This window comes from Anopheles marshallii, chromosome X, assembly GCF_943734725.1.
Source record: "Anopheles marshallii chromosome X, idAnoMarsDA_429_01, whole genome shotgun sequence".
Taxonomy (NCBI): domain Eukaryota; kingdom Metazoa; phylum Arthropoda; class Insecta; order Diptera; family Culicidae; genus Anopheles; species Anopheles marshallii.
The window spans coordinates 3,304,507-3,448,044 of record NC_071325.1 but is presented as its reverse complement, the minus strand read 5'-3'; the positions used below and the strand labels follow the sequence as shown (position 1 = coordinate 3,448,044).

General features: G+C 45.6%; 7 protein-coding genes across 7 annotated transcripts; 2 read left to right on the top strand and 5 right to left on the bottom strand.

Annotated features, from left to right (window-relative positions):
• Window positions 1-13,720: 13,720 nt before the first annotated feature.
• LOC128714400 (phosphoribosyl pyrophosphate synthase-associated protein 2) lies at window positions 13,721-16,442 on the top strand. Its single transcript, XM_053809278.1, has 4 exons — window positions 13,721-13,740; window positions 14,425-14,544; window positions 14,737-14,856; window positions 15,572-16,442. Exons 1-4 carry the CDS (start codon window positions 13,721-13,723, stop codon window positions 16,440-16,442), a joined length of 1,131 nt encoding a protein of 376 aa, XP_053665253.1.
• A 1,367-nt stretch (window positions 16,443-17,809) lies between these two features.
• Window positions 17,810-23,864, bottom strand: LOC128707819 (corticotropin-releasing factor-binding protein). The gene is made up of 5 exons (XM_053802780.1): window positions 23,802-23,864; window positions 20,118-20,190; window positions 19,104-19,628; window positions 18,882-19,030; window positions 17,810-18,064 (listed from the first exon to the last, which is right to left on the bottom strand). The coding sequence occupies exons 1-5, from the start codon at window positions 23,862-23,864 to the stop codon at window positions 17,810-17,812; spliced, it is 1,065 nt and encodes a 354-aa protein (XP_053658755.1).
• A 4,268-nt stretch (window positions 23,865-28,132) lies between these two features.
• Window positions 28,133-29,332, bottom strand: LOC128712907 (uncharacterized). The gene is made up of 4 exons (XM_053807776.1): window positions 29,076-29,332; window positions 28,754-28,989; window positions 28,520-28,689; window positions 28,133-28,345 (listed from the first exon to the last, which is right to left on the bottom strand). Exons 1-4 carry the CDS (start codon window positions 29,330-29,332, stop codon window positions 28,133-28,135), a joined length of 876 nt encoding a protein of 291 aa, XP_053663751.1.
• Window positions 29,333-32,041: 2,709 nt separating this feature from the next.
• On the bottom strand, window positions 32,042-37,758 carry LOC128713903 (calcium-binding mitochondrial carrier protein Aralar1). Its single transcript, XM_053808778.1, has 10 exons — window positions 37,708-37,758; window positions 37,257-37,397; window positions 36,573-37,022; window positions 36,280-36,503; window positions 34,513-34,557; window positions 33,523-33,689; window positions 33,332-33,450; window positions 33,082-33,252; window positions 32,381-32,819; window positions 32,042-32,304 (listed from the first exon to the last, which is right to left on the bottom strand). The coding sequence occupies exons 1-10, from the start codon at window positions 37,756-37,758 to the stop codon at window positions 32,042-32,044; spliced, it is 2,070 nt and encodes a 689-aa protein (XP_053664753.1).
• A 4,895-nt stretch (window positions 37,759-42,653) lies between these two features.
• LOC128709867 (STAM-binding protein-like A) lies at window positions 42,654-44,135 on the bottom strand. The gene is made up of 4 exons (XM_053804906.1): window positions 43,158-44,135; window positions 42,973-43,085; window positions 42,795-42,894; window positions 42,654-42,713 (listed from the first exon to the last, which is right to left on the bottom strand). Exons 1-4 carry the CDS (start codon window positions 44,133-44,135, stop codon window positions 42,654-42,656), a joined length of 1,251 nt encoding a protein of 416 aa, XP_053660881.1.
• Window positions 44,136-52,888: 8,753 nt separating this feature from the next.
• LOC128707696 (uncharacterized) lies at window positions 52,889-55,867 on the top strand. Its single transcript, XM_053802658.1, has one exon. It carries the CDS (start codon window positions 52,889-52,891, stop codon window positions 55,865-55,867), a length of 2,979 nt encoding a protein of 992 aa, XP_053658633.1.
• Window positions 55,868-72,039: 16,172 nt separating this feature from the next.
• Window positions 72,040-140,831, bottom strand: LOC128711450 (neuronal acetylcholine receptor subunit alpha-7-like). The gene is made up of 12 exons (XM_053806330.1): window positions 140,354-140,831; window positions 108,857-108,996; window positions 106,707-106,751; window positions 83,774-83,883; window positions 80,437-80,617; window positions 75,323-75,398; window positions 75,010-75,204; window positions 73,384-73,470; window positions 73,205-73,314; window positions 73,001-73,134; window positions 72,621-72,921; window positions 72,040-72,209 (listed from the first exon to the last, which is right to left on the bottom strand). Exons 1-12 carry the CDS (start codon window positions 140,829-140,831, stop codon window positions 72,054-72,056), a joined length of 2,013 nt encoding a protein of 670 aa, XP_053662305.1. The 3' UTR covers window positions 72,040-72,053.
• Between the last annotated feature and the right edge of the window lie 2,707 nt (window positions 140,832-143,538).

Genomic DNA, 143,538 nt, shown 5'->3' with positions numbered 1-143,538 from the left:
AAAGGTATGCAATAAGCGCGACACATTTGATGTTTTTTAGTGTTTGTTACCACTTGCTATACATTTACGAAATAATTATCACTTTTCGGTTGCATACAGTGGCAATATATTTGCTCTAAGCTTTCATTTGTATAAAAAATATAAAAAAATGATGCCTTGCTAATATAAATCCGGCGACATTGCTCCTTCCCTCAACATTATTTACCTCTGTTATGTCATTCCTCCAGGACCTGTCAACAACAAAACAGGCGACCGTACCTTAACCATTTGTGTGGTTTGGTTGTTTTTTGCTGCAGAAATTCCTCTTTCGTTGCCTGGCCATGTTGAACGTTTCCTTGCGGTAACGGAAGCAGGGATGAATGAAGTCAAATTAAGGTAAATCCGTCCACACACAACCACTCTTCTGCCGCAGACGCCCGAAAACAATGGCAGGATCAAAACCTCTCATCGTGCGGGAGTAAATTACACGTTTGATTGATTAAAAGTACACATTCGTCTCGAGTACGCGGCACGACGCAACAATCTCAACCATCACCGGTTACCGATGGTTGCTGACAGCTGTCTCGGATCGACGTACCATCCCGTTCCGTTCCTTTACTATGGATGCTCGGTCGCTTTTTCGTCGACTGTTTCGCATTCCTTGCGGGTTGATGTCTGTGTGTGTAATAGATCAAATGTCGGCACACCGGGATGTAAACAAAGCAGGCCACGGCAGAGGTGCGTAAATTGCTCGAGGTGACAAACAGTGCTTTTCTTGGTGAGGTGCGCTTCACACAAACGTCAAAACGCCGCTTACACCGACGACGGAATTAAAATTCAAAAATAATACGAAAAAAGTAAAAAGACTTGAGAAAAACATAAAAAACTGCAACGACGAGCAGAAAGAGAAAAAAACTTGCCCAGCAAGTCGGTGTTAGACACCGTCACGGAACAATGGCGGCAAGGCGCCCGTCGGCACGTCCTGAGGCTGACAACGTTGCGTAAGTAATTACAAGACATCGTACAAAATTAACCGAATATTATTTCCCGTCATTTTCTCTCTCGCTCACCCATACTTGGTTTCCCGAAGTCACCTCACTTGTCACCATCAACGGGCCATCATTTCTCAAGGATTTCTCGGCAAAAGGTACTTCGGCAGCACCGAAACGCCCAGGCTTCAGGCGGCGCTGTGTGTATGCGTGAGTATGCGGCGGTATGTGTCAGCGGCAGTGATGACGTCCTTTTTTTTAAACATTCCTATCCGTGTGCAGGACACATGCACACAGCGTAGGGAAGAATAATTTCCGGCTTATTTAAAGTTTAGCGAGCGAACTTTTTCACTTTCCGGGTGCCCTTTGCGCCTTCACTGGCACTTCCCCATCCAGACGGTAGTATCTCCTCAAGAAATCGTTGTCTTTCTACCCATTCCGGCTTTATTATGCTCGTTCGACAAGGGCTGTAAACGTGTGAGCCAGTAGAACGAGATAATTTGATCACTTCCGCGCATAGACACGTGATGCGTACGTCCTTGCAGACGACTCAGTGCTAGTGCCTAACTATTAGGATGTTTTTTCCTATCCAATGCTTAAGGGGGTAGTGCACTCGGATGGCCTGAAAAAAACCCGATAAATATAGGTAGTCTGTTAATAAATATAGGTATTGTACTCCTTCAATCGTTACATCAAACGCAACTAGACAACCTCCTAATCGTCGGACATTATATAACTAACTGCCCAAACAGTCCAAGATCTTCTTTTACTCGTAGTACTCAGATTTTTGTCACTCCGTATATTCGAGATTGCACCTTATTTGATACATCCTAGGTGTAATGGTAAAGCCCACCTCAGAGCTACTGATGATATTTCGTCGAAATAACTAAATGATGATGTATCGTGGTACAACGACCCTTCTTCCGTAACTCAAATATCCAGTTTAACTCGCTGTAGATATGCATTTTGGGATAGTGGAGATAGTCGATTGATTGGAGTTGCTGGAATAACTCCATCCTAACTCCTCCTAACTTAAGAAGAGTACTGCTTCCTAATCTACAACTTCAAGCGGAGATATCGTACGACATTCGTACGCCAAAGCGAGAGGCCTCGATCAGCAAGGTACCTCGAACACCTACAATACCTGAAGAATCTCCCCTAAGAGGCTCCAACTGCCAATTCACCAAAAACACCCAATGAGCAAGAGCCGCTATTCACCTCAAGAGCCTCTCTTTTATGGTCTATCCTTAACTGGTTAGTTAGTGTTGCGTGCAGGTGTACAATAGGTACCTACGACGGATAGCAACCGGTGTTTTATTCATCCCCGAAACCACAATTTTTGATCGAGACAGGTGTTCAGACGTTCAGTAATTGTTCTACTTGTGAATCTAGCAGTCAAGTGTTAAATTTCTAGCAGTGTTGTGCATAATGAATCTTTAGAGATTCAAAAAGAGTCACCCATATGAATCTTTAGCGAGGAGTCATTGATATCAGGAATCGATTCTCAAAAGAATCTTGATTTTGGAACCCCAAGCGACTTGGAGGTCATGAATCTGGGATCTTGGAGGATTCACGATTTTTTGGAAAAGAGATTCAGATTCGTCAGTTCAAAGATCTATTCAGATTCAAATGATAAGAGATGCTTGCCCTACTGGGAACGACATTTTATACTCTAGTTTGTCTAGGCAGTCACCTTTGACATTGGAAGTCCTTTGACTTGGAGCGTTGTGAAGCTATTACGCCATTTGTGCTGTAACAGCTTTAAATCTCATGAACTTTTGGTGAAGAAACTGGACGTTCCAAAGAAGTTTGAAACCGACAAAATATTAAACTTGCAGAGTGTACCGCTCCCTTAAAGTTTTACCCACCAACACTTTCCAACAATTCTAACATCTCGTCTATTGTAAGGGGCAAACACCAAAACCATCTGTTTTATCTACCCACAGACACAGAGCGCTCCATTTTTTTTCCTCTCGCAATGGTGAAAGTATCACACGCCCCAGCATCCGTAATTTAGCATAATCACATTCCACGGCGTACGGCCGGCGTCCGACCGAAAGTAAACTAATTCGTTAATTCGGTTAAGTGTGATTAACCGACGATGGTTGTGTACGTCAGTTTGCCTGCGGTGTTTTACCTTAATTGAATTAATCCACCGCCCGCGAGCAACACGAACTCGTTGCCAACCCGCAATGGCGGTATTAATTAATGGCGGCACGTACGGCGACTCCCCGGCAGGTAGTTGGTCCGTGGCGTACTCGTGGCGTTCCTTGAAAGGGCGGGTAGTACTGGAACATCAGCACATGGCTGCTCAGTGACACAAAGCAGGTTAAAATTTTAATTAGATTCCGTGCGCCGCTCGTCCGTGAACCACCGTGGATGGGAAAAACGGTTCTCCTGTTCCCTGCGATCGTGCGGTTGGAACGCCACTTTACATCTGCGGTTAACTCCTATATGTGTTGTTGTGCATGTGGGCGATTACCCTCCACTACCAGCTCGGTCCCATTTCCCGCGAAACCCAAAAAAGGGCCACAGGCACCGTTTCACACGCGTATTACACTGTTGGAGCCAACGACTTGATACCTGATGCGCTGATAATATGCCGCCAGAGCAGAGGCCGACCGGGCGAGAGGGCTTTTTAAAAACCACATAAAATGCCGTTACGAGCGCGATGATGATAGGGCGTTAGGTTTTTGAATTACTTCCACCGCCGTCGCATACAGCCGTTGCGGTGTTTTATGCATGCGGTAGTTTGGAAGTGTTTGCCGAGGTGTCGGAGGTGATGCTCAATCGCTTAATTTCAATCGTGCAGCACACTGCTATACCCATCAGCGCCGCATCGTGCTCAGAAGATGTCTCACTTACTGACGAGTGTCAGTTAAAACAGAACTCCCCCGAATACCCCTTGGAACGATAATGACACTGATAAAGATGGGTATCGTTCCTTTTTTTTTGGGGGGGAAGCAACCTGTGAACGCACCGTGCTGCCGTTTCGCAGCAAGATGAGTTTGAATACTCAGGCGGCTAGGTAGTGTAAGTACCCGCTGTCACGCTCGCGTGTCCTCGCTATCGAGATCGTTACGTCCGTCATTAATTTCGATTTATTTTCTCGCCCCGTCATGCAAGTCCGCACCAGACGCCGCCAACCTAACCTCCACGGTCTCTTCTGCTAATAGTCGATGAATAGTGAATCTTTATTTAATGCTCGCTTTTTTTGGGGGGCCTTTACTTTAACGCTTCCAAACTCGCCCTTCTCTCCACCCGCTTCCACTCAGCCGTCCCGCCAAGCAAGATGACTTACTACGCCATCTTTGCCCTCCTTTTTAGCTACCCAGGTTCGAGCGTACATTTTCTTCCTGTACCGTGTTGTCGTTGTTTCGTTATATATATATTTTTTATGTTCATATTCAAACAACAAAAGGTTTGCTATTCACACCGTTTTCGCATCCTTCATCTCACGCACAGCAGCCTCCTTTATTGATTCGCCCTGCACCGGCATCACTTTCCCATCTCAGCGTTCGGGCCGTCCCCGAAAAAGTGTTTTTTTTTTTGTTTGGACGCGACAGGATGGCGCCCAACAGCACACAACGCCGTGCCGCACCGTACGCAAACACGCTAACGCACATTTGCGAAGGTAGCTAATGTGTTTATAAATTATCGGCTACCACTACTTATCGCAGATGACGTGGCATACTGTGCCCCGCAACCTTTGAGCGCCGTTTGACTCGTGTTGGTGTGGGAGTATGGGAGTATGAGAGAACGATAGAGAGAGAGAGAGTAAGCGAAACGAACACTCTGCCCACGGCCCGATCTTGTCAGATTTACCGTACTACCTAGATGCGTATTTTTGCGTCACACGCTTGACGTCTCGTTTGACTAACTCGAGTCATTGCGGCAGGGTGGCGGGGAGAGATATTTAATTTTTTTTTCCTCCTGTTGTACTCTGTTTCGCTGTTTACTATAATCAAGGCCGACGGGACCTGAGAGACGGACGATTCATCTCCGGCAAAATGCAAGCCGGCACGACTACAGCTTTAATGACTTTAACGAAATGGCGTCGAGCGCACCGAGCTCCTCTGTGGTCCGGTTTAACGCTCGACCGGCAATCGAAGACCCGGATCGATTTCCGATACACGAGCGTTGTGTCGTTGTGTTTGCGTGTGCTCTACCATTGCCGCCTGCTTTCTTTTGTCCCCCTCCACCGGCTTCGTAATTGTATTCTTTCACTTTCTTCGCGCAGCGTTTGAGTTTGGTCGCCCTGGGAAGTGTATGTGTGTGTGACAAGTAGACGCTTAAAAACAGTAATCGATTTGACGTTTTTGATCGAGTTTCACGCTTTACTACACGGCCCTATGCCCCGAGTGAACAAAAAGAAGGGACATCTGACGGTCGCAGTCAACCGTGCAGTAGGTCAGCGGAAGTTTGGTAGCGAGTTCTGGGCCAACTTTTTTTTTTTTTTAAACAGCATCCTGACAACTTCCAAAACCATCTGCTGGGGAATATCTTGAACGCTCCTCGCTCCACTGCTGGCGACAGATGATGGAGAAGGCATGGAATTATTTAAATGCATTTGCTTTTCACTGTTTGGTCCGGATGTCGGTCGGAAGAAACATCAACAAAAGGTCCCGATTTCCTGACACACTGACGAGCTAGTTTGGGAACCAGACGAATGAACATCGAACGCAAAACAATCTCATCTGTGCACGAATGGTGAATATTTGATCTACTTTAACAATCGTGAACTCACATTCCAGACTCGAGAGCGTGGAGGTATTAGTTTATTAATCGTTTTCGAACAAAAAAAAAACGAACAAAGTTAAAGCTCAAAGTCTCTCCCTCGTACACCCAGAGGCCCCGCACGTCAGTACAGTCGGCAGAGGCACAGAAACAAATGGCGTTCTGTCCGGGGCAGAATTTCTGTCAGCTGTCAGTACACCGATAATGGTGTAGCGAAGGATTTAAGCAATTTCGATTGCTTTCCCATACCAGACGGTACGTCCCATCGTCCAGAGGTCGTCTTTCCTCGCCGTGAAGTTCCTCCTTGGGGCGCGGCCCCTGCCCGATTGCCTCTATCTCTCAAGTCCCACAGTCCTCCTTACCGGTGTATGCCGGCTGTGTGTCCCGGGTTTTTGGTAGGTTCATGGCCCCAGTCTGTTTAATTCTCTCCCCTACCCCCCTGGAAAAACCCACCTCCTTGTATCTTCACCCTTCGCACTACATCCCGCATCGCACCTGTATCTCCGTGGGCCCCTCCGCAACGTCCGTAGCGGCGGAAGATTATTTTTCGTGAGATTATTTTCAATTTCTGTTTACACTCGGCATTAGCAATATGGAGCACCTGCGCAAAATTCCATCCATCCATTTATTTGCACCCCGGGCACTGGCCGGGACTTGCCGGAACGGCATTGGACAACCGTAGGCACTTTGGAAAACTTTTCCCTCAATCAACCAATTCGCTTTCATTTGTACTATCGTTCTGGGGTCGTTTTGTTTCGATCCTACTGGAACTTGCTGCACTACAGCTTTAAAATTGGGATGCTGCTAGTGGGTGGGTTTTTGGGCAGAATCAATTCCAGTTCAAAGCATTCGCGCACCCGCTGTTCGGGACGAGAGTCCTAGCAAACAAATGACCAATTCCCGAGGTAGTGTTGGACCGGGGTTACAATTTTCATTTCGTGCTCCAAAACAGTGTCGTCGACACGTGCAATTTGTCTGCGTTGCTTCAAGAAGATGATAGGGGTTTACTCTTCACACGCGAGGAAAGAATGCATCCTCCTCCAGTAGAGTTCCTGTCCTGGCGCGATATGTCATCCACTTGCCAAGGTTGATTTAAACGCTTATTGCCCTCATGTGCAACGCGCTGCCAGAGTTGAAATGCTAATGATGATGTGGTCGTTTGGCATAAAATTTCCTTCCGCCAATGTTGCAGAAACCTCGTTAACGCCTTTTATTGCAGCGCTATCCTTCGCCCCGGTTGCTGACACGCAGGAACAGACGCGCGAGAAGTCTGGGACAGGTGTGGTGGATTGCAATATGCTTCACCTTCCCCACGTTGGGCTAAATCCGACCCATGTGGTGCTCCTTTTATGACGAGTTCCCATTTCTGCTGACATCGACAAATCCATCATCCACACCAAACTTCCATCCGCTGGTAATGGTATCCGTCCGGTACACGGATGGATGTCCCACTGCACATGACGTACAGTGCGACCAGACCCTGGAAGTGGCTTTAGACGGTGGCTTGATAAATTGGAACATTGCATAATTTGGTTGCTTTATCAGTGGAAGTTCGGAATACCTTCCCCCGAATTCGCATCTAGCATCCGCACCCTCCCGTTCTAATCACCAACTCCCTTCACCAGCATAGAGTTACCGCTTTCAAATATGATCTTACATATTGCAGTCAGTGATTTGAATTCTGCAAAGGTTTGCTCTTTTCCGTCTCGAATACATACATCGCCCACTCCACGGCCGCTTGTTATCCACCCTTTTGGAGGTTTTTGGGAGTTCGAAGATGCTCGCACAACACCTGCTCACAACCACGACGCTGCGGAACGCCACTCCCAACACCTCCACAAGCTGCGCGTCCGTCCACTGTGCGAGACGCCGCTTGGCGCCAGCTTGATTAATGCATGTATAAGAAAGCCGTGACGGAACTTTTCCAATGAAAATTCACCCGTCCCGTGCGAGCAACTGTTTCCAGCTGTTTGCCCCTTTTCATATCGCGGAAGGGAGGGGAGTTTTGCGCTTCTTCGCCAATGATCGATGTTCCAACAAATAGCCTTTATTAAACTGATTTCCAATTCTGTACAATCATTTAACTTCCCATTTTTCTTGCGTTCCAGCTCAATTGAAAGGAGTCTGCGAATGCTTTAAGGTTAGCCTGCTCACGTACCCGCGTCACGCGTACTGGGCGCCAGATATAACTGCGCCGTTGACATCCTCTTAAGCGTCCACATGCTTCAGCCGGTTCCATCAATCAACGGTGGTTAGCGTGTCACGGGCACAACTTGACTAGGCACCTCCGTGCCTTCCGGATCTCCAGAATTCCCGAATTCTTCTCTTCTCCTACATTCGCACGCTGCGTTCGCCATAGGTGTTCACCCCAAAACGCCTCTTTCGTGTCTTACTAATAGCTGAGATCGAGACAATCGAGTGTCTAAAGTAGGTGTTCCGGCAAGTCGTGGCAGTTGGTTTCAAACTTTTTTTTTTATGTTTATTTTTCCTATCCCATTTCCGCCTGATATGTGCCAGACATTCGAGTGGAGATCCCCAACGAAGTGGTTTAATTTACGCTGATGGAGTACGCTACTAGTGCTGGTGTTGGATAATGCGACTGATGGGTTGAAATGATGCATGTCTCTGTAATTGAAGTGGAGGTAAAAACTTTACCTCGTACTCTTGTTTTTTTTTTTTAAATCTTCTTACGTTTGCTCCAAACAATAACCCAACAACAACAAAATGGAAGCACCGAACGAAACACGAAACATATCAAAATCAGCCATTCTTTCTTTGTTGCCAGTACCCAGTCACAACAAAGGGTTTAGTATCTGCCAGCTGCCGGTAGACTCGTATCAAACAATCTCTCTTGTTGGTTTTTTTGTTGTTGTTTAACTTCTTTGTGCTACTGGGAGCAGGAAAAGAAAACGGACGCTGGATGACACTCTTCAGGCGTCATGTACGGTGGGTTACTCCTCTTAGCGTGACACATATCCTTTTTAGTTGGAGATGTATCTGGAAGTTTTTTCTTCTCTCCGTCTTCTCTGTTCTACTCTACGGGGAAAGGATGTAAAGGCACATATTGAATTATGCTCTTGTCAAAAGGTCACGTGGTTTTTGTGCGGATTGCTTTACCAATCTGCAACTGTGTCGGTTGAGCTGGATTTTGACATAAAAACCCTTTTTTTTAAATCGAAAAACAAAACAACCAATACTTGCAAGGTACAACTGAAACCACTGGTAAATGTGTGGTAGAACCTAACCCCGGTCGAGACACTGCGCGCCAATTTCGGTAAAACGTGCGATAATGCTGTACGTACGATCTACTTTCAGGCGGAAAGCGCTTTGATGTTTGGCGCGAGCGAAAGGATGCTAACAAAAGCCATCTTTAGGCTGCAGCGGCACAGGTTTAGATACATTTGCAAAAAAGATCTTTAACGGGCACGCTGTCGGTATGGTTTCGGTGCGATGGCCGTTAGCAATGCAATGTACTGCGGATAGCGGGTAAACAGGCGTTTGATGTTGATGCGTACCGGCTGATGAGATGATGTGTCGTTAGTGGAATGTGTCTTTAACGGAAGAAGGAGTTTTATCGGGCAATCTGAAATCAAAACGCTTTGGAAAACAAGTATCTTATGACATAAGATTGCAATAACGCACACTCACATGTATATACAACGCAAAATTGGAGTTTCAGGTTTAAAGAAGTTAAATTTATCATTACAGTGTTGCATAATCGACTTGTCTTTGGAAAAAGGAATAATTCTTTTACACCACTTTTTATTTAAAATAAAGATTACAAATTCAGTGATTTTGTACATTTTCATTACGTTTTGAAATTTATTTATACACGATGGATATATTAAAAATAACTCGGAAACTATCTTCATCAAAATTTGAACTGAAACGTATTAAAGCGTAATCACCTTCTGCTTTATTTGTTTCTCCCACCACGAACCTTTGTAGAGCACTTCTGTCTTCAGGAAAATAATCAATAACATCTGTTGGAGCACACACCCCAAGTTCAACTGTCAATTCAAGGAAACTCCGGAAGCTGCACGAATGTCACAAATTCGAGCAAATATCCTGCTCTATTTTGCTCGAGTTTCATATTGTCCCAAACGTCCTGCAGATGTCCTTACTGTCAAATCGAACAGCAATTACAGTAGGGTAAAGCGAAACTTTCTCAAGAATGCGAATCATTTTAAAACAATTATTCTTTTCTAATTTTGTATGCCCCATTGTCAATAGAACATCCACATGTTTCTCTTCAAAAATAGTAACATTGACATATAATCAATTAAAAAACCTATCATGTCGAGATCTGAAAAGTTTCTTCCAGAAAGTAATATCGTCTATTGAGTGAAATGTTGTTCACAAATTACTGTATCGAAAATAATAGCAATAAAAACAATGAACTGAAGGCAGTGGTCTCATGAAGCAATGAAATAACGTTATTTTAAATTCAAAGAAACAGTTACAGCTTTTAGTTTATGCAAATTAAAAATTCAAATATTTTAGAAACCTCTTACTAAGTTTTCAAATATTGGTGTATATAATAAAAGTGTTCAATTAATCTTAATGTTTTCATACAACAGCTTTATTTAACACAAAGGCTTATTAATGTAAATGAAATCAAACTATTTCAATTAAATTGATCGATTCCTATGACTTTCTTATAAGTAAATGGTTTTAAACCAGAAAAAAGTACTTCTGTCACAAAATATTGTTTTTTTTATTAGCAATTTACTGGTTTTACTTTAGTTCTCTTCATAAAAACCAAAGTCAATTACGAGTTTAGAAGAAAAGAAATTTTAAATTTATGATAAAAAGATTTATCTCATCCACGATAAGTTGGCGAGACCACCACCTTAGCCGATGACTTTGGGCCAAAAACTCCACCAGAACGATTTGACAGCTGGTTAAGGGGGCCCAAACTGTCACAACAAGCGACCGTATGATACCGTATCTGTCGGCTGGGTGAACGGCCCATCGGTTGCTGGTGTGTTATCCATCCACACTTTCTTGTGGTGCTCCGTATCGGGGTGTTGCGTTTTCGGCGTTTATTTTTTCTTACTTTGCAATTCCCCCATTACATTACATTACGCGAAAGACAAAAAATCAGCGGTGTGCCTGTGTGCGGTGGACAAGTGTGCGACGCGATTTTCCAGCAAGGTTTTCAGTGTTTCCCCCATTTTTCTCTCAAACACACGCTCTCTCAATCTCCACCTGTGGTTTTTTTTTTTGCTGTTACTCTTATTTTGGATTTAAATATAATACGTACAAACACATTTGCGGAAGTCTTACAGAAACACGAAACGTGCGGGAAGAAGAACAACCGTCTTCACACACCTTTTCATTCACAATTAGCACGCGCACCCTTCCCGCCTTATCAAAACCCGATCGTTGATGTACTCAACACCCCTTTTTTCTCTCTTTCTATCTCAATCCATCCCGGGGTCGATAGTTTTCCATTTGATTCTTCTTTACTTACACTTAGTTTCACCTCTGTATACCGTATACCTGTTCCCTGGGTTTTGGTGTTGGAAGTGATGGTCTTACCAAGCGAATCAGACACGGCCAATTCCTTCTTGTAGGAGCCGTCTTTTGCCCTAACTCCAACGGATGCGGAAGTGTTACCGGGGGAGGGGAGAGGCGCAGTGTGGACCGGGTGTAACTGTGTTTGTTTGTGTGTGTGTTCGTGTTCGTTGTGTTCCAGTGTTGTGTCTTCGCTAATCAAAACCAATGTAACCAATTTCCAAAAGCAGAAAAAAAACAGATACGTGCGAATGAAGCCCGTTTCAGCAAAGTTACAACAACCAACCAAGAATACAACCAACCGAACCCAACCATTACAACCCCGTATCAAACTCTTTCTCTCTGTCTTTCATTTTGTCACTCTTTCCCTTGTTCTGTTTAACTTCGTTTCACCTCTCTTTCGCTCTTGTCTTTATCTTAGGACTATTGCGTACTCGTTGTACCACCTGTGTTTGATAGTAAAATCCAGACATTTTACATTTTCTTTTTGCTCATATTATCTGTGCTAGAATGTGTGCGTGCAGTGTGCCCACTAAAGCACACTGCCGGTCATAAGAGTAGAGTTGTGTTCCATCCATTTATCTGTTCGCTAGCGAGGGTTTACAGGGTGTTCAATATGTTCGAATACGTATTTTTATCAAGTACTGAGATTGATGTCAGTTTTAAACAAACATATAATCTTAAGAATGTGCATGGTGTTAGCATAATCATCAGTTGCTCTTGTGCAGTAACTGGCCAGAAGGTTGTGTCGAACCTAGATTTCTCTCTATTGGCTCGCCTCGTCAACAGTTCTTGTTTTTCGGACAAGAAACTGTTTCCAATTTCAAAGACGTTGTCCAATCCTTCTTCTTCTTCTTCTTCTTTGGTGGTAGGGTTTTATATTCCTATGTTTATAAGGACTGATTCCTTACGTTGTCCAATCCAGTTGCCTGTACACAGAACTATCCGGCTACGGGTAAATAAAGTTAAAGAAATCCAGAAATGGCAGATTTATACCACTTGAGGTTGTTATGCCGATGAAGAAAAAGATGTCCAGTCTCCAAAAACTCTCTACGGAGCAAGCAGCAATTTAGTCCAAGAATTTTGAAGAAGTACGAAAGAGCTTAGTTTTTCAAACGAAATATTATATCCGTTCCTTTTAAACATTTCTTCTAATAACAATAACCCAACCAAAAAGAAAATACATTGTCAGAGTTTTTTTTTCAATATTTAAAAAATGTATTCGAACTTCGTTGAACACCCTGCAATCGAATGGGGGAAAATTATACCGCCTCGTGTCACATGGTCCTCATTAATTGGAATTGTTTTCTACGCGCACACACATACACACACATCCATTTACACATACGCACATACATCGATGCATTAGTTTAAATAAAAAAAAAAGAAAAACAATAGCAAGTTTGTTTTTGTTCCATTCATTCCTCATTTGCCAGATTATGCTGTACTGTAGGCATGCTCGATGGTTATGCAAAGCAGAAACACACTTCGGTTCAACGTTACTTCCTTTACCATTTACCCACCCTTAACCACCAAACCCCCTACCCATCGGTCTTGATCACACGCATCGCAAAACTGTTCGACGCGTGGTGCTTATGATGCGAGAGGGACAGTGCGCATTTGTCGCCAATGCTGCACAATGTGCCCCGCAGGTCTGATGTTGTTGCTTGCAACAATGTTGGCTAGAACATTTGGCCACTAGCTGGCGGTTCCTTTAGCATATGGCAGGTGGTTGAGCACTTGGTGTTTCAACCTGCGGAGTAGCTAAGGCAGGTCCAGGAAGCTGGATTCCCTTGTCGTACTGGAAGCTGGAATGTCTATCAAAGAATTTTCTTCTAGAGAAGGCCTCCACACAAAAGTTTAGTGCGAGAACTTCGAAGCTTATCACGTTATTCGCCTTCAAACGTACTGATACGAACCAAAAAACTGCACATTTGGTTGACTTTGGCAGAATTTAACGTCAAATTCTAAATGTTGCCTGCAACAACTTTAGACTCAAAATTTTATTGCAAGCGAAAACGAAGCGCTGGCCATACATTTGGCCCCAACACCCCAACAAAAAGATATACTTTGTTATTTTATTTTCATTATTTGTCACGCTCACCAAAACAACGAAACAAACCATTTCTTATTACCATTTTACATCTTTTACAGAGTGCAAAAAAGAAGCTGCTCAACTACCCGAAGAACAAGAACAGATTAAAACACAGAAAAAAGAAACAGTTTTGTGTGTGTGTGTGATTTTTTTGTTTTTATACGTACCACTTGATCGATGTTTCGTTTCGTTCTGTTCGTCTCTAGTTTGTAAAATCTAAAACCAAAAAGCAAATCAAAAGCGTCAGTACGTTCAGCGTCCAGAACGTTTCTTTTTGTTACCGGTCGGGCCCCGTAACGTACGCTGCACAAGTGTTGTTTGAAGTAAACATAAAGACAAAATAATAACAAGAAACAAACAAACAAAAAAAAAACAAAACAGTAAAGAAAGTTAAAACAAGATGCTTCTCAGCAGAAATAAGTAATTGTTGATTTTACTTTTCGTTATTTTTTTTATTACTTCCCACCCCTTGTTTTCTTCGTTCCCATTTTCCTTTACAGTTTGTTTTTAATGCAACCATTCCGTTCTTTTTCTCTCTTGCATCTCTCAAGCCCAAATGCATCCTTGTTTGTTAACTTGGCCACTAGCAGTAGAAATTAACCAATTTGGATTGGTAATGCTACTTGTAACACATACTAACATATTTATATACACACACACACACACACATACATACATGCTGCATGCTGGTCCCGATTCATCCTTGTCCATAACCATATCCCCTAACAAATGGGCAACAAAACTAATCGTTCGTCTTTAACGATCAAACAAGTAGCACTAACCGCCACATCCACCCACTAGCACCTTTTATGCCTTAACAACGGATAAATAGAAATGTGCCATGTTAGCTTGTCGTTTAATTTGTCCCTTGTCGATTCATTTGCTTGCCGTCGAGACATCTTTTCGCCAACAAAACAAAAAAGCAAACGAAAAAAGAAAACTAACCTTAAGCCCTAACAGCTGCCCAGAATTTTATAGAACTACTCCCCTTCCCTCCACTCCACCCTCGTTTCCGCCCAATCTCCGGTTCATCCTCTAAACCCACCCAAACAACAGCGAATGCTTTGTACCAACCTGTCTACAAGTATGCATCCTTTATTCCAGACTCGGCAGCATACGCCCGGCGAAGCACCTGAAGCTCGACAGCATGGACGCACCGGCCACGTCCGATATCGTCATCATCAATGGGAACTCGCATCCGGATCTGGCGAACCTGATTGCGAAGTAAGCTACCGTCGGTCGAAATCATTTCCGGACGACTTCCCGCCATATATTTCGGCTTAATATCGATCAAACGGAACCTCCGGGATGACCTTCCATCGCTTACTTGAAACACACTGCGAACTGCAACACCATTTATATTGTTTCTGTTTTTTTTGCTTTCATTTCATGCCTTCCTTTGCACGCGCTGCGAAGTCGGCTGGGTGTGGCGAACGGTGGATGTGCGGTTTATCACAAAACGAACCGCGAAACCATGGTGGAGATTGGCGATTCCGTGCGTGGTAAAGATATCTATATCATACAGACCGGAACAAAGTGAGTTTCTGCTGTTATTTGTTTTTAGATTCTCCGACAGCGCAGCGACAGAATGTTTCGTTCGTGGAAATGGAAAGTTTACGAAGCATACTATGGGGAATGCGTGCAAAAGATGGCTGCAATAGAAATGAATCGCTGCAAACGTTGTTTTTGGACTGCTCATTGGTTAGAAGTTATCATTCTGCAATCGATTTATCCATTACTCTAGTAATTTGGTTTTAATATTATGTTATTACTAGAGTAAATTGCACCCAGTGGTGTATTGGTAGCGACAGGATCGGTCCAAAATCATATCCGGAGTAATTCTCCGTACACTGGATGAACTCTCCAGCTACGGGTAAATAAAGTCTAACGAAACCCAGAAATGGCAGGCCAAGTCCTATTGCGGTTGTTGTGCCGATAAAGCATAAGAAAAGTCAATTACACAACGGAGACGTTGCGCTTATACAGCTTTATTCGTCTTTATATTACTATTCGTCTATTACTCCTGGAAGTCTTTCGTTTTTACTACTCAGTGACGACGTCGAATCACTGAGCCAATTTTGGCCTGAGGGATCCATGTTACTTCCAAAGCATCTCATCGCATTGTTTTGCTATATTCTGCCTATTATCTTACTAGAAATAGGAGAATTCTGTACATCTTTCCAATTACCACACACAAAACATGCTCCGTGCACAAAATTCCCTGGGCTAACAAAGTATTTTGTCTCACCAGAGACGTTAACAACAACATCATGGAGCTGCTGATCATGGCGTACGCGTGCAAAACCTCGTCGGCAAAATCGATCGTCGGTGTGATCCCGTATCTGCCGTACTCGAAGCAGTGCAAAATGCGCAAAAGAGGCTGCATCGTGTCGAAGCTGCTGGCGAAGATGATGTGCACGTCCGGGCTGTCGCACATCATCACGATGGATCTGCACCAGAAGGAAATCCAGGGCTTCTTCGACTGTCCGGTGGATAATCTGCGCGCCTCCCCGTTTCTGCTGCAGTACATCCAGGAAAGCATCCCGGACTATCGGAACTCGGTGATTGTCGCACGGAATCCGGGCTCGGCGAAAAAGGCCACCTCGTACGCGGAACGGTTGCGTCTCGGCATCGCGGTCATACACGGCGAGCAGAAGGAGTCGGAAGCGGACGAGGTGGACGGAAGGAATTCGCCCCCGACGCTACCGAAGTCGCGGACGATGGACGTGTCGGGCGGTGTGCCGATCCATCCGGCGAAGGAAAAACCACCGATCAATGTGGTCGGTGATGTTGGTGGCCGGATCGCAATCATGGTGGACGATATGATCGACGACGTGCAGTCGTTTGTGGCGGCGGCTGAGGTGCTGAAGGATAGGGGAGCGTACAAGATCTACGTGCTGGCGACGCACGGTCTGCTCAGCCAGGATGCGCCCCGGCTGATCGAGGATTCCGCGATCGATGTTGTGGTCGTGACCAACACGATACCGCACGAAATACAGAAGATGCAGTGCCACAAGATTAAAACGATCGATATCAGTATTCTGCTGGCGGAAGCGATCAGGCGCATACACAACAAGGAATCGATGTCCTATCTGTTCAAGAACGTTACGCTAGAGGACTAGAGGCGGTACACTCAGACACAAACACCTACACGTAACATCTGCTCCCAACACAAATGTGTGCTTTTCTGTTCATTCGCTTACTTTACCTGGTGTCTTTGCCGTAACGCATTTACACAAAATGAAGAACATGCTTCTCGCTGTGTTCCAACAGTGAGTAGAAAAAAATACAATATACAGGCGCGACAACAGGGACCAACCGCAAACCACCACAGCAAACCTCCATTTTCCCAATGTTTATAAGAGTTTTTTAGTTTTAGTCTTTTTTTCTTGTGTGTGTGGGTTTGTTTTTTTTTTAATTGTGCATTAATTTTAGATTGTGTTCTATTCTCCAAAATCTCCCAAATCAGCACTCACCTGCAACTAAGTTACTAATACAATTAAAACACACACATAAACACAAACGCAAAAGCTCATGAATATGATAGTGTAGTCAATATAGTGTAGCGTTATAGAAAGTAAGGATCTGCCTGAGGCCAAGGTCTATGAAAACAAATACAAAATATTAGCAAAAGAAAAAAAGAAACCCCGTACTACAGGATAGGGAGATTGTAAAAAACACTGCGAAAGCCTATAGTAGTAGCATTAAAATGTACCAACCCATTATTGTTTGGTGTTGCCAGTTTTCGGTCCTCTTCCTTTTTTGAGTTTTTTTATCCATTTTTTTCTAGTTTTTTTCGAGTGAGGAGAGAGTAGAATAGAGTACGATGAAACATAGGCCGATCTGCACTGGATCAATAAAGTACACTGAATGATTTTGGAATTTTATTCCGTTTTGTTTTAGTTAAAATAGCGCCATTTAACCACACCGAATCTGTCCCGAACCGATGAAAAATAGCGTTTAGTGTGGCGTTTAGAAAGGTGAAATTGATTTAGTTAAGGATGAGCATTGTTCCGTTTGTTTTCATAATAATTTCGAATGTAATCATTGGAGTATGTGGTTGAGTATCATTTCCTTAGGTCAAATTTTGTAACAGCGATGCGGTGCGGTTCGTGGAGGATTTCTTTGCTCGCTCGGTAATCTACAACTCGTACTTTACCATTTAGTGTGTTTTCTTTCTTTCTATTTTCCTCCCCGCAGTTTTTTAAATATTTGGGTAAAATTTGTATCGGAAGTTTTCAACATCTCTGTATTTATATGCATTTCACAAAGGGATTTTAAAATTGTGCTCCAATGTGTGCTCCAACGATCTGTAGCGGCGATATTCCAATGTTCCATACCCGTGTGCCATTAAACTCCGTCGCAGATTGTAATGGGCCTGTTGGTGTGAGGGGATGTAAATATGTCAATGTCCTGTATGTGTGCGTGTGTGTGCGTTTATGTGTTTGATGGTGGTGGTGTATGCCGTTCGTCGCTAGCGTTTCCCGTTTTACATCTCGCAGATCACCGCCGCCAACCGGAGGTCTGATTCATCGGCCATGCGCATCGTCACCATTGCCTGATTGTTGTACCGTCCGCTCGAGATCAACCGGACCGAGGTGGTACCGCACAGGATCGTCTGGTCCAGGTCCATCCGGCCACGGCTACGGCCACAGATAGTGCTCGCACGTGCCAGCTGACGGGTAGGGTCCAGACCAACCGAACCACCGATCTCAAGCTTATCCTCCGCCCGGACGCGTTCACACTAAAGCAAGAGGAAATGGGAAGTTTTAGACATCGTGAGGCACCTCAAAGTGTCCACCGTCTAATCTTGAAGAGTTAAAGGGGATGGAGGAGGACGTCAACTATCTCAATTTTTCTTAGATTTCCGCGACAGAATAGATTTTTTGAGGAAACGTCAAACGGAGCTCCAATACTTTCGACGAACAGGTGTCCGACAGGTCGATATCTAACTGGTAAAGCTCCACAATATCTATCTTGGTCGGCTTGGTAGTCGACCCAATTTATAAGCCGCGGTAGATATACGTCTTAGTGATGATGACATCAAGGAATCTCATCACGACAACCATGCCTTACTACAGACCTATATTGAATAGACTAGATTAGTCGACAGAAGGACTAGAACGATTCCAACAGTATGTATGATACCCTCAACATCTCGCTCGAAATCATCGACTTCAACAGTGGTTTCATGAGGTATTCGGCAAAGTGATAAAGTCTTCAGTCCCTTGCACTTCTTGTACGCCATGCCAACTTTGCTCTGCTTCGATAATTCTTCCTGTTCTCAATAATGGTAGAGTAGAAAACTGAGAGTCATTTTGGTCGATTAAATGTGTAATAAAAGATTACATAAGCCACTGAGCCACCTGTCAGTATGTCTTGTAGGTCTATAAGCCAAAAGGAGGAAGGGCAATGTTATGTCATCATTATACCCTGTGAGGACACTGGGAACTCGCCTCAAAATGGTTTCGTAACAGGTCAACAAATAAGTAGATAGTGAGCAATAGAAAGAAGACAAAACGAGAATTTGATATGATGGCTGTATAACAAAAGATACTTACGTAACGGACACTCTCGTTGGTTTCTCCCACTTCCAGGGCGATGACGGAGACGACGGCTGGAAACAGTGCAGTCAGTGTGCAATTTCTTCGCTGTCCGTAGTTACGCAACATATAGTACGGTGCCAAACCTTCCGCCATAATATTGCAAGCTGAAAGATGTGAGAGTGTATGTCTGTATGTTTTTCCTTCTTCAACTTCCCGCTAGATGGCGCGTCGACTCACGTTTTGGGTTGTAATGGAATCGTGCCGTCAGTACGAACGAACCACGCTCCGGTATGCGATATTGCACCAGGGCCGCGTTCTGGCTCGATCGGAACACCCACGCATGCGAGGCGGCCGCACCACCCTTGACGGGCCACGGGCCACCGGTCTGCTCGGCGCAGAACTCCTGCACGCGCTGTTCGAGCGGTTTTTCGTGGTCGCGCTCACCGGGGAAATATTGCCCATTCAGCTCCCAGCCGTCGACGAATGCCATCAAACCACCGGTACGGCACTCCACATTCACCTGCTTCATCGTGACCTCGATGGTTTGGTCCGGATCGGCAACGAAGTATACGCCGCAAACAGCCGGGGCGCCCAGTTCGATCTCCTGGTCGGACAGCTGGCTGGCAGCTGCGCCCTCCGCGGACGCGAGTTCCACCTCCCCGGCCGATGCCATCCAGTGGGCGCCATGCTTTGACGTCGATCGTACCGGAGGCAGCTTGACGTACGAAAATTCGCCCTCCTCCGACGTAACGTGCATGCAGTCTGTTCCATCCGAGGGCAGCGTTGGAGTGCGGGCAAAAAGGGACGAACGCAAATGAAACGAAAACGGAATATTTTGTCGCTGGCAGCGTGCAGCCAATGGCCCACAAGAAGTCACAAGCAAGTCGGCTGTCAGCTGCACGCGAAAACGCTCAAGGCTTGGTACTGTTTCTTCCCAGTTTCCCAACCCGCGCGGTGCGTAATTCCCGCGTGGCGAAGTGTCACGTTACGAGCACTTCAAACTTCATCTTCATCCGCACGGGAAGCAGCGTAACGGATCGGCATGTGACGCGCACTCCCTTGGTTATACCCTGTCACGTTCCGCTTGCTTCCCACCTTGCGAAAAACTGGGGGAGGCGATTTGATTTTGCAGAGAAATTTCGCTTGGAATTGAAGTGCAATCGAGACGAGTGCTTTCGCAACAATTATTCCAACAACTCCCAACTCCCTCTCCCCACCATCGCAGTCTCTTCCGTCAAGTTGGCTACTTACCCGTGATGAGATGTATCTTTTCCTGCGGTGCCGTTTCCTCGAGCTCAAACGATCGTCTAACTGCGTGCCAAGCCTGGAAATACAAATAATGATGATAAGCCCCGCCTCCTACTGTTCTCGGGAATATTAAAATAAAGCTGCTATTTTGTGAAGTGCCTATTTTTCCGGAGCAAATGCCAGCTCTAATCTGCAACATGATTGAGTAACGATAACGTTGCAGTATATAAAAAGATCTGGTTTGGGGATATTAGTTTTCAAGAATGCCTCTTCTGATGAACCTCAATATCCTTGAACATTTTCTCGTCCAAGAAGTCCAAGTCAAAAAAATTTGAAGATGTCTGTTGAAGTAGAAGTTTGTCTCAATTCTTTGTTATACTGACTCTTGGGACCTCCTATTATCGGATGTCATGGCCGTAATCCAATTCTTTCACATTGAGGACATTCCTGAGTCTCACCAGAATGGAGTCATTTTCTTCATGACGTTATCAATTTGAGATCTAAAGTTAGTTCATCTACGAATATCGTTAGAGATGCCAGCTCCAAGGTTATATCTAGCCTTTCTTGCAAATGTAGTGGAGAGTAGTAGTATTTGGCATTAGTAGTCTTCATCAGATTGAATTTCTATTCTATATGTAAGCCGCCTCTTTTATCGCTGCACGATCTTGATTTAGGGGAGTAGCGAGATAAAAGCTACGATGTCCATTTCAAAAGTTCCAGAGATCCTAGAATTCTGAGATTCCAAACAAAGCTCTTACACGCATACGTCTCAGACTTTCAAGTTTAATAAAAAAAAACTCCCAGAGTTCCCAATCCCGTCATCACACGAATAATGTTGAGGATATCCCGATTGCTCTGGAATCATTCAGATGTTGCGACTTTTGCCTACTACTACTAACCCCTGCCATAACGTTCAAAAGGCGCCATAATTGAAGAATACAATAAATTCTAAAGAGCTTCGTCCAAAAATAGAAAAAGGGATTGGAATGAATCACTTAAAATATCGCCCGCAAGACGGTTTGAGAAAAGGGTTCCAATTAAAAGTTGGCACAATAAAACGTGGCTAATACGTAGACAGACACACAACAATGCGAAACAAAAGTGGTCCAATAAATAGCGATCGAAGAACAACGCAAGTTAAAGCTCATTTTTGCTTGCTCGGATTGTTTCTCTCGGCCACGCGTTGGCCGGAAAGAATTGAACCATTAAAGAACGAAATATCCCTTGCCAAAACCCTTTCTTCCCTGTTGATCGCCCCCAAAAAGTAACGAAACGAAATGACATTGTTGATGGGGTGGGGGCGAGAGAACAAAAAACAAACCAGCACCGGAAAGAAATGTTACTTTTAAATTAGTTTTTCCATCGTTTTGTTCCCTTGCGAGTGGCCACTTTACGTTTCGTTTCCGTTTGCGAAAGGCTCCACCTACACCACCGGTGCGATGGGTGGAGGAAGGCATTAAAACCAATTGCCGGAGCAACCGACCATCGACCGCACCATCAACGGGGTGGATGTGAACAAAGCAAAGTGTGTGAACGCCACCACCATCGGAAGCACCCGTTTTATGTTGTAATTACTTTGCGTACGATTTTGTGTGATTTTTTGCTTTACGGTCCTGCTCTGTCCTTGCCGCCAGGTGCATAAAAGCGAAGGTGAAAATTAATTGCAAGCATCATGGCAAAAGGGCACCAGTTCAGCCATGTTTTTTTTTTGCCTGTTTTACACCACTACCGGTGAGGTTCAGGAACAACAACGCAAAAAGGTGTTTAACGGTGACTGCAAAGCTGGGTTTTTGCGCGGGAAAAGCGGGAAAAACTTTACACGCCTGGCGACGCCTAGAGCATCGGGTAGCGGCGACCACCGCGAAATGAAACGCAAATATAACACATAATTAAATTGTGCACAAATATTCAATTTCCCTCCAGTTTTGCATTCGCGTTGCCGCAGCGCAGCAAAAAATAAAACACCAGAAGTTAGGCGAAGAACCAGGTCCAGGTACGTCCAGGAGTTCTGTACCGCGATGGAGCATTTTATGTACGTGTGAGAAAAGAGGACGCCATGCCTCACTTGGAGCTAATTTAATGTGTACCTGTGAGTGGAAAGGGCCAAGTTGAAGGTTGTTTTATTGCAACTTTCCCGCGTTAAAGATGATGGCGTTTTGCTGAAGTAGTGGCACTAAAAGCGGGCAGGAGTGTTATCATTGTACAGCTGTAAGGGTGCTTCAGATTACGGTATTATTTTTCAACACACTGCAAAGAGCAGTAATTACGTTAAAAGCTTCCCTGGAGACACGTTCAAGGCGTAGTTTGAATCATTCTTCTTGCTTTTTTGTTGAAAATTACGCTTAAAGTGAGGCTTTAGCAGGAAATATTTTATAAGACGCAATGAGCATCAGTAGAAAGCTAATGCCACCATTGCATATTGCTCGTAGCTCATTTAAATGGCGGATTAAACATAAAATGCCACGAAAACAGGGTTTTAAAACTTTCAAAACGGCATTTATACGAGGTACGTAATGTTATAATAATAGTACATGTATTATGTATAAGTAATTACTGTTATAAATTAGTTCAACTATAACCGTTGGCTAAACATAGTAATCAAAACAAATGTCCCAATGCAATCCCAATGTGCGGACCGTTGTGCACTACTAGCAATTCAGTAACGCCACCTGGTGGATTCTGGCAGTACCACGAGCAAATGTTTGAATTGCAGTCCATTTAAAGCTATTTAACGCTGCAAAGCGATGTTGTTCGCATCCCAAGGTGAATAGAATAATGATAATCATATTTCAGCTTCATCTCACCTTAAACTATGCAATCAGATACAGCCAAAATTTACATCGCTTTCATTTCATCGCTAACAAAGCATGGCTCTCCATGGGAAAATATGAAAGCCCGTCCCAAAAATAGCTTATAAATAAATCAAATCGTTCACCCACAAGTTCACACGCATGATTTGACCGGATCGGCAATAATGTTACCCCTGCGAAGGGGGGGCAAAAATTCAATTATGTTAAGAGACCCATTTTTCAGAAAGCATTACTCATTGTACCGGTGCTCAATCTTGGCGAATGCCACTCGACAGCAGTCCTGCTCGAGTACCGTACCGGTAACCGGCAACCGTAACGAAATGCAAATGAGGTACCATTTTCCCATCGTGGTTCGTCCACCTTTCCCTCCTCCCTACCCCACACAGTGGTCCGGATTGTGGGCCACCCTAGCTGGGATGCAAATGCAAAAGCCTCTTTCCATCATTTAAAAAAAACAAAAACGCAAAGGCCAACAAGTGGCTGAAGGCAGCAAAGGCATCACCCACGTACATACGCACACCGACAAACACACTTCCTATGGTCGTTGATTCGCCCGTCACATATGTAGGCTCTCATGAAATATGCAGTAAGACGCATGGAAGGTTAAGTGGTTTCTTCTGAAAAAAGCAGTGTTGGAAATGGAGAGCGGAACAATGGGTGCAAGGGGTCGGTTCAGGTAGCACAAATGGTGTAAGTTACACATGCACGTACACAATAGACCGAGGACCGATTTGCGGTCGATGGTGGCGGTGTATGCAACAGGTGCAAGCGAACCGAACAATTGGCCGGATGGTGCAGATGCAACTGATGCTGTAAAATAACACCTTAATAACAACGGCGCAACAAACCAGGGGAAACAAAGTGAACATTATCCTACCTTCGCCTGGAAGCAGAGGATCAGCACCTGAAAAAACAACATCATAACACCCCGCATCGCCATCCTTCTTTGGCGTCTCGCCTGCCTTCCGCGGTCGCACGCAGGGATGGTCCTTTTCTGTCGGTGAAAAGGCAAAGTTTAGGAAACAGTTTGCAAACAGTTTAATAGCTAAAGAAAAAATAGAAAATAAATCGTTTTTACAACTTGCAACAACCATTTTTTTGTTGTTTATCTTGAAGGCGTGATGAAAAGGTTATACGATTGATAACTATAAAACAAAATCCAATTTTGTCATGTTTGTATGCATAACTTTGGGCGCCTTTTTCTGTTTGACATACTCAATTTTGTTTCCACAAACAGTTAAACGTTTGTATATCGTGATACTAAACGCCTAAATTTATGCAGTTTATGTTACTAAAATACTACAAAACAGAACTCGTCTTAAGTTGAACACAACTCAAATATTAAAATGATCTTATCTTTTATATACGCCTAAATGTATGCAATTAGTCTTAGAAAATTACTTTATTACATTATTGCCAACAGGGTATGTCTTTATTCGAACAGAATACACAAAGCACAAATATTAAATGAATAATGCACGCCCAAAATTTATGCAATTGATTCTATAACACTACTTTACTAAAATATTGCCAATAAAACTCGTCTTAATTTGAACAAATAACAAAAAAAAACTAAATAGTAAATTTAGCACGCCTTCATTCCTGCAATTTGTGTTACAATATTTCTTTGCTAACGTATAATAAAATTTGTTTTAATTTGAACAAAACACAAAAGATATAATAAGCCCCAATAAATAATGCACGCCCAAATGTATGCAATTTGTTCTACAAAATTACGATCGTATTATTTTACGGAGCTCGTCTTAATTTTAACAAAATTACAAAACAATGTAAAGGTTAGATAGATGTGTTAACATTAATTCTAGACGTTTAGAAGCGGATATTTTTGATTTCACTACAATAATCACCCAATAACTCACACTGATTGTAGATTAAACTGGCTCGGTTTGGAAGTTTACTTTTTAAACCGTAATGACGCCGTTATTTCACCACCGTTTGCTTCCTTCTTGCCTCTCCGCCACTGACCCTAACCAGAAACTGTGGTCCGTTTTAAAATGGTTGCCCTTTGTAAACCATTGCTCACTCGATCACGGGAACGATCGAAACTGCAAGAATCTGATCTTGAACAGTACACAACTCTTGCAAACACAAACACACCCACTTCCGGTATGGAAAACGACACCACACGACTGGACGCGGTGGAGCGATTTTTGTGAAGCGTACGCTTGAACGTTCGTGTTTGATCGGCGTTGATTGCTGACGGGTTCCGTACCACTGGGTGACGAACTGGCGACTGGCTTCACTGCACGGGACCGCTGGCAAACTCAACCGGCAGCATCCGGTCGGACAGTTTCTGCGAATGCGACCCAACGGCGGCGGTTGGTCCCGTTTTAAAGCGTACGAGATTTGCTCCGGCAAAACCCTCCCGCGATCCCCCCAAAACCCCTGCCCCGCTCGCTGGCTGTCTCTTGCGCACACAGCGAAACACCAGGCGTCTCCATCGGGCTGCAGCATCTCGCTAGCGATGTGCTTGCGGTGTGTTTGTTCGCGTTTGTTTGCCTTCTCGCTCTTCGCTTTCCTTCACTCCCGCACTGCTGTGCGGCCCCTGCCCGAAGTGCGTGCCTGAACTTTAACTTTAGCCATCTCTGTTTCTCTCCATCTGTCTTGCAACGAGCGAGTTCTCCAGCTGAAAGCATGCTCCTGATTTTACGATTCTTTTCGAATTGTGTCGGGGTTTTTTTTTCTTTCACTTGCTTACAGGGTTTTTGCCTCCATGTTGCGAGAAGGCAAGGAAGATTTTACTCTTTAAACAAATATCTCGTCTCTTCACGATTGATTGGGTTGGTCACGTCATGAGAACCGGTACCGGACAACTTAGTCCACTTTTAGTGTTGAGATTTTTTAACATTAAAGGTGAGTTAAGCATAAATATGTTACTGTCATTTTAAGTCAATAATGTTCGCTAATTATTTTCATTACTCCCTTTTCCTAAAAGTTTAAATTTATATAAGTGCGCTACTCTGTAGGACGAACCCTGCAATAACCAAACCCATATGGGAATGTTATGGCAAGTGGATAGACCAACAAACCTAAGTGTTAAGTAACTCTTCAGAAACGACAAAGCGAACGCAACAACCTCCATTTCTGATCAACGCGAACCCGAATCCGAACACAGCACCGAATATTCGCATTCGTCCCGATACGTATTCATTCTCATTCGCATCATCCACATTGACGCCTCTCCGTTGCGTACCGCCATGACACCTCTGCGGCAAACAACAGCGAAAACGTGATCCCGTGCCATACGGTACCGGAAGCGAACTGGCATTGAGTTTGAAAAAAAGAAGAAGAAATTATGGACAAACCCCGGATTGCATCAATGTTCATCTCGCTTGGCGAGGGATTTATCAAAGCGTAAAAACGGTAAGGATCCGTGGGACATGTTGCACTATTTCTTGTGGTGTCCTTTGGCTAGATCTTGCACATATCCGTGAGCCACTGAGAGGGAGAGTAACGGGGCGAAAACTTTGCGAAACTTTCACTCGCAATGGTCGCATCAGCCTGCACGACGGTTTTTCGCACGGGCGTAATAAAGGTGAGGGTTGAGGGGGAGAAATAGGATCACAGTTTTCGTGCACAATAGTCAACACAGAAGCAGAGGAGCGATAATATTACAACACTTGGCCCGATCTAATGATAAATGTTTGAGAAGGAATTTGCAATTAAACGCTATTCGAAAGATGGCGGCTGGAGTGGGTGGGGTGATAAGGATAACGGAGGGGGAGAAGAGGGTGTATGTGGGTTAGCAAGGAAATGAGTTAGGGTTTTGCTACGGGTTTCTAATGGATCAGCTACATGTTTGCGATAAAGGGCAGCAAGCCGCTAGAAAAGCGATCCTGCAAGGATTTGTTGTTTGGGAGAGGAAAAGGGTGGGTACAAGGAAGGGTAAAACTGAGACGCAACTTTACATGATGCGAGTAAAAGTTTACAAAAACATTTTATTTACAAAACAAGCCGCATAAATGTAGGCGTTATTCTTAGAAATATTCTTATTTGAGAAAACGCCTCAATGTATGCAAATCGAAGCGCAACATTATTTTCTTATGAAATTGTTGTTAGAACTCGTTTCAATTTAAGAAAAAAAAGAATAAATAATAATAAGAAAAATAAAAGCGATGAAAGTACATGCAGGCGTTTCTAATGGATTAGCTACTTGTTTGAGCCTGGTTTTGGGCGATAAAGGGCAGCAAACAGTTAGGAAAGCGATTCTGCAAAGATTTGTTGTTTTGGAGAGAAAAAGGGTGGACATAAGGAAGGGTAAACAGAGACGTGACGTTACAAACAGTGTGGATCAGTTTACAAAACTCATTTTACTTTTTAAGCTAATTTTATTATGCTAGTTGCATAAATTTAGGCGATTTTCTTGTAAGCAATCTTTTTTATCACCTTCATGTATACAATTCATTGTACAAAATTACATTCTTATGAAATCATTGATAGAACTCGCTTTAATTTGAGATAAAACATACAAGCTATAATGGTTTGCTATAATAAACATAGTTTCAAGCGTTTCTAATGGACCAGCTACTTGTTGAGCCTGATAAAGGGCAAACGATGTTTACTCCCTAAACGAGAAGATAGGGAGGTGGTAGTACGAGATGTACAAGACATTGGGCCAATTTGTTCCGTTATCGAATTGCAACTACTCAACTGTCCACACCATCCTCTTCCCGTACCGTACCGACAGTCGTGCAGCAATCCGATTTGAGTTGACGACGCCCACGTCAAAGGGAAAAACTTTCCGAACCAAATAAAAAAAGAAATCCACAACGATATAAATACACAAACTCGATGGAAAAGTGTGATTTCCCACAATCGAACTACCCCGCCAGGGTTTTTTTTCTCCTCTTCCCGGAGCACGACCACCCTGGTGACGTAGCTGGTGAAGGTCGGTGAACAGAAGGAATATGGATATTTTCGGTTTTTATTGCCCGCTCATGTGACGGGAAGAGGCAGTCGGATAAAACAAACACTACTCCCAACTCCAGAGCTAACAGGATCTATATTTGCGATTTTGGTCAAACCCCCACACCCGTTACCCTTTTCGCCCTCCTCTGCGTCTCAATCGGACCAAAAAAAAAACAATGACACTAATGACAAGCGTGCGCTTATTAAAAAGCGGAAGCGGAACTCAATAAATAAAACTATAAAAGCACACTAGGAACACGGCCGTTGGCGGATGTTCCGCTAGAAGGGCAAGCTGTTCGCTAGTCGGGTGAGAAATGGCGCCAGCGTACTGCCGCTACGGCGCGGTCCGTCCGCGTACAGCCCTTCGGCACGATCGTACAGCAGCGGGCCGGCATGTGGAAACTGGTGGAACGGGGGTGGTGGATGGTGTGCCGGGCCGGGATATTGGTCAACCGCATGGTACAGCCCATAGTGCACACCGGCCGATGCGACCTGCCCATCACCAGGTGGTCCGGCGGGTGTCGATGGAAGGAGTTTGAAAGGAAAGTTTGAAAGTTGATAAATTGCACCAAAAGACTAACAGAAGGCAACGCAAAGCAGGGAAGTCAATTTGTCCTGCGGGGTTGGGCAGATGCGACCGTCATGCTACTTACAGCGCTAGCTTACCCGTTTGAGGCCGTTCATGGAGGCGAGCAGCAGGGCCAACTTCGCCATCAGGAACGCTTTGCCGCTGAGCGCGGTCAGGAACTGGAAGGCGATCGGGACGATGAACATGCCGAACACCGTCACACCGAATATCATCATCGGTATCATCTGCTGACGGCGCCGATGGCGTCCTGCAACGGAATGCGGTCGAATGGTTAGACGGAGCTGGCAACACTGCCACGATCTCACCCATACCTTCACTCTCGGTTGCACCGGTCCCCGGCAGGGATTGCTCTCCAAAGCGTACAGCCAGCACCGTACGGGTATTTTCAGCTTCTGGTGGCTTTTCCGCGTCATCGCGGTGCGACAGATCAACCTCCAGCACGTGCGTGTCCAGCAGGCGTCTCAGTGCACTCAGCACGGAGTTGCTCCACGTGCTCACCTCGGCACCGCCGCCATCTTGCCCACCACCGCCATTAACCGCCTCCGTCCTGTACACCCTGTGAATCGAAACGAAACACCTCGGTTTGTACCGCTTCTTGCTTCAAGACCACTCACGACACCATGCCAACATTACTCGCTATTGCTGCCGGGCACCTGCACTAGCTGCACACCGTCCAGCAGCACTATTCTGGGCGCATCCGACAGCTGATGGACGGCGCTGAGGCTTTCGTTCTTCACACAATCCCACCGGGACACAGCGGCACGGCGCAGACAACCTCTCACCAGCTCGCCCGCCTCCACGGTCAGCTCGTGCATCAGCGTACCGGACACGCTCACGAGGCACACGGCGAGAAACACCAACACACACGACCCTTTGGTTGACGGCGGCATCGTCGAACGTGGATATTGCAAACCAAAACACCCCACCGGCCAAGACTGTCTGTGAATGCCACCGTCGGCGTAAGAACCGATCGCTTTTTATATGGCAAAAACAAACAAAGGGGGGTGGGGGAGAAAAAAAATCCTCGTCAATTCACCTGTTTCACGATGGCATCCAAGAATTGGCACTGATCGATGTGCAGCGCACCGTTTCCGGAGCGATAGTTGCGGTTCGCTGGGTTTATTAGCGTTCCAGACCCATAATTGGTACCCAGCGAGCTGCGGAGCGGTGAGCGAAACACTCCCATCGGGAGTCGTTGGTGGGTCAACTAACAGCAAATGACCAGTTGCAACCCCATTCTGTTCGCCATCGACTGGTGGACTGTTTAACCGCACCCTTTAACCCTTTACTGAGCACGCTCACATGAAGTCTGCATCTACATCTTAAACGTCTGATGGTTGTAATAAAGACAGAGAAGAAAAAGGTTCTATTTGGACTTGATTTTGACAATTTTATGGGAGATATACAGCCTCAGAGTCTTCAATATGCTCTCAAGTCTCTCGGTCGTAGGAATATCTGGTAAAATTTCAAACCAATATAGCGATAAATGTCGAAGTTACAGCTCCAAAAAGGAAATTCTTCAATATTTCTCTCAAATGTTTGAAGAAAGTCTCTTAGAAATCTAAAGTTTCTTGAATTCTTCAAAACCCTTGAATTTCCTGAACTCTTGAATTGCAAGAATTCTTGAAGTTCTTAAGTTCTTGAATTTATTAAACTCTTGAATGGCAAGAATTATGAAAGTTCTTGAATCAATGAAGATCTGATAAATAATTAGCTTGTCAATTTCATAAAATTTTGACGAGAGCCTTCCGTTTTTTTACAAATTAAAACGTAATAAAATAAAAACCAATTTCGAAAGGTTTGCAAATTTTCAAATCTGACACGCATTCCGTAATATATTGTAATGTTCTTTGTTGGTGCAGAATTTGGACGAAATCCCTTTCGAGGGCACTCTAAAACAGGGTTACCAAAACTTTCAAGTTGGCGGAATTTTTTTTATATACTTATTGTTAAAATTTTATTACTCCCAACCGGGATCACATGAAAACAATCTTTATCCAATATTTCTTTAACATTTCCTTTGAATAATATATTTTTATTTGATTTTTTCTCTCCAATTTCTAAGTCCATATCTTCTCTTTACTAAAATATTTCATAGCCATTTGGTGTAACTTAGACCGAAACTTACAGCACTTGTCCTCCATTTTCGACGTGTTGTACATCTTTGAAAAAAAAAAATCGTTCTAGTAAGGGTTAAGGAGCTTTAGGGTTGATTTCCCCCACTAATGGCCACCATACTCGATCATCCCAAGCACAGCCGTACCGAGCATGTTATAAATAAGCCCGCATCTGGGGCGCTTTACTGTTTAAACCATCGCGGGCTTGATAAGACAACCCAGCGAAATTGTGCGTAAAGACAATCAAATATTCAACTGTTCTCATCCCTCAATCAACTATCAACCAAACGGTGCCCGTTATAGCACAAGGTAATATTAAAACAAACACACTACTACCACAACTACATTAAAAGAAAAAAACAGAATCGGCACCGAGTGTTTGAAACAATGATTAAAGCTGTTTCCACTTATTAGTTATAATAATTTTATTTGTCTACTTATCGGACTATTTAGCGATGAGGTGATTCTGTTTCATTTCCCGTTTGTAGTTTTTGTTGTTGTTGTTGATTTTGTTGTTGTCCCACGTTCACGCGCCCTAACCACGCTCCCTTTCTTCCACTCCAGTTTCGTTCGCTATTGCATAATCGAGAGCGCACACAAACACACCACGGATAGCAGCAATTAAGCTCAATAGTCACGCTGCGTCCTTTGCAATACGATCTGTGTGTGTATGTATGTGTGCGCGTTCATTGATGTGGTTGTGGGAGGTTTTTGTTTGAAATTGTGTCCTAACTGGTGCCAGTTCCATGTGTATGTGTGATGGCACGTGCAAATGCAGAACCAGAATGTGACGGTAATTAGGCGAAATGCTAGGCGAGTGTGTTATATGTGTGGATAACGAACCCTGCCTACTGCTTCTTCGCCCTATCAAAAATGACTGCCAGGAACGGAAGTATAGTAACAATGAAATTAAAACTTCTCTCAAAACAAAACAAAAAAGTAATTCAAAAATGATTTAGAATGATGGCGAAGAAAAAACAAGTAAGTAAAAAACAAACAAACAAACAAACAACCCTCTCCCCCAGTAGAAACGTGTGATGTGTTGGGGGACGGCAGGTTGGCTGCTGGTTGAATGGCTGGCACTAACGCGCACTGTTCGTGGACGTACTAGGCTACTCGGTTCAATTCCGAAAAAAGTTGCTTTCAAGGTGAGATTAAGGTGAGCGCATCGCGTTGAGGTGAGATAAATTCGTTTTGCATCGTGTTACCACGAAAACGTGATGCAGTTATCGCAGCAGTGCATAGTAACAGTATCTCTGGTAGCAGCAGCAAGTAGTAGTAGTAGTAGCGTATATTAATCGCACAATATATATGTATATTTGCTGTTCTGTGTATATGTATATGTGCCTGTGTGTTTGCTTGGTGTGGGTGTGTGTGTATGTGTGTGTTTTTTTTCCTTCGGAAGTTCAATATCGTAACTAGAGTAGCGGCATAACAATCCTCGACAGTCCTTCCCGGCCATCCACGATGGCACGGACCTTATCAAGACGCTTGGCGTTTCAGTGCCGGACTGCCGAAGCGAGGCAGACTGAGCCCGAACTTGGTTTCGATGCCGTTCAGCATGGGCAGGGCCGCCTGGTAGCCACCGATGTGATCCGGATTAACGCGGGCTAGATCAACCTTTGCCTTCGCGACGTCAGAACCGGCCGGACGCGATCCGCCAAAGTCTACGTACAGCATGCGCTGCAACAGCTCGTACGTCACTAGGGTCACACCAAACTGTGGTGACGATCGGAACACGCGAGCTACGGTGAAAGGAGAAAAAATTGTAAACAAAAAAGCTGGTGGGAGAGGGGGGCAAAAAATAACACTGTTACATACCGACTGTTCCCTTCCAAAAGGCACGCGGACCCTCCTCGGCCATAATCTTTCTTGCCGCATCCATCACCCCACTGTAGGTCGTTTGGCCGGTGCGGGCCACCACCTGCAGCCGGGTCTTGATCACGTCCGCCGGTGTGACGAGCGATGCCGCCGGTATGCCAGCGATGGCACCGGCCGCCAACAGTGTCAGCGGATGGTTGTAGCCCTCGTCGTCCGCAAACGCTGCCTTCGTGTGTGCGTACATCGGGAAATAGATCGCCGAGAACGGTACGTCCCGGAGCAGACAGGCACGCGCACCCTTGTACAGACCGAACAGACCGAGCTCGCGGACCACACTGAGCGCCCGGACCTTGGCACCACCCGCAATCTCACCGGCCACCTGTAGCCGAATTTTCACGATTTCCAGCGGGTTGGTGAAAATCACTTGCGAACCACCGGCCTGCAATGGTTTCATTGTGTGATTAAAACGGTGTTTAATTCTTAGCGTTACAAATATTGCTTATAACCTATGGTCGAGCTAAAGAAATAGTAGGGAAAGATGGTAGATGATATGAAGAACCCTAGTTTTAGAATTGGGATGGAACAGCAAAGATAATAACGAAAGAGATCATCTAAGATGATTATTAAAGGCACTGAACACGAGTCGATGTCAGGAGATCATTTAAGCCTATAACGCCATGACAGTGGTTGTTGCTACTTACACAAGCGCCAGCAAGCACTTCGCCCCATCGCGGAATGTTGCCCTGCTTGTCCGTTAGCTTATCCCGCACAAAGTCATTCACCGTCAGCTTGATCGCTTTCTCCGGTGCGACGCCCATCAGCTGCGGTACCAAACCACGGTACAGCCCAAGGAAGCCCTCGTGCCGGATAACCTATTCGCGCCATTCGAAAAAGAAGACAATTGTTTAGTTCAATACCCTTCAAACCTTTTCGACCGTACCGGTGTACTACCTTCTTGCAGCAATCCCACGAGTTCCGGTACGCCACCTCACCGATAAACGAGCCGGTACGCTGGTTCTGCATGCGTGTCTTCACCAAATCGATCGGATAGACCGCCGTGGCACCGACAGCTACAAATAAAACAGAGGAAATAACAGCGTTTAGCAATTGCGCACTGGGCTCGTTCCGTTAAAACAGCTTACCGCCAGCAACTGAACCAAGCGTAAACCGGTACGTGCTCTCCATTATCTGGATCAAGAACGATCGATCGGCGGGCGATTCGACGGCTTTAATTTCTGCTAATCGATGCGTGATGTTCTTTATGTAGTGTTCCGGCGCAATGTTGCTAAGATCATTGTACACGATCCGTCTGTCAGTGGGACGTGAGGAGAAAGGAGAGAAAAACAAATACAATTAATATAAGCCACATTGGTTACCGGTTCCGAAACCCGTTGGGTTTCGAATAATTCGTTTGCCCTATTGCGATTTGCAACAACAACTCTACAAAGAACAATCACATTATTACGCTACTAAGTAAAGCTGCTACGAATAAAAAAGCGGTAATGAAACTTTTTAAATAAAGTAAGAATACTGTTATTATGAGTGGAAATGTTAAATCTTTAATTAAATTTAAATCTAATTGAATTATATACACAACAAGATACGTTTATATATATATATAACTAAGAACGTTTTATATATAATTTAAAGAAATAAACAAACATAAAAACACACCCATTAATATAAAACATCGGAACAGATCTGAGAAGAGCGACAAATGTGAGTTTAAACGAATGATTAAACATGACAGAAAGCAAAACAATTAAACACACAACGCAGAACAAGGAAACAAGCTTCACTAAATCCATTCAAACCTTACGCAGCCCATATATTTGGCACGATACAAAAGCAAACCAATGGAAATAATACATACTTAATTATTATTTTGATTATTCTATTTTGATTTAATTTTTGTTCTTGTTTGTTTTTCTTTTCTTTTTAATTGCAATAGTGTAGTAAACAAAACAGAAAGGAATTTCACTTGGCAAACGTGATTTGTTTTTTCTTTTTTTTGTGTGTTTTAACAATGCTATAACAAATACGAGAGAAATTTTCGTTCCGTGAATTAATTATTTTTTGTTTTGTTTTTTTTTTTTGATTTCTGGAGGGAATTGGGAATATTTTGCACTTGCCTATTTTTGTCTATCGTTTTGCTATGCCGCCACCAAATGGATGTACTACACAACACAGTTGTTGCATGTGATTTCGGTTAGTATATCGGGTTAGTAGTTGATTTTACAAACAGTCGATTAGTTGACATTGTTGGTGATTGATATTGTATTTGTGTTAGTGGTTGTGTACATGGATGTGTGTATGCGTGTAACGTGGATGGTGGGCCGTTTGAATAAGTTTGGAATAGTCGAACAAGTTTCGTTTCGCGAGGCAGGGTTGTGCGTGAAAAAGGTAGAAGAAAAGGGAGAGAGAAAGAGAGAGAGAAAGAAAAAAAGAAAGAGAAATGTATGGTAATTCACCGTTGGCAAAAGAACGCATAAGGAGGAGATTTACTATCTTGCCACTAGATCCAATTTAACATTTGCTTTGTACAAGAAGTTTGCCTTTTCTCCTTCTTCCTCTTTGTTTGGATTTTTCTTTTTTTGTTCGGTTTGGTTCTGTTCTTCGACATGGTGTAAAGGTACGGGAGGTATTTTTTTTTTGTAACACAACTGGAAAAGAAACTGTATTTGTTTTCTTCGTTTGGTTTAAAAAAGTGTTATGCGAAAGAAACTTAAAACTTTCAAAACAAATCGAAATAACGAACACACAGAGAACGCTTTAATGAAACATAAAACTTTAACATAAAATCACAATCCAAAATTCGCAGAGCAGAGTAGTAGTAGTAGTAGTAGTATTACAGAGGATGTGTATAAATGATGTTATATACCTTGCTATCTGAACAGTGTTACCATAATGATCGAACGGTGAGTACGAGTGTGTATGTCTGCATTATGCTGTATGCTGCGCGAGCGTTAAGCCTCGGCAACAAAGAAGGGTATTCAACAGTTGCAATGCACTTAAAACCGCTTGTCCGCAACATCATAACATAAACAACAGCGCCAGGCAACGCATAACAATTGGGAGGGGGGGGTTTTTCCATGTCGCTTTGTTGATAATACTTTAATAATACATTGCAATTTGCGAACGTGTACGATCAATGAAAGATGATGGATGAGGACGAACGACGAGCACGTTGACGAAGGCGACGGTGACGACGACGATTGCGAACGGGTGAATAAATATATTATGATGTGTAGTATAGAAACATGTATAAAGGAGGGCAAGAGAGATGGACACGGGGAAAAACGGAAACGCAATCAACAAAAGAAAAAGATGGTTAAAGGGTGAGCTTAAAGTGCCGAACTATGAACTTGAACTATCGGCAAAGTTTGACTAGTAAATATATATTCAATACACCTCAGAAGATTTTCTTTGGTGTGTAAGAAATTAAAATCAAATTAATAATCGATATAAATCGTTGAAGGTTCATAAATCTTGCTGCTAATTGCTAATTTGAATCATTTTTTTACTGCCATTAGACCGAGCAGTTAAAACACTTTTAACGATCGGAGAGTCAAATAATAAATGAGCCTCACATAACGCCTTAATAAGTCGTGTTGTTATTGCCGCTATAAAATGACCGCCACCAAATGATACCACCAAGGACAAAAAAATAACAACAAAAAAACAGGAATAAAACCGAAAATGAAAAGCACAATTGACAGTGATCATACGACAACGTTCACGGAAACAGATAACAGTTGTTAAGGAAAGCAAAATAACGTAAAAGGTTAAACACATGGATACATTATGATGGGAGGGGTTATATCGAGTTTTTTGGGACAGGCGGCACGTGACTACCACCGGATGGGATATGTAGCGGTTTGCCCGCACAGTACACGTACCCACTCTGATGTATAACGCCGGTCAGCTGGAACAGTATGTCTATCTCCAGTGGCGTTATCTGGCTCATCGTTTGCGCGGAATGCAACAGCTCGTCCTTGGTGATCGGTTCCGCCCGGTTGCCACTGGTCGCGTTCAGGTAAATGCGCTTGATCAGCTCCATATTGTTGAGCAGCGAATTAAATGCCATAAAGTAGGGAAAGCTCACCCGGTGCCCCTCGGTAACCTGTTTGGAGTGGCCATTGTTAATAGTGTCTTTCACAAACGAAAAACAAACGGAATAATAAAGACTTACCGCAATCAAGTTATCGCGCACCTCGCTAGTGAGCAGATGCTTCTTCACGTTTACCATAATGTCCTGAAAGTCGAGGGCCGAGATAAACCCGGAACCGGAGGTGTCCTTCAAGCGGAACGCCTCCATCGCACACTCCTCGTGGAAGTCGTGCAAAAACTGGCTAAACTCGACGTAATTGATCACACGCTGCCGGTCCTTGCCGAAGTAAAGCTGTATGAAAGGGCCGTCCAGTTTGAACGGTATTTTAGCGTGCAGATCTGTCTTTTTGAAAACATCGACAAACTCACTGTACGTGACCGAGCCGTTACCGTTACGGTCGAACAGCTGGAACGCGGTTTTGTACAGGGCGTCCGGTGTGCAGAGCAGACCCTCGAACGCCTGAAACTCGGCGAACGAGATGAGCCCATCCTTGCTGGTGTCGGCAATACCGGCGATTAGTTTGATCGATTCCTAAAAAGTGAGAGAGAGAGGGACAGAGATGAAAAGAGATCGAAATGATCGCTGGTACGGGTATGATACACCCAAGGCACACGTGTGCCGCGTGAGAGATGCTGCCCGGTAACTGAGCGACGCGCACATTTTGATTGTAGTCGCAGCAGTTAGCCAGTCGGGCCCGGGTTCTGTTTGATAGCGTAAAATGCAAATGCTTTCGATGCGTTTGACACGACGGTACGACCCAGTCACCTCATTGTACGATTGTCCGAGAAAGCTCTTCACGAAGTCTTCGCTGGTCATATACGGTTCGCCATTCACTTGCTGGGTTGCATATTTGCCAAAGATTTCACGCAGCTTCTCCGTGGACGCACGCTTTATATGCATCGGGTTCTGTAACGGAAAAGAGGTGTGAAAACTCGGGGTAAGAAACCAGTGTACAGTACGGAAGGCAACAGTTCATTAGCTGGTCCCTATTAGCCGATAGGTGTGAAGTTTACAGTGTGTTCCTTCCCATCTTTAGTGTGGATTAGACGTTAAGGGATAAAGGGGAAGGGGAGAAAGAGAGGGGTGAAGGGAAACAATAAATTATTGTTTTATTTTGATGCCACTGCATTACGCAATTGGTACGTTTAGGTTATGTAAGTAAAGGTTGCCGAGGGTCACATCTTCCACCCCCCGCAAACCTAAAGGTGTTACACACTTTCACATCCTTTTCCTCGGGTGCCTTTTCTTTGCCTGCCGGATTAGTCATGATGGTTTGGAGGGTGGTTTGCTTCGTTGTACACGAGGCACACGGACACAAACACACAGGGGCGGTGCAAAAAAAAATGCGGGACAAAAAAACTTGAGCACCGAACCGAATTCCGATCGTCGCTACAGAGTTAGTTGGTGGATGAGACACAAGAACTTGGACACAACTTCTAACACGAATTCCAGCACTCCCTTTTGGATAAACAGGAATCAAAACTTCCTCTCCACACAGACACACACACACATACGTAGGAAGAAATTGTGAAGAAAGAAGATCTTTTGAGGACAAAAACAAAAGAAAAAACAGTTAACAAACAACGTTAAGAACGCAAACGAATCTGCGCATCGGCGAACATTCGCAGCGGATCGCTTTTGCGCTCACTTTCACTAGCAAAACTGCTCGAAATGTGTGAGAAAAAAAATGCGTTAAGGCAGCACCGTGCGCGATTTGTACTGGGCGGGAAACAGTCGCATACTGAGCTGCGCTCTGGGTGGAAAACTCCCGACAGTACGTGCGCTTGAAGCGCAAGTGTTTTACCAAGTGGGGTGAGTCAGTGCGCGCGGTCCTAACAAATAAATGCGGGCCGCCGTACGATTTTCCTCCCGTTTTTTTTTTTGTTTTCGTCCTCCTGCCCGGGTTGTTGTTGTTTTTTTTTTTTTGTTCTCTGCATCGTCCCAACAACCACCACCGAGACCTTGCGAATGTCCGACACCGACACGCGTAGCGTTCGCAAATGCAACAACTAGTGCCACTTGCGCCTGCGCCCCTGCGACGACATCACGTATGCGGTGCGTGAACCACCACCGCTACCGTGCGCTGGATTGCTAGTCGCGTGAGGGCTGGTCTATCTTTGGGTCTCGGCCTAACGGGGCAATAGTGTGTGCAAATTGTTCGCCGCAAGCACAGTTGCGTAAGCGATGCTCAGATTTGCCGGTTATCTTCCCAAAGTTGGCATCAAGTGTGTGTGTGTGTGCGTGTGTGCTTGGGGATGAATGTACAGAACCTGTGGAGATGAAGATGTGAAATCAGTAGGATTCTGAACGAATGGCACATTGGTGTGTTAGGTCCGACAAGAAAATGGGGGGCGCACAAGGTGACCTGACCTATCTCTACGTCGACAGTGTAGTGTTGTTGGTAGAAGATAAAGGCGATACCAATGCTGCTGGACGATAAGACGCATGGTGATATCAGCAAAGGAAAAAGGGTGGCGTTAGGTAATAGGATTCTCGGATTGGATCAATCACACAATCAACACCTTGCCAAAAGGGCAAAAGGGCAGTGCAGATAATCAGCTGCAGATCAAACAGGTGCTACTATCAATGGTGCATCTCCTTTCAGCATTCGGCTGGATTTAGCGGTAGTTCAAGCCGAACAGTTGAACCTGGCGAGGACTTCCAAACAGACAGATCCAGGGACTTCCAAACCCCTACAACCCACTTACTCTGTCTATGCCACGGATTTGTTTTGCTCAGTAAGAGCTTTATCACGGTACGCTAAAAGAAGAAAACAAATGAAGGAGCGATTAGAAAAACTTAAAACTCATTTCGTGATCCAGTTTGTGGTGGAAGAAACATGAACCAACAAAGAAAAAAGAAAACCAAACCCAGCACTCTGAAAGGAGTGAAAAACAACCGCCACCAACGTCATATCTGACCTTAAAGTAACCGTAGCGGAGATAGGGAGGCTAACGGCAGCAAGCAGCGGCAAACAAAAAAGAAAACAAAACACTCATCACGCGAGTAAGCAGAAGGGAGGCACCGAAACCCTTTTCTGCAGGCAAACAAGGGCGATATGCTTTTCTGCACCACTGCGAGACACCTCTACGAGCTGTCTCGAGAGACAGAATCGGTCTCATCAAACCCGCGCGAGTTTCGGTGCTTTAAATGTTTCCAATCGATCAGTCTTCTTCGACGGGCAGATTGTCAAAGCTGTCCCATTAGCCTGGGCGCTGATTAGGGATCTTGCACATAATGGATGTGATTCATCGTGTCCAGCAGGTGTCTTTGGTTGAACCGTACCAAGGAGAAAGGGAATTCCATCCTTGCTATCTTTGCAGTGACGCGGCATGTTCACAACAGGACTCGCTGGAAGGTCAAAGCGGTTGTTGGGATTTTGGTTGTTGTTGTTGTTTTTTTTTCGGGAAGGATCAATAACACGAACCGAACACATGTAACTGCGCCTACCCTTCCTACACTCTCGCCCTTGGTTGCCCCTTTTTCTTCCCAATTTACCTCCGTGATTGGTCGTGACTCCAGCTTCATGATGGATGTTCCCGTCGTTTGGATATTCGTCGATTACCGCCGTGGCTCTCGCCCGTTCCGCGTAAAAACGCACACACCACCCCGCGTCACGTAAAGATTGCTTGTAACAACCGTTTCGGTCTGGTTTGCTATATTACACCAGCCAGGAGAGCGTAATCAGTACGACCTCGACGACGAATCTGACGGGTGGACCTGCACCGTCTGTCCGATGGATGGTAGAGGGTACACACCGGGTGGCCGGGAGACAGTGCCGTTTTGTCGACGTTTCTGTTGTTTTGTGTTGTTTTTCTTTGATCGTTGTTAACTGGCACTCCGTGCGGGGCCGTAGGCACACGGACGGGGCACCAACACACACACGTACGTTTGATGGTACTGACAATAATGATAATCACACACAGCCAAAGAGCCGTGAAAATCTCACTGCTGGAGCAAAAACAAGAAAACAAATATACCCGTCTGCTTCTTCGCTTCTTTTGAAATTCTAACCTCTAATCTTGCCTCTAATAGTCTGTATGTACCAATGTATGTGCTTATGCCACTGTCGTTTTGTACCGATTCAAAACTTGAGCAAACCGTTCTCCGGTGGCCGCACTAATCGCTTGCTCGAGTTCAACTGCCATGCAAACTCGGCTTGTGTCAATTGCGAACAACGGTGTGCGAAACTGATTAAAACAAACCCCTCTCGCTTTAGCTTACAATTTGTTTGTTGTTTTCTCTGTGTATGTGTGTTGGTGTAAGGCTGAGTGGGTGCGGAGTGGCAACTTCCTGCCGTACATCTACCCCTACCCCTTATAACATCACACACTGCACATCGATACACTTTTCCTATTGTTTTTTTCCCCCTACCACTTTTACTTCCTGCGTTTGTTGCATGTTTGCTCTACAGTGACAACTGTCAAACTGGAGAAACGGGACAACTGCCGACTGTCAAAATCCTTGTTTTATTTGTTTCTTCTTTTTTTGGCAAAGGATCATTGATTTTTCTTGCTTCTTGGTTTTTTAAATTATGTAAATGATTAATTGTTCGTCCGTTTGCTGGTGATGGGCACCTTACCGGAGCGCATACTGAAGATACCGAACTAGGCGCAGTGCTCGCGCCAATCCGTGGACGAGGTCATCAGGCACCGTCAAACAACTAAATTAAACCAAATCACTTCAGCGATACTTGCCGCCCGTTATCCATTGGGAGATTGTAAGAAGCTGGAAACAAGAGGAATTCCCAGAGGAGTTAGCCATAAAAATCGACGGAAGTTATCAACCTCGTTATTGTTGAAGGAAAATCCATCACCGATCAATTCTTCACTCAAAGGCAAATCCTCAAAAAATGCCGGGAAAAACATATAAAAATACATATAAAAAACATAACACGGGGGCTTAACAATTGAGGATCAACGCGACGAAGATGACCACCTGATTGTCGGAGGCTCTGTCCATGATAAGACCCGCTTGAAGGAGCTGAGCATCCGTTCACGACGATGCTCTAGAGGTAGGAGAATAGTTCTTCGGACAACAACTGAAATCCTCTATGGTCATCCATCTCGGGCGATACGGGTGTATGATGACGGACTTTGTGAGGAGAATGAACCGCGAGCTAGGTGGACTGTTTCCCAGAGTAGACATTCTGACGGTGGTCTGAACCGACCCGTGATAAGGATTCCGGACTGATGAGGTGATTTAAGTAGAGCTAGGTCTGTCGCGGATGGAAAACGAATTGGTCAACGTGCTCAACTGTGACCGGGCCAAGAAAACGAAGTTCGCGCGATTCGTGTAGATGCTGGCGTGTGGCTTGTCGTCATAAGGCTGCGACGGACAGCTCATTCAAAGTACGACTAAACGCACTATCAGAAGGGGTCATAACTGATAAAGCCGTTTCATTCGTTCGTTTCGCTCGTGTACGAGAGCTGGCAGTTAATAAGCTAGACGTATGAGTGTACCATGTATACACATTTATATATATATATATTTCTTTTAAACGCAAATTTACCTAAACGCGCACCTTTTTGCTTTCCATCTCTTATCATTCTTGCGAAATAAATACTTGACTGGGCACGATTTGCTCACGTGCCGGCGATGGTGAGTGTGGCTTGGTGTGCCTTTATGCTTTACAGAGCGTACTGAAAAAAGATGACCCTAAACCCTAAACAACTGGCTATGTTCTCACGCTTGCTTCGCTTTATAAAGCGTGAACGGTTTCCTACCCAATCGCAATCGCTTTTATTATTGATGCACGTTGAGGTGCTGTTTGTGTTAATAATTTAGCGATTTAAAGCTGATGCAATTTACATTCCTACCGCCCACAGTGACGTATAGATAAACACCTTTTCGCAAATGTTTTTATCTCTTCTTATTTTAATCACAAAATAATGTAGGTTAAACGTGCAAGATCGGTATGCTAATTTAGATGGGCGCATCCATTCATACAAACGTGCTCAATACGTTTCCGAGGTTCGTCACACATCGCGAAGTTTGTGCGTGTGATATAGGCGGCAAAGGCGATTAACAATTATACGAATATAAGCGTAACACACACATGCACTCGCACACACAGCAGCAGGTGAATTCTTTTTACGTTTTAGGCGAATCGGCACTCACATCCTTCTTTTTCTTGTGTAGGTATAGCATAAGTACACTTATTTATCGCAGATCAATCACACGTGCCGCCACAGAATCGCTCAATATGATGTGTTGCGCTTCCTGAAAGTAAATAGAAGAACTAGTTAGTCGACAAGGTTTCAAGGCGAAAGAGTAGTTCTGCCTTTCTTTTTAGATGCGTACGGTAAATAAAGGTTGACCTGCAGGATGTGGATGGAATCCCGACTGTCGGCATTGCGATATTGAATCCATCCCGTACGGTGTGAGATTGAAAAAGCCAGTTCTAAGGATAGAAGAAACAGTTCGTTACATATTGATTGACGGGAAATACTGATACTGAATACTGAAAAACTGGACTTACTCTCGATACTTTGGTGAGCAGACGATTGCAATCGCTTCTTCCAGCATTAGCTGATAAGAGCAGTGTGTATGTAAATCTACCGAGGAAAGAAATGCCGTCTGTGAGGGGTGTGTCTGAAGATGGGCGAAAGGGAAAGTTAATAAAAGAGAAACACTGAAACAACTGAAATGAGATCCGCTGCTTACATGTATCCATCCCAGGGTGATGAGATTGTGCCGATCCTGCACGACCGCAATCTCCTCCTCGTTCATCGTATTGCAGCTGTCTGAAGTACCGCTTTGCTTTGGAAATATCAAATGGGTAATGGTGAACCCTGTTTGCGTCAAGCTGCCAGCGAGTATTGCGCAAGTTTCCAGATTAGCGCCAGTGTTGGCGGCGGCCAGTACGAGAAACTTTTGCATCGTATCAGTCGGTACGACAATCGAACGGAAGCCGGTCGTTGGTGTTGGTGTAACCGGCAGTACTGGTTTGAGCGAGCGATCGAACTTTTGCTTATCGTCCCCGGCCAGTAGGAGTCCCGTCCCGGGGAGTCCAGTCGCCTGACTGCGATCGGTGAGAAATTCGCTCGGATAGAGCACCTGATCGATCAACTTCGCGTCACTGTCGGAGATAACTGCCACGTGGCTCGGGGCGCTAGGTGCGTACGGACCGGTGGAGGTGGTGGGTTGCTGATCAGCTGCCTTCGATGCTGCGGCTACCGCTGCAGCAGCAGCCGCTGCCGCCGCCGCCGCCTTGTTCCGCGCTTCCTCCTTTGCTTCTTGTTCCGCCTGGAGTTTCAACTGCGCCAGGTACAGCTTGTACTCCGTCGTGTATTTTTCCAACAGCTTCTTCCGTATCTCTTCCGCCCGTGGCAGTATCTTCTTGATCTTTTCCTTCGTTTGCTGCTTATCCGCCGGTGGTACCGATTTATACCCCGGATGGTCTAGTATCAGCTCAACAAAGATCGTCACAAACCGGAGATAGAAGGTGAACGCTTTCTCCAGATTTCCTTCCCGCAGTGAACGATCCGCAGTCTCGACGATTTGATTCCCGGACCGGTAGTACCGATTGATCGGCATGTTCGGATCGATGGACACTCGCTGACTGTCCGCAATCAGCTTCTGTAGCCGCTGATGCGGTTCGATCGGTCCCATCTCCACCGGGTGCGACTCTTTCTGGGACATTTTTCCTTACGGGTAGAGCTGTGACGAGGGAGTTGCCGGAGGGTGAAGCCAATTGTGCGAAAGAGTTTCAATTAGATGCGTCACATTAAGTGCACCGACAGGGGGTAGTTCTGCTACACACATGCAATGAATTTCAGGGCACGGTGAGCTGTTTTATTTACTGTGTTGCTTTCTCACCTTTGGTACTATTACTCACTGGTCCACAGTTCCCATTGCAGACGGGGAGAAATTTCTTCTGCATCTAGTGTCAAATACCAAACCAAACTCAAAACAACAACAAACGAATGACAGCTGCAACGATGCGTATACGATGAAGGTATGTCTCTACGGAACAATAGATGCAATTTCTATTTTTCAAAAATAAAATTGGAATTTTATGTTTGTTTGTTTGAACAAATCAATTTCACGATACTCTCTTTGAAAAAATACCACAAAATATAGTCCCAATTCTCACAAACGCCACCGAAACATGGACTTTGCTTATAACTAACGAAACTCGCTTACTTGCGTTCGAGAGGCAGATATTCCGAAGGAGTATTGGCTCCATATGATTGCAAATACAATGGAAGAGCCGGCACAATGACAAACTTTATGAGCTTTAAACTCTCTGTTGTATAAGCGAATTAGACGCTGACAAAAGTCTCTGATGGGCTGGTCACGTCATTAGAATGACACCAGACCTAGCTAGTTAAGTACTTCACCCACATCGACAGACATGGTAGGTCCACTGAATGAATGACGTTGAATTTCTATTCTAAAGATTCGGGACTCCTCGAAGATTCCTGATTCTTCAACACCTATTTCACACCACAATTGATAATCGAAACTTGAAGGTCCTTACACCTGTAATCATACATTCATCATGCATATGACATGCTGCACTCTCTTTACACACTAGAGGACGCTAGCGGCAATGACAGCAAACTGCACTCTCTCGCTCTCGCCCACGGCCCACGGCCTCATGATAGACGTCAAACGGGGATGGACATAGCGTACACTCAATAAACAAGCCCCGCTTGTCAGCGTATTGTGAGATACCGTGTGGGCCACGGCAGTAACACGCACCCCGTTAGGCGTATGGCAGAAATTGGCCGTCTTATCTCCTTATCAGTGGCCAAGAGTTCTCGATTCGTGCACCGTTCCATTATTTCGACGTAAGTACAATGCAGGGTGCCGAAGAAGCGTCCATTTCCATACAGTTCGACCGACTTTTACCCTCATCTTGGCTGCAGATGGTTACGGTCGGAATGGTTGGTGCTGTACCAGATCACCAGAGACTGCCCTGGTCCAGTCCGTTGTGTATGGGTTAAGGGGAGGAAGGGAGGGGGGGGATGTGTTGGAGGAAAAAGAAAACAACTACCGCTCACGCACCGTGCGGGTGAGCGACCTGTTCTAGTGCAGCGTTTTTTTGTTCTCTCTCGTCGAGCATTGTTTGCTGTATATTGTGTGTGATAGTGGTGAACAAAAAAAATTACGCTTCAGTCACACACAAAGACGCGATTGCTTTAATCATTTTTTTGTTGTGCCTAGCAGGTGAAGAAAACACACACAAAAAAAGTGTTGAAGTTGCACTACATTCATAATGAGTATAGTGTGTGTGTGTGATTTTTGTTTCATTCATATGCGCTGGAATATTATTGAACACCCCTGCAAGATGTATGCGACGGGTGCACTATTTGCTTTTGTTCAAACACTTAACGAAACCAACACATACTCACACAGAGGAAGATTCATATCAATAATAGCTTATTGCTGACGCAGCGTCCAAAGCTCATGAAAAGCGAAATACAGTAAGGGTGTAGGAAAGGGAAAGAACGATCTGTCTTTTTCTTTTCTCACATTACATGCATTTCATTTCTTGAAGATATAACAAAAAAACGGGACGCAATCCATGCACTTTGGTAGTGTACGTGTGATTAGAGAGAAGAGTTTTCTTCGTGTGTATATGGATGTGAATGTGGTAGAGTAGTGTGTTGTTTAGCAGCTTAAACTAACTGTTTTTGTGTTTCTTGTTTCTTCCCTTTCATCTTCTCGATCTCCTGTTCTCTTTCTCTCTCTTTTTCTTTTTTACTGCCTACCTGAACTTCCTATTGCCATCCTACTTGCGCGCACACACACTCCCGGCTGCCAACACAGTGCCTAAAGAAGGCGCCCGCACGTGTGTGTGTGTTTGTATGTGAAGTTCGGCTGCAGTGTGTCTCTATCCAGCAGAGTGCAGGTAAAGCTTGAAGCACTTTTCACGAACGCGCGCGCAAGAGAGAGAGAGCGACCAACTGCTCTGCCCGGAGAAAGTGAGAAAGAGTGTGCGCCGCTTGGAAAGGAGAGCAATTGTCGCTTGCTCGCTCGCACGTCCATCAACCGACCATAAACGCATCACCGTACTCGGCCGTACGCGAGAGGACGCACCGAGCGCAAACACGAGCACGGCCAGTTGTTCCCAGCAATACGTACGGTGCGCGCTGCGCGAGTGGTGAGCAGTTTCAGTGTTCCGGCGAAAGGAAGAATAGTAAAGAAACACAAAAAAAGACCAGGCAGTGGCAGAGTGTGTTGCAGCGCGACCACCATTATCACCAATCAAACGTTTATCAATATAATTTCAACTGCGGCCCGATTCCGCACGGTGATGCGCCTTACATAGGAAGATTTTCCAACTGGCGGCCGAAGAAAGTGCGACGATTTTTCTCGAGTTTTTTTTTGTGTAAAGTGTACGCGCGCGCGTTTGTCGGTGTATCGTTGTGTGCGTTTGTGTGTGTTGCGCAGTGTGGAAAGCTGCCCTGCAAGAATTGGGGCCCTGCGTGAGGCCGGACAGGAGGTGCCCCATTGTTGTGCGGCTAGACTGGTACACTAAAAAAACCGGACACCTCAGATCAATCGATCCCAACGTACAGTCCCTGCAAGAAATGGGACTCCATCAATCCCCATCAGCAGACGCGATGACCTGACAAATACCGCCATCACAACAGACGTAACGCACCTGGCCCGTTGAACGGCTACATTTTTGCGAAGGTAAGTGCGGGCACACTTAACGTCCTTTACACTCTTTTGTAGCGCTTTTGATAAAGAAAGGTCGCCTCGGAGGCGTTATCATCGTGCGCTGTGCCTGCCTGACACATTAGGATGGTAGCGACTTGCAAAAAAAAAAATCTAAAGAAAAACAGACTAACAATACTGCATTTCATCACCATTTGAGCCTCTTCATTCACCGCTGATAACGATTGTTTCGTGTCCGGCACACAACCGACCCGGTACATTCGACTGGCCAAATATAGCAAACAACACCGGGATCTGCTCTACACAGCCGGATGCTCTAATGGCAGCAGACGACGGAAAGGTATTTAGCGTCTGTAGTGTGATTTGCTAGCGCTACACCGGATACTCAGGTTTCAGCTTCGGTTTCGCTTCAGAACACGAAAGCACTCGATGGAGATACAAAAGCATATCGGACGGAACTTGCGATCGCGAATGCGCCGCGCACTTGTATCCGATGTCATTCACCGGATGGCGTTCTACACCTATCAACTATCTATCTCGCTGCGGTATGAAACGGGCGAGAATGATTCGTTTGCAGTTCATTCTGCTTGCAATGCGTCGTGACCATTTCCCTTGTTTCTGCAGAAGTAACTGATAAAACCGTGTAACTCAGGAGCCTCGGAAAGATAAAGACACGTGAGGCAATGTTGTATTTGCACGATGGAATAGATATTTGCTGTTGTTGCCGACAGTGTCAATAGCCTTAAAGGTTGGAAATTCTGATTGCACAGGAATTCACGAAGATCATTTGATGCAATATCAACCAATGGCAACTTTGTCAACTATCAACTCACAAACAACTACCTGCTGTACCATGAGCTCACTTATAGAGGAACAGATGAGTCATCAGAATACTTACGGATGGTTCTTTCAGACCATCCACAAAGCTAGAAGAGATTTTCTTCTTGGAATAACGACCTATTAAAGTATCCGCCACCAGACGATCCAGTCCGTAAAGTCCTTTTCCTTTTTCCAACGGAAATTGGTCAAACCAAACGTAGCACGCTACGAAATTTCATTACATACTTAGATGAAATTAAAAACTACACCAGTGTATTGTATTCCAAATTCAAGCCTGCTATTGCTCTGAAATTTTATAACTCTTGTGCGTGTCAAACGGAAAATTTTGGTTGAGAAGCATGGTTGGGCGGTAGATCTGCCATTAATGGCTCACTAGACTTCATATTACCCCATAACCTAAGAGTCAGTCCTTGCTCCGGAGATCAAATCGGATAGAATCTTAGCAAGCGTCCGGCTTCCTCTTCAGTGGCGCAACAAACTCAAGAGGCCAACCGTTTTTGGCTTTCTTTGACTTTGTTTACCCTTAGCTGGATAGTCCTGCGTACGAGAGATTTGTCCGGACGTGATCTTTTATCGTTCTAGTCGAGTGGAACCGGCGTCGCTACCAAAAACCGGCGCCTACGGAGTCGCAAAGGCAACGATTTACGCGCTGTAAAAGACGAATAAAATACCATCTTTCAACCTCTCACAATCATTTATTTGGTTGCACATTTCTAAAGGGCAGCATCGAGTGGCGTGATTTCGTCATAGCTGAATAGAACCTGCATGTGAAGGGCACGGCTAGTCGAGATTTGATCCCTGACCCAATGTGTCGTTAAAATCATTGATATATTACTAGATCGACCATAGACGCACTCGACAGATACAAGGCTAAAGTCAGAATATTCGAATAGAAGAATAACCCAAGGTTGTGCTAAATGTACTGCACCGCTAATAAGTTTAGTTACGTACGGTAATGGACACCATAATTGACGATAGTCTCATAAACCTTTAACCTGCTAGAACACAATCAATAATGACGAGTATAATCGTAGGTGCTAAAAAACAAACAAGCCATTCGTCTTCAATCACAATTCTACGCTTTTACTCACGTGTTACCTTAACAACTGTTGTCTGCCCTGTCTTGCCTGATGCAGGTTCTGTATCTAGTAGGATGGAATTACCCGGAATCCATTTGTATGCCAACTACGTGTATGGCCTAGACGAGATTTTAACCCAAACCAGACGCGTTGTGTTCACCGGGATTCGCTACCCATTGACAGTTTATGGACCGGATCATAAATGGTTCGAAATAATGAGCTTTATTGATTGCCTGTGAATTACACACAGTTTTCACAACCTTTAGTTTTCCTTTATGTGCTCGTAATAAGTATTAGACATTTAATTGTATAAACTATTGACGGATTCGTTTGGTTGCCTATAGCTCATCGCGGAACATTTCATTAGTGCTGTCGGCACAGATTGTATTTACTGCATAGAACTGCACATTCTTTAGTGGCACATCAACCACAAGAGGCCTGCCATGATTGGCTTTCTTTGACTTTGTTTACCCTTAGCTGGAATAGAATAGTCAACCCTGCGTACGAGAGATTGGTCCGAACGTGATTTTTTATCGTTCCAATCGTTTGGTACCGGCGCCACTGATCTTAAAAAGGGTTCCTAAAAGTAATTCTACTTACAGGATGGGTACGTGTATCACGAGGGTGTTAAATTTCAAAATCCAAATATGTATGTTTGGTGTGTATAGAATTTTGATCTCAAATTGTAGACCTCGCCAGTGATCAGAATGAAAACCAACGAACATCCTACTAAAGGAACCGTAAAATCGAGAAAAGAATCGACAGTTTTTCCCTTATCGTATCGGTTATGTTAAGAAATATCAAAATGAAAATTTGTTTTCAAGATGCGGAGTGTTCTAACTACCCTTTCATCAGAGGCTATATATATATCAGCGTGGCGCTTTTGCTTAGAAGCTACTTTTTTGTTTATGTTTTCCGCGTGGAATGAGAACTTTATTGCGCGACGTACGATAAAAACAAAAACCCAAAACGCCTGATGTTTGGCTGTTAATAATTCCACATCGATTACGATCGATCCGTCGATGGGGAGTTGGATGGATTTGGTGCGAGTGACCCCGAGTGTTGTTTTGATGCAGCTGAAGCGAATTACAACCTGCGCCAGCATTAGCAGCTGCACCAACCGGAACATTACAAGCGCGCACAGACAAACAAATGCGAAGAAACGTCTTCTCTTGAAAGATTATTTTAATCGTTTTTTTTTTTTTGGAGGGAGGGTTTTACGTTGTGTGTGCATCTTGTTTTATTTTTATGTTCCCATTTTTACTATCGGCCCATGCCCGTTGCAGTGCAGCTTGCGTGCAGCCGGGGCGCTAACGTTGCGTTGTTTCCGATCAGTTTCAATGACGGACGTCGTTCGCTCGCCTCATCTCCATCGTACGATGTTACGTGCGCGCCCGATTTTAACGACATTCACGTGTGGTGCCCCGGCGTTGAGATCTGTGCCGCCACGTGCACCAACCATGCATCACCATGCCGGAAAAGATTCTAAAACACTTCACACCTCATTTCGTAACGGCAATGTTGGCTATAGCCGCACTCGGGTGATTGGAACCGTTAATGCATTTCTTTTCTCGTGTTTTGCTTTAAGATGCGCAACTGCATTAAAACCTTTCCGAGTGCCATTTCGTTATGGTTTCGCATTGCCCGTGCCGGATTATTCATCCGTTGTATTGCAAATTGCACTTGCAGCGTGAAGGAAGAGACGCACAAAACCGGGGGGGGGCAACAGTAAAATAAAATATATCTGGATGGAAAATTGCATCGACACTGCAGTGGTGGAAAAATCCCGAATTGGCACGGTGTCAGAGGGTATTTTAGATGATTGAATTTTATCTTTACGCTTACGTCCGTCGAGTGGAAATAATGCCGCCCCATCGATGCAAGGACGGGGACACCCGCGGGGCGGTGCAGTTCGACATTTGCATCTCTCGGACCCATCAAATGCGGGCAGAAGTTTATTTCCCTTCTCGGAGCCGTCAAGCTAAATTACGCTTACGATATTTCTGTTTTTCGTAAGCGGCCGGCCCCCTTCGGTGGTTATAACAGTGAATGCGTCCGAACAAGCGTCCCGGCGAAACCCCTTTTACACAACGTAACTCCACGCGAACTCCAGTAAGACAAATGCAAAAAAAAAAGATCGACTCCCGGGATCGTAGCTCAGGGTGATTGTTTATGGTCTCCACTGAGCGGATGAGCGAATGGGTTTTATTGCCCATGCTCGTCTCTCGTGTAGGATGGATGGGGTTCGAATAGTAAAAGGATGGTGTTGTCAGGGTTATTACAGGGTTGAACATATTAATTTTTAAGCTAAACTGCTTTTTTGCAGGTGTCGGGGTTAAAAATTAGTACAGCATCATTTTTTACTTGCATCTGAATAACATTACCATATTTTGCTTATCATCTTATTTGAAGTCAGCATGAGACTTTTTGATGTCAGAAATGTGTGGAGAAAGGAGAAATATCAAACGTTCTTTCGATGCAGTACAGAGTATTACGATTGATCGCAAACATTCTGTACATATGGCCACTAGGCGCCGGTCCCATAACAAAAAGTAGTAGTTGAGCATTTGATGTGTAAATCTGCGGAGTGCTATAAGATGAAACATGAAGATGGGTTCTCACAGCGAAGAAGCAAATCTCAAAAATGTGTTTAAACACTTTGGTCAGTCGTCTAAAAATGGTTTTGTATTTGGAGAGATTACATGATCGTCTCTCGTCGGAGCTTAGCTTAACGTCAATAAACAAACATAACACTATTATTTCAATGGAGATCGGTGCATCTGCGTTGCTATAATTTTAGCATATCTCGAATAAAGCGATCGTCTGCCAGACAAGGAGTCAGTCTGCGAGGTGAGAAGAATGAAAAAGTTGCATTTGGAAACCTTGCAATTGAAAACAAAGCGAAATGTTTTATTGTATCATCAAGAACAAAAAACCACAATATAATCACAAACAGAGCGTCAAAGTGTATTAATAGTTGCCCTACTTTTGCGTTTATCGCAGTTAACAGATTGCAACACAACACCTATTGCTGTTAATTATCAGATGTTTTTTTCTCTAATTATAATTTAGTCCTACTCTCCAGGTTTTTATCAATCCAATCGATCTACTATCGAGGTTCTTCTTATGAAACATTCGCATTCCACCATGCAGTATTATTGCACGCCATTGCTGTTGCAATTAAAATTCTAATAAAAATGTTGTTCTGTTTGCTGTTGTTTCTTTTTAGGAACCACGCCACGCAAATTAGCCGCGGTGCAACAAATAGAACCTATCGGAAACCAATTAAAATAAAAAGAAAACAGCAAAAGAGCCGGTGGAGCTAATTCGCACAACAGCTAGCGCGGCATTGCAACGAAACACACAGACGCGTGTATGCGGCCGAAGCGGCAACACAAAGGTTAATGCGCGGACACGGGGCCGCATAAGCGAGAGAGCGAGTGAGGGCGTACGGTCGCGAAAGCAGTTAAAACTCGAATGTGAACGGGTGCTTGGGAGTATATCGCGACAGTCACTCCACGGGCAAGCATCAGTCGTTCCGGAGGTGCCGAAGCGCGCACCGGATTCGTTCGGTTGTACATCACGCCCTAGCAGCGAGCAGTTAGCAGTGTAGGTGTTGGAACATTTTTCTGGCGGTGTTTTATCTTTCCAACGGTTTAGTGCTGTGTGTGAAGATCCTCAACGGCACACGGAAGAGGCGAGTGAAAACGGACACAGAACCGAATAAACGGCAGTGCACATGCAGCAGCAATACACGGCCCGGCAGCAGCAGCAGGAGGATCGTTCGCTTTGTACGGAGAAGTCGTCGCTCGGTTCGGCCGGTACGTCGTCGTCGTTGCTACGATGCGAAAGCTAAGCCTCAGCACGGGCGCAGGTATGTCAAGACAATCGAAAAGTGTACCGCAGGCGAAGAAGGTGATGCCACCGGCCGTCCCCGACATGTACGGGAAGATCGGGCTGAGCAATGGTAATGGGGGCGGCGGTCCACCGACGGCAGTGATCTACGACACGGGTGACGGTGCGGGTCGGAATGGTGGGACGGCGGTGGTGGCCGGTACGGTCATATTGGAACATCATCATCACCACCAACAGCAACTGACGATGGAGCCGGGCGGAACGGGTGGTGGCAATGGGACGGGCCCGCTAACAACTTCCGCTGGTGGTGGTTCTACCTCCGGAGCCGGACCGGCAGGTGGTACGGGTGGAGGTGTAGGTGCCGGCAATGTAACGACAGCCGCCCCGTCCAGTTTGATGTTGCGCTGCGGCCCGGACGGTATCGCCGACTACGGTTTGGACGATCAGGGCATCGACTTGACGCAATCGCCCGGCAGGGACAGTCCGGTTTCGCTTTCCGGATCGGCCGGTTCCGGTTCGCGCCATTCGACGGCCAGCTTGGATTCGGGACGTGCCTCTTCCTATCTAACCGGTGCTTCCAACTCGTCGAATCGCAGCGTGAGCGGTGTCGGCAGTTACGGCGTACTGTCTTCGCCACGCTGCTCCGTTAGCTCGTGCTCGATCGGGTCGGGTAGCGGTGGTGGCCCTACCGGGGCCGGTGGGTGTAGCCACCGGCTGAGCAACCACTCGTCCAGCGGCAGCCGCACCGACCACGATGTCATCTCGGAGTGGCTGATGGAGATCCACTTCCACGAGTACACGTACCTGTTTCTCGAGGCCGGGTACGATCTGCCAACGATCGCGCGCATGACGCCGGAAGATTTGACTGCGATCGGCATCCGGAAGCCGAACCATCGCGAACGGTTGAAGCGACACATTGACGCGCTGAAGCTGCCAGACGCACTGCCCGGTTACGTGCCCGGTTCGATCGATGAGTGGCTGCGGTTGCTACGCCTCGAGGAGTATGTCCAGCCGTTGCTAGCCCAGGGCTACCAGACCGTACACGACGTGACGCAGCTCACCTGGGAAGATCTCGAAGACATCGGCATCGTGAAGCTAGGCCACCAGAAAAAGATACTGCTCGCAATCAAGCGCGTAAAGGACATCATTAGCGGGAAGATGATGGGTGGTTCCGCTGGTTTGGCCGCTTACGGTCTGTCACCCACGATTGTCCGATCGCCTGCAGGTGTTTTGCATGTGCGTGCACACTACGACGATATGAGCATCGGACTCCGGTCGGATTCTTCCAAGCAGCAACACCAGCACCATCTAGCGGTGGCGGGCTCCTACAGTACCTTTCTGCGGCAGCAATCGGTTCCACCACCACCATCAGCGGCGCTGGCGGCGGCCGGTACCAACGGTGAATCGGCGCACCATTTCGGGCACGTCACCACGATGGCACCGCACCACCAGATGATAACGTACCCGCACGTACACTTTGACGGTACGCAGGCGATCTATCGGCGCAGCTCGTACGATGACAGCGACATCACACCGACGAACGAAAAGGCCTCATCCGCGCTGTTGGCACTGTCGGAAGATCATCACCATCATCATTTCGTTGGGGCGCAGGGTGGGCAGCAACAGCAGAACTGGATGCATCAGCAGCAGTTTGTCCAGCAGCATCAGCAGATGGTACAGCACCAGCAGCAGTACTTCCAGGGTGGCGGCACACTGCCACGACAGCATCAGCGTAATAACTATGGCGTCCGGTTGGCGCTGCTCAGCGGACCACAACCCACCGCAACGACCGTGGGCGGTGCACGTGGTGGAGCTGTGCGCCCAATCGCCAAGATTGTGGCCAACAACCTGAAGCTTCCGTCGCCGGCACTGGACGGTGGTGCGCCCGGTGGTGGTGGTGGTGCTATGGATGGGGATGGTGCGGAACAGGCAGGTTATCCCGTCCCACTGCCAATGCCACCGCTGCTCGGACAGATCGAAAACGTCGAGATGGCCACGGCGGCCCTGGACGCGATGCACTTTGCCAACTACACCAGCTCGCCTTATGCCGTCCAGCATCATCACCTGCATCACCACACGCTGACGCTGGTGGCGAAGGACACCGGTGCACCCGGCGGTACCGTTGCTAACAACCCTGCCGTTTCTGCGGTCGGTGCACAGCCACAGCAGCAACCCATCTACCACAATCACCAGTCCATGCTGTTACAATCGCACTCCCAGCAGCAGCTGCTCCACCATCACGCGTCCACCACCTCCTCGACCCAATCGACCCCGTCGCCACCAACGCTGGGGCCGGGCGGGGTGATCGGTGTCGGTGGGCCGCATCTCCCCCACACGTACGGTGGATATGCCGGCCAAACGCTGCAAACAACCGTCGAGGTGCACAAGGTGTGCGGACAGCACGACAACAAATCCAACTCGAGCCTCGAATCGATCGATCAGATACCGTTCGCGAATGAGAATGCCGGCACGATAAAGCAACGTTCGTCGCTGAACCGGATGGAGCATCACTACCAGACAGGGGTACCGGCACAACAGCATCCACTGCTACTGCACACCCTTTCTTCGTCCTCTTCCTCGTCCTCGTCCTCGCTGACCGGTTCGATCACGACGACGCTGGCGACGGGCGGCATACAGCAGCAGCTCTCATCACCATCGACCACCCAACCGGTACCGGTTGCAGCACCGGCCGGTAGTGGTAGCAGCAATCCAACACCAACACCCAGTGCGGGGTCTGCTGGGCCGTCAGCTGCACCAACCTCATCGACCGCTGCTGCGGCAGCACAACCGGCCGCCGTAGCGAGCGCCGCAAACGCAGAGTCGTCCACAGCACCAGCAACATCCTCGCAGGACATTTACGGTACCAATGTGCTGAACGATATCGGCAACATGCTGGCAAACCTCACCGATGAGCTCGACGCCATGCTGGAGGAGGAAAAGTGTGCCGGCATCAGTGATAACGAGTAGGGAACGCGCGTATGGAAGAATGTGCATCTGGAGGATACGTTTACTTTTTTCTTTTTTTTTATTATTCTTTATATCGATGTGTGTGTGTGTGTGTATGTGTGATAAAGCGTCCGGTACGTGTGATAGAGACAGGGTTATAAGTGGCCCATATTATTGGGGCCGAAACAATGGTCCCCTAGCCAAGGGGGTTGTTTTCTTTTCTTTTCTTTTTGACGAATAGTGCCCTGTTAATCCCTGGCTTCTTTTACAAAAGCGAAAAGCAACAGCGCATAATTATTTGTCGCTTCTTTTGGGAATGGAAAAAATAACACACCGTGTGCGCTAGAAGACGCATACGTACGCAAACATACAGATGTAGATGAAGTTTAGCCTAGATTCGCTTCCTTTTCTTTTTCGTAGCTGTGTACCGTCTGTTTTTGCGTGTACACGTTTTGAATATTATGTTAAGTATTATTCTCATCTTCAATATTTGCTACAGAGTATTGAGGTTCGCTTCGTCTCTAAGCGCATTTAAGACTACAATCAGGCATTTGCAGGGTTTTACACGGACGAGCATAGTGCATCGTGCATGCAGGTAGCTAGTGTTTGGATTTAGGAATATTATTATGTTTTTCGTTTAATTTTTTTTAGCTCCCATTCTTATGATTGTGGGTGTGTTACAACGACACAACACTAAGAGACGAATGTGCCCAGTACCGGAAACGCAAAACAAGCGAGATGTAGTGTAGTACTAGTATTGCCAGATACCGTCTGGGTGGTAAACCAACAGCATTCCCAACAGTGCAGTTATAATAATCATTTCTTCTTCCATTTGCAGGCGCATACTAGAGCAGCCTGCATGGGTTACTGATAACCACATCCCAAATGCGACATTCTTCTATATTTTTTGTTTTGTTTTAGTGATGCGCCACTCGCCATCCCTGTGTGAAGGGAAAAAAGGATCTTAATTATTACGAAGGGCATAGTGGGCAGCAATGTGGGAACATAACAATGTGAAAGATGAAGTTCGATAGGCAGCAATATGAATTTGATTTCACTAATACGGACGAACGATGAACGGTGCGGTAAATGTGGTATAGTGGATAGGAAAGTAAGGAACGAAAGCGAGAGAGAGAGACTAATCAAGAAGAGCTGGCGGATAGAAAAACGAAAACTTATCGGCAAAGACGAATGACGGGTCGTCGAAACATTCATTTACTGTTTTAATTTTAAGGATGCGTGCGCGCTCAGCCAGCAGCGTGGATGAACTTTATCTATATACGTGTATAAACATTTTCCTTTTCTCCCTGGCTGGAATTGTTAATGTTGTTCGTTGATGTTCGTACCCATCTCGGTCATATGTGTTCGATTATCAGCACGATTTCGTTGCAGTACTATGCTAAACACGTGTTGCGGTAGTGTACAACCCCAGGGCGACGCAGCCGAACAAGAAAACGAAAACAAAATCCGGATAAAAACTAAATGGCACAGCGAAAGGTTCATATGCTTGCTTGGCACGCAAGCGGTTTAAAGCAAGACAAGAAAACAAACTAAGTGTGGCATCTCGAATTGTTAGTCTAATTGCGCGCCCTTGCCCTTACATACATACATACCTTATATACCCCTTTTTAGAAGGCATTGCGAGAGAGAGGAAGACGTGCTGACGACGAATGATGTAACCCCGTTCTTGCCTAATCTTCGTCCCTCCTTTCTATCTCTCTCCACGCACACCACACTTCAGCGTGATATGAAATGGCAGAGCACCCAAAAATTTGCGGGAAGCAAACTCGCTAGTGAATAGTTCCGTTTTGATTTTGTCGTTACTTTGACTTTATTTCGCTTCCTGGTATTCGATCGCTCGGGAGGATGTATAAGTAGTTGTAGTAGTAGCTATTAGTAACTGTAATCTTCCAATGGAGGGGGAAAAAAGGAACAGAAATTTCAGTTTAGGTCAACAAGCACGAAAAAAGAAACAAAAACATACGACAGATAGGCGAAGTTAGTGTTTACGTGCGCATACTAATCTCGATTCGATAAAAGGGAATGTCCTTTGCGTATATGCCCACAACAACACACAGAGATTCACTCTCTGGTGTGTGGGCGTTGCAAAATGCGACCCGTGTCGTGCCACAGTTCATCACCAGCGCCAACAACATGGAGCTTTAAGCAGTTTTCATGGCTATAAAGTATCAGAGCCTGGTGGTGACGTACCGACATAAACCGACCCAATACACGGTATATACGAGCGAGACAAAAGTGAGGCAGACAGCAAACCCAAACTTAAAACAGTTGTGTGGGTTTCATTTCTATTCGTTTTTTAACAATCCAAACGCAATGTTCCCGTTTTGCCACCTTGTAGAAGGTTTCTTTTAAATGTTAGTTTAGTACAATTGTCAAGCAACGATTTTCCACTGCGGTGGTAGATGGACGATAGAAGCTCTTCGATAGGACCCGCTTAAAAGGGAACCGTTGTCGGTGTGTCTTTAGCCTGCCAAGGGGAACCGGTTTGAGGTGAAGCCTGAACATTATTTGTGGGGACGATCCAGTTTGTGATCTTTTATTCACCCGACCAGGTTTATGTTCGTTACATGCGCTTTGCGCTACCGATTAAACCAATGTACGGCCGGCAATCGGATATAGGGAAGTTAATATTTAACGAAAACAAAACACAAACAGTGAGAGAAGAACAAGCTAAAATTAAATTATCACGTTTACTCCTTTGCAAAAAAAAAAGAAAACCTGTAGTTGTAATCATCCATCCAATCCTCTCTTTCCTCGCCACCTTCTGCTCGTCGATAAATGCTAACAATAATGATAGTAAGCCAGGGACAGCGATTGCCACTAACTATAACCATTCCTATAAAGAACACAGGTAGATAAAATAAAGGAGTTAGAAATACAAATCGCGTAAACGCAGTCAGGTTTGTTTTTTTTTTTTTGTATACAACAATCCACCACAATTGTGCGTGTCGTATATGTACTGTTGTGTACACACCAAATTCCAGGATCTCGTCGATTTAAAAGGGATAGAATATGGATTGTGACTATAATATTTAAACATGCGAAGAAGAGAAGCAAACAACAATACAATGTACACAATGTATGTGGTAAAATAGCAAAACAATGCAGCCTTTCATGTTCCAAATGAACAACAGCAGAAGTAAAGGAAACAGTTAAAGCAAGCAGAAAACAAGAAGCAAGCGAAACAAACCAATTTAGAATGTAAAAGAAATACCGATAAAACGTAAACAAACAATAATAATTCTTCCGGGCAGAAAGCGAAGCAAACAAACAAACTAAAACAGTCAGCCTCTGGCGCACAGTTCGCAAAACTTCTGTCGAAACAAGAAAGGGGTTTGAATAATGAAGCGAAAGAAGGAAATGTGTGGGATAGGAGGGTGAATATTATTAGTAGAAGTTTTAGAGGATATTACACACGTATTAGGTGAACGATGAAACCTTAGGAAAATATACAAAATAACTGCCCTCAGATGCGAAGACTTTGCGCTTTTCGATTTTTTTTTTAATAAGAACAGAGAGTTAAGATGGAGGTAGCATTAACGCAAGTACATTGAAAGCAAAATAGCAAACACAGGACAGGCAGAACAGTGGCAAAAGCACACAAAATATTCCGTCGATTTTTTTATATCATTCCACTCGCATATACATTACTCCATAGTGCAACAAGCGACACTCCAAACGGGAAGGCTGGGGGAGGAGGGAACCTTCCCACTGTAGGTGGAACATAGAGAAAAAAGAGCGAACAAGAGAGAAAGAGAGGGAATTATACAATATTACTGTACAGGGAATAGAACGAATGCGTTCAAGATCATTTGTTTTGCTGTCTACAAGTTCGTCAGGCTCCCGTGCTATAAAAAGGCTTGGGTAATGAACAGTTTATTTATTGTCACATACAGATAGATGGGTTTTTGTATTCGTTTCTTGTGTCTTGTGTATTTTCCAAATCAGCGTAACGAGATCAGCGAGATTTCCGGTAGAATAATTGCGCAGGCTTCAATGTCACACACGTTCCACAGCAACTGAGGAAAGCGATTTCATGTAAGGGACGTACTTCAAAAGCACGTCCTTTTGTTTTTTTTTAGACCGAACTATTTACTTTCTATTCTGCGCATCGTTTAGTAGGATTGGGTTTCTTTCGCGACAAGACATATTTTATATTCACGATTTGCTAATGTTTATTTAATGTTTTGTTATTATTGATCGGGATTATGAACGGTTTTGTTGATATCTTCTTTGTACCACTCCGTTTCCTGCATGCGAAACGACTCAGTCGCATTTTTCTCCAGAAGTATTTTATTTCATTCCATAGTGAAAGCATGAATCGTATATTTACAATAATATTTTATTTTTCTCTGTTCCTCTTCGGGTTTTTAGTAGATTTTGCGAGTGATGGGAAATAAAGAAAAAAAGCACACACACTGGGAAGCTTATTTGATAGAAAGCAGCAAATAGCAATGGCAGTGTGGGCAGATAATATTAAACCAAGAAACAAAAGCAAAACAATAAAGAAAAGCTACAAAGAATACATGAAAATACGGGAATTTCTCAAACAAAAAGTGATGAAAGTGTGAGTGAGTGCGGATATGTGGGAAGGAATGGGAAACAAATACGCATTTCTACAACAAAGTAGCGCAAACAGCGAAATGAATGATTTACACACATAAAGCGCAGCGGAACAAACAAGAAAATGCGAAACATATTCCGTTAAAACCCACTTGCAGCAAAGATGAGTATGGAAGTGAGCGAATGGGGATGGCAGTAATAAACAAAGGAGAAAGGTAAACAATGGCAAACACAGATTAAAAGAGGGGATAAAGCAAAGGCAAAAAAGGAACAAACAAAAGAAACGAAAAGAAACACACACACATAACAGCATACAACAACGTAAGCAAAGGAATATTGTAATATTAAAATACATTTGAAAAGTATATATGATACAATAAAAATGTAACTAAAAATCAAAAGAGAAAAAAAAACACACACGCGCGTGCAATACTTTTTTTCTAAAAACGGTTTTGTAAGGAAGCGAGAAAACATCGTTAAAAGATGGTGAACATTTTGGAGCTTTTGCACAATATGTTGGTGTACTCGAGCAGGGTTGGCAAACCCTTTTCGAGTAGAAAAGTTTGCCCATTTTTGAGTGGAAAAGATGAATCTTTTGTTGTTGATGAACCTTGTTTACCTGTTTTTATTTTTCGTCTGTAAAATTGCAGGACAGATACCACACCTATTCGCTTCGTTTCGGATGTTGAGGGCTGCTAACAGGTACCGGGAGTGCTTTGGAAATTATTTGAATAATTTATTTCGAACATAATTCAAACCGTTCTGTTGTTCGGTTTTTTTTTGTTTCTTTTGCTTTTTTGTTTTGGTTTATTAGTTTATTCATTTACTTTGAATTTACTTTATCCGGCGTGTGTGTGTGTGTGAGAGAGTATTTGTGTAAATGTGTTAGTTGTCTAGTGTTTTGCTGTGCTTGTTTTTTTAAACCTTTGTTTTGTGCGTTGTTTTTTCATCTTTATTTTAGTGCTTTTGTATTGTTTGGCTTTTAGCCAAACAATTTTTTCGTTTTGCTTTACTTGCCTTCATTGTTAATTAATCGTTTTTCTTTTTTGACTTTTTATCTTACTTTTTCTTTTTCTTCTTCCGTTCTTTTCCTCTTTTTTTACCCTTCTTTTCACGCCGTAGGTTTTTGTTGTTCTTTTGTGTAATATATGTGTGTGTGTGTATCTGTTTTGTTTTGGGTGTGTGCCTTTTTTCTCTTTTTGTTTATTTTTTTTGCTAACAAATCTCGCTTACAACCATTATTGAACGTTTTCAAAAAATGCAATGATTGATTTATGCTCTCTCACTATGCAATCTATGAAAAGTTTGCCCACCAGCCTCCCCCTCCCATTCATTTCCGTCTTCCCGTTGTCCCGGCGGACCCTTCCCCCAAATATTACGTTCGCGTTTCGTTTCATAACCGGGGAGCATTAGAAAGATATTTCCGCCATACTGCGGGCGAGCTGCAGAGCCACCCCCGTTTATATTTTTTTGTCGCTACACGCGAAAGGTGTATTCGTTTTTAGTTTAACGGCTACTTGTTTTCTGTTTTTTTGTTTTAATTTTTCTTTTATAAAATGTGTATGTATTTGTTCGGCTTGCTTCACCTTAAGTTACCTTTTCGGATTATAGTGTTTTTATGCTTAAACGTGCGCATTTTTTTTTTAAGTGTTCGTCCTCATTCCCGTTTCGCTATTAGTGCGCACCCGATCCGATTTATGCCACTGCCGCCGCACCGGTTGCCAGTGGCGCACCGCAGTTTTTTTAGTAACGTCGAAAAGCCGGCACCATTGGCACCGTAGTGTGCTTTTGCTCACTCGCAACAGGAGTGCCAGGGTGAAACGTTTCCATTTGGCTGGATTGGCTGGATGTTTTTTACAAGAGTCAGCATTGCGTTCACTTTTCGACCTTTAACTATCGCACGATTACTAACCGTCCCTTTCTACTCCTCCCTACTGTGTCGACCTTAAGTTAAGAAGTATTAGTATGCAAACATTCGAAACATTCGGTGCGTGTGTGTATACGCTACCGACTGGAGGTGAGCCAGTTTTTGTCGTGTTTTTCCCCCTCTCTCTCTCACTCGCTCTCGGTTTTTCTTCTTTATTTTGCATTTGATTTTGTTTTATGCACGAACAATTCACTAACGTTTGTTAGAAGTTTAACTACATAATTGAAACTGATTTATCAACTGGGTTTTGGGTTAGAGTTTAGTTAGTGTTTGATTCCGTAGCTTGTTAATGTTAGTGTGTGCGTGTTTTATGTTTTCCTTTTTTTGTTATAATTTAAGTTTAACACGTTTTTTTTTAGAACCATACAGTTAGCGCACGCGGGCCCCCAAACCAACGCGAGAATGTTTGACACCCCTGCGAAAGGACGTTCGTTTGGCAAAGAGTGTTTTCTCAGCCAAATTTCCTTTTTTCGGGTGGTGATTGGATGAATGTGGTGTAGATATAAATTTAGAACCAGTTTAGAAAAATAGTGGTACTTGTAGAGAAACAAAATTGAACTATTTCTTCAAACTAACTAAAGTAACGGTTACTTTATGTAAGTTAATTAGGGGCAAGTTTATTTATGCGAATTTGCATTACTTTTAGGCGTACTTTGCCTTTGTGTCGGCATTGCAAACAATGTCAAAATGGCTTGCTTATTAACACTTTGACTAGTTGCTTTCGAAACAGTTTCTAGCCACGATTTAAATATGTGAGATAGAATTTGCTAATAAACTATGCCAACTTATGTTATAACATTTTTAAACTTAATCTAAGTTAGCAACTGAACTAGAAACAATTTTTCGTGAGACGATGTTCTTTTGTTTTCTGCATTGCCCTTTTTTTTAACAACCGACTCCACCCACGGTGGATGCTGTGTGCGGAGGAAACGCCTGGAAGTATGCAATCACAGTATAAAGATCCACCGTAGTAGGGTTAGAATGATCCGCGTTATGATCGTGCTGTGGATAAGGTTTATCGGTGAGGTGGTGTTCAGTAACAGTGGATTTTCAATACTGCCTTGCATACTTGCAGGCGCCCGAAACTAAACAACTCAAACAGGTGTTCCGTTTTAAGGGGGAGTCCCACTTTCGTCTCGCTGTAGCGTTAAGTTAGGTTTTTTTTTCATTTCTTACTTTTGTTTTTTTTTTGCAGTTGACATAAGTAACTTTTTTTTGCAGTATTGGGGTAATGATAGTCGCATACATTTGGCACATTATCATTAGCTTGAACTTGGCATAACATTGGTTAAACATTCGACCGTGTGTTTGTTTGTTATTGGTGTAGTGTGAGTGGGTATACTTTTTTTCTTTTATTCGACTAACAGTGTTTTGAAAATTAACCACTCAAGACGAATGTTTTAGCTAGTTTTTGTTTTCATGTTCACCTTCATATTAAAGGTAACTGAATCGCTGTTACGATCCTACCTTCGGGCATTTTAGGTTTTGCTTATACGTATTAAAGATTAAAGAAACGAATTGACTATCGGTTTGACTAACAACTAATGGGGTTGTAACAGAGTGCCCGGCGGTCGTGCATTTATATTCTTTTCCCCTCCACTCACCGGGCTTTGGCGGCAAACAAAACGATAGCCTGGCAGATGTAACGTTCCTGTATGAGTATAAAACTTACTTATCTGTGCATAAAGTGTATGTAAGTATCCAGTTTCAGAATTTTGGCGTGAACAAGTATTTCGCTAGTACGGATCGAGCATTCGACACACCTGCAACGACACGAATACATGTGTAAAGAAAGTTCATTCCTTTTATCAACAGCAGTGTGAGCAAAATTTGCTATCGCTGCGTTTAATGTTATGCCCATGTTAAGGTGCTACTAAGAGGTGAAGAGTTCAACCCCAGAGTGTCGATAGATCTCGCTATCTCGCTTGTGTTCCTAACTGTCAACAAAACCGTTCCAAACCCTGCCTTAGTGTAGCGCGAGAAGTTTACTACTCGGTTATGAAATTACTTTCTCTCGGCTTTCATGTTTTTATTTAATTGTTCTTTTAACAGAAAGAGAAAAAAAACTATACGTGTACGATATGTGTGAGCGTTTTTTGTTTCTCACGGTGTAAGAGGGAAGAGAGGGAAGAGGGAAGGGGGAGGTGTAATTGGAGTTTAAGTAATTGCACTACTCGTGAATATGTACCTAAACCGCATTGAAACTGTGTCTACTTCGATTTTCTTTTATCTCACTCGCTCTCTCTCTCTCTCTCTCGCTTCTCTTCCTGCCTCGACTCACTAATACCTAGGCGCGCACTTCAACGTACAGCTCCGGTGCGCGGTGACCGGGAGCATTCGAAACGCGTTGTATTGTGTTTAATTTATCGGATTTAGACATTTATGCTTTACTTTCGATCATTTTTCTTTATTTATATTTTAAATGTATATGCTTTAGTATATACTTTTTTGTTTTCTTTATTAATTAAAATAGCCTTGTAAGTGGTGTATACGAGTGTGTGTATGTGTTGTTGTGGTTGTGTAAGGAATAGAAATGTGTGAATGTATTTTTTGTTTGTTTGAAAAGTTACTACAGCTGATTGATGTGCTAAAAGGTGCTGTAACCGTATGACGTTAAACGATCGAGTTACGACGCCATTTTCTTGCGTTTTCCTACACTGGCGCATTCTCTCCAGAAATTTCCGCCCTATTTCCCTTTTGAAGGAACAATGGGAAACGGTTGGGAAAAAGGGAAATAAAGAAGAAAAAACAACAACAAAGATGTGGGATGGTTTGTTTTTAATTTTTTGACTAGTTGAACTCCTCCCGTGATCGGATAAATATTATTTAACTATTAACGTGATCTTTATAGTTCGATTTGCCCCGCACTTCCGGCGCATCCCGCACGTTCCTCACGCGTTGCTAGGAGCGAGGAAGAAGGATTAATAGCCGCTTATTGTATATCTCTATCTCTTGGCGGCATCGTTTATTGTTCATCTTTAACTGCCCTTGTAGGGAACCTTGGCATTTGCTTTTCTTCCGTCAAATGGCGCGTGTTGTAATTTTTTATTTGTTGCGTAGTTTTGTTTCAGTGTTTGTGCGCTTTTAGCGAGGGTCTGTGTCAGTGTGTATTGAGTAGTTAATAAGTTTAGTGTGTCGTTTGATATCGCCTCTTCCTTTTTTCCCGTACTTTTTTTTCAACTCTCTTTCCCTTTTCGTTGGAAGACCGGTTTTTTTATTCAATCGATAGCATCCTCTCACCTTTACGATACGTGTAGCCGTGAGAGTTATACTGTGTATGTCTTCTTAGTATGGGTGTATAATTTTATAACAAGAGTGCACAGGTGTATTATGGCCGTTGTGCTGCGTTGCGTGTGAGAGAGAGTGAGAAAATGAGTGTGTTTTGTTTTTGCCTTTTTTGCACATACAGCCGTGATACATCGGAAAGAACGGGTTGTGATGGTTTTATGCATATTTTGGTTTTTTTTTGCGAAACGGTAACGCATGCGGTGTGCGTGAGTAGACAAAGCCGTGTCTAGTGATCATTCCCATCTGTTTGTTAGTATTTTAAGATCGGTCGGAAACGGTCGCGAACTATCTTATCCTTTGCTATCAGTTTCCGCCACATTTTTAACGTATGTTTGTGTGTATTTCCAATGGGATTATGTGTGTGGTGAGTAATAAGGTAAAGATCGGTACGTTTAACCGATGATCGCATGAAAAGGTGAGAGAGAGAGAGAGAGTGTGTGGAGTCTTTTTAGTTACGCCATGATTGTTTACAACTCGTTTTCGCCTGTAACGTGGCCGAACCGACGTTCACGCACCGAACTGTCACTGTTTGACAGTTTGCCTACTTAGTATTGTACTCAGCTATCACTACTTGTCACAATCGTGTGCACTATGCGGCTCCATTTTGTGCTACTACTATCTCACTCTCACGGTGAGCCACGAGGTTCGTAAAGAGGGCGGGGAAGGGGAATAATGGGCCTTGCAAGTGTGCGTAAGAAGTGATTACTATTTTCACGGTTTTGACAGATGCTACGCACTAGCGCGCTGTCAGTGGTTGACGGTGGTTGGTTTTGGCATTGGGAAATATATCGTCGCCTCTCCGGTAATGTAACGACGCAACTATGCTCTGATTGCTCACCTCCTGTTCCTTCCTTTCCCTACGCCTTGCACACACCAAAAAAAAAAACAACAACCAACAAGTCGGGCTTCTTTAGTCGCGTTTGAAGTTTGTAACCCGACCGTTGGGTTTGTTTACTCCTCACTTAAATGTTTTTCTATTTGTTTTCTGGCCAGTGAGTACAAATATGTTCCTTCTCTTACTTTTGTGTGTGTTTTTAAGATTTTTGTTTTGTTTTACTTGTGACGTCTTTAGTTTAATGTTTAGTTCCGGTTCTGCACGGTCTTGCTATATTAAATGTAATACCACATTATGCACTTACTTGCTAAACTTTTGATTTAACAGTTTTTTTGTTTTTGTTGTTCTTTGCTTATTAAGTTTTTTGTTATATTTTAATGATTTGTTGCCTGTTGCGACTTTTGCACTTATAACATAGTCCATTTGCCTGGATCACTTGCGTTTATAATTGTTCTAACCGACTGTTTTCGACTTCGCGATCACTCACACGCTCACTCAACCGTTTACGCTCACCATTCGGAAAAATGGCTGACCTAAACGGGGTAACTTTTAGCTTTGTTTTGCTTCTTTCTTTTCCTTGTTTGCGAAGAATTGTTTTGTTTATATTCCACCGATGCTTTTTTGTTTGTTTGTTTGTTTAATTTGCTTTGTTCTGTTTGAGTTTAATAACTTTGTTTTGTAACTTTACACGCTTGTTTCGATTTGATTTTGGGGGAGGCTTTTTGCTTTTGTTTAATTGTATAAAAATGTAACAACAGTTTCCGCCAGGATTTTTAATCTTTTACATCGCGCGTACCGCACGTGAATGTTTCTTTTTTATGTTTTCCTTAGCTTTTCCTTCCGGGTTTAGATGTGTGCGTGTTTCTTTTTCCCATTATTGTTGTTTACTTTGATGTAAGCTCCAGCAGAGAAGGTAATGGTTTAAGGATATTTGACGGGATAGGAAAAAAGTGGTGGAGAAGGGAAGGGGGAAGCGCAGGAGGAATTTGTTTTAAGGATAACAGGAGCGTTAGCAACAAGTACTGCAGGATTCGTTATGATTCCGCTAAATATCCATATTACAAATCGTTTCGATTCAAGTAGAATGCTATTAACATTTTTTTTGCTTGTTTGATTGTTTACTCTTCCGTTTCGGTGTGTTTTTGTGTTTTATTTATAACCAGCGGAATAGTTCTTTCGTTTTGCTGTTTGTTTTGTTTGCCCTTGGTAAGTATGTGTTTAATATGATTTCATGCTCCATTATGTTGCTTTTTTTCGTTTGTTTTACGTACTGTGTAACGTTTACATGTTGTATAAATATGCTTACTTTTGCAGATTATAGTGTGTTTTGTTCTTTTCTCTTTTTCTCATTCTCTCGTTCGGGGCTTTCACATTTTATAACCTTTTATGTGCGGTCTCATTTGGGTTTCTGTGTGTGTTGTGTTTTGTTGAAATGTGTTAATTTTGCGACGGTCCAAATGTGCAGGGTGCGTTTTACAGTATGTTAAAGCTAGCCACAATCCACTTGAAGACTGCCGTGCCGTGTCCTTTTCTTGGAATGGTGTTTTTGTGGTATGGGAAGCAAGAGCTCAGACGGAATTCATACTGTTTTTTACAGCTTAGGTGCTGAGATGGTTGAAAACGATGAATTTGCTTTGTTTTTAATAGTTCTTAATTTCCATTTCTTTGCCAAAGATGAAGAACTATTTGGCAATACTTGGTTGGAAAGTGAGGTTAAGGATTAAGATAACCATGTTTTAAAAAGGGACAAAAGGTAGAGGGGAAGTGCGGGGAAGGGGAAGAGAAGAAAAGGGTAAGGTTTTTTTTCCACTCCGCCTACCATCTCTGGCTCGTTCTGTTTAGGTTGCTTTTTGTAAATGTGTAATTGCTGTTGGCACATCATAAGCATTATTGATGTTTGCACTAGAAAGAGTTTTTTAATCTTTTATTTGCATTGTGTTGACTTCTATAACGGTGCGATTGACTGTCTGGTTTATTTTTTCTGTTTTGTTTTTCCTTATTATTTCATTTTCGTTTTGCGATCAAGCAGCAATTTATTCCAAATAGCCATGTTTTGTTTGTCAAGATTGTTTATGTATAGTGTTTTGCGTGTTGTGGTTGGTATTCCTTCTGTTTTGGGTTATTTTCTTGCTTAATTTTCGATTGTTTTGCTAATGTAACTGATGTCCTACTGTCAATGATTCCCTTTTTTGCTTCGTGTGCTTTTGCTTTTTATTAAAGGTTTTATTTTTATTTTATTTTATTTATTTTCTTTTTTGTTAGTGGTTATCACAGCATTTTTCTTTTCATCTGTCCCATACCCATAACCATGCTTAACGTCACTGTGTTGTTAACGTACCATACCACAACATTCCTGTCACTGGTTTTTTTCTTGTTCGTCCTCCATTAATCGTTCCATCTGCCTTTCCTTCTTTTGACAGTTCGCTACCACAAACACACACAAACAGGCGCCGGAAAAAAACGCGCTTCAAATATTGGCTACAGTCTGAGCGACGCATTAACAAAACGTTAGCTTAGTTTAACAACTACGTAAAACGCTGCGAACTGCGGGACATTTTGACGCAAACATTTCGTCGCGGCCATGCTACGGTACCGAAATAGATGCTACTTGTAACGTACGTTTGCCTGCGAGACGCACACCGGACCACCAACACCGTGGTGCGTCATTTATCTTACTATTTTACTATATGTAGTTATTTTGTTTTCTTCGTCCCCTTCTCCATTAAACTAACGCCTAACGCCTAACAACAGCTAACAGAAAAACGCATCAACTGATAGTAAAAAAGCAAAACAAACCGTTAAACAAAAACACCTCAACATGCAAGAACGTTCCTGTTGACAGAAGAATGTGTGCAATTGAAAGCATTCTGTAGTTCTAGGCACTGTAAAACTGTCAAATAGTGTTATGTGGTGTAGTGTTTGTTTACGCGGTTGCATCATTTGCCCGTTGTGTTAGTGTGCGTTACTAGTGAACATTCTCCTACAGCCACACACTTACTTTTGCTTGCCTACTGTTTCTTGTCATTCTCTTTCGCTTATTTCACTGTCACTGCGTGCAGAAAATGCTTATCAGCTCGCATAATCAGTTGACTGTTGACCAGTACATCAATTACCATTTGCATTTCACTCGCACGCCTTATCTGCTCTCTCTCTCTCTCGCTTTATTTCTTTATCCTCCTTATCCACACTTAGTGCTTGATTTGTCTTGCTTGTCTCGCTCGCTCGCTTAAATTGTATTTTTATCTTTCGCGCGCACACACACACACTCACACTCGGCTTGCTATTTCAACTACTGTTACTTTCCCTCGCCTTTGAGCGTTGGAGCTGTCAACTCAGTTTGAGCTTTCTCCAGCATGCAAATGGTAGTAAGTAAGCTAGTGGAACAATCTCCGCAATACTCAGAACTCGGGACTTGCTAATGTTTGCCACGGGAAAGTACTGCTCTCTTATTACGATTAGGTTGCTGTCTTATTCGTTTCGAATGAACTTTCGCTTCTATCTCTTCTACAAGAGAATTCTCAAGAATCGAAGGATTTTCGTGCGTGTGGCTGTGGCATCACTGTCTGCCAGCCCGCATGTGGATGTTTTATGGGATGTTATACGGCTGCACTGACGACGAACTCGCGAGGCAGTGCCCTACACTGCCGCAACTGGATCACTGTTGCTAACTCGATTGACAGCTGCCCGGTACGCCCACACCGGCACTAACACAGGAATGGTGATGACAGCTGGAAGTGGATATCGCCCGTACTGGCCCTGATACCTTATCGCAGCAAAACAGCTGAACAGGTTGAGAAGAATGCGCCATGACAGCGTATTTGGCAAAAACGATACACTAAACTGGTAAGTGTTAATCCTCACGGACAGCTAACTGATTACCAAAACGTATACTACGAACCCTCTAACGACTCTGTCACGCAATTGTATCTACGGCAGCTACGGTGCCTCGAAAAAGCAAGCTAACTAACTTATTGGAAGCGAACGCTTCAACCCTGTTCAACTACGAAGAGATTTAACACCGGCTAGTAAAGCACTCGCAACTTGCGAATGGCAAGATCGTGTGGAGGACTGTGCAACGGAAACAAAAAGCAACACTGGGCTGGGTATTGAAGTCATTCCCCCGATGGAAGCTCAATCTCGTACTAGCTTGCCAACACTCCATTAGCTCCTTTCTGATTCCCATGTCTTTTTCTTTGCAGGCTCTTCGCCGAGTGCGAGCTCTCTTCTCCTAGGATCAAATAGCACAGCCTAAGGATAGGTGGCGCCACTGTATCGGTAGAAATGTTAATCATAGTAGTTGCAATTAGCGGAAGCAGCAGTAGTTGCACGTGTGTGTAGTGTGCAGTGTGTTTCTTCCTCATTCTGTTCCGGTTTCCTGCCCTCCGCATAGTTATGATTAGTAGTTGACGTTTAGTAGCATATAGTAGTAGTAGTGGTAGTAGTATTTAGTAGTAGTAGCAATAGTAGTTGTACGAACAGTAGTTATTAGTAGCACTAGTAGAATTTCTTGACGGTAGTTATGGTACTTTTGGTAGTATCCCGTTCACCCCTTTCTGCCCTGTCGCATCTTCCTATTCGCTCTCTCTTTCTCTTTCTGTGCTCTCCTCCGCGCTGTGTGTGGCTAATTGAGGCGTATTGTGACCGGACAGAAGAAGCTACCCTACATCCCTTCCGCCGCTGAACAGGGCCGGGGAGCTTGGGAAATTTACCACCATTCCCCCTCCCCTCCCTCCTCCCGTTTCTCCCTCCATCTAGCCCTCTATCCTCTGCTATATCCCTCCTTCCCACCTCTGGACTCTTCGCATCTGCGACCGTTGTGTTTGCAGTTTGTGCAGATGTGTGCTGTCACTCAAGCATTTCTCTGTCCCATTTGTAGTGTTGCTGCCTGGAGGTTTTGTATCTTTTTCTTCCTTTCGCTATTATTACTTGTTTGTATTTTTTTTTTGGTTTGTTTTTCTTTTTGCCTGATAGCGAAAATGGTTTGGAGTTTGGTGATATAAAAAAGAATTCCGCATCGTACGCGGAGGGTACTCGTTTCGTAGTTGGGCTCCTCCATCACGTGGATGGGCTGGCCGTTACACACGTCTCGTATATCAATTCGTCTAGCCCCTGTGCATGTGTGTGTGTGTGGGTGAGTGTGTGTCTCGGCACGAGGTGTTGGCCGCCCGTTATCGCCCGGTTGTCTATGTGTCGTTGATGAGCTTAAAATTCTTCACGAAAATGTACACATACCGTCGCAGGCGATAGTCGGCAACGGTGGCCAGCTGTGCGAGACCGTATGCGAGCGAGTGCCGCCTGCGCACCAGCCACCAGCACGCCACCAGCAGGCCGCTGAGCAGCACGAGCAGAAGGGGTAGTGGTAGCGGGCAGCAACGTTGCAGCTCGTACGCGAAACCATTGCAACCGCCGCCGTGCTTGTCGTCGTGTTGATCGCCGCCGTCAACGCCCTGTACGGCGCTGTGCGTGCCGGGTTCGGTGTTGGCGGTGGTCGTGTTGGTGCGGGTAGGGAGGGTCGTAGTAGTGGTACGATCGTGGTGACCGTTGGTGCCGGTGTGCCGCCGTGCTGATGGTTGTTATGAAACGATAAAGTGCGGCGCGGAGAACAGGACAGCCAGCGTGGCGATGATCGTGAACAGGGTGAATATGATAAGGCACAGACGATCGACTACCATGGCGGCGAACTTCCATTCGCGCGTGATCTCGCCACTCTCGTCCTCCTTGCGGAGCTGCTTGTGTGGTGTGTGTGGGAAACAGGACATAGATGAGGTTTCATTTGTTGAATAACTAGCGCTACGGTAAGCTTCTGCCGTCAATCGGATTGCATAGTTTTAGGGGGATGGATTTTTGATTCGCCATTTTTCTTTCCCTAATCGACTGATTTGCCAACAAGGTATGCAATTCGCATGACAAAATGATATGGTACAAGTGTAGATCTTCACACGGCATTATCCTTTGGGGATTTGCTTTCGTAAGTTTCGTAGCGCCTGAAAGTATGCTATCCGTATTTTTTTCTTCAATAATGATGTTATTTTTTAACATATTGCATACGTCCAGGCGCTCGGAACCTCACGCGAAGAGCATATCACACTTGCACAGAGTTAGCTTTCCAGCAATGCAACTATTGAGCTAATGGGACCCACCTGATCGGTGATGTAGCGTAGCTCCTTCAGTATCAACGCTAGCTCGTACTCGGCGGACGAGCTGAGACAGGTGTGCGAGGAAACGGTTTCGTGCAGGCGGCCACCACCGGCACTGATCGTACCGAGACCGGCGGAGCGGCCGATCGTGTCGGTCGCACCGATCGGTCCGACACTACCATCCTCACCCTGGCGGTACACGGTCCGGTAGTAGGTGGGATTGTGTGGCAGCGTGTTGCACCGGTGATTGCACCGGAAGTCGTCGTCGATGTCCAGAACGTTGGCCAGCAGTGACTTGGAGGATCTGCAGGGGCAGGAATGGGCGGTGGGTTTTAGGTCATCCGGACATGCGAGATCCATCTTGCACCCTCCTCTATACTTACCGCTCGCGCATCTCCACCTCCTGCAGTTGCTTGTTCTTTTCGTCCACTGTTGGGCGGCATGGATGTGGGTAAGGTTCACCCGGTCGGCTCATGCGCAGGATGAACGGTAACCAGATCAGAAACACAACGCGAATCTGAAGCAAAAACAAAGTCACTTTTTTAGTGGCAACATTCTTTCCATCGCAATGGTCCGGTTAAACTTACCCATTCAGACATTTCGTGCGTGTCGGAGTTGCGGTGGTGATAGTTCAGGATCAGGATCGTGGACACAACCGATGAGGCAACCATAAACATGATGCAATTGAAGTAGGTTCCTGTAGGTACGGGAGGGAATATTTAGAGTTCATTTTCAATCAGCTAAATGGCCATGAACAGTGCGTTACCTAGGAGAGGCACTGCGTCTGATGTAGCCGGCATCGTCTCGGCGACCATGTTCAGGAAGACTGTGAGTGATAGCAGGATCGTGACACCTGGGCAGAGTAGAGAGATATGAGTGGTTAATTTGTGCTGTTTGTGAGACAGAATTGGAGAATAAACTTCAACAATATACACGCAACACTCTTATAAAGTATGTAAATGGTCCATATATTTACAAAGCTTTCAATATATCTGATGTCCTTAAACCAGGAATAATTTCTCTGCTCGTAGTGAGGTTGTTTCTGTATAGTCTGCCTTAGGAAACTTAAGGTATGCGAAACAATATCTATGGTCCAACCGTTTAAGTAAGTTCAAGTGAGTTTAAAAACTGATTTAATACAATAAAATTACTTAATACTCCGTGGGTACATTCGTTGGATATTGGTTTGTACTTAGCACAAAGCATTAAATTAAAAACGTGCTTAAGTACAACCAATTGCATACATTCAGGCGCTTCTAGTTCAAGATGCTTCCATAAAAGGAGTATTATAGTAGATTTTGTGTAGTTTTTTTGGGGTTTTTTTCATTTAAAAGATAAACCCACCATATGCAGGCCCAAAATTCGATAATTAAAGATGGTGGAATTTATCTTTAAAGGGTTTCCCGGTCCCTGGTTGCATTTCATTATTGCAGCGATGTTTCAGGGCTCGCGTGATTTTGGACTGGTGACCGGGTAGCAATGTGTGTAGCAACGCGCAAAAAGATCGATCTCCTGCCGGTCTTTTTTTTGCGGTAGAAGAAACAACAGCGAACCACTTTTGCATTCCACCCGGTAGCCTGTCTCTCTCCCTCTCTTTCTTACGGTCCCTGTCCTTCCTTACGCTGTTTTGTGTGATGGTTTTTTGTCTAGCGCCATGCGACTGATTTCCGATACCGAAACGCTTCTGCGTATAAAGAGATGATGGGGAACTGGGGGGAGATAAAAGCTCTCCCCGAAAAGGCAGGGAAGCCCGAGATGGAGCGGAATGGCATGCAATTGCATTGGACATTGGGGTTATCGTTGGCAAATTGCCATCTTGAGCTCTGACACTGGCAGCGCCTGCCAGCACCGTGCAGGGAATAGTGCAGGGTCGCGCCCGTTAGCAGCAACCAGATTGCGCCGCATACGTTCCCCGGGAGAACCCCAGAGGAGCGATATATTTTATCGATGCAAATGCAATTTCGGACCCAGAACACTGGGACACGGACACTGTGTATCTATGTGTGTGTGTGTGTGTTTGTGTGTGCTTTTGTGGTTGCTCTTTTTCTTGCTGTCCTCCGTAGTTTTCGGTGGAGACAGGATGAAGGCTTCTGTGTATATGTGTGTGTGAGTGTTTTTTTCGGTTTGGTGGCAACATTTCTGCAACGACATGGGATGGCATTCAGGGATTCCGCACATCACTGCGTTTGTTGATAATTTATCGCAAAAGATAGCTCGTTTTTCATTGAAATATTTGTGCCAGCCCGGCAATGTTTAACCGTGCCTCATTTTGAGGGGGGGGGGGAATGGACCATTTTTCCGGGCGCATCTCGAGGCTCTTATGGGTCCCGGCACAGCCTGGCGATGCATCGCGTTTCCTTGAGACCGTGAGGCACCGTAGGGTCATACTTACCGAGCGACAGCTTTTCGCCGGAATCGGGCGGTAGCGTGAAACCCAACAGTGCCATCGAGGCGATCAGCACGCACGGTACGATCAGGTTGAAGAAGTAGTAGAGCGTTTTACGGCGGATCAGTATCGCGAAGGTGATGTCGATGTACGGTTCCGGGCAGCAGTTGTAGTAGATTTCGTTCCGTTTCCCAGGCACACCTATAGAGAGAAAGAGAGAGAGAGAGAGAGAGAGAGAGAGAGAGAGAGATAAAGAGAGAAGGATAGAAATTAATGAGGTTTCTCCATCATGTAGTCAGAATTGCTCAAGATAACTTACCCAGTAGCTCCCATTCGCCGTTGGTGATGAAGCTGCTAATATCTCCCCCAGATTCATCCTGAAGTTGTAAATCCAGCTGGAATGATATGTATACACATCACATTACTGAAGCGTACAGCAAGCGCAACTGCCGACCAACGATAGATTCCAACGATGCGTATCCATTAATCTCTTCCCCAGCAAGTAGATTCCGACGAAATGAGAACTCCCCGGCCCGGACTCTTAAATTCTTACGCCAAACCCAACCCACCCCACCGGCAGGAATGTATCGCAGCAAGAAAAAAAATCTACTTTGATGGAGAAATACAGGCTTTTTGTCTCTAAAATACTAGAGTATCCGTGTAGAACACCACCTTATCCACCCTCGAGCTTCTACTCCAATTCTACTTCTTCTTCGTATCCAGAGAGTTCTTCTTCCCTCGAGCTTATTTTACATACGTCGAGTTAGTAACTCGATGCTCAGTTCATACTGATTTTCTATCGCACAGCAGCTGTAAACGGCTTTCTACGGCTTTTGTAGGGTCTTTAGCGACGGAAATCTAAAGCTGTTCAATAGAGCAGAGGGTAAGACAGGTTTACAATAATTTGACACTAGGACAGATATGAAGTTCAATTCTCTCCTCAACCAAAAACTTTGCTTAAAGAGTAGGTAGAATAAAGGAGAAGGGGAATATTGTAACTGAGAGACAGAGATGAAAGAGCGAAAAGCGAAAGCGAGATAGATAGAGAGAGGTAGAGGGAAAAAGTGAGAGCGAGAGAGAGAGTAACATTTGTTGTTACTGCTCTGCTAAGCCGCGCTGAATAAGCGCTCTTTAAAATGAACCCACGAATCGTCGCTGAATAAAAGGTTCAGCATATACTGTTAAGCAGTGCTGCGTTTATGACAGACATTGTACTACTAAGGATTGCAAATTTTAGGGTTTCTTAGTAGATGCATAAAAGTTCAACAGTTTCTCACTGACAGTGAGCTTATGAGAGCGTCAGTCGACTGTTTCCCAGTTTGAAGTTTGAACACGATTTCCAGCACGAACCTGTCTGCAGTTTGCCCCTGAGAGCATCAAAGAAGGTAACAGAGCAGGTAAAATAATAAAACAAAACACAAAAATGAACAACAATAAACTCACCGGCTCACAATAACACGCCAACGTTGGTGTGGCCGTAGCGACGGTTGAGTGAAGGCGGGGTTTGATTGCGGTTCATTTGATTGTGCGGAACCTCGCGGTAATGTTCGCAGTGACAGTACAGCTGCTTTCGGTGCTATTGGTTGGAAAATTTAATTAGTGCCTTTCAAGTGAGACTATCGCTACGTGGAATTTGAAGCGTACGCAAAAAAAATCGAATTTGCTGTCAGTTGCCGTTTTCTAAGCACACTGCAATCGCACCTTCGTGCCCTCCATACCACGGCACACAAACGCCTTAACCCTCACTGGGTCTGTCCGTTGCCGTTTCTTTTTACCCCCATCTTTTGCGTTACCTCCGTGTGCGTGTGCGACAAGGCTGTGAATCAATTTCATGCTTGATGGATTGAAATTGAATTTAAATTACCAGCGTTTGTATGATCGATGGCCGTTGGTAATTGTCTGCGCTAGCTGTCTGTCTAGCTTCGTAACGTGACAGACGACCACACTTTTGCACGCCGCAAAAATTCCACACAACAACGACAATGTTTGGTTGGAGTGCGTTAATTTCAATTAATTATTGGCTCGGGTTTCCCACCGCCCATCACTGTCGCCACCGGGAAGCACGGTTTGCCTTGCGGAAGTACACCGGAAAACCGGCACTGGGCAAGGGATCGGGTTCCACCGGGCGAAGATGAATTACAAAACTCGCACCGTCCCAGTAGACTGCGCCCGTAATGGATAGCATGTTACATTGCGCCCGGGAGTGCCGTCCTAGCTACTAGGAAGACACCCGAGACGAGAAATTTAATTTGCCATGACTTAATTTAATTGATTATTTACACAATCATCGCTTCGCCTGGGGGGTGAAGGTTTCGGTGCGAAGTGGTGTGGGGGGTTGAGAGAGGATGAGACGTTCCTCCGAAACAATCAACCAACAATGCTAACCACACTGAGACGGTACCGATGCTAGAGATTTTGGCCCATGTCGAGGGGAAGAGACTGAAGCTATCCATCAAGGTGACGTTAATATCATCTCACCGCAACGAGATTTCACTTTGACGAATGTCACCGATGAGTGGAGCTGATTTTTGGCATTCTCTGTGTGTCTGCTTAGTAGCTTGGTCGCCACTAGGAAGGAACTGTCCTGCTTTAATTCGAAAAACTGCCCAAGTGCTTAACAAGCGTATGAGGAATCGTTCCTTTACCCTTTTTTTGGGAGATAAAAAAGTTTTACTAATATTTGAATGCAAATATGAAGAACATTTATTTTAATTAACAACCTGAACCTGGTTGCTATTTATATTGAACAAAATGATCCTAAAACAACAGCGTGAAAATTCTACTGAACCTTATCAAACACTGGGCGCCTCCATTGGATTTATAGTTTTATCCCGGGAAATGTGTTTGAAATATTGCAGCACGATTCCATAAAATGATATTTTAAACACAATATTATCGCAATCGCAATCATTAATATGGACGACATTCCATGTATTGTTATGATATTCGCAAAAATATATTTGCTGCTTTCCAGTTTTATCAGCCACCGGCGTATCCATGTGTACTGTTCCGTTGATGGTTTAAATTTTCCCAACTTAAAATTCAGTGGAACGGAATTCATCACTTGTTTCAAAAAATTAATATTTAGTTATCCAGATACTCATCTCGTGCTCTTCATTTTTGCCACATAAGCATTCTCATCTGGTTAAACCGAAATAATATGTGTGTAAAGATATTTAAATGTAGCATAATAGAATGGGACAATTGATGTGGAAACAAATGTCTGTTACTATGAAATGTTAGTAATAAACTGATATTCTTGTTTTTCTTTAAAGCGTGATAGCCATAAAGAATCTTATGAATTTTTGGTCTCGTTTAACTCTGTTCAGATGTCAATTAAGGTCTCCTTTGTTAATCGTTTGTTAGTATCTCCATTAGGACTGAGCGTGTGTTAGACGTAGTCAAAACAATTATAATTATAAATCAATAATGTAAATCATGTCCTTTGAATGCTTCATACTATTTATATAACGAATATCGTTTAAAATCATCAACAACCAGGCGTCTCCATGAAGGTTTAAATATATTATTTTAGTTTCCACAGCATAAAGTTATCGGTTTTATCTCTAGTTGCTGTATGAATTTAATGGTGTACACGGCCGTGCCATCATGATCCTGCATGACACGTAATATTTTTTTCTTGCCTCATTTTTATCAACAACCAAGCGTCTCCATCGAGGCATGATATGGAAAAAGAGAGCACTGAATAGACTATAAACTGCGAAAATGAAGTCCTTTTCAAAAAAACAAAATCGCATAGTAATCAACAAATTATTTCGAAACATTTCCACATTCCGATGGTGCAAATCGATAACCCCACAGCCAAATCGATACGCAAATCATGCTTGCGGTCAATCAAAACACACAAATTTGCTACAAAATACCCTCTATTACGGTACCGGTATCTGTTTCGCATACTATAGCCGGCCAGTGGTGGGGAATTTAATTTTGTAAAATCACACACACACACACACACACTCACTGCATCCTGTGTGTGTATGTTTGCGGTTTTTCTCCTTTGCGTTGAGTGCCTCCCGGTCAATGGTGCTGCGCTGGAATGCTTAACAAATTGACATTTTGCCCGTGCGTCGGGCCGTCCGTGAGTGGCCGCAACGGGTCATCACGATCATCATCATCAGCCGGTATTGAATTTTCACCCAATACTCTACCCCCCTCCCGCCGTAAAAAACCCATCAACCTTCCCTGTGTTCGCGGCAACACATTGCCCATTCCTGGAATGGCATTGTGCAATCTGCTCGTACCGCGACGAACCCGTTTTGGGCATAAATCTCCATTATGGTTCCGCTTTTCCACTGCAATTATTGTAATATCATTTCCTGCATTCGAAGCGGGCACGTACGTGCACTGCTGTGATCCTTCGCCCTACACCTTTACTGTCCCGACCGGGGATGCTTCGTCCAATATATGTCCGAGGTGGTGCAAAATGGCGAACGCAGGGGGCACTACATGATGGTGAAAATATGCATACGAACCGGTACCCATGGGAGGTGAAAACGTTGCAACGCCTGAAGGGAGCCCGGTCGTGGTGGGCTGTGTTCGAATCGGTACCATTTGCATTTGCACACTGCTGTGCAAACACAGCCACGTATAGCATGCGTCCTAAGCGTGCGCTCGGTACCTACACCCAGCTGTATCCGTCTGTCTGTGTGTGTTTCTGTGGACAGATTAAACACGCCAAAATCAACGCCCAGAAATGCGCATCAGCTACCCGGCAGTGGCAAATGAAAAAAAAAAACCCCGCTCGCCGGGCTTTGTCTGCATCCCTCGGCTGACATGGAGCGAATATGGGAAGTGACAGAGCACGACAGGAGTGGCCACTAGCACGGCCAGATTTGCCGGCCCCGGGTTCGAGCGGTGGCGGCTTTTGTGGAAAAATAATCAATTAGAACTTTAAATTGAATAACAACATTATAATCTTGCCCTGGAATGACACACCCGCTCTGCCGGTGGTCGACGGAGGCAATGTACAGCCTCCTAAGGGCAGGTCCTCAACGCCAGTCGGGAGGTTCCTGCCGCCGTACGGCAGTGTTTTTCGAAATTGAACATCCCGTGTGTGGCAGCAGCAGTACGAATCCCATCTGGTCCGCGTGTAGTAAGTCGTTTGCCAGTACACGCCAACCGCACCGACCCCCGGCGGGCGTACACCACCACGGGACGCAAACGAAATGAGCTAGAGTCGCAGTCGAGCGCCATAACCGCAATGGCATTATTTCTAACCCTTCCGTACAACCCGTGCAAAATCCGTAAGCCTTGCCATTGCGCGATAATTGTAGATAGAATCAACCGAATACTCCGTGCGGTGTATGCCAGACAGTGCCGCGTTGTACTATCGCGCCCTGCAACACCGACTTGCAATGGCTCTACCGAGCCGTTTCGGGCTTTGACAGGTTGCGGCCCATCCCCACTACTTACCTGAAACCCGTCGTACGTCCACGAGCCGAACTTCATTTCGCACCGCTGATCGTCGAACGGGAACCAGGTGATGTCGATTTTGCAGGTAGATTTGAAAATTCCCGGCGGTACATACAGGCAGGAACCGTTGTTGCGCACGACCACGTTCGTTGGGTACGTCCCGTCGAAACCTTCGTCCGCACTGTACGGAATGGAAGAGAACAGATAAGTGAGAGGGATGAACAAAGGGATGATTTACTGACGGGCACTATGGTCTAGCCGTAGACGTTGGGCTGAATCTTCAATGTGATCCAGAATTCTAAGCTTAATATATCTATGGAAAGAAGAATAGCTAATTACCACAACTTGAAATTTTAAATCCATTTCATCCATCCACTTGGAAGATTACGCCGTCTCGGAATTGGAAGCTTCACAAATTCTGAGAGTTTTTACAATTCCCAAAGATTCATCAACGCTTAAGGTTTTTAATGTTTTAACCTCTGAACATAAGAATTTCTGTATTGGAGAAATAACCCAAGAACTTTAGTTGGCCAATGAGGCAGAAATTGTTGCACTAGCAACTATTCTAGGTTATAGTTTTTAAATCACGTCTCTAGAATATCACGACTCTTAGATTTCTTAGGATCTCTTAGCGATTTATGAATCTTTGAAGATTTATGAATTTTTGGCTCTATTCGAGACGGTTGCGTCTTTGAGGATTTATGAATCCTCGTGAAATCTTTGAGGATATATTACTCTTCGGCAGTTATTGAACCTTAGAGATGTCACAACAATTGAAGAGTATAAAAAACCATTGAGGATTCATGAAGTTTCAGAACAGAGATTCACATAGATCAAAGATACATTTAGATCTCTGAGTCTAAATCAGATTCATTCCACTCTCAACAACAGCGTGCATTCATGAATCTTGGAGGATTTATAAGTCATCGTCAAATTGTGTATCTTTGAGGTTATATTAATCATGGGCGATCCTTGGGGATGTCATCACATTTGAAGAATTCATGAACCTTAGAGGAGTCTTGATCTTTCAGAGCAGAGATTCTGCGATCTTCACATAGGGCAAAGATGCATTCAGATCTCTGAGTCTAGGTCAGATTCATCCCACTCTCAACAATAGCGTACCTCGGATATTCAACTCTGGATTAATGACAATCTTAGCTGGTATGTGTTTTCATCAACAGTGTGCTATTCTGCAACGTCTGCCGCCACGTCACGACCACAGCCACATTACACATCATCGCATATCGGGCAGACGGACGGCACACTTTGCCGGCTGCGGCACTGGCATTGTCTTCACCCATGAAAACAGGGGGCAAGGCGGGTGGTCAGGTCCGACAAAAAACAAAATGGCAAATTTACCCACAAAACCACTACACAAGCGCAACTACAAAACGACTGGTGGCAATCATACGCTTCACAAATCTTTACGCCAGTCACATCCAGTGGGTCGAATTACGAGCAATTTCATGCTTCTGGCTAAGATGTTCGGTGGTTTTCGGTCCATTCCATTTGCTCGGCACACTCCGGTGCCATAAAAATGTGGCCGGGCGCGCTCGTGTGTGTGTGCGTGCGTGGTTTCTTTACGCCATTTTGTCGAAATGTAAATGAAACTCACTTACGCTTCACTTAAGACGTAATTACCATTACCAGTCCGAGTGCCGCGCTGGTAACAGTTCACGCCAAGAAGACTTCCGGTCCCAGTGGTGGCTGGGACAGACGGTTTGGTTTTTTCTCTCCTTTCCACCCCTTCCCCCTTCCTCCTTATGGCCTGTAGAAGCTCCATTGCTCCTGGCCCTGGCATCCCACTCAATGGAATTTTATTGCTACCGGGCCGATATTTTGTTGTCGATATGGCTGTTTGCCCTTACCTCGGCCAAACTGGCGTGCTTGCTCGTATTGCAGACGCGAACCGGTAATGGAATTCTTCACGTAACGAAAAAGACCGAAGCAAAAAAAACCCCTGTGACCAGTTGTAATGTTCTACCGGGGGGGGTTGTCGTACGACAAGCTCGCACCAGCAACATTCACCCAGGTCGGATGGAGGGCATTTGCCCATACGGAATGAGTTAGCTGGCGGTACTTAGAATACGGCTTCGAGCGAAGCTTGGGGTGTACGGGTGTACGGTTGGTGGCAAGCGGGGTGGAGCTTGAGTGAAAGATTAGTGTAGTGCGGAAAAGCAATATATACCTTACCGGGCGGAGACACACTCAGGGACAATTTACTCGAGAGATCTCGTCCCGCCATTGCGGTCCTGAAGGAGATTATGGAAATGAGCTTGAATTTCGGAATTAAATTCTACGACGCAACTGCGCGCTGGTACGGTACGGTCGTTTCACATCCCGGGGCAACCGGAATTTCCACCACGTGCTGGGGGGGGCGCATCTTCGGATGGCAATTGTTTCAGCTTCACCATTCGGTCGCATATTGTTAAATGTTAGTTTTGTAAGTTTATTTCAATCCCACCGTTGGTCGCGTATGGCAAATATGGGAGCTGGCAGCAATAGGATGAAAACGGAAGGTGGAAAACAAAAGCAAAACGCGCCATAACCCCCAGAAGCAAAAGATATCCAATAGGACATTGGATAGTTGACTCGGAAATCGGCAATTTCCTGGTTTTGATGTGACGCTCCCAGCGTACCAGGTTGTACGTCCAACGTTGGAACGTGCCAGGGCACACGATACCAGCGCGTGCAGGGACAGGAAATTTAATTACAAAACACAAGATGAACTGTACCTCCTATCGCTGACGATGTTTGCCCTCCATTTCTATCGCTATTTTTTTTTTGTATTTTCTTTCTGTTTTCTTGTCTCTCGTGTATCGTTTCCTTGTTGCAACACCGAAACCACCCCACCCAAAGGGACGGAAAGCGAGCGAGACAGCGCGATCACGAGGTGATGACTTTTGCAAAACCCGCTCGCACCATTTCCCGCCTTTGTTTACCTTCGCCCGCGGGGAGTGTTTAATGATGGTGAAAGAAAATGGCGCACAAGGTGCTATAATCAGCAAATCCAATCAGAACCATCCAGGGAAACTCCACTCCGAAACGCGGGACGGGAAATGGTGGGAACCCCGGCAACGTTTGCGCCGGCAGAAATTAAACATCGGAAGCGACGCACTCATCGACGGTAGCTTCTCACCGGCCCCTTTTTTGTGCGGCGCGGATGTGGCTGTTGTATCGCTTTTCTTCGCGGTTTAATTCCTTCATTCTCCGCAGGGTTGTTTTAATCGTTGTTTTTTGTTTTTGTTCCCCCTCCCCCCAGACCAAACCCAAAGGGGTCGGATGGGTGGGAAGGGATGATTAGCTAGATTGAAATCGGCGGTATCGGTTCGCCTACCTGTTGTACATCAGGACGTCCGGCTTCCAGAGGCGATGTGGTGGTATCCGTAAATCGCGCACCCCACCATACTCGGACGAGTTCCATCTGACGTTCATATCGTTCCACTCCTGCGCAAAAATGCAATTAAAAGCGAGAAAACAGTGTGTTAGCAGTTGGTTGATGACTTTTCGGGTGAACTTCATGCTCCATGCTTTCGGAGGATATCGATGTTGGAGTGAAGAAGTCATGGTAAAATTTTAATCACACACTCTAAAATAAATATATCACGATGGTTGTAATACAGATACTTTTTCCATAAAATAAAAAATAAATATTTGATATCTTTCAAAGAGTAAAATTTATAAAAAAATTCAATTAAAACCTTATACAGCTATTCTAAATACTCAATTAAGCAGGTTGTTCAAGTTTTGTTCAGCGTTTTGCATACATTTGGGCACGATTATTTTAAAATACTACAATCAACGTGAATGTGATTTCGGTTGCATAAATTCAGGCGTATAAGTATTCTGAAAATGCAATGTCTGAAGGATCGTTCTTTGAGTACCAGTAATAAAACTATTGTCACATAAAATACTTAAAAAAAAATCCCTGGAACAGCAACTTTACCCTAGTAGAATTGTTACCCCTGACTGGATGCTATCAAATTGTTTTGAACAATTTTTAACGTCGCACCGAAAATTTTAACAAACATAATGGTGCCTGTTGAAATAATTTTCCTCGAAAATCCTCGAAGCGGAAGATTTTTAATAATTAATGATTGTTTTTTTTTTCGCTGAAAGATTCGTTTGAAGATACATTGTATATTTTCCTGCATACTTTCAGGCGCAAAACATTATTTTATGCAAACGTCTACATCAGGTTGAAAAGGGATACAAACACAACAAAGAACATTAAAACAAAACTGCAAGCAACATGGTACAAACGCCCCAAATTCGTTCCATCCACACACAAAAAAAAACCGTCATGTAAGGTTAATTAAACATTTTTAAAAAACGACCATTCCCGTGCCCTGTTTCGTTGCGGTTTCTACGCAGAAAGAAAGCTAAAATACACACTCAATTAAAAGAAAATTCCCCTTCACTTTTGCTTGAAGTGTGCTTTAAGCGGATCATTTTCTTCTTTGTTGTTTTTTTTTTCGACAACATTAGGCGTCTGTTTGTTTCGGTTTTTTTTCTCGCTCCACTATTGAACGAAACAAGAAAAAAAAAGACGAGTGTAACCCAGAATTCCACACCCTACGGTACCATTCGGTCGAAATGGCGGTTTTGGTTTTCTTTTTTTTTACTGTCATACCATTCACAATAAAATTTGATACCCGAATCAGAAGCCAGCGAACGGGACGCTGTGCCCCGTGCGGTGTCTTGTATCGTTTTTCGCAACAAACCCCAACGGGGTGAGTTGTGCATGAATCTTGTGTTCTTTTTTCTTTTATCCTTCCATTGCTTCACCGGTCTTGGGGCGGCCGCCTCGAGCCCACTCGAGCCGCAACCATAAACATGAATTAGATAGTGAGCGATAGGAAGACAAGAAACGGGAAAACAAAGCCAAAAGAAACCTTTTTCGGCGGGCGGAACAATTGAACAAGTTCGTACCAGTTCCCTACCATCCCCACCCCAACCCGCCCAAGCGTCCCGGAAAGACGCGCACAAACGATTGAAAGTGGTCCCACAAACGTTACATATGAAGTTTACTAGGGTTTACTGTTTCTGCCGAGGGGGAGTCGTGTGCTTCTTTCAGCACGCCTACCAATTTGTCAGCTCGGGTGGCGAGCCACAAGCGCTCCATTTTTGCGTCCGAAACACCCCGTGCGGGCATGGGATTTGGGTGTTATTTTTCACTTTCACCACCGATATCCTTTACCTTGCTGTTTTTATCTCGCCTGCGCTTAAAGCGAGAAATGAATGGATGAAAATTGTATTCACTTGTAACCCTTTGCCGCGACCCCCTTCCACCCCTCTCTAGGATGTGCCCAACACACCCTGCCTTGCTGGTTGACGTATTTTCCGGAGAGCTTCCATTTTTTTTGGGTATTTTCATTTGCACACCGTGGGCCACACAACCAGGCGGTAGCCATTTTTGTCTTTTTCCACCCCTGAAAGGACCGTTCCCATAGCTTTCGATTATCGAAAAGGGATTGGAAATGAAATGTATTCTTATTACACCTAGAACAAAAGGGATAAAATTAGCTCCCCGTCCCCCTCGGTTTGCGTGACAGTTGGGGCTGTTTGTGTGTGTGTGTTTTTTGGGTGGACCAGTGACAGTGGCTAGCTGACCGGGGGTTGGGGGTGGGAATGGTAACGAGATGGCATTAACCAGTCGGGTCGGGTTCACCAAAATCCTCCACAATAAAATTGACCGGGTCAATAGTTTCGTGGCTAGCCCGAGAATGAAGATTACCGAGGTTTTTTGGGGGTTTTTGCTTGCTTTTTTCCCCCGGTTTTTTTTTCCAGGTACCCGTGTGTCTTCGGAAGCTGTTGCGGTTAAAGATGACACCAGAAATGATACCAAACTTGGATCGCAAATGGAAAAGGAATTTGTTGGTTGTGCTGTAAAATAAAGCAACAACAAAAAACGAACACCCAAATAATGATTGCGCTTTCCAATGTCTGCAGTGACCTCGCTGCTGGGTTGAGATGAAAAGGCGCCATGTTGTTTTTTTTTTCTTTCTTCTCGACTTTTGATACTGTCGTTGAGAGGGAGGAAATAAACATGATCTAATAAAACTCTGTTATAAGCGTATTAAACAGCCGAGCCTCACCGCCATCGAAACTGCACATTGGGCATTTGCCGGTAAAAAAAATACAAAAAAATGACTTTCCGACTGCGGTTAAGGTCTGAACTAAACAAAAATGTATCTTTTTTTAAATGGTAACAATGGTAACAATTAATGAGGCAAAAGCCATCATGTTGTAATAAAATCTTGCCATTTCTCGGAAAATATGTTTACCCGAAATTAGTTCCAAACGCGCCCACTGTGCGCTGGGGAGTGTTTCCTTTTTTTTTACTTTTATTTTACCCGCCCAGGCGCGGGCTAACATCGGCCGCTTTGATTTTCCCTGGTTAAACCGTCAGCACGGTTCGTTCGGTGTAATTGAAACGATTTGATCAACTTCAAACCGTGGAACCAGTTCGCTCGGGAAAAGGAGTGCGCGCGGACAAAAGTTGCAACTCACTCAAAAAGTGAATATCAAAAATGAATAACGGGTAGCACTTTTTTTTCGTTCACCATTTTGTTGTGTCTGTTTTGTTCGCTACAATATATCTATTCAGCCAATTCGGTTACGTAATTGAAGTACGCGAGTAGCTCGAAGCTGGCAGCGGTGTATCAAATCGGAGCCTGATGTGACATGTAACTGACAGCTGGGAGTTGTCAAAACCCGTGAATGACGTTTCGGTAGCGGTTGAAAGAACAAAGAACATACTACGAGGAGCTGTGGGAATGGGGAAAACAAAAAAAAACCCACCTCGCTGTCACTCGCCCGGTGTGTATTGATGTGGTAAGCGAAGTGAATGTCCATTTATTGGAGTAATTTGTCTAATTTATGGAATGAGATAAATTCCCGATGCCGAGATAAACAACCACACCGTAACCGGATCGAATGTCAAAACTTTTGTCTCTTTCGCACACTCCCTTTCTCTTAGTATTTGTGGTGAGAGGTGTTCGGTTCGGTGGCCAGTGGTACGTCCCACTGTGCGTGTAAATATTGAAGATTGAATCTACTAGGGCATTGCGAGTGGTCGGGGGTAAGCATAATATGTAAACCGGATTGTGTAAAGAGACAACACCGGGATGCTGATAGTCCTCCGTTAGCGTACCGTATAAAGTGTCATGCTAAATCCAAGCCAGTTCTCCCGCGTTCTGGGATCTTCCATTCCATCGCCCGACCGTACCCATGGATAAGCGCGTGAAGCTCAGCATGGTACGGGGAGAAAAAAAGCCAGCAGAAGAGAACGTATCGTGCCCGAATCATTGATAACAAACCCTGGGCCGGATGGGTGGGACGCGGGATGGGTGGGCGGTTAGATGGGGAGAAGATATGACGGTATGATTTATGCATATTTTGGCATAAAATTTTCCCTCACTTTCCACGCAGAAGCACTTGCGTTGTTGGCTGCTTGCGTTGTCACCCCACTCGTTCGCTCGCCTTTTGGGGTTGGGGGGAGGGGTTTTTTCGCAGGCCACCGCTGGAGTGTGGCCATTGCGCCACACGGCCCATTGCAAGAGCGAGCACCATTGCGCTCGATTTGCTTCCAGAGCCTGCTGCGGTTGAATCTTTTGTTCCGGCACCGAAAAGTCACGTCAGCCTCAGCACAGTGCGCTCCACTGCGCTGTCGTTTGGCATTCCTGGCCTATCGTTCGTGCTGCTGCTTGTAGCTCACACTGTGTTTCCCTTGCCATCGCTCTCCCTTCTCTGTGTATGTGTGCTTGGTACCAAGAGCAGAGTCATAGGCGTCCGTGTCAGTGGATGCTAGCGGACTTGCGTTGCTTTCCACCGTACTTGTAACTCAATAAATTAAATGAACAATAAACGACGGTTCTAGACACGAACAGTTCGCACTTTTCCTCACATTCCACCCGTTCCCACAGGGTGTATGGGTGGGCCGTGAGCTGGCGGGGTGGAAAGGGAAGTATAATTTTCGTGTTCCCACAAACGAGAACCACTGTGCGAAAAAGCCACGTCCCGGTGTACAAGTTTTTGGGGAACTCCGCATACAACCCCACACTCTCAACGGTACCACCGGCCCAGCAGTAGCAGTAATAGTTAAGGTAAGGATACCGTGGAAAATTCGGCACACCCTTTCGGGACATTAAAAAAACGGGGAGGGAGCAGGGGGGATCGTTATGGGTCCTTGGTTCGGGGGGTGCAAAAACAGGTCAAAACCTTTTCTGGCCTCGTTTACTCACGGGAGGTCACAGAAACACGGTACTGCGGCACTGATACTGATGCACCTCAGCGTAGGGCCACTTTAAAGATTGAAGCACACTATATAGTTTCTTCTCTGCTCGTCGCCTAGCGTTGTTTTCTTGGTTTTGACCCTTTTTTTGTGACATTACTCGGGCATTGCTACATGATTATCAGTTGTGTCCAAGAGGGATGACTTCTTGGATATTTTTGCCAATGTCCGGACATTGGATGAAAGGAGCAGTTGCTTAGAATTTCTGTAAATTCTTGGAACACAGCACAGTGCGAGAAGAGTTCAATAAAGCAAGTTCATTCGGAATTGGTACGTGTTTTAAGAGCTTTACTACCTCCCAGGAACTCCGTGAGGGAGACTTTTAAAGGTTTTTACCAATGTCCAGACATTAGTCGTCAGCTCGTCAAGAAGTCAGAATTTTCATTAAAACCTGGAAGTACACCCGTGGGACAAGAGTTCAATAGAAATTGGTACAAGTTCTAAGAACTAAACTACCTCGTGGTAACTCCGTAAGGGAGACTTTTAAAGGTTCTTTCCAATGTCCGGACATAAGTCGTTTATCAGGATTTTCACTTAGGCCTGGAACGTGGCACACCGTGCGAGAAGAGTTCAATAAAGAAAGTTCAATAGGTATTGGAACGAGTTCTGTGAGCTTAACTACTTGGTGGTAACTCCGTGTGGGAGACTTTTAAAAGGTTCTTACCAATGTCCGGACATTAGTCGTCAGTTTCTCAGCGAGTCAGAATTTTTACTGTGACCTGGGGTGTACCGGTGGCACAAGAGCTCAATTGGTGCTGGTGTGAGTTCTCAGAGCTTAACTACCGCTCGGTAACTCCGGTTACACGTAAGACGCTTACCGAGAGAGGCTTAACAGTTGTTTTTAGTTGCAAGAGTTTGACTATTTCCGTGCTGGACCTCACTTCCGAGCTCGTTAACGTTATCGACCGTTGCGGGAGGGTGGCCGAGAAATGTCCGTAGCAACCGGCGTCTGTTTTGATGGTTTCCCATGCTCCGATATTAATGTCACCCGAAGGTCAACTAGCTGCACGGAGCCACGGTATGGTAGACGTTGCCTTCCTCGCAAAGCCGATTCGCAACGGGGCAAACATTAGTGCATCTTGGTGACTTAATAAATCTACACACAGGCGAAAAACAAAACACAAAAAAACCGAGTATGGAACAGAAAACTTCTGCCTCGCTTGACAGCTTTCGTGATGAGAAGAAATAGCTGTCTGTTAGGCATTTTTGCTTTCGTAGTCTGGCTGCTAAACTTGCGAGAGTTAATTACATTTTTTTTCTCGTTGTTTTGAGTTGAGGAATAAATATTTCACCCAAGTCGGGAATGGAATGTTGCACCATTAGCGAACGAACTGGTCGTATATCTTCATCACCATCATCCGGAACATCTAGTTCCGTGTTCCGCACAACGAGAAAGGCGTGGGAGAAAGCGTGCGGGGCGTTGTGAGAGGCCAGTATCGCATCTTCGCGTGGGAAAAGCTCGAAAGTTATGAGACGAGCGGCGGTTGTAAAATTTCTAGCTACAAACCACGCAACTTTGGAGGATGGATTTCTGGGTTTTTAATTCTTAATCCTGGAGATTAGGAGCGGACGATCCTCCTAACGCCGTTAGCCATGCTTGAGCGATTCATTTACCGAACGCTAATTACTAGCGTTCTGTAGAAATTGGTTTAAGGCAGACTACCAGCCGGGCTGTGGTAGTGGCAGCCAGCTCATAGTGTGTGTGTGTAGTAGCCCCACAACCGTTGATTGGATTTTGGGGCAGCAAACACCACGGTGCGTGAACTGTCATCTTTGACAAATTTCGCTTTGTTTCGACCTTTTGTAATTCCCCATCCTCCAATACGGGCCAAAGTGTCACCCCGGCGCAAGTGTGAAACATGAACCTTTTGTATTCACGTGAAAAACTCTCTCTCCCCCCCCCCCCCCCCCACAACGCCAGCCCTACCGCACCTGCACGGAAGGGGGATGGAAAATAAATCTAAAGTGTTCAAAGTCGGAAACGACAAAATACAATACACTCGCACAGAAAACGAAACACAAATAAACGTGCGGCATAATATTAACTCCGCACCGGATAGCAAACTGTTTGCCACCAGTGCTTCCACGGCTTTCAGCATGCCCCATCGGAGCAGTGTGGGTGGGAATAATGTAAAAATTGAATTATGAATCACCCGAGAATACTTTCTGCCTTTTATTTTCCGTTGGTAATCTTTCACGCCCGCAAGGTAAGGAACGGCGCCTTACGCTTTTGTCGGTCTAAGATAACGCGATCCGGTACGTGTCGGTTTGTAGTATTTGTCTTTTGTCGTTTGGCTGTGTCTACGCCTTTCCGCACCGTTACGCTAGGTGTGCGCTCGGTAAGGAAAGTGACACGCGCTATTGTTGCACTAACAAGACTTGGTGCTGGAAGTGTCAAACAGCTTCCCGGTACAACCGTAGTTGGCAGATACGAAAAAGCTGTTAATAACAACCTAATAAGGTAGCTTTTGTAATGCAAATTGCATAACCCAAATGATGTGACGGCGTAAACTTCTTCGGAATGATGTTTGTGTGACATTTTTACATGAAGATGGCTCCACTGTTTCGTAGACAACATGCACTGTAAGATAATTTAGATTAACAATTAAAATTACAGGGAAATTATGGTGGTGACTGAAGCCTGCAAGATGTTCTCCCTTGTACTACAAGATCGTCTTGTCTCATACGACGAAGAGATAACTGGAAACTATCAGAGGAGAACATCAACTTCTGATTGAATCTTAACCTTGCGGCAGATCTTGGAGAAGATGACGCAGTAACAGCTCTTCCCATCTCTCGACTTCAAGGCCGCATACGATGTGCAGCCAGGGTAAACCTATATGTCACAATGAGCTCTTTTGGAATCCCGGACAAACTTCCCAGACTAGTAAGAATTACAATGACTAACGTCACGCCAAGCTCCGGTGAGCTGGTCACGTCATGAGAATAACTCCCTAGACTACCCAGCCCGTAAAGTCCTTGTAGGTCTTCCACATGGACAAAGGAGTTTTGTGATAAGGTAGTATTGGTGACAACCTTAGCACAATATGAAAAATGCAACAAACGCTTCAATGTCCACTGATCGAATTGCTTCCCAACTGTCCCAACGCTTCTCAAACGTCGCACCATTAAACAAATAATTTCCCCAACCCCACAAAGTATGCAACCCGCGTAACACAACAGCACAACAGCGTCTGGGCAATTTATACCGTGCGCTGTCACCGATGCGATTGTACGCAAAAAGGTTTTATTAATTCATTCGGGCAAAAATGAGAACAAATGAACGCCAGCAGGTAATGCAAGGTCGAGAAATAGCAACGGGTGTGAATAGCAACGCAATGGAAACGAGCGCCGATCAAAAGTTGATGCTTCCGTTGCAAAGAACCGAGGCAAAAAAGTAAATTGCTGTGAGGTACGTTCGCCAGCCCCGGGAACAAAACTTTAATCATTAATGGTACCTGTACAGTAGCAACTAGTAGGGTCGATGACGATGATGAAGGCAACGCACAAATGTCCACCGGGTAGCTGATGCTGTTGTCTACCTCACTTTAAAACTTGTTTATTAAGTTTAAAACTTACGCTGTGGCGTCGGTTTCGTTGACAGAACCGAACAACAAGCTTGTAAACCTTAAGAATTCATCTGCAAGGGGAAAGAAACCCTAGCACGAGCACACAAAAAATGTGAAGATACAGCTCTTTACGCTTCTTGGGCATCCAAAATGCACACACAAAAAAAGCACAACAGCAGGCATTTAACATAGCCGACCCAAAAATGGAGCCAACTGTCAACGGCAGCGGAGAAACGGCGGAAACCAACCGAACCCCGGATGACCCAGTGGAGCGGGGTGACCAGGAGAGGGGGGAGGTGATTTTGCTGGCCTCCGGGATCTTATGTAGTACACCGGTTGGTTAATCTAGCGGAACTAATACATACACTTTCCGGGCATCTACCGGGGTTTTCCGGTAGAAGGCGCTGAACGCTGAGAACAACGTCGTGGCTTACAAAAATCGCCCTCACGTTCGAGTGGAAAGCAACCACAAAGCCACCCGAGGCAGTTCAGTAAGGAGAAAACGAAGGAAAGATGGGGGGAGGGGAGGTCGAGGGGGGGGGGGTGTAATTTTAATTTTTGAAGTAACGGTTCTGCGCGACATTGGAACCGTTCGGTGCTTCGAGACATGGAATTACTCGATATTCCCGGGGCAAAGCGTTACGCTTCGTTCCCAGTTTTGGGCACTGCAATTGTTCAAGTTTCCGGGGGTGAAAAGAAGCCCGTACCGGATCGGGTAGGGTGGCAAAGATAAGTAGAATCTAGCCGCTCGATCAGGATTTGTGCGCTCGCATCTTACAAATCAACGTTTTACGGCCAAAAACCGAAAACTCCGCACTCAATATCCCTTTTTCGTTCGCCCCAAGCGCTCCGGTGGCGTGGGTGGGGTTTTTTGTTGGGCACCGAAACTGGAACAGCGCAATGGTATTATCGGACAAAAGGTATTCTTTACCGATTGGGGAGGGTTTCGTCCGCTGCTGTACAAATTATTGGTACCGGAGCGGGTTTCGGCCAGAACACAGCTTAAAGGCTTACTTGGCCGGTACGGTTCCGGTCAGACGGCAGCGGGTTTCGATCGGCTATCGTGTCCAAAACATTCCCGAGCGTCGGTACAGCACGGTAATCTTTGTTCACGGGTAATCGAAAACTTGTGTCGTGCGCTCTGGTGCGTTTTCCTATAGCTCTGCTACTGCAGTGTACTAGAGATTCAGAGTTCCTTGTCGGAGAACACGCAAAAAGGAAAGAATATTTCGACGGCAGTGTTCCAGAGTTCCATGCCGAAGAATATGTCCACAGGAAGAATATCTCCACTGCAATGTTCAAGAGTTCCAGAGTTCGTTTGCTGAAAAATGCGAACAAAAACGTAGAATATCCTCATTATAGTGTTCCAGAGTTCCTTGCCGTAGAACACGCAAGAAAGAAGAATATCTCCACTGCAGTGTTCCAGAGTTTCAGAGATCTAAGGATTCAGAGTTCCTTGCCGGAGAGCACGCAAAAAAGAAGAATATCTCTACGGCAGTGTTCCAGAGTTACTTGCCGAAGAACACGTAAAAGGGAAGAATATCTCCACTGCAATATTCAAGTGTTCCAGAGTTCCTTTGCCGAAGAACATGCAAAAAGGAAGAATATCTCCACTATAGTGTTCCAAAGTTCCAGAGTTTCAGAGCTCTAAGAATTCAGAGTTCCTTGCCGGAGAGCACTCAAAAAGAAAACAATATCTCCTTGCTGAAGAACACGTAAATCTCCAATGTTCAGGAGTTCCAACAATGCTCAAGAGTTCCAGAGATCCTTTGCCGATTCCTTTGCAAAAAGTCAGAATCTCTTCAGCATCACGTTATACCCAATAGCTTCTAATTAGATGACGGATGCGAGTATTCGTACGCTGACGAAGTGGTTAATTTAATCATGAAGGTCCACTGTCACCTGGTTTCCTGAGGAGTTCCCAGCATTAAACTACGCCATCCTCGCAAGATGTGAAAATATCGATACCAGCGGGATTTCGGTTATTTACCACACTGGGCGCATTCAACGTGGGGGAAGCCTTAGCTAGCAATTCTTCCCCGTAATGTCTGTAAAGGCGGCGAAAAGCGGTTGATGAATTATTCCACCACTTGAGCAAGTGCTTCAAGATTGGTGAACAAGCAACTTAGGGCCCGGAGTTCCGACCGCTGGCGGTACTTCTAACCCATCTACCCCACTGCTCAGTAGCTAAACACTTCCTTTGATGTGATACACCCGAAAGGTAGTGGCATCTTTCAAACCTCCGCGTGGTTGGTGAGTAAGGCAGCCCACACCCAAACAGCAGCTTCGTTTCTACGCGGTTTAGTGGCTAAGTGGCAGTGCCGCATCCCGCCTGGGAAGGAGTGCCCGGAACAATCCCGAGCCCCCCCGGAATGGTTCGTTGTCGTGCAAAATTAATTAATCGTTTTATTGCATTATTTATTTAACCCTGCGTTTCGTTGTCCGCCCTGCACGGCCTGCAGCTAGTCCGTGCGGTTTAGTGCGTCAGCACGTCGGTGCTGAAGGAAGTCGAACTTCCGAGAAACTCCACTCAAAGCCACTCTCGCTAACATTATTACTTGACGAAAGGGTCGCGTGTGTGTGTGTGTGTTTTTTTTTTATTCTTTTAGCCAAAAGAAAACCCCAACTTTTGATATCGTTTTGGGATAACGATTATCGTGTCCAATTCTCTGGAACCTAGTTCCGGTTCGGGGAGGGGTTTTGGTGTATATTTTGGAGCTCCGTCCATTTTCCTTCCTTCCAGCGGCCACAGCTGGTGGCACACGCTTTTACGACAGGAAAGAGGGGAAGGGGAAGGGAGGAGGAGGGAAGATTACGAACTCACAGTGTGAGTCTAATTTAGATGAATGATACATTTTTATTTCGCTGCCTGCCGAAAGCAATCATTCCACGCCTTGATTGGCAATTACGCATTCGGCAGCAGCCGAGCCGAGTGCGCGCACGATATGATGATTTATGACCGGCCGGTTTGGAGGGAGGTGGATGAGGGGGCGGGGAGGGGGGGGGGGAGTGATTTTTTTGTTTGCTCAGCTGCGTCGGGATGTGATGGCAGGGATAGTTCGCGTTTCGTGATGGAGTGTACCACTGTTACTACCACGCTAAGCTGCCAAAGGCTGTAATTTATTGTGTTTCGTCTCGTTTACTCGTTGTTTTTTTTCCTCATCCCAGTGAGCAGCAGTTAAAAGTTGATGCGCGTGAATGGACCATCGAGCGGGGAGCTATTTGTGTGTGGAGCCCAGAATTTGGCCCATCGGGCCATTTACTTTGCCGAAACACCAAAAACCCAGCTGCTGCTGTTTGCGAAGGGCTACTGGGTTTTAGGTCATTAAAATTGGCGCATTGTGTAGCGTGCATGTTGTGCAGGCCAGAAACACGGCACATCATTAATGGATGAACGTCTACGTTCAGGCCGAAGTGCCGAACACTTCCGATCCTTACAGCTTCTCATATATCAATTTGAGGAATAGAAAAGAAAAGTACGCACACACACCGAAATACCACGCCAATACAGACAGTTATTTATTGTGCGTAATTACCAACGCCTGGTCTGGTTGGGAAGGTGCCCCCAACAAGACCACCCTTCAACACCACTGGACGCTTCGGTGCTGTGGGCTTCGGAGTAATCCTTTCGTCAGGTTTGTGCTTGATAAATTAGCTGCCCCGATGCGATGGATCGCACGAAAATCCCCGGCAGCTCCAATCAACAGCTATGGACAATCAATATCAATAAAGCAAGCAACCCCCCCCCCCCCCTCCTCGTCAAAAACCAATCCCATAACCCACACCCCACCGGGAGGCTTCAGTTTTAGGCGAAACTTTTCGCTCAACGTTCCCTCGGAGTGCTCACTTTATGACAAAAGCCGCTCCACTTCGCATTCACATCATTGTCTTGCGCCAATTATTAATGGGCCATGACTTTGGGACTTTCCCTCCCTGCACGGGAAACGATACGAATCTAGGAAGGGGAGGGGGGGAGGCCCGCATTCCTTCACGATGTCTGTGCCGTAAGGTAGCGTTGGTGGGCCGCATGTGTTGAGCACTCGCTGAACCGGAAGCCAGCGCGAGCTTGATCTAGCATGGGCGAGATATTGGGCTCAAGACACGGAAAACACACAGCGTCCGAAGCCCGGCAAACACGCTCCAATGTCTGGGTACGTGGCCGTACAATGGACGTACAGGGCACGTGCTTGCCGTAGACTTTCACGTTGGAATCCCCCCGGTACCGGTATGCTGGAGCGCAATAATAATTGCGTTCGCTCCCACCCCAGAGCTCGCCCACGACACGACACGGGCGAAAGGAAAACGTTGGATCAGATTTCTTGTGTGCGCGCCCAGTGTCTGGCGTTTGATAAATCAAAGCAACGAAATAAAGCGCCCGTCCGTTCACGCCCGGCCAATGGCAGGAGCGCCATAACCCGTAACGACCGCCAATCTTAACGTGCGCAACGGGATGGATTTATTCGTCCGGACGGCACAGATATACCGCCACTCGGCACGGGTCGTATCACATTACCGCTGATTGATTAAGTAATGATGCGGTGAAGTCGATCGATGTACAAAATTCCACACAATGCCGCTTGCCGCGCGTGTGTGTGTGTGATCACAAAAGCAAGAAATTACTCCGAAATTGATTGCTGCAAATTAAAATGCTCACATTGTACCGCACCTAGCAGCGCATGCTAAGAAGTCGAAATCGTGCGGTGTGCGATGCTTGAAATATTCCACACGCAATGCCACATAGAACAAAGCACGCCACAACCCGTTTTTCTTCCCCGTGGGAACGATAATGGCAAAGATTTACGTGTTTTCAAACCGTTTCAGCGCATGTTAGGCAACATTAGTGCTTATTTTTTCATCGCATCGCGTGCGAAAGATACATTTGTTTCGCTTCGCAAATTGACAGTTTGATGAAGAAATTAGCAAAGGTAATCTTAAAAAGATAATCGTGTGAAGCGCAAGGGAGTAGTTTAGGCGTTTTGCTTTGCGATTTGCATACGTATAGGGCGCATTTTCACTTTGAAGCATAAACGCCTCGAGGTATGCAATTTGTACGACAAATTGAGCTCTCAATATCTTTTTCTCTATGTTTAGACTTTCAGTCTTTTTAAATGCCATTCGTAAATAAAAAAACACAAAACTTTAATGTATGCGCCTAGATGTATGCAATCTATGTACTAATGTTTATTTTTCGCTCCAATATCCTGCAGTGAGTTGAACGAGATTTAAAACAGAGCTTACGGCGGAAATCACTACAAAATAGTATAAAGATAAATATTCCTCGAATGAAAAAAAAACCGAATTTCCCTAAACGCGTTTCCGCCAAGATATCATCAATTTCGCATCTCATTTGCATAGAATGGTTTCGCACCCCTTCGCACAGAGAGAGTCAAAATCACCCAACACACTTCACTGCTGTCACGAAACAAACAAACAAAAAGCTTGCAATTTCATCAAGCTTTGATAAATTTCCAAAACGCACTCAGCACAGGGCGCGGCGGCCAGGAGAGTTCATTAACACAGCGTGACGGATTTGCATTAAAAAAAAAAAACAAAGTTTTATTTCACCACTCGTGCCTCGTTGATGCTACCGCTTCATTAGTGTGACTGCGCCCGGGTCATCGAACCACGATTGTGCTCAGCGTAATGAGCATACTGGCAGGCAGGTCTTTCGAAGCGGTATTCCTTGCCAGCTACAATAAATTACATCACTAGTCGCTATAAAATTGCGCCGCTCCGGCACCCGGCAGGCCCGACGGTTCCATCAGCGATGCGCAAAAGAAGCTTAAGGCTTGATGATAGACGACTTGATTGAGTCTACATTGACATTCTCCTGCTTTCCATCCCGGTTTCTGGGTGTGCTGTTTTCAATTTTTTTTCCCTCCACGTTCGGTGACAAATGAACCACAAAGGCTATTTTATTCCACCGGCAAAACCAAACAACAACGGCAGGCAAAAGATAAGGGGGGAAAAAATTGTAATAAAATAAAAAGGAAAGGCATGGAGTGCGCGCACAACGACGGCCGAACTTTGTCGGTCGGTGCCGTACCGGATGTTGGTGACACCGACACCGTAATGATGCGTGGCGTGGCGGTTAGCTGATACCGATACCACCGATCTAACCGACGGAAACGACCGACACAACGACTAGCAAGGCGCTACCCCGCCCGTCCCCGACAGTCGGGGCTAATGTAAATTAAAAATTTCGCTACAAGAGTTTTGGGGCACCACGCTCAACACCTGGGAGCCCCGGAGTGCCGACTAATGCACGCTTTTACCACGCTTTACCGCATCCATCCGCTAAGGTTATGCGTATTTTATCGGATTATTTATAGGGACCTTTTTTTTCTTTTTTATTTGTTGTTTCGGATGCTTTGGGTCCGTGTTTTTTTTTTCTCTGTGAGCCTTTCTCCCATTGCGCCATTTTTCGCAGCAAGGCTAGCAAAAGGGATCCGGAAGGCACATGTGCGCATGTGAGTGTAAAAAACCCCGCTCCACGGGTAGCTTGTTTAAACGGAGTCATGCCAATGGCAAACAAGCCGCTAACAAGCAGAATTTGTCATGCGAATTGCATAACGCTGGGCGTTGGATTATATTCTTCTGCCTAGCTTATCGCTTGTTTATCACAGTTAATTTAAAATAAAAACTCCACTTTACAGGAAAAGCGCCTAAAGTTATGCAATTTGGATATCAAAACTCTTCTCTTAGTAGCTTTTTTTGGGTAGAGCTCTCGTACTTTTTTTTGGTACGTAAAATCCTCCCAAAAAAAGGGCAAAGCCATCCATCTTCAGCGGTAGAGGTGATGGACCTTTAATGGAACTATAGGAAGCCCCATTGATGATACATCAAGCCAAAAGTGCTATCTCTTCTTCTTTTGCGGACTTTTTTCCTCTCTTTTTCTTTCTCTCTTTCTCTTTTGCCCCAACACGATCATTGCCGATGATACGCGCGGATCAGCAAACCTGAAGGGCTGATGCTGGTGGGCGATAATGTTTGCGACAGGTAATAATTTTGAATTATGGATGTGGCCACCAGCGTACCCTGGTCGCATGACTTTCGCTCGCCCTGATGCAGTGTGTTGCGGTTTATGCTATTTTTTTTTTTTTGTTTTGCTCTCCCGCGATCTGTGAGGGATCGAACCCAAAAGGCCGAAAAAAACGACTCCTCTCTTGCAAAGAATGTTTGAGTTAACCGACCGAAAGCTACCATCGACGGCAGCAAAAAAAAAGAGACAGCGAACATAACACTGTGTAAGCGGAAAAACGTGCTTATTTGGGAGTGTTTGAAGAGCCGGCGGGTAGCGTGCCGGGTTTGCTGCCACTGACCGTCACCGTTACGCTGTACCGTTTGTTCTATTTCACTTAACGTGACGCCACAATAATCGAGACGTGTGGTGAACTTTCTCGTCCCTCCTCCCATTTACACAATGAAACCCCACAAAAGTGGGAAAGTAAGAGGAGGGTGCTGGGTGCCGGGCAAAGGAAAAATTTTCGCGGGGGCGATTTTTGGTGCAGGATTTATCGCAAAACCGTCAGGAGTTGGGGAAGCTTTTTCGCTCTCTCTAGCCTCTTTCTATTCGCCTTTAAAGTGTCGAATTGAATTTTTGCACTGCAATGTTAGCAAAGTTGCAAGTTTGAAAACTTTTCTTCCGTTGTGGTTCGTTGGCCATATTTTTTTTTTTGTTGGGTTTACACCCCCTACAGCGTGTGCAGGCATTTACTTGGGGTAGTAGATTACACAATCGACGGTTGGTCCCTTTCACAGCAGCCAGTCAGGTTTTTTTTGTGCTGTTTCAACACATTTTTATCTCTGCCAAAGTTATATTGCCACTGTTAATTCGTAGTCAAAATTTATGCATCTTTTCAGCTTACGGTGCCCGTACACCGGGCATCCCCGTGCGAAAAGTTTCATCAACCCGTGGCAGAAGAAAAGGAAAAACTCGGTTCATCACGGGAGCAGCCATCGTGCGTTCCCATGGGACTGGGCGGTAAAGTGTGCGCACACCCGAAAGGTTTATTGTCGGGAAAGAAGGTTAGTAGTTTCTTTACTGTGTGTGTGTGTGTGTTTTTTTTTTATTTTGTTGGCGCCCTTTGCTCACCACATCCTAATACCCGTACGCTGGGCAACCCGACGGACATTTGAAATAAAAATGAAAAATAATTGAAGCGTTACAGTGTTTTACCCACATTGAGCTTTTTATGACACATAAAGCATGGGTGCTGTGGGTAACTTGAAGAAAGCGCTTTGTGAGCTACCGCCGCTGAACGGTGCTGAAATGCATGCGAGCAAAATAAGCAACAAATAATAGCATCGCGTTACGGGGATTTCGTGGTTTTCGGCGCGCTGATAGCTTATTTAACAACAGCGCCCGAAAGTAGGCAATGCAGTGTATTAACTGAATTTTTTATTGACGCTAAAGTTGATTTCAGTTCAGTTCGATGTAAATAAATTCAATTTAAATTTTCGATTCAAATATGCATGATAGTTACGTATGTTTTTATTCATTCAGCGTAAACTATATCATATTGCTGAGATAACTTGTTTCTAATTGTTTCATTTTGCACAACTAGCCAGTCCATTATGGTAGTAAAGAAAACGAAAAGCCCTTTGGTTAAATATCGCCCAAACGGTTGATGGACTCTAGCCAATTTCGTACGCCTAAATGTATGCAATCAATTGCACGAAGCACGTGGTGGGCACTTTATAACGTTTTTGTTGTTGTTGTTGTACTTCTCAAAATATTTCGACCATTCCATTCGTTTACTTCGTTTACTGTACGCATCCCACTGTGCTCGGTTCATTCGGGTTACATCGACCAGAAGCAGTATCGGTGCCTTTCCTTATCTGCTACTATCCCATCTCTGACCAATAGAGTGTTCATTGATGCCCCTTTTACCAGGTGCGGTAAGGGCGAAATGTGAACACCGCCGGGGGGATAGGAGGGCGGTGGGAGGGGCAAGCAAAAGGATCCAAAGGGATGGTATTTTATTTAAGATTGCCCCCGATGAAAGATCCCATCCTTTTCTGCCGAACGACCCAACGGTGTTCGTGTGCTTCCGGTGTTTCTTTCTTCTTTTTGTCTTGCTTTTTTTTGTCCCCTTGTGTGTGTGTTTTGTGTCCAACTCTCTCTCTGGACTCCCTCTGGCAACAGCTTCGGTGTCAATCGGGGTGGACAAAATTGAACTGGGAGATGTTCAATTTGTTTGGATGCTTAGATTTAGATAGATTTTTTTTTTTGCTGTCGCCCATCCCTTCACTCTCGACGGGGGGATTTTTTCGTTGTTGCCCTGAGTGCTCTCGCTTAAGTTGAGACGTTTATGTGGGTGTCATCATAGCTGGCAGGTTGTTGAAAAGGGCGTTAAAAAGGGTTTCTAATCATTTTCCTGTGCGGTGGATCTTTTTTCCCTCTTTTTTTAGCTTGCTGTTCTCGCGCCTCAGACCATGATTGGTGCCGGACAGAAGTGCCCCGGTATACTATGGGGTGGTATAAATATTTTCGCATATTTTAAGTGATTCACCGGGACCGGGTTTCTGCACCATTTTTTTTTTCCTTTCCGTCCCATTTTCCCATCATCGAGCATGGTGCGGATTTCAAACGCATCAAGCGCTACCCAGTCCCGTACGGCCCGTAATCGTTACGCCCGGCTGCCTAACCGGCGATAGCCAGATAGCAAAGCTTCGCTGTCCGCTTTCTTTATACCTTCCCACACTCTGCTCGTTTGGCCACCCTACACGGGGTACGGTTTTACAGCAGCGTGAGGCTAACCGGGAGCCTTGAAAAAGATCAATCGAGAAATCAATTCTATTACAAAGATCATCGATCATTAGGGTATCCCTTTCCGGCCATACCAGCCGTTTCCGCCTTTCAAACAGGATGGTTCTGGCCAAAGGTGGGCGTACTTGGGCGTCGTTTGATTGGAACGAACTCCACGTCGAGGATAGGACGGAAAAAACGCCTCCTCCTCCACTGAACAGATACGGCAGCGCTGCAAGCAATCCAATCGAAGGTCAATTGGAGGCCCGGTACAGGTCAATCGTAAAAGGGCACGATTAGCTTGTTTTTTTCCTTTTTGCTCTCCGTGCTCCTCCCCAAAACCACTGTAGAGATGTCATCGCCGAGATAGAGGGTGATCTTGATTTGAGAGCGGTGGCGTTTTTTTTTTGTTGTTGGTTGCCTGCTTGCTGCTGCCGCTCGGAAGGGAAGGATTCCTCGCTGACTTTTGCCGTGCCAAGGTCAATCAGCAGTTGCTCCAAATGGTGCGCTTGGCTGATGATGAACATGGGCTGGCAAATGTGAGCAATCAAATCCGCACGCCCGATTGAAGATACGAGATGCGAGGCCGGTGTATGGAATCGACACGCTCGTTGCTGTAACTAGCGTTGTGCCTTTTGGTAGTTCTTTGCAAAGAACGAATGAACTGCGCTCGTAAAAAATATAGAGAACGGTTTTGCAAAACTAGTTTGGTTTTGCAAGATTTAAAGGAGAAAAAATTGAACTAGTTCACTATCACCTTTTATCATCGAAAAATGAAAAAGAACTGAACTATCCTGAAGTGAACCAGCTCACTTTAAGAACCATGTAAAAAAAAAGAAAAAACTGAACTAGCCTTATAAAAATGAGAACGAACTGCAGCAGGTTGCTAGATCAAGCAACTAGATTTCACTTAAAAAATAAAAAAACTGAGTTAACTTTTTAAAATGAAAAAGAACTGAATTGGTTCGCTCAAAGAACCGTTCGTGACGCTTTTCGCCAAATACACTATGAATATAATTATATAGCATTTCTTGGTTAAATAGTGCTGGATAAAAAATAGTTTATTATAATTATCTATATATTTTTTTACATATTTCGTCCAAAGGACTTTCATCTATTTGAACAGTTTAAAAGGAACGGTTCGCTATTCGTTCTTTTTTGGCAAAAAGAACTCGTTCGTTCCAGTTCACCAAAAAGAACGATTATGTGCATCGCTAGCAATAACCATTTTCCAGAAATAAGTGAAGTGGAACTTCAAGGATACCACACTTTGCTGTACAGTTGAGCACTATAACACAGGTTTCTACTGCAGTAATTCCCATCTCAATTGGACACTCTATGAGAGGGAACGACTAAAAAGAGTCCACTCCAAATATTCCTGGACATTTGCGTGTTTCAAGGCAGGCAAAGCATCAACGCCAGTGCATTAACGGACCACTTTGCTACCAGTGTGAACAAAAAAAAAGGAGAGCGGTCACGACACAAAATCGCAATAACAGCAGCAATAACCCACAAAACACACCGTATACACATGGGAAGACGCGCATCCCATTAGAGCACTTGTCAGTCCGGTACCTGGTGCCTTAGACAGGTCATACCCGCCGTCGGCTTGCATACATTTAGGCGATTTGCTTTATTTTCTTTGTCCTTCCATTCGCGCCAACCGCTCACCACGCCAAACGTGCGACCGCCCGTGATTGATGGTATAAACTGCGAACCATCCTGTACTTGACAAGCGCACAAAGTCAGCCCCGCGAATGGGCCAACATTTTGGGGGAAGCGGGCAGCAGAGAGAGAGAGAAAAAAAGCTGTGAATGGTAGATGGCGCTGATTTATAGTCCACTTAAAGTGACAGGTCTCGTGGATCTCGGCCTGGTAACTCATCATCATGGATGGCCGGTGTGTCGCAACAAAAGTGAAAACGATGTGAATACTGAAGCTGTTCGCTATGAATGAATGGTGGTTACTGACGGTGTTCACATTCAAGATTCGTTGTTATCCTCCCTGTCCCTGCCGTTTGCCCCCCCCCCCCATTCCAGACCGCCTTAATCTTTCCGTCAGTCCGTCAAGTCGTGGCAGTCCGAGACGCCGTATCCGAAGACAGCCGTGTTGCCAACTAATGACCGACCAAGCTAAAGTGCACTTCATTCCGGGACGTCAAGTGGGAAACACGCTGCTCGTCTCGTTGCCAGCTCGTGGGTGAATGGGTGTAAGGTGAGTGTTTTTTTTTTATTCGTTCGGTAACCGAAAGAAAAGCACCAGATACCGGGGGCTTAAGTTCCTGGTAGTACTCCGGTGCTTTCGTTTGCGAAAGGTTTGTGGCTTTATTGCTGCAGTTTTGCATGTCTTGCACCTGTTTCAAGCCCACTTATGCCGTACATACCCCCATGCCCATGGAGCTGTATGTATAAACTGATGAACCGTTGACAGGTACTCGAGCGACCTTAACGGCTTGAGCGACTCGACAGCCTAACGAGCTGTAATGCCGAGTTTTAATTGGTAATTTTTGTCTCCAAATAGAGGTACGCGTGCTTCACCATCTTTTTCCCACCCTTACTCCTTCCTTCCCCCATCCCCATCCATCTCGTTCCCTCTCCGGTACAAGATAACCATATTGTCGTATAAAATGCCCTGCCTACATTTAGGCGCACTTTCCGACAGGCGGATCTGATAAGATGATTGTCTTCGATTCGGAATCACACTCGAAATGATTGTCCCCATAATCCTCCCATCCCCCGTCCCTCCCACTGGGGTTGCTATCGGTAACGGATGCCGGTTCGGCGCTTCGAATGCTCGTTACGTTGGAGAAATGGTTGCTCGCAAAGTACAGGGCATCGTAAAAGCGAAACAAAACGGGATGACATAAAACGCGACGCGACGCGGCGACATTCTAGGCAGGCTGAGTGCTCTATGCGTTGCCGTGCTACACGTGGATTAGTACACGCACGAACACGCGAACGGTAGCGCCGTAATCATCATAAACTGGACATTGTTTTCACCCCAGTCAACGCCGCTCCCGCTGGGTCAAACCCACTCCGAAAAGGTAGCACAATTTAGGAGGCTTTAAAGCGATGGCGTGTCAATGGTGGGTCATATTTTATCTTCACTCCGCGTAAGGACGTTACCCACCTGTAAATCGCGCTCCATCGCCCGTCAGCGTGGGTTGATTGATTTCTTACCCTCCAGGTCACCGGGTCACCAATAGATAATTACTACTATTCATCAAGCCGGTCGACATCATCATCACGTCGGTTTGCGAGGACGGGCGGCTTAACAACTTGGCACGGAAGAAACAGCAGCCACCCAACAGGCAACAAATAAAAAGAGCTTTCGTAGCACAAAGTTTGGACAGTACCAAAGCGGGCGTGTACAAGTGTGAACGCCCCAACGAACACCCCCCTCCGAAAATGCCCAACAGAATGGGCAGGAAACCAACGGCAGCAATTAAATGTCACCATGTCACGTCAGCAACAGCATCTGTCATTAGTGAACGGTCGTTCCCGAGATTGTTTGTCCATTTTGATTGCCGGACGATTGCTCGCCCACACGGCTGCGTTTCGCGTGCACGCGCGCGTGTGTGTGCTGTTGTTTTTTTTTGGGTGGTATTTTCGCTTTCGTTACATTGATAAACATCATGACTTTCCATTCCCGCTATTTTTTTTGTCATCAGTTTCTGCCCTGTCATCCCCGGGGTTGTGACAATACTGAATTCGGACTTTTAATTGACGCACGGCACGGTTCGCACTGGCACCGGATTCTGCGTTGCCGATCAATGCAAACGTCAGTTACGGCCATCGATCCGTGCCCGGGCTGTGTTAGCTGCCGAATGGATGAAGCCGAAACACGATACACCGTGGCGTACGGCAACCGGCAAAAGGGGTTAGAGGGGTCGTGGGCACTACGGTGGCAGCGGGGAGGTAATTACTGATGGAAATGAAATGAGGAATAGAAGTGGATCGATACGGGGTATCAGGTTCATTTTCTTATTAGGCACGGATCGACTATTCCGTGTAACTGTACGACAAGTGTGTCTTTATCAATGCTAACAAGGCGATAAGTTAAGGTTTGCATTGTTCGGTGCCTAAATTTAGGCGCTCCTGTTTTCAGCAATATATCAGAGGGATGTGTTTGACTATTGTGCAGCTGTAGGTTTAAGATATATTCGGCATTGGCATATGGAAGCACCAACTTCATCTCAATTTGATAAGGTTCCAGTTCTATCGTTGCATACATTTAGGGGTAGAAATTATTTCAAAACCACAAACATAGTCTTGTAATGTATGTTTTTCACACAATAAAATAAAATAATTAGTCTTAAAGTTTTTGTAACAGCCGACATTTTCTAATTATAGCTCAAAAAGCCTGAAAGTATGCAATTCGTTGAACAAAACATGAATGCTTAATTGCAGCATATAGGGAATGCTACAATCCGTCAATTTTAAAAAGAAAATAGAGGAAATATTACCAAAATGGATTTATTTTTCTCATTAACCTAAAAATCAGCCTAAAAGTATGCAACCCGCACAAAAATATCTCTCTCATTGTTCAAAGCATAATCTTTACTGCGCCATATCGTCGCCTTTCATAAGAAAATGAATAAAATAATAAGAATATTGGGGTATTAAACAGGGTAACATATTGCGTTATGACTTACCAACTTGAGCCAAATGTTCGTGATGAGGAGTTGATTTTTCTCGTCCTGCAAAAGAAAGTAAGAGCAAAAAAGTCAATTGTTAGAGCACGTGAGGTGTACGACAAAAAAAAAACATAACAAGCTTCAAATTTAACCTCTAGCACGGTTGTCTCGCTGATGAAGGAAAGTATCCTTTCGTTCTTTAAAAAAAAAAACCACCAAGAAAGCAAAAGTGATAAACACCGTTTACAAGGTGACAGTTGGCTTCGTGTTTTCGGTTTTACTTGATGTAACTGACGTTAACTTCAATTACTACAGACAAAACAGATAAAAACGATCGCCTATGCGTTATGTTTGCGAGCGAATGAAATGACATCCTGCCATCCGGTCCTTACGCTCCTTTCAACGCCCCTCCCTACTGCCACCCATCCCACCCATCCACCATCGCACTCCGGCAAGTGCGAACGTGACTTTCGTCAACAATTTTTTAATCAAGATCAAACCACCGAGCGAAATGTGCGCTATCCTATCGTGCAAAACCTTCGGGGCCCCATGTTGCATGTCGGTGACGGTAATTTGGCGTCTTTACGACACATCATCTACCCACGACATTCCAACGCTCGGTGACCGCGCAGAAGTGTCACCGCGATCCGCGGTGCGTGCATTGTCTTTTTTTTTGTTTTGTTTTGTTCCACTTGCCTTCTCCCTCACGCTCGCTTTACACCCGTTGGAAAGGGTGACAAAACATGCTGCCAGGGGGAGAGGGGGGGAGGGGACTTGCAGCTCAGTTCCATCCACCCTTTCCCCTTACTTTCAGGCTCCGTTTCACGTGGTGTGTCGGCGAGCGACCGGAACCAACGCGTGCTTAAATTTGCGTCCCACACAGCACCACGACTGGAAGGCATCTTCCCCCCCCCCCCACCCCCTTCCTCCGATACGCTTCCTCCAATGCTCTTCCACCGCACCGTGCAATGTGCGGAATGTGAATTTTGAAGAAATTTGCCTTTCGCTCAATCCTTCTGCAGCTGCGTCCGCGAAAGGCGTGCGTATCCGGTTTATGGGTGCAATTTTCAGGACATTCCGGACGCTTTCCCGGGTGCCTGCGTAGGTTGGGAAGAGATCGGAGGGGGAAGAAAGGGGAGGGGAGGAGGTGGAGTGGAGCATAATGGTCCAAATGAAAAACTTTCCGAGTGCGTTGAATGGCAAAGTTTTTTTTCTCTCTCCCACTCTTTTTATCGTCCCATCGTGTGTCTCGGCGCTTTCCCCGCGCGGACGAAGGGGAAAGGGTGAAAGGGCGAAAAGTGACGAAAAGTTTCATCATCCACACATTTCCCTGTTCCGCATACAGCTGGGCACAGCGCAAGAAATCACGTCCCGCATGTGTCTTTCATTGGTTTTCTCTCACATTTTCTTTGTTTATTATTTTTTGGAGGAGTTCCTGTAAAGTTGTCAGCAACGCCGTCGTACGCGTCCCGGGTTTGGGTTTTTGTTTTCGTGAGATCCATATTTCAGACAACATTATGAGTACCGGGACGGTAAAATTATCGGTCCGACTTCCGGCACCCGCACACGGCGGCTCGGGAAATTGCAATTCCCACCAAACTCGCAGGGACTTAAACCTCACGACCTCCAGCCGGAAGGTTGACAGGGTAACGTGGCAACATCGACACCGCTCGTAAGTACTTCTGTTCGAAGTTCCACCCTAGCCACGGTCAGGGCCCGGACGCGATGACCAAGTCACTCATCGCCACCGTTACACACTGCTGCGGGAAGTTTCGAACAAAGCGATGGCAAAGTTCTGGCAGCTGAATCCGATTACATTACGCTTTGGCGCTGGGGTTCGGGTCGGGCCTGCCAGGCCATGACAAGCGATAGTTGCAAAGTTAGGTCCCGGACGATTCGCGTCTGGGTGCTTGCGGGTTGCTCTGTTTTGGATGGGATGAATAAGAGCTTTACGGGGTCCCGGATGCGGTAGGGATCGAGCATGAGGAATCGCATCGGACTAATGGGACCACGGGACTGGCATTATGGGATCGTTTGTTCCCAACCACTGGCAGAAATTCTTTCGCTCACAGATCGCGTCACGAAGCGGCTTGTTGCTGCTTGTTTTTCCACCACCTCTTAGCCTTCTACTTCCTCTCCCTCCGGTGGTTCGTCGCTTGTCTACTTACCACGTCGATGATTTGCATCAAAGTCAGACCGAAGCTGAGCTGCAGCGGATCCGACTCGTTGACGACGGGCCGCTCGAGCACGTTGTAGTTGTCCAGCAGATGGTGCAGCAACCGTTTCTCGTGGTATCCGGCGTCAATCACTGCAATGGTAGAGAGAAGACAAAAAATATAGCAAAGGTCATCGAAGCGATACTGCCGGATATAGATGCTTCTGTTTCGTTCGCTGCAACCGCTGCCAACCGTTCGCAAAACAGAATTCAAACAACTTGTATTTAGCGAAAAGTGCAATCATCAGCAAACACTGCAAACGATGGGATGTTGTTCCGATACCCCCTCCCCGCAAGCACAGGGTTGAAGTTTGCCTTCATTTCCTGGTGGCGGTGACCAGGATCCGGCGAACGTAAAGGCCCGCCACTATGCTGCAGCGTAAGCAGCGGACGGCAGAAAACACAAAAAACAGTACGCAAAACGCGGTGCTTGGTGGTCCTCCTTTGGGACAGGAAAATGGTTAGAGTTGACGTCTAACACCTTTTTTTCCGAGCGTAAACCGTTTATGGCCTACCTGCCCTTCATCCCGGGAAGCTCCAAGTGTTTTGGAGAGAGAGGTAAAGAAGGTGGGGGGGTGAGAGGGGTTGGTGCTGCGGGACAGCGGTTGTGCGACCAAAGAAAACACACCGATTTTGCATCATTTGTGTGTGCCGCGAGCCAATTTACACCATCCTTCCCCTCTCCCCCCCCCCCCCCCTCCTCCCTCGTTTGCTCCCAACCTTCCACCCAACCATCATCGTGGTTGATGGGTGTCGTGTCTTGAATTAATCTCGTGGAAAGCAAAACAAAAAAAAACCACCAAGGCGATTGCCGCGTACGCTTTTGCTTGCCGCGCGGTACTCGCACGTGGGAGTTTCTGCCGTGCGGACGTACAGCCGGAACGGTGCGGGGCGAGACGCCGGTAAGGAGCTAATTTAGCGCCTCGGGGTATAGATGAAAGCGCACCGTTCTCTGAAACCCCCCGGAGGAGTGTCTTTTGCTGCGCCGTGATGACTAACAACAAGTAACGATTAAGGCGACGCTGATTGGTGTGCGGAGCCTGGGCGCTAAACGCGATCCTTTTGGTGTGGTGGGTTGAGTAGTCTTTAACGTAGTCTGAAACCGCACTTGGTTTAATGTTGAAGCGTCACACATCGCAAAGTGAATATTAAAGCGAGGGCTTTCCATTTAATTTGACAGCTGTCAAAACGGATGCTTGGTTATTGTCTGGTTTAACGGTGTTTGTGAATGATTTGTTTTTCATGCACCAGAACCTGATTTTTTTACTTTCTGTGGAAATTATTTGGGGAAGGTATCATCATGAAGACTGCCTTGGTGGACTGCTTAAGGAGTCATCACACTGAGACTCTCCGATTTGTTGAAGTAGCTATGTACTGACTACTCCGCGAACCTCAGAATTTATATTGACTGGCCTGAAAGGGATTTCACATCTGGGGAAGAAAGGCCCAAAAGACCTCCGGGTACTCTGGAAACTCTAGACGACTACGTGCTGTGAAGTGCCTACGGACAATTCCTTGAACCTTGGAACTTGTATTGGAAGGGCTAATAGGAGCTTCACATCTGGAGGTCTTCGTAATTAGCGACTTCTGGGTGCTTTTTAACTGCTAGATAACTCCATGCTGTAATTTATTCGCCAATAAGTCCGACGTAATAGACGTCAAACATAACAGGGGTTGTGGACTTATAAGATCTTCTCGACTGACGGTGCATAGTCAGTCTCTTCTACGCCTTAAATTAGGCGAGGTCGTTCTCTGGAACTTGCTTCAAAGGTGTTTAGAAAACAACCACCTCACAATTTTAATGGGTGAGCTCAAAGCAACTTCGGGAACTTCGTTCAATTAACATAAACTCCGTTACTCTGTAACTCTGTTGTTAACTCTGTCAGTTGCTGCTAACAGTGTATGTTTTTAAGCCTGTGTTGCTCTACTACTATGATACCATCTGCACGAAGAGTCTAGGCTTACTGAGTTACGTTGTCTTCGATTCTCAGCCTCACGTATCTCAACAGTCGACGCTATATCATAAAGACACCTGTTTTACAACTACATCTTGGAGCTATAAACTATGACCTTCCATAACGGAAACTCCATTGTCGATCATTAAATAAGACTCGGAGGACCTGACTGGACTGGAATTCTTGCTCCCTAGTCCCAGATCTTCTTGAAGAACTGTCGGTCTATTAGTGTCTGTACTCTACAGTGACTACCATTTTTATACCCTACCTTTTTCGCAACCCCTGCCGAGTGCGGCGGTGTCATGTGGAGACAAGTCTGGAATTTGCTTGTTGTTAATAAAAGCAAAACAGCTGCAGATGGGGGATACTCTTATTTTATTTACCAAGTATCAAGGATGTGAGTAACGATATTTACATTCTATCATAACATTACAAAAACCTTTAGGAGAATAAGAGAGAGCACAAACTCAATGAGAGGAATTGAGAACTGAACTCACTACACCCGCGTTACCACGCTCTCGCCATTCGTGCACGGCCACCGAACCGGTTCGCTTGACGGCATGCTAAACCCGCTATATAACGTCCATCAAACAGGCAAACCAATAAACCTAGTTTTACGATATACTTTCGCCCCAGAATGCATCAAAACGGGGCATCCGAAACGAAATGGACATTGACCCGACATATCTAGCACGGGTCGAAAACCCAATAAAATTGTCATGCACCCGTTGGGAAAGTAAAATGGGTATGACACGAGCCTCCGATCCTGCTGGCTGGTTGATGGAAAATGGTTGCCGCACGGGATGGAAACCATTTTCGCCGGCGTGAAGCGTGGCAAAGCGAGGAAGCGAAAGCAAACGATAACCTTGTGCAATATCGCTTATAGCCACAAATTAATATCATCGTATCGTTTCTCGTGCCAACACAAGAACACAAAAAAAACAACAACAGAAAAGCCCCACGCAGCAACGATCGTCGCTCGAATGGAGTATAACTTTAAAAGCCATGGGTAGATGTGGGTTATGAAATGGTAATCTATTCCGTTCCGATAAATTAAGTGGAAAACCCCCGGAGTGTGGGAAACGGGAGGAAGACCCCGTAATCGCTAGTCGGTCGAGGCGACTGGTTTGAACTGCCGGACCATTAGCTGTGAAATACTTCCTTCGAGCTCAGGTCTCCGGTCCGTTTCGATTGAACGTCGTTTCGTCCGGAATGCTGGTTCGCCGTTCACATTTGCCTAAGAACGAACCCATGAATCATTGCCGAATGTCGTAACGCGCTGGATGCGAGCCAATGGCGAAACCGAAACAATACGAATGGTACCAGGACTTGGAGGCTGAGAGAGATAGAGTCTGGAATTTGAGGAATGGAGTGTGTGTGTTTTTTTTGTAAATAAAATATAGCATTCTGCATTCTCAGTGCTCCTACGCGACTGCATCCCACCAAACCGGGGTTTGGGGGTGTGCGAAGGATACTTCGGTTCATTCAACGCTGCTCGGCCAGCTGTAAATTTATGAACCGAAGGGAATCGATTCCGACGAAGAAAACTGGAGGGAAAAACTCCACTCGTTTGGTAACTTTTGATTCAAACAGCGGTAACTCGACCGTCTTACCCATTCCATTTCGCGCTTGACGGACGCCTCCCATTTGCCTTCTCGGAAGGGAACGGGAAGGAAGCCGAACCCAAATAATAATAAAAAAAGCGAGCACGGCAAACGAAATCAAGCACGCGTCCCAAAATAGGAAAAACCAAAATATGCCAAATCGAGTAAGTTTTCGGCAACTCAAGTGCCGCGCTCAAAGCGCTTCGCAACAACAACATCAAAAAAAAAGGAAGGAAGGAAGTTTTTAAGCGGGGTAGCTCTTTTTCCTTCTTATTGCATTTCAAGGCGAAGAGAGATACCCGCCCACCGAACGGATGGCGTGGCGTACCGTCAACCAAATTCTTTGGAAAGAAAAATCAAAACCTCCAATTCGAACGTTGATCGTTTTTCGTTTGACATCGATTTTGTTTGTTTTTGTGTGTGTGTGTTTTTTTTGCTCTCTTTCTCATCGGTGTGTTGGTACGGTTTACGCTTTGCCCATCCCGCTGCAATCGTGCCGATCGTAAAATGGCACATTTAACGCGCTGTGACGTGCCGCGGCTGGTGGGCTATGATTGGCTGACGCCCGGTTTTTTGCGCCAATTAATTTGCATCCCGTGCCCGCGTGAGCGGCGTTACCCCATGGTTGGCTGTAGCTGTTCTCGCTCTCGCCTTCGTCACGTTCAATGCAAAATTCACGCAAAACGGGTTTGATTGGAAAGACGTGTCCCGATAGTGCTGCTATTGCGGGTGTTAAAGCGCACGCGGTGGCAAAGGGACCGTCACATCGGCACTGATAACCGTGCCGGCTGGGAATAGCGGTGGGGGGAGAAGGGTGTTTAAGGGGGACAAGAGGAAGAGGATGTCATAGGAGGGAGGGAAGGGAATTATGCAACGGAAATGAGTACCGGTTGCGGTGTGGGTGAGGTTACAGACCTGCTAACGGGACGTACCGAGGATGTTTTTTTTTTCGCTCTTCTGCTTCTTGCTGGGGAGGGGCACGACGACGACTAGAACATACATACTATATTTTCGCTGCACGCCAGGAGACATCTCCGGGCGCAACCCATACACACAGATGCTTCGACATAATCTAGTTCCAGGGAGTGTGTTTTATGATAATAACATCTGCCAGTGACATTCCCCCCTCCGATTTTCGGCACGGAAAGCAAGACTTTTCGCATTCGGAGGGCTGTCGGTTTTCCGGTTCTTCATTTCCTTTCCACTGGTCTGGTTGTGTTGCCGGCTTCCCTCTCCCTCCCCCCCCCCCCACTCTGCTCCGGTTTTGCATCGTGCAAGAGCACGGAAACACTCACACACATACACGGTGGTGAAGTGTGTGCACTTCAAGCGAGTACCTCACTGCGTGGAGCTCGAGCAAAGCGACCAGATTTATCGAATCGGATGTGCTGAATTTGGAACTCTAGCCCTCGAAACATTTGCAGCAAAATGGTGCTGGTGATAGTGAACGCCATTGCCAGAATAATGTGTGCTGTTCTGTCCGATGTTTCTGGCAGTGTTGCAAATACACTTCACTTAGGTATCTTACTCACGCGACCACTCCACATTGCGACCTACCCCTCCCCCCCACCTCCTTCTCCTCCTTCTCCTTCTCCTTCTCCTCCTCCTCCTCCTACTTCTCCTCCTCATCATCCTCCTCCTCCTCGTCTTCATCCTCCTCCTTCTCCTCCTCCTCCTCCTCTTCATCCTCCTCCTCCTCCTCCCCCCCCCCCTCCTCCTTCTCCTCCTCCTCCTCCTCCTCCTCCTCCTCCTCCTCCTCCTCCTCCTCCTCCTCCTTCTCCTCATCCTCCAGAATACGTCGTTAGGAATTTTAATAAAGAAAAAACTTATCCCGAGCTGTTTTATGAGTTCGTGCAGCATTTCTCAAACTTCTCGCCACATAACCTCAAACAGCAGACGGCGATTAAATTGACCAGTTCCGACAAGTTTGGATCTCATTCCATTCGGGGCCGCGGGTGTAACGCGGAACCGGAAAGATGCATGCAGATTGCGAAATAATGACAGTGGCAGCGGAGTCCTCCACGGCCGGAGCGCGATGCGAAGAGAAGTTTCCGGCGGGGAACAGCGCGAATCGGATGGTTTTTGATTTGAAATTCAATTTCCAACGGCTCTTCCGGCAACTTCCCATCACCCCCCGTACAAACGAGCGACGGCCATGATAGCCCTGCATGAGCGAATGCAAATATTTGGGCAGCAGCGGGCAACCATTTCAGCTGTTTTTCTTTCGACTTTTTTTTTGCGTTGCTTTGGTTTGCTTTGTTCGCTTCGGGTTTTCTCGGCGGATTAGAAAGTCAAACAGAATGGCGCTAGGTGGGAAGAAAGCGTTACAATGGATCCGCTTCCTGCTCCGCCACCCAGCGGGGCGGGGCGGGTGTGTTTGCATAATCTGCTCCCCGCAACCGAATGTGCAGCAGTCTGTCTGCTGTCTAGGGAATTAACATAAAAATAGCTTACAATTGGCTGAAGACGTTATTGGACGAAGGAGTAGCGGAAGGGAAGGAAGGTGCGCACAGGGCAAGAAACCGGCTAAAATCCGGAATCCATTAGTAGGTCATCAATCCAGATCAAAAATTTCGAAGTGGGATGGGGAGGGGTTTCTTTTCCCAGGCTCGCGATGATCGGTGCGACTCCTCCTTAGCAGGCGATACTGTTTGCATACTGGGTTTTTTATGTTTGCTTTGCCTCCGGTATACCCGATTCGTAGGAAAGATAGTAATCTGGGGAGAAACATAAACCCTCTATGGATATCTTTCGCTTCCTTCTTCCGAATGGATCTTTGGAGATTTCATGGAGAGCTCTGGACATCACTGCTCCTTTGGGGCATATGATAGGATGAGCGATAGGTATGAAGATGACCATTTAGAACCTCAACACCTGCAGAGTGTGTCTTTCGCGGATTCACAACTCGTACCTGAAGAAGAATTAATTGAAACCGTATTAAACTACTGCAACTTTCTTTGAAGTTATCAGCTCCTATATCCACAATGATAACAGTGGTGGAACCGAGTCGAATACACCTCTGGAGGTTTTCTCATCTAGAATTAGCTTGCCAATTACTAGAATTCTAGCACGGGAAGATAGTAAGACATACCTAAGATTGGGACAATACAGATGAATATAGAATTCTAATAAACTGCCATACAGGAGATCATTAAAATAGAAGTAGCAGTTCGAGAATTCTAACTTCAGGAGAGATAGATCCTGACCTGAGAGGAGAAGAAGATATTTTCTGAGTATGTCCGTAAGCACCAGAATTATCAACAGTTGAGAAAAAGCATCAACTCTAGTCTTATTACCACTTCTATCATTACATCAGGCAAGAATTTGTGTCAGAGCGCTGGGTTTTGCCTGTTTCACCTTCGAGCACCAGAGAAGCCTATACGAAACTCAGTAGTGTGTCTTTAACAAGTCAAAACTCATCTTCAACCTGCAGCAAGTTAAAAAAACAACAATCTTGATGGATAGTAATACTATAATCCGATAAGTCTCCCTCTCTTTTAAAAATAAACCAGTCGAAACTCTTAAAATCATTAAAAAGCAACTCACTTCTTACATAAACCACACGAGTCGCAAACAAACCGTAAACAGATAAAAGGAGTTCTGCCGGCATAGACCAAGATTAGTGTGTGGGTAGGCGAGCCTCAATCGCATGAGTTGTAATCTCCAATATAATTCTTATTTTCCGGAGGAAACGCAGACGTTCGCAACAACCGCTTCCGAGGAGGATATCTTCCGACGTATCTGGCGTATTTATGCGTTCCGAACACGTGTGCTTTCCACGGGCTTAAATCTGTCAACGTTTAATTTAGGACTATGGCAAACCACTCAACTCCAGCGCGCCAGCACCGGGCCAAGATAAAAAGGTAATGGTGCTCGTCTCTACAAAATTGATGTATGGCCACCATACATACGCACACAAACCGCCCACTCCTGCCCTGCCAGTGTTTTGTGGCCAGTATTTCAGCGTATTAGCACGGTTGCGAAAAAAGGGGACGCAGGGACACCAAAAATTAATAAATGTCCAATTCCCTGCCTTTAGCCTTATCCTGCACCACCTTCAACTACCCACCGCCCGTCCCCTTATCGCTCCTGAAAATCATCCCATCAATTTTCTTTAGACGTCGTTAATTTTATTTATTACTCACCAAACCACCTTTCCCATTGGCTTACCGCCGGGTGTGGGTTTTTGGGGACGGGAATGAGCTATATTGCAACATCAAACCGATTCCAGTGAGCGTGCAGCTTTCGGCGTGGGACGGGTTCTATCTTTTTTTTTGTGCGTTGCCTGCCCAACCGGTGCGAGCTCCCCTAAGGAACTCGTTGGCCGTAAAGTCCGGACGCCGGGAGCGCTCGGTTCCTTGACAGTGGTACGGCAGCTGTCCCGGACCCGGACCAAAAGGTCTCGTAAAATCAATTAGGCTCGAGCCGCCGTCAAGCGGTTCCGCGGTCGCGCAACGTCGCCGGAGCATCGTGCCGGGATAGATCCTGACGTCGGTACAGCGTGTACGAGTGACGCCAAACTGGCATAACGAAACAGCCGAAATTCGCCAATCTCAATCAGTGGAATTGAGCACCACGGCCGTACGTCTCTGATGTGAGTGTCATTTTCTTTTGCCCGGCAAGACGTTTATGCAATGACCGAAACAAGAGGACAAAAATATGCCAAAAAAAGCGTAGCGTGTGGCAGAAGCGCGGGAAAACCATCCGCCGAAGCAAAACAAAACGCTGACAAGAAACAAACCAAAAAAAAATAGGCAGGGAATGTTAAATATTCTATGCGCGCGTAAAGGCTCGCATCGATCGCAGCCACTCGCTTTTCTGTTTCCAGCGTGAAACTCCAAAATTTGCAGAAAGGACACCAGAAATACACAGCCACCACCACCGCCGGTGCCGAGAGCATTGGCGTATCCGGTTTGGTTTTTTGAGGGGATGGGGAGGAGGGTGGGGGGGGGGGATGATGCGTGTGTGTTTTCAATTTGCTGCTGTACGTGGCCAGCGATGGCCGCCAATCGCTACATTTGTCGATGTGTGGCCGACCGGAACACCCGGGAGAAGGAAAACAAAAAAAAAGGATTCATGCGCACGCGGGAAGCAAATTATGAAACAAGCCACATCCTGGCTAGCGGGACACCAGGCTATCGGGCTTATTGGATGGAGGGTGGTGGGTGGAGGAGGGGGGGGGATGGTTACCGATTTTCCGAATCCGGCCTGCTCGACTTCACCCCCACGGGCGGTCCCTTCCCACCACAAATAATAACAGCAGCAGGAAGAGAAAAAAAAAACAAGAGCAGAGCGCCAGGAAAATGCGGCAGCAGGGCAGGCCGTGCAACATCTGTTTAACCTCATTCCGTATCGGCTAAATAGTTCGGCTCGTTTTGAAGGGAAATTTGAAATGAAATTCGAGCTTACCGGTTGTAGCACCTCTTCGAGTTTGTTACGAGTTTCCCTGCCCACTTTCATCCCACCACCACCCTCTCATTCACATTCCGCCATGCCAGTCGCTCTAGTTTGGGGCGAAATGCACAAAACGGTTGGGATTATTGCGACTGCACAATCGTTCACAAAACACAACCTTTCCCGGCTCCCCGGATACCAATGATCTGATCGACGCTGAAGGAAAATGAGAAAACACGATGAAGCGAAAGTGGTAGAGGAGGGCAGGGGTAAGCAATGGGCGTGGGGGGAGAGTTTCATATTTTAACAACAACCCTGCTCCGCTTATGTCGTTTCCGGGAGGTTTTTTTTCCTGCAGAATTTGGGTTTTCCTGCTTAAATTTTCCTTTAGCCAAAACCGGTCCGGCCCGGTAGGCAATGCTTCACGGCATGGCCGAATGCAGCACACCGTTACCGGAGGTTTTTTGCCGTGCCGTGGTTTGATGTATAGGTTTCGGGGGGTTTTTTTCTGGGCAGCAAAACGAAAAAGGACCATCCGGTCCCGGTGGCCAAGAATGTCTACACTTTCAACATGTACGTCATAGGTACATTAGGGGATGGGATGGAATGAAAGCTTAAAACGGGGGGAAAAAAGGGATGGAGGAAATTTTTCCAAAGCAAAGCAACAGAAAAACACTGCCCTACCTTTCAGAGTAAGAAATAAAGCTGCTTCTGGTTCTCTTCTTTTTCCAGTAATATGCTCGTTTTTGCTCGTACGGAAACAAAACAAACGAACTGGTGTTGGGTGAATCTTTAGATTTTTAGACCTAAATGAATTTTTTAATTGAGCAAATGAATTCTCTATTCCACATTCTATTGGTCACTTAGAATTCCTCCGATATTCATAAATCTTCAAAGATTCATTACTTCTGTTCTTCATTAGAAACAGAGGTTGTCTAAATTTTGGAGCATACCGGAATCTCTTAGGATCCATACATCTCTGCTTATTAATAAATCTTTGAAGAGTCAATTCCTGATTTGAATGACTCCTCAAAACAGATTCATTTGAATGATTTTTCTAAAAAGATTCATTGTGCACATAACCAAACAACACCATTTTGTAATAAGTTCCTAGTAATTTTCGGGCACATAGAGATTTTATGAATCTCTGAAGATCTATGATGATTCATGAATCTGTGATGACTCCTGAGTCTCTGAGGTCTCTTGAATCTTGGAGGATTTATAATAAGGATATAATTATGGATTCATGAACCTTTTTAGAGTCGTAATCTGATTGGAATACCTCCTCTCTAAAGATTAATTTGAATGACTCTTCTCAAAAGATTCTTTAAGCACAACACTGAATCAAACAATTTCGGGCCTATGCATCTAAGAAAATTTATGAACTTTTGAAAATCTATGAGAATTCATAAATTTGCGAGGGTTTTTTTCATCTCTGAAGATTCATTAATCGTTGGAGATTCATGGATATTTTTAGAGTCGACTCCGGAACTGAATGACTTCTCATAAAAGATTCATATAAATGACTCTTCTTGAAAGATTCAATAAGCACATCACTAAACCCAAACCATTATGTAATTATTTCCATCCTACTTTCGGGCCCGACGTCTGCGAATGTGTAATCGTCAATCATTTTCCCGTGCGTTTTGCTGTTCGTTGCACCGTTGCTGACAATAATTAACCAAACCGAACGCCCAAAACGTGCCGGCCACGCTAAGTGAAGGTGACAGGTTCGGGCGGTTCATGTTTTGCGCCTGCATTTAGGCACACGTACCGCACGTACACTGTATTGCTTTCTTAGCGCTTATTGTTTGGGAGGGAAACCAGCGGGCAGAAAAGGCAAAGAGACGAAATGACACTGCACTTCTTAGGTTCCTTCTAGTACGGTACTCCACACTACCGCCTGCTGGAAAACGCCAATCGATTTTCCAGCATATTTCTAACGAACGGAAGCAAATCACTTGGCACTGTGTGGCTTTATGGGTGTGTTTGTGTGTGCATTCGGAAGGTTCGGTCGATCTCGTCCGGCTTGGTTTAACAAAGGCTTTTCAGTTTCGCAAAGGTGAGTCAGCTAAATTAGCCATCGGAGGCGATGGGTGGTGGGAACCATGCCAACTGAGGGTTCGGTGGCAAAACTGGAAACTAGTGTATGCAAACGTAGAAACCGGGATGCTGCATGGGATGGATAAAAATTTGGATTTTGATTTGATTTTCTAACCAAACCTTCGCAGCGTGATGTGACGGTGGGCTTTGATTTTTATAATCCAAGGTGAGATAAAGCTTATGCAAATGGATTTACAACAAACGGGTCGAAAAATCATTCAAACGTTTATAATACTGTGCAGATTTTATATTTCACTATATTTCAGCATGTATCATACAGATTGCATACTTTTAGGCGTTTACTTAATTTATTTTTATATCTGAAACCAATGTTCTAAAATAGTAAAACGGTTACAACAGTTTTGTCATAAAAAGAATATTTTTTCTTGTGGATTGCATACTTTTGGGCGCTTCTCAATGTTAGTTTGTTTCCAACATAATAAGCTTGCAGTCTTTGTTTACTCATTTATTCTTGAACGCCTGTTTGTTTCATTTCTTCGCAACAAAAGGCATCATGTGATACAATGTGTGCCCGTTGTACACAGAAAGGAAAATTTTGCCGAACCCCTTGTGCCTCAAGTGGACGGATATAACGATCAAGGGTGATTTTGATTGGACCACTCGAACGCAAAAGGACCAGCGCAGTAGCGGGTTTCGCCCCGTTTGGAGGACGGCCTTGATTCGATAAATGTTTAATTATCCGTGAACCGATTACGCTCTACCTACGTGCCTGACTTGATAATTGAATTAATCGTGTATCGTCTGTCCGTGTGTGGGTGGCCTACCTGTCACTGGTAGGCTCACGCCGAGCGGTTTACGTACACCGTGCGGTCTCCTGTTGACTTCGTGAACGCGGAAAATATTCACCCCCCTTCCCCTCCTTGCGTGTTTAACCACCTCCCCAGCCGCTGGGCAAACTTTGTGTAGCTCAAATATATTTCTAAGCACACCGTCACTGTTAACCGAACCATTGTACAATGGTCCCGCCAAAACTGGGTGGTAAAGCTACCATAACTCCCACTGCTGTCGGGTACAGCGGGCTTTCGGGCCTTTCGGACAACTGCCCCTCAATGGGGGGCGGGGGTGGATCGGGCGTTTTACGGCGTACCCCGTGTGTTGGTTTTTGGTAGCGTGTTGCGCTATTATCCGCCTCGTTTGTAATAAAAACATTTTTATTCAGCGGCTTCCGCACACACACACACACACATACACAAGTCAAACAGACGGTAGGCAACACTTCCGCACGATAACGTCGCCTTTGGGGGCCCGCGCACGAGCACATTTGGGAGTGCTGGGCAGCGGAAGGTGATGGCGATGGAAACGCGTGGGAAGGTAGCAGTAAGGAAAATCAAACAACACTTGCTCCCCGGCAACACATTAGGGTGTTCGGTAAGCATCACCCACACCAACACACCAACCTGTGTATCTGTTGGTATGTGTTGTGGGCGGTGGGGAGGAGAGAGCTATGATTCGGAAAATCTACACTCATGCCAAAAGCAAACAATCTAACCGGGAAGTGCTGATACCGGGGTTCCGACACTGCTCAAGGATCCCTTGACTGCCGGGGCATCCTTCTCGCTGTCTTGGTTCCACCCTGTAGCCCGTTCTTCCCCTTCCAGGTACCAACGGATGGGGGGGGTAGGGGTGTGCGAGTTAGGATCCCAGCATAAAAGACGGAATAAACAAATTTACGCTCTCAACCACCCACCCCCCCCCAAAATCTGGTCCGGGGCCCTTTAATAAACACTCATCTTGGGCCCTCTGACTCCGTTATCCGATACCGGCACCTACCCGGAATGCTTCACCATCATCCCTGCGGCGCTGTGCGAACCGCAGGGTTTAGCGGTTTCGAGCACGCGTTTCACGACTCAACGTCCTATCAGGTCGGAAAGGAAAACGCTATCCTTGCAACATCCCCGATTCTCCGAGTCCCGCAACAACGGCAACAACAATATCCCTGCCTTCCCCACGCTGCAGGATGTGTTTGTTGTCTGTTCGCTTTATCGCTTCGACGCACCTCCGTGCCGGTGGGGCAGCAACGGAAAACCCTTTGTGGATTAGCTTCAACCGAGCGAATGCCCTACCAAATCCATAATCAGCAAACACATGGTATGGTTATATATATTTTTTCTCAGCACTCGCTCCTTCCCAACCAACGACGGTGGGAGGTTGTGCCAACAGCAAAAAAAAACCTTTCCTATCTGAACACAAATTTGCTTAATCTTTGCTTTTCCCAATGTGGTGGTTTTGTTTTGTTCCACTTTTTTTCTCTATCCGTTTTCCACCCGGGAAAGCGTCATCAACACGAGAGAGCGTCGATATTAATTTTGGAGGACAGTTTAAGCCTCCACCACAGTGTCTGTATCGGCATGGAAGTCCCCCTATTCCTGCTCGGCTAGGCTAGAAGGCCCATCTTTAACAACGCACGGCCCACGGATCGGCACATTAGTGCAGCGCGCCATCTAGCGGAGATCTCCACCAACCAGTAGACAACGAAAATAAAAAAAAAACGGGCGGGAAGTAAAGTGCTTCCTGGCACCAAAAGCCGTGACCGGCGAGCGAAGCATTAGATTTCGAGAAGCTGTTCATGGAAAAAGAAAATTAAACCACACACAGGGAAAGAGCACCGGTGACGTCTGGTGAGATCAAAGCAAACCCTTATTGTCCGAGCTTGGGGTTGAAAAGATTTGGTGAATTGGTCGTAAAGACGTGGGGGACGCGACCGACCAAGGCACAGGGATTCGATTTAATCTAATCGTTTGTCCCCGATTAAACCGAACTGCCATTAAAAGCAATAAAGCGAGCGTGAACGTGAAGCGCTGGGAAGATATTGGGCGAGAGAAAGAGGGAAAGAGCGTGCGAAGGAAGGAAGGAACGCAAACTAAAACGCTCTATTAGATGGTGGCCGGTTCGGTGTGTTGGTCTCCATTCCCGGCCTGGTTGGTACAACTTTGATGGCGTTTTATAACGTTAATCCGAAATGTTCGGGATAGTGCCCGACCGTTTCGCCCTTTTGCCCTGTTTCACCTGCCATCTGAGCTTGCCTTCCCGGAGCGTATCTTTAAGCCTTGTCGCAGCACCTGTCAACGTCTATTGAATGGGAGGAAATTGAGAATGCTTCGCCTTTCTTCATTCCTCCCCCCCTCACATCCTCCCATCCTTCCAAGGTTCTAATGCCAGGGATGGCAAAGATGAGATTACAGTCAGGTCGAGTTTTTTGCCCCCCCGTATGTACGTCCACTGAGTAGGGGGAGGTCTAAAATCTTCCACCTTCAACAATATTCACCTTCAAAAACTGTCCACCAAGGCACTCGCAACATATCATCCCCAAACGGGTAGCCATCTTCTCTCCGTTTAGCATCTCCGCGTGTTAGTGCGAACGTCTCATGTCAAGCTCGCAACAACAAGCATGATTCCCGCAGGCTCCCCTCTGTAGGCGTCTGCACACGCTGCAAGGCGTTTTGAGGTTATGTTTGGCTTACTGGGGCAGTAATGGCAGGTTTTGGGGAGGCTCGCGTAATCTGTCCTACCTTTGGCGGCACACACACACACATCGTATCCGGCTAATACACACTCCTACACCTCGTCTATCCCCCCCATCCACCACCGCGATTTATGGAACCTGGCTAGGATAGAAATGAAATGTTTGCCAAACAAGCAGATGTGGCTTGTCAATGGCGTCTTCTGCAGACGGTAACGCAGGTAGTTTCGCCGTCAAGAGGGGGGGTGGAGATTACGAATACGTATGTAAAATACTGATTACAAGAGCGAGTCATCACCACTACCTCCTCATTCACTGGTTCGCATCACTAATCTCTCCGTGGTAGTCCATCAGACAGACGCTGTTTGTTGATGTCTTTCGTATTTTTTTTCCTCGTCTTCATGCCCGAGTGGAAGTCAATGACACACGCTTAGCTGCAGCACTTCTATTTACGTCGCGAAGGGGAGGATGAGCACAGAGCGCAACGGAAAAAGAAAGTCAACGACTAATCGTTACGCTGCAACGTTACGCTGCGTTACGTTATGGTGTAGTGAGCGACGATGCTGCTAAAACGAGTTGTTTGAAACGGATACCGGAGTCCATTGCAGCGAGAAAGTCGACTCCCTATCGGATTTTAGAAATCCTAAACACTATCGTCTTACTTCTGAACACAACGCTGGAACACTCAGCCAGAATTTATTTTTTTCGGAAGGGGGTTAGCTCAACTCAACCTCCCAAAATAAGAGCGGCGGGTAATTCGAGCACCGCCCGAGATGATTCCCGGGTGGTTGAAAACGATACTGTTGGTTGTGCTGTACCGACGCGTGAAAGCGGTTGAAACCCACCGTCTCCGGTGTAAGGTTAGACCTTCTTAGCGGGAGACAAGACACAGCAACCAACCGACCGTGGCCGGGTGTTCCCGTGCGCTTCCAGCGCGAGATTTTTTTGCAGAACAAGAAAAACCACAAGCCGCGAGTTTTTTTTTTCTGTGTGTGAGAGTCGAAATAATGCATAAAATATAAAGGAAAGCACCCTTCAGCATCGGTGTGCATCATTCACGCAAAGAAAAGGACTAAAAGAGGAACAAAACAAAAACACGCTACAACAAAACAAACAGGGAGCTCAATGTTCGGTCCAACTCCACGGTGTCGAGGACACGTTGGTTTCGCTCCCTTCCCGCTCTTCCACAACCTCAACCAACCATCAACACAATAGGGGCGGTTATGACATGGCAGAGTGTGGTGTCCTCCTTTACGTTGCCGCGACGCACACAATGAAAGGTATTGTTTGCTCTTTTTCTTCCTGTGGTTGTTGTTGTCTCGGTAGGGTTGATGTTGTTGCCACTGCCTAAGTGTCCGTTGTCAAGATAGGGTTTGCGGGGTACTGTACCCGGGAGTCCATATATATTAGGATGTGGGCGGGGGTGGTTGTTTAATTTTTCGACTCGGCATTGTGCGCATTGGAACGAGTGCGCAAATACCATTTCGAAACACCAAGCGCCGGTTTTGATTCGTTCGGTAAACTTCGAAAAAGTAGTCGCCAGTACGGACCGACCGAAGGTGGACGGACGGCCAAACCGAAAGTCGTCCGTGTGCCGGTGGTAAGACATCCAGATTTAACGGTACGTGTAGTGGTGGTCCAACACCACCATGGTAAACTCGGGAATCAAAGTACCTGTCCTATCAAGCACGATTATTACGTCTGCTGCGGTGGTTGGCGATGCATCCCGAACCCATTATGCCATAAATTTTGTACCGGCCCACAGCACCCCTTGGCCCGGTAAAGGGGTTGATGGGTTTTGCGGGGGCTTGCCTCCCATTTGTATCCACCTGGATACATCCTTCCTGAAATGAACAGCTCGGGTGCGAGTAGTGGCACCGTACCATGTCAGCTTTACCTCTCCCAAACCACCATCCCCCTCCCCTCCGCACCCCCAGTTTCATTCTGTGTCGAGTACCTTAATCGCACAGGCTCGACACCGCAAAGAGATGTTCGGTAAGTCGAACCTTGCAGTGTGACGGGATGGTACTAGGGTCCTCTATCCCCCCCCCCCCCCTTCCTCCCAGCCTCACATCTCATCTCCTTCTCCCCATCCTTTTTCTCGTTAGCTGGGTTGAAGATGAATGAACTCTTGTGTGGACGGTGATGCATACAGTGCATGTGTGTGTGTGTGTGTGGGATGATGCTATGCATTTTGCGGTGAAGAGAAATATCGACCCGGGGTGTGTGCTTCCACCCATTTGCAACAAAAAAAAAACCCCCCCTGCAACCATTCCAATCCGAGGTGGTTCGCACACCGAAGCCCGAAAGGAAACATTCTTGAAACGCACCAACCTCTTCAGCTGGAACCTTAATCGGAAAACGGTGCGGGGAAGGGGGAGGGGGGGGTGGGGGTGGTTAGTGCGAGAGGATGGAGGGGGGTTTTTGAGAGATATATCCAGCAAAGTAACGGACTGGGTGCGATTTTTGTGCTCCAGATATCGGTTAATGGTGGCAGTCGAGTAGTACAGCACGCTTCACTGTGCCGAGTGAAGACATTTGGAGGAGGGTGTTGTTGTTGCGGTTGGTTTTTTTTCCACCCCTTTAAAAGAGTTTGAAGATGCTAAAACGCTGTCGAAACACCCTTCTTTTTGTTCCAATTTTTAGAGTGTATAGTGTGTACGCTTGGTTTTTTGTTTTTGTTCGCCACTCCACCCTCGACGTCTCGCTGGGTGTGTGTGTGTGTGAGTCCGCTCGAAGTTCTTGGTTCGGTGTTGCATGCCCGAGCGCACTCCGAATGCCGTCGGCTCCGGCATGTGACAGCCAGAAAATGCACTGTCACTTTTGGCTTATATATTGCCAAGGAATGCTACCCGAAAAGGTTAACACACCAACTTCTGCCACTGGAACGAGTTGGGACACTATGGCGGTTTGGATACACTCGTGGGTGTGTGCGATTGTTTTGCCTTTTGGGGTGCCCTTTTTGCCTTCTCCATTTGGTAACTCGCTATAAAGGATGATCTTTAACGTGTGGGCCAAGAACTTTGGGAGCGAAAAAAAAGCAACACACTCCTGACAGCTCCCCGAGGGTGAGAAGAAAGGTAGCTTAGGCTGTGTGTAGGATATAATCTGACGATGACAACCTTCCTGTCATAGCACGTTGTTTGGGCAACTGCATGTATGTTTGCCTTGCAGCGCTGGTGTGATTTGAGTGTGTCCGTGTATTTTCACCCTCGCCAATCCACTCACCCGTTAAGGACCAACACACCACGCTGGACAATGTCACCGATTGCATCACCAACCGTTGCGCTCCGTTTGGGTCGAATTGGCTCGGTTGGACACTGTGCGGCCTCCTTCCTTCCGCTTCTTCCGCAAACATCAGCACCTGCGTCTGGAGGTAAGATGTGTACTTGCCCCGATATAGCAATCGGTGTGATCGGTTTACTCCACAACCCACCATCTCGACGGCACCCCGGTTAGCTGTCAACTGCTTGCTATAGCGATGGGTAACTAATTGTTGCCGATCGCACACGGATTGCAAATGGGTGGAGCGAGACGATGCAACAGCAATGAAAAATTCTGTATGCGTGAGCAAACACGGCGAGTGTTTGTGTTCGCATCCGTATTACCCGGTCGTACAACATCAGCTCTGGGCTGCACATTGGGCATTTGACGGGAGAAAATTGCAATAAAAATCAACTTGCAATTCGTGGCAAACAAAAGAGGGGGTTTTTTATCATCTGTATACATCACAGGACAATGAGAAAACTTCAAAGAATTAAATCTCCAACTTATCTGATTGCTGAAAACCAGGCTGTCATAGCTAACATTTGTGTAAATAATGTTAAAAGCTTTTAAAGGAAACTTAAAATCAATGCAGCTGTATGAAGAATGGGCCGATTTTGATGATTTTTGGTAATTTAGAAAGTATATTTAATATACTTTTTTTGCTTGTACTTGTGAGTTTGAGTGGTAATAAATTTCACTTAAAATAAGGACAAAATTTGGTAAATTTCCACCCAGTGTGACATGTTTACTTGCTGCCATTATGTGAATTAGCTAGAGTTGCGCCGTCCCATTAATATGTTGGAAAATGTGTACTTTTATGTGGCAAAAACTTACTCGGCGAAAGTATGTGAACGCGATGTTTAATTAAAGTTTGATCAAAACAACTCCCACTGGAAGCGAGAACGTGAGGTACTAGGCGTCTCCATCGGGAATTAATTTTAATGCGGTTAACAAACTTGTGGTACATGTGGAGTTAAACCATGCTGGAGGAATAGTTTTAATGAAGAAGAAAATCGATTATGAACTTATTCTGATAATTTTAACTTTAGAATTACTGGATGCATTTTTTTAAGTGTCTATTACGTACTTCCTTTAGGCCTTCCTTTTCCTGATTTCAGGACATGGCAAAAAATATATAACAAATCGTTGTATTTGCATTGTAAATTACCTCGCATGGTGTGTGTTAAATTAAATTGTAACAATCCGGTGAATATCTCTATGCGATCTGCTAACAACGCTACAATACAAAAGACCAGGCGCCCCCACTTGCCAGTCTGTATATACCCTAATATAGAAGGAGATCCACACAGTAACTGACTATGATGTATGTAAGACTCGTTAGGAACCTCTAACTCCCGTACCGAAAAATTCAAAATGGCGATAAAACACATAAGAGGTCCCAAAACGAACTTCCGCCATTTGGTGGTTCAGGTCTAAACTACATGTAAAATGTTTTTGTTCACCTCCAATAATAATAACACTCAATTAAATCAGGAAATCTTTCAGAAATATTTATTATATCCCGAAACTTCTATGAAACTGCCCACTGTGGTATGGGACGCCACTCGAGGCACTAAAACAAACTAGCTGTCATCTGCAGCGTCGGAAATAGTGTGTGCGTGTGCGGAAACCCGTGCTTCCCCAAAGCATTGCTACCAAACATACAGGTTTCTTTATCGCACCTCCCCACGAACAGTGCCCCGCGTACTGGTGGGATTATATGTTGTGTGCAGCCATTGCACAGATAGCAGAAAACGTCATAAAACGTTACACGGTCTCTTACAGGATACATTCACTGGTAGTGTATTCCATTCCGTGTACACTTGGAGGGGAGAGAGGCGTGTGTGTGTGTGTGTGTGTGTTGACGACAAGTGTTTAACAGTAGTGTCTTTACAGATTACCAGCAGCTACCGTGGTGCAGTCGAGGGGGACTCCCGAGGAGTCGCCCATCGATGGTTCTTCAACAGTTAACTACTCTGTTATTGTGTGCTTTTTTCCCTTCTTTAAACTCCTGCTATCTCCCTGAACCCCCCCCCAGCGTACCTTCCGCACAACTATGTTTAATTAAATTTCCTGTAAAACGGGTGCTTGTACTCCCGGACGGCCAGCCGGGGAAAAGGGCCCGTCTATTTCCGTCCACCGTCTTAACGATTCCTTCGCTGAAATGATGTAGCAATCAACTGCAGGCACATCAGCACCACCATAAAGCGAAGCTTCAGTCGCAAAACAAAACAAAAAAAAACGCACATACACAAACACGCGTCTTAGCGCGCTTTATTGTGGACAGCTAAATGACGGCAAACACTTTCAACCAACTGCAAACATGCACACATACACGGATGCAATCGAATTTTTTTTACATAAGGGAGTGGGTTGTTTTTACACAGCCTAGATTAGGCATTAAGCATTAATCCTGTTTAAACAGATGTGTGCGTGTGTGTTTGTTATTATTTGTACAAGCGCGCAACGACATGATTGGTTAAAGTGTTTGTTTTGCTTTACTATCACAACCTTCACCATTGTTAATTGTGGGCGCCATATTGGAACATGGCGCCCAGCGCAAAACTAATATTTGAAGTGGAGACATGTACATGCACACATACACACATACACAAACAAAACAGAACACACACACACACATTTCAATCGGTTGATCAGTTTTAAGTGGCACACGGACGCACGCAAGGAAGAAAAAGTCAGTGGAAAAAAACAAGACGACACAAACTGCTAAAGCGTTAATAGTTTCTGCCAGTGGGAGATAAAAACAAAAAGGAAAAAAAACAGAAACGAAACAACGCTGAACTGGACAGACCCGAGCGTCCAACGAGCGCATCAGGAAGATGCGCCTTTGCGTCTTCACTTTCTTTTCTGTTCGTTTTTTAAATGTTACTTTCGTTGTTGGGGACGATTCTTTTAGTTTTGTTCAGGTTCTTCTTCTTCTTCTGCTTCTTCTTTACGCCGGTAACTGGCTTTTTTTTTCGCTGTGAGAAATTAAAAATCCAACCGGTCCTGTCTTTGGCCATAATGTTTAACTCCGCTCTAACAAACGAAGCGCCACTGCCCGCCATCTTTCCTGTGTGTTTGTGTGTGTGTGTGTGTGTGTATGACGGTGAAATGACAACGAGAAGGACGAAATCTAATTAAAACCAACGGATACACTTGTTTTTTTTTGCTCTCTCTCTCTTCTTCATTCCGTCTCTATCTTCGTCTATCCTTCTTTATCCGAGTGGAGCGTTTTCTCTTTTCAGTGTAGTTGAGATTAATTTTTGGTCCTTGGTAGAAAATTGTGGATTTTATATTACTTTTTTTTCTACCCCACCCGAAATCCAAAACAAAAAAATATATATAAACAACAACACAACCGTACGCGTACACAAACGAATGGACCGTATTTCCGTATTTATTTGAATTTTTTGTTCGGCAGGCTCGCTCGGGCCGTGTTGACTGTCGCGCCCGCTTAGACCACTGACAGTTCTTCGACTCCTCGCGCCTAAGACATGATTCACCGGACGTAGTAGACATCGATTTTCATTCCCCTCTTCCCCTTCCCCCACCCATCGAGTTTCGTTTCTCTCCCTCTCTCTCTCTCTCTCTCTCTTTTGCTTCCCAAGAAGGTGGAGGTGTCTCGTTGCGTTATCGTTGCGAAGCGTCACTCGAGAAATCGACGTGACATCCGATTAGCATCGTTCGCGTCGGCCAGCTCACTGATAATTAGAGTGTCGAGATAAATTAGATTCCTCAAGCAGGGCGCTGCATGCTTAAAAGGATGCGAATAAACGCCAACCGTTCGCGCGTTTTTCCCGCTTCGAGCAAAAGAAATGGACAAAAAAAAACCCAACCGAAATTAAAATTGTTCGCCACCAACGGTTTTGCCTAGCGAGGCGACAAAACTTTACGCAGTTTCGAGAGACAGGGGGGAGGGTTGGCATTTTCGGGTGGTGGGAGTCGATTAAAAATTTATGATTATTTAATCCCAGAAAGGAAGCCACGTGCGGACGGCCACGGAATGTGCGCTATCTACCGTGCGACCGATTGAGATCGTTAGCGCACCGAATTTGGGCCCGCTCCCACCGCTAACCCGGCGGCAGTGTCTCACCGTTCTCAATCATCTGTGCCCCAACCGAGCGTCCATTTGTTTCTTGGACCCGGGCCGAATTAATCAACCACAAACCTACCGAGGGGACCAAGGGAAGTTGGGAGTGTGTTTTGGACAGGGGGAGGGAATGAATTTTGAATTCGGTTTTCGCTATCGAGGGAAAAGCGAATCACACCACCAATTGTGCGCCCTAAACCGTTTCCGGTTCCCGTACGGTGTCCACCGGACCCGTCGGAGACATAATTTCGCCTTTGAATAATAAACGGCTGACACGAGGCAACGCTTCAAGTGGTGACCTTCTTCTGCCGGCGCTGCTTCTATCATTGGGCCCACACCATTTCGGCCCGGATAGAACCGAAGGGGAGGAGGGGGGGGGGGAGGGTTGTGATCCCCCCTTCCTCCCTCTCCCCTCTCGCCACACCCCACCTTCATCAGTAGGGTAAATCTGATTACCGAAACATGGCGAATATTTGTTAGGTGCTCAATAGACCGTCCACTGACTATTACTTTCAAACCATTCATTCGGCTAAGGGTGTAGAAACACGGCAATGGCAAGCGTATTACACTGCTGCTAAGGTTCGACGAATGTCTTACGAATATTTTCTTTCAATTACCCAAATGGCGCGCTGCCTTCGAAATTGATTTCGAAACATGGTGAATGGAAAGTAATCTATGGTAACGAGCAAATTTAGACATTTCGAGTTGCGTGATTAAACTTGCCAACAAGGGACGGCTTGACATCCTGACAGATATTAGTATTTCAGGTGTCCATTTAAATATTAGCTGCCATTTTGGTAACCCAATTGAGTAGTCAGTTACAACTGTTACTAAATATGATTGGCTTGCCGTAATAACTCTGTTGGACAGGAGTGAACGCCTGTTAATATGCAAGCATCAGGAATCTCTGAAGATTCACAAATTTCTAAAGACTCTCTAATATGTAAACTTTGTATCTCCAAAATTACAACAATTTAACGTTGCCATAAAACGCCATAAAACGTTTTTAACTTTGTTGTAACTCAAATACTGATAGCCTTGGATTGTAAATACTTTAACGAAGAAAACAGACAAAATAACAGGAACCTCTGAAGATTCACGTCACTAAGAAGCATCAAGAATCTCCGAAGATTCGCAAAATTCTGAAGATTCTGCATCTAATCTGCAAACTTTGTATCTGTGAAAATATAAAATTATAAACAATTTTAGTCTCTAGCTGTCGCTATAAGACTTTGTAAACGCTATAATATCCCTCTGCTAATCACCGAATACGTTAGCAAAGTCCAACACTAATCCACAAGATAAAAGAAAATTAGACTCATTTCATCCCAATACTAAATAAATAGTTTCAAGCTCTTCCTGTGCAATTGTTCGAATAAAGCATTTTTAAATGTTAAGAAGTTAGATCATGTTTCACATAGTCTAAAAGCCGAAAACGAATGCTCAATAAACGAAGGAATGGCAAGAGATTAACTATGTAAAATTGTTAAAATATTTGTAAATTCAATATTATATCTTCACATTTTCTTATTTAACATACAAAAGAAGATCAGAATATTCAGAGCAGAGGATTCAGGGTGATACAATCGGTTTAAAATTGACTGGTGTCTTGAAGTGTAAGCCTTCTTACAGAAGCAGTTCTTGGACCCAAAATCGGCCTTTTAAGTATTCGTTGCATACCTTTAGGCGTTTTGCATTTTAAAAAATCATCTAGATAGGAAGTTCTACTCACACATTTCTAACAGTAGCCCAAAACTCTTTTAACGATTTGCCTTTCCTTAGCTTAAACATTCACAGCATTGCTCACAAAATGGCGGTTCATTGTATGGAAAAACCATTCCGCCAGCGCTGCATTTCCTTACGAATGGATCCCTCTTTGAGATTGCCCATAGGCCCATATAATTCACTCAGCTCATCGATTCTCCCCCCACACCCATTCCGCGGTGCGGTGAAACCGACGGCAGCAGGCACATAATTCGCCTTGCAAATGAAATGCAATTGAATTTTCATAAATTACATCACATTATCGACGTTTTTCTAGCCCTCTCGTCTTGTGCCCAGGACCGACCCGTACCGGCCGACTGCGTGCGTGGAAACTTTCGTTTCGGGGTTGAAGATTCGGTACCGTACTTTACCGAGGGATAAGGTTTATTGCCGGTACGGTTGTGCTGGCCGCCTCGCACCGCTACGTACACAGTGCTGCCGAGTGGGGCAAATTCGTGTGTCGGACCGGAGCGAATCTTACAAAACGCAACGCTAGCAAGATGTCTTGCGCACATGTGTTTATCTTGTGGTGCTGGCGTAATTAGCGGCAATAGTAGCGCTGTTGGTAAATTTGACATTCGCCCCATGGGTGTCGTTCTGTTTTGTTGGGGTGGTGGAGGGTGGGGGGTTGGAAAACTTTTATTTATCTCCGGCCCATTTAGCGGCATTGAATTGCTTTGTTCGGGATGCGATTCCTCGCCTGTTTCGTGTGATGTTATCGGAATGTTATTGGATTGGAAACGCTTTAATCGGGCTCTTCGCCCATAATAAAGCTGCTGAAATGGGCATGCAAAACAAAAAAAAACTAAACGTGCATAAAAGGGAGAGAGAACAAAAAAAATCGCAATGAATAAGAGAAACAACGACAGTAAGGGAATGGCAAGTTGGGCAAACCTCACACCACGGGCATAAAGCGCTTATTACATTATTAAAATGCTACGGGTAAACAAATCCAACCCACCGGTTCGGGACGGGCGTACATATGCGATGCAAAATGCGATCGAGTCCCACCTGGCTGTATGATGCTGAGCAGCATCCCACCTACCCTTCCCCATCCCCCTACACCTTCACATCAACCGTTCGGCTTTGGCGTACCCGCGTCCCAAGGTGTGGATCCGTTTTGCACCACTACCCCCTTAAAAAACCCCAACCATTGCCTACATTCAGGCGGTAAACGCTTTGACCTGAATATTGATCCCTCGGTCGGGGTGCAATCTGGCGGGGAATTGTAAAATAACGATCGACCGAGTAATATTCCCTGTTTGATTTTTTTTTCTACTTCTTCTTCGCCTTGTTGTTATTGTTGAAGTTGTTTTCTTTTTCTCCTTTTTTTGCAAACAGCCAAGCCTGCCTTAAATTATTTAACCGCATCGGATTTGTGCGGAGCCACAACATGCAATATCCAGTTGGAAGCGCCATGGCCATGTACGGGGTGCCATTTCTTCGCCATAGTTCCTTCCCCACACGTACCGGTCCTGCCCCGTTTGGCAGACTGTCAAGGCCCGAGCACTATTTTATTTCGCTCCCCTTCAGGCGAAGCAGCTTTGTGCTGCTCTTTATGGAAGGATTTTTTTTGTTCTGCCGGTTTTTTTGTTGTTGTATTCTCTACCATCCTCAATATTCTTCCCTCTTCAACGGTCGGAGTGGCTCAAAACGTGCTCCACGAGGCAATCATTGATCCGCAATCCGGCACCTGCCGCTGACCTGGGTAAAGATAATCAACATGGGAACATTTCGTCTCGCAAAACGTGGGTAGGGGGAATTGGCGTAAAATACACACACACACGCGCTCCCCTATTGCAGACAGATACAGAAAGAGCTTACACGAGGAAGAAAAAAAAACATTACTAAACTACCATTTCTTCCCGTAACGACACCCAAAACCCTAACAGCCTAAATCACTCTATTTTGTAGCTTTTCTTTTTTTCTTTTTTCCCGCTCCATCCGTTTTGCGCTGGGAACTCCCGAAAGTCTTGCCAAGAAGATTGGTGGCTCCACAGCTGCTTGTTCGTGTGCCACTGTCCCAGCCACCGGGAGCTTCATTTTACGGCTGTGCTCACATCGCCATTTCTTTTTTTTCGTTTTTTTGCTTCGCTCCTGCCCGGCGGCATCCGACACGGGAACCGGATATCAGGTTAGGCACACAGCCACCACGGCTGGCGCCATCAGAATCATTCGGTCGGCCGCAGTCGGGCTGCACCAAACCGTTTACCGTGCCGGGATACGCGCGCGCGATGCGGGCAGATTGGTCCGTGGTGATTAATAAAGACGGAACATCCCGACCCAAAATCACGGGGCTGAAACGATTGCCGGGCGCAAGGAACGGTTCTGCAAGCCGTGTGTGAGAGCGCTTAAATTTTAGCACCCTTTTCAGGGTGCTTATTTAGAGCCGACATTTAAAGCTGCAGTTTGATGGTTGTGGTGGAGGATTCCTGGAAATGCCAAGGAAATCTTGAACAGCCTTCAACGAGTGTTTGCACCAGCGTGACATAAAGATATTGAAGACAAGATTGGTCGTAAGATTGATGCGACCTCATAACTTGGACGTCGAAGGTTGCCAGCGTGTTTCGTCGGGTTTTTAAGTAATTGGCTGCGACTTCCAGACGGCAATGGGGAACTCTTGCACTCACTTTTGGCAATTGGAATTGGATACATTCCCGCTGGGATCTTGGACACAGCAGCGTCGTTAAGTTGGCGTCATTTGTGCGTGCTCTAGTTCCACACCACTCAGTACTGGACGAGACACAACTTCTTCCAGAGAAGTCTTGAATGCTTCCAATAGTGGTTCTCTTTACTCGGAACACATGTATCTCAGAGAATAATCTGAGAAACTTCGTTCTGATATTGCTGTCAGTTGACATTCTGTCAGATGTTATTCTTTCAAAGAGATTGAATCGACCATAGCAGTAGCTTCCTCATTTGACATAAGGGTTTCAAAATATTAGCTACATGACGTGCAGCCTGACCAGATGTAGTCTCCAACATTTGACAGCATTCCAGAATCTAATGCAAATGCAGAGCTTTGTCGTGCCTGTCCGATTCCTTTGCAGGCTCCTCTGAAGTACCCCAAGGTCCTCTCAGGCCTGAATCCCCTGTACTGTTGTAGGGTTCAATCTACCCTGACCCCCAGACTGGAGAGTGTTCAATATAAATTTCTTTCTAATTCTAGCTGCACGATGCACCAGAAACTATAGAAGTAGAGGATTTGGTCTTTGGACCTGACTTCAGAACGATTTTACCGACTTGTTCTACAAAACTTTGTGGACTCCCAGCTCCTTGGATGTGAATCCTAACGATCCTTATGTTTGGTTCTATATAATACTTCAATTCGACGTCGGACGACTTCGGACGTCACTTTGGACAAGCTCAAGATGGTAATTCTTAAGTCTCCGACAAAATTCCCTTGAAAGTCGTACGTGCCACTTGCTTCTGGCTAGAGCAACATGAGAAGAAGATGTTGTCTTGAAGTAAATGTCGTAGACATTGTATATCTTCCAGTAGTAAACACCACAAGCAAAAATTATTATCTATCCTTTGCTGAAATGAAATTGTATTCCAACTTAATGATCACGGGAAGCAATTGCGGTATTAAGCAGGGATGATCTTGTAGCTAAGACACCACACTGTGCCCTTCAGGATGTAAAACGTCTGCATCACTGCGTTATAATGAAGAACGTCTGGTAGCTTTTAATATAAATATATGACGAATTACAGCTTAGTCTATAAAATCCTTTCAGTGTCTAAGTACATTCCTTCCTCGAGAGTTCCTGTCGGCAGGTTTACTCAATATAAAAGTAAAAGACATTAAAGAAGTCATTTCTGGAATTTTCTTGAAGAAGTCATTCTCGATACTTAGAAGGTGGTGATTGATCATTTTGGAATGTGGATTGCATAGTTCGCAGTAATCGCATCGCTACGCCGGTATCGGTACGCCCGATAATATGCAAACTGCACAGCACCCCGCCTGGAAGTATGCAAGCGTGAAGTCTTTTTTACTTTTTCCACGAACACGGCAAACCGCCCGGTGCGACGATAGGCTACCGTAACTGCTCATTTAGAGACACATTTATAATGCAATCACGCTGATGGCTGGTGGCATAACCCGCATAGGTAATATTTCACACGAGCACGTAATATATTCAGTGGCACCCTCGTGCCGACCCACGCAGGCGGCCCCCCCCCCAAACCCCGGCCCGGTCTTATCGCGCCACACCAACAAAGGTCGTGCGGCAACTGTGCAAATACGGTGCGCACCCATGTACCAGGCACGAGATCTTCCTGGATTCTCGATTTAATTTCAAACAATAGCTACCAGCTGCATTGTGCGCTTCCGGAGCATTTCTTTGACACGGGCCAGATGGGTTGGGCATTGGGCGCTGCTGGAATCGAACCGCTCACGCTACGTAACGATCCCGTATCTGCAACATCGTGCGCACGAAGCGCAACACCAGGTGAGGCAAAACATGCCGGTAATGAGATGTTATAGCGATGGAAAATCGGGAAACTATCTGAATGATTCACAATATTAATCAGGAACCCTCGTGTGGGGAGGGGAGGCGTACACGCGACGTCGGAATATTACGCTTCCTAACAATGCGGACTTTCTCCATCCGGCAGCTGCTTCCGGCGAAAAGGGAAGGGAACATCGGCACCCCCTTTTTACTGCCAACAAGAAGCAGAAGAAAGGAAGACGCACACACACAAGACCTCCCAACCCCATAGCTCTTCGAAGCATAGCGTACTATTCTGTTTTACTCATTTTGATTTGTTCTCCCCCGATACACATACATGTGCAGCCGTAGCAAAGTCGACAGCCATTTTCCGTGCCGTCGACAGTGGCCGCCTTTGATCATGCCTTATGCGCTATAGTTTTCTGCATTGTGGACAGCCAGCCGGGGCCGGGGAGAAAAAAATGTTACCACTGCTAATGGAGATAAAGAACGGCACACAAACACACACCCACACACATCGACAAAGGGTGATTGAAGATGACGTGGACTCGGAACTAGGCCAGCAAGCGAAATGAGACGAAACGTCGATGCGTTCGGCACTGTCAAACAGTGGCCCTTTTCATCCAACATCGGGCAGCCTCGACACGGTGATAAGGCACCCCGAAAAGATTGTTCCTGCTTCGATGAAGCCGTACCGAAGGGAAGGGAGAAAAGTTCTACCATAAACTCACCCCACCCAACCGGCATTCCCACCCCTTAATCTGTGCATCAATGTTGGTTTTATCGCGGACAAAGTTTAATAATCAAAAGGCGAGTGCGCACCATGCGGGTGACAATCGGTTCGGGAAGTAGTAAAGAGAGCGAGAGCGAGGGAGAGAAAAAGAGAGAAAAGGAAAAAATGGACGCTATAGGTTGGCCATTAATTTCTTCAACCCCTTATGTGCTCCAACGTTCCAAGGGTTTGGTTGGTGCGCGGGCAGTTACGACTAGCGTTATTTCCTGGTGCGGGAGACCGAAGCCAATCGAAACTAACCATCCGGCAGGAGCAACCGGACAATCGACCCTTAGCGTAACCTATTTCAGCATTTATTTTTTCCTTTCTGGTTCTTATCCTTTATCCTGACTTTGACTTTGGTTGCCCCGTGCTTCTGCTTCCCCCCATTCATGCTGTAGAACAGCAGACCGGACATTACTGGCATCGGCCGAACTTTCGCCCTTATCCCGGAACCAGCAGCGGATATCCTCGTTACCCGCTGGAGCGAGCTCGCCAGGCAGAAGGGTTCATTCAGATTTGGATCGACCTGTGGTCCATTTGGTCCAAAGACAGTGCTTTTCTCCGAGCGGTTCTTTCGACGAGCATCAACGCAGCCTAGATGTATGCAATGCCGCATACAAGCGTAGCATTTTAGGCACGTTTTCGCCTCGGAACGCTCGAAAAGTGCCGAACAATTGCGAGCTGTTGAACAATTTCGTTACGAGCTAGCTTTCTATCAGGGCGCTGCTGTAAGCTTCGTAATAAATTCACGCTAATGAAGGGCAAAAATGTATAAATATATCAGACACTCGTGCAAAGCACGGGAATGCAGCAGCAAAAGAAATGCCTCCAATATCTGTTGCGAGTGCGCGCTGGGCATATCTGCGTTGGCCTTCGCGGGTAAACGTCCCCTCGCCGAGACATTACCCGTGCCCATCAATCGAAACGAAATGCATTTTAAGGGCGCATGGTCCTTTCCAGCGCGATAGGGGAGGTATGACGGGGTGATGTGCAGCAAAACCGGGGATGGAAATAACGAAGCGCACTGACTGAAACACACATACACAATCGCAACAACAAAATGGTGACGTATTCTGCCGGAGCATCCCCAACAACTTGCTGAGTAGCGCACAGCATAATCAGACCGATCCGTGCACACTGGAACTGGATTGGGGGGTTGGTGCTGGTTAGGGGTTGCGCCCGAAAACGAACCGGTCGTCCCGAACAAGCACATCATCAGCATAATGTAATCAGAACGTAATCCCTTCAGCGTCTGGTACCACGGGCTTCTGTAACCGACACTGTAACCGAAGCTGCTGCTGTACCCTACAGCACGCTATCACAACAGTGATGCGCATTTTTTTCTTCCACTCCCCCCCTAGCCCGCGCCCGGAAAATCTCTTCCCCCAAAAGGGTTGGTTGTTTCGCGCTCGCTTTGTAGTTGCTGGCTCATCCGCCCAAAAGCTCGGTTCATCAGCCGGGGCGAACCGGTTTGACTCGGTGGCCCGGTGCTGTACCCATTGCAACTTTTGCTCAGCCTGATCGGTGTTCGCGTGCCACTCGCTCGAGCGACTAATTAATGCTATTTTATGCTTTCTTTTTTTTCGTTTCCCATTGAGCTTCTGGTGGCACGCGGCTGTTAGCCGTTTTCGGGATGGCTACAGTGGTCGGTATTCAACATCGGACACATCGGAATTTGGCCACTGTTCCACCATTGCGCTCGGTTAACATGTTCGCCTAATAACAACATTGTGTTGTCGCTGTGTGCATTTTGAGCTTCACCTATCTTCAGCTCTTTGTCCTCGCATAACCGCGTATGTTTGTTTCGGCAGAGTGAAAATTCTGACTCAATTCGTGACTCAATGGACATCTTGGATGTCAAAATGACAGCGTTTTCCCAAGGAGTTGTTAGAAGGCTCAAGGAATTCTTCCTCATCAAGGTCTACTGAGTCTAATGATGTAATATGAGGTATTGAAGTTAACATTCTGGATCTTAAAAATAACAACTACGAGTCCTCGACTGTGTTTTCGAGGTTAGTCCAAGATCCAAGAAATTCCAAGATATTAAGCTTCCTAACCAAGGTTTACTTAGTCATGATGAATTAATTAATATTGCTGTAGACATCTACCAATAACTCATCCAAGATCCTCCAGGTCTCAGATGTGACATCTCGACACCCAAGCCTTGGATGTGATATGGACGTTTTGGATGTAATTCTGACAGTCAGGAGATAAATATCTCCAGAAGCCTTCTTACTTTAAAGATATTTCAAAAAGGTTCTAAAACCCATAGAGATCTTTATATTATAGAGACCTTATTTCTGAAGTCTCTTAAGACTTAAGTCAACGTGCATGTCATTAAATTGATTTTGTCCGACTTTGATGTGTCCGATGTTGAACACACACCACTGTAAAATGGGTAAACAGGGGAGTTTCGTCTGGGAGAAATGAAACCAACCACACGAAATTGCCGCCGTCGCTCGAGACGGCGAGCTCCTTAATCCTTCGCTCGATCAGTGTCAGAAGCGGATGCAGCTTACAAAAACCCGCTAGAGAAATGCCTTAAGCTGGGAGCATTACTTACCAGGCAACATGGCGGCAATTCCTAGTATAAGTGGTAGTAGCTGCCGGACCGACAGCAGCACTACGGCGGTGGCAGTATTGGTTCCACCGCAGCTGACGATGGTTTTGCTGGTCCGGCCGGTGGTCGCGCCCTTGCCGACAACCGACGCGGCACCGGTCGCCGCCAGCGCCGTGACAGCGGTGATCGATGGCAGTTTCGCCCGCAGCACACTAGCGCCCCCGGTGCAGAGGAATGCAACCGCCAGCGCCACCAGCCCGGCCGTCGCACGCGTGCAGAGGGCGCGCACCGTGTCGTGCAGCACGCCGCCCTCCGATCGGTAACCGGCCGCGGTGCGATCGTGCGCAAAGATGGCGGTTCGGTAGGCGCGCGTCATCGGTGGCACATTGTCGGTTGCCGGTGCGGTTACTGTCGCCGCCAGCGCGTACGAGATTGCCAGCAGCAACAGCACCAGCACCGTCACTACGTACATCACATCCATGCTGTGCGCTCGTTATCGTCGGGCTCGCGTCGGTCAACGTGTTGATGACGATGGGTCGTCGTTGATGGTGGTGGTGGTGGTGTTGGTAACGCCCGAACGGTGGTAGAGGCGTAACGCGCAGCACACACACACACCTCAAACCGCTCGTGGGCTGGTAGTGGAGTTGGGGAGCCGTTGAGCCGGGCCCGGCTCGTTCTGCCTTCAGGCGGCTGCGGAAGTGGGTAAGCGGGTTGGGTAGTAGGAGACGGTACAGGGGGGTTGTAGAGGGGTGGGGGGAGGCAGTCAGTTTGACGTTTATAAGGTAAGTTAGATGCGTAGATTGTTGTTGTGGATATTGTTGTTGTTGTGGGTATTTTTTTTGTGAATGGATAGTTTTGGTTGTTTGGTTGTTTGGTTAATAGTTGATTTAGGGATTTTTAACGATTATGACGAAACAGGCGCGGTTTGAATTGTTTGTTTTGTTTTTAGTTTGTTAAAGTTGTGGTTGGTTTTTTTTTGCAATACAATTGTTCGTGCAAGTGGGGGTTTTTTGTGTTGTTATTTTTTTTGCATGTGATTCACAAAGACGGAAGAAAGAAAAAAAACAAGACAAATATATATACACACACAGACACACACAGATATATATATATACAAAAGTGAGGGACAGCGTGACGTTAGTTTGCAGTACGTGCGGTGATTGATTTGGTTGATTTAGTTGATTTGGTTGCGAAAAAGAAGGAGTAAGAGAGAGAGAGAGAGAGAGAGAGAGAGAGAGAGAGAGAGAGAGAGACAGAAGGTAAGAATCCGTGTAGGTGGTGTAGCTCTGACTGGCTGTGGTGACAAGTACCGGAAGATCGTGTGTATGGGTGTGGGTGTGTAGATAGCTTTCACTGCAAAACGTACGTGGAGGGGGGGGGGGGGGGGGGGGGGGGGGGGTAGGTAGGGGGTTGTTTTTGTTTTGCAAAACAATCTCGCCTACAAGAACGTTATTGCAACCCGGCCCATTTCCGGTTTTGTAGTGTTTCGTTAAGGGGTGGTTTTTTTGTTGTTGTTTGATTGTTGTTGTTGTTTTTGTTGGGGGAAATTTTGGTTGTTTGGTTGTTTGCATGTGAGGTAAAAATGAACGTGCGTTATTTAGTCAACTAGATTATTACTTGATTTTGTTTAAATGTGTTGCTTTTGCGCGCTTCACAATCCGATTCCCCGGGGGATGTTAAGGTTTCGCTTCCGCCTTAATCCGCTTTTTAGTGCAAGGAGTTCCGGTCGCTCTTTCTGTTTGTTTTTTTTTTTTTGGGGTGGGGGTTTGTGGGGGGGGCTTTTTGTTTAATCGCGTGTTGGTATTTGTTGGGATGTATTATTGGTGTTAGAGCTGGGGTTTTTTTTTGTTGTTGTTGTGGATGTTTAGTGCGCTGGTTTTTAAGATGCTCCCGGGTTTTTAGTTTAAGGTTCTGGTTTGCTATTTTGTCTTTGTTTGTTTGTTTTTTTTTTTAAGTTTAAGGTGTTAAGCGTTTCGGTTTGTTTAGGCGCTGTTTAACGGCGTGTTGGTTGTTTTTCCTTTCTTATTCATCCAGAATTCCGATTCCCTCACGCACGCACACACACTCGCACGTACATACACACGCCCATACGCACACGGCTATCGGAGCCCGCTTCGCCAACTGCTTGCGTGTGCCGAGCGCTGCCGAAATGGCTTAATCTGAGCTTGTTCTTCGGCTTGTTCCTTCCTGCTTGGGTCGGGTGTTCCAGCAGCAAACCGTTCCGAACCGTGCGAACACACCGAAATCGAAAACCCTCGGCATATATCCGTCACCAAACATTGGCCCCCGGGACGGTGTGCCGGTTCGGCTGTAACTCGGCTGTTACGCAGCTGCAACCCAGCTGCAACTCCTGTGCGCGTCCGCCCGATAGCAGAACGTTCGGGTTAACGTCTCTCCAGTGGCCGGCAGCACCGTGCCACGTCTGGGGCCATTTTCGTGTTCGAAAACCACGCCGTCGCGGCGGGCCAGACCACTGTCACAAACGGTTGCCGTCCAGTAGCTGTGTGTTTACCCCGGGTACGGGCGCTTTTCCTTTAGCGCTGGGTGTATTTGTCCGCCCGGCGGCTCCCTAGCAACACTTCAGCTCGAGCGCGAGATGGGGCCGCTGTTTCGGTTGGCCGTCGTTGCGGGCTGGCCGTTGGATGATGACGCGCCCCTGACAAGCGACCCACAACCCGGAGGGCGAACACCCGGTGCAGTGGGACAGTGGCACAATTGCGGCAAACCTTGCATGCGCAATGTACGCGAGTGGGTGTGTGTGTGTGTGTCTGTATGTGTGTGTGTGTATGTGGATGGCAAAAGATCCGTGTGGATGTTAGTGCGGTCGGTCGGTGGCGGTGTTACACGCTTGTTCGCTCTCTCGCTGTTCCGCCGCCGGCTTCTGTGGCACCTTTTTAGTGGTGGTTTTTTTTTGTGATGAAGGTAGTGATGGTGGTGGTAGTGGTGGTAGTAGTAGTGGTGGAAACTGTTGTTACTGCTGCTGTTCTATCATGTTCTGTATCTGCCTCCTGCGTCCATATGCAGAATCTATGTTGTTCTGTTATTTAGTTGCCGTGTGTGGTTGGCTGTGTTGCTGTCGTTGTGCTCTTTTCCTTCTTCTTCTGGAGCAGTGGGTGCCTTTGCCTGTCCCTGCTCGGTACGGGTTTTGTTTTATTAGCAAAACAAGCTTTTGCTTCCTTGCCTCTAGC

Coding starts and splice junctions, on each gene's coding strand:
- LOC128707819 (XM_053802780.1), bottom strand. CDS start 23,864: ATGGCGATGCGGGGTGTTATGATGTTGTTTTTTCAGGTGCTGATCCTC. Junction 19,031..19,103: donor ATTCCATTACAACCCAAAAC/GTGAGTCGACGC, acceptor CACATCTTTCAG/CTTGCAATATTATGGCGGAA. Junction 18,065..18,881: donor CCAACGAGAGTGTCCGTTAC/GTAAGTATCTTT, acceptor CTCTTGCTTTAG/TGTGAACGCGTCCGGGCGGA.
- LOC128711450 (XM_053806330.1), bottom strand. CDS start 140,831: ATGGATGTGATGTACGTAGTGACGGTGCTGGTGCTGTTGCTGCTGGCA. Junction 75,399..80,436: donor GGACGTACGACGGGTTTCAG/GTAAGTAGTGGG, acceptor ATATCATTCCAG/CTGGATTTACAACTTCAGGA. Junction 75,205..75,322: donor CGGCGAATGGGAGCTACTGG/GTAAGTTATCTT, acceptor TTCTCTCTATAG/GTGTGCCTGGGAAACGGAAC.
- LOC128707696 (XM_053802658.1), top strand. CDS start 52,889: ATGCGAAAGCTAAGCCTCAGCACGGGCGCAGGTATGTCAAGACAATCG.
- LOC128714400 (XM_053809278.1), top strand. CDS start 13,721: ATGCTTCTCAGCAGAAATAA. Junction 13,741..14,424: donor ATGCTTCTCAGCAGAAATAA/GTAATTGTTGAT, acceptor CCTTTATTCCAG/ACTCGGCAGCATACGCCCGG. Junction 14,545..14,736: donor CTGGCGAACCTGATTGCGAA/GTAAGCTACCGT, acceptor CGCGCTGCGAAG/TCGGCTGGGTGTGGCGAACG.
- LOC128712907 (XM_053807776.1), bottom strand. CDS start 29,332: ATGCCGCCGTCAACCAAAGGGTCGTGTGTGTTGGTGTTTCTCGCCGTG. Junction 28,990..29,075: donor GTGCCCGGCAGCAATAGCGA/GTAATGTTGGCA, acceptor CAGGGTGTACAG/GACGGAGGCGGTTAATGGCG. Junction 28,690..28,753: donor CGGTGCAACCGAGAGTGAAG/GTATGGGTGAGA, acceptor ATTCCGTTGCAG/GACGCCATCGGCGCCGTCAG.
- LOC128713903 (XM_053808778.1), bottom strand. CDS start 37,758: ATGACTAATCCGGCAGGCAAAGAAAAGGCACCCGAGGAAAAGGATGTG. Junction 37,023..37,256: donor TCGGACAATCGTACAATGAG/GTGACTGGGTCG, acceptor CTCACTTTTTAG/GAATCGATCAAACTAATCGC. Junction 32,820..33,081: donor AAGTGCTTGCTGGCGCTTGT/GTAAGTAGCAAC, acceptor AAACCATTGCAG/GCCGGTGGTTCGCAAGTGAT.
- LOC128709867 (XM_053804906.1), bottom strand. CDS start 44,135: ATGTCCCAGAAAGAGTCGCACCCGGTGGAGATGGGACCGATCGAACCG. Junction 42,895..42,972: donor TGCTCACCAAAGTATCGAGA/GTAAGTCCAGTT, acceptor TTCTATCCTTAG/AACTGGCTTTTTCAATCTCA. Junction 42,714..42,794: donor CAGGTCAACCTTTATTTACC/GTACGCATCTAA, acceptor ATTTACTTTCAG/GAAGCGCAACACATCATATT.